The sequence below is a fragment of the Dama dama genome, chromosome 21 (genome assembly GCF_033118175.1).
Source record: "Dama dama isolate Ldn47 chromosome 21, ASM3311817v1, whole genome shotgun sequence".
Lineage (NCBI taxonomy): Eukaryota > Metazoa > Chordata > Mammalia > Artiodactyla > Cervidae > Dama > Dama dama.
The window spans coordinates 70,799,081-70,927,954 of NC_083701.1; the positions used below are offsets into that span (position 1 = coordinate 70,799,081).

Genomic DNA, 128,874 nt, shown 5'->3' on the forward strand with positions numbered 1-128,874 from the left:
TTGACAGCATCAGACTTTGCTTCTATCACCAGTCACATCCACAACTGGGTGTTGTTTTTGCTTTGACTCCGTCTCTTCATTCTTTCTGGAGTTAGTTCTCCGCTGATCTCCAGTAGCATATTGGGCACCTACCCACCTGGGGAGTTCATCTTTCAGTGTCCTATCTTTTTGTCTTTTCATACAGTTCATGCGGTTCTCAAGGCAAGAATACTGAAGTGGTCTACCATTCGCTTCTCCAGTTGACCACATTCTGTCAGACCTCTCCACCACAACCTGTCCGTCTTGGGTGGCCCCACACGGCATGCCTCATAGTTTTACTGAGTTAGACAAGGCTGTGATCCATGTGGTCAGATTGGTTAGTTTTCCATGATTGTGTTTTTCAGTCTGTCTGCCCTCTGATGGATAAGGATAAGAGGCTTATGGAAACTTCCTGATGGGACAGACTGACTGTGGTGGAAACTGGGTCTTGTTCTGATGGGTGGGGCCATGCTCAGCAAATCTTTTTTCTGTTTGAGATTTTCTATTGAGGGGTGCAGCTGTGTTCCCTCCGTTATTTACCTGGGGCCAAACTATGGTGGAGGTAATGAAGGTAATGGTGAGCTCCTTCAAAGGATCCCATGCACGCACTGCTACACTCAGTGCCCCCAGCCCTGCAGCAAGCCAATGCCAACCCACACCTCCGCCAGAGACTCCCGGACACTCACGGGCAAGTCTGGGTCAGTCTCTTGTGGAGTCACTGCTCCTTTTTCCCAGGTCCTGGTGCACACAAGGTTCTGTTTGTGCCCTCCAAGAGTCTACTTCCCAGTCCTGTGTAAGTGCTGGCAGCTCTGAGGTGGGGTTAATGGCGACCTCCTCCAAAAGGGCTTATGCCATAGCCAAGTCTGTGCACCCAGAGCCCCTGTCCCTGTGGCCGTCCACCACTGACCCGTACCTCCTCAGGAGACGCTCAGACACTCTTGAGAGTCCCTTGGACTGCAAGGAGATCCAACCAGTCCATCCTAAAGGAAATCGGTCCTGAATATTCATTGGAAGGACTGATGCTGACGCTGAAACTCCAATACTGCGGCCACCCGATGCAAAGAGCTGATTCATTGGAAAAGACCCTGATACTGTGAAAGACTGAAGGTGAGAGGAGAAGGGGAAGACAGAGGATGAGATGGTTGGATGGCATCACTGACTCAATGCATATGAGTTTGAGTAAACTCTGGGAGTTGGTGATGGACATGGAGGCCTGGCGTGCTGCAGTCCATGGAGTCACAAAGAGTCAGACATGACTGAGCAACTGAACTGAACTGAAACTAACAATATTATAAATCAATTATACCTCAATAAAAAAATTTTTAATTAAAAATAGAACAATTACATGATCCAGCTATTCTATTTCTGTATATTTATCTGAAGAATATAAACACACTGATTTGAAAGGACATATGCCCCCTATGTTCATTGCAGCATTATTTACAAAAAGCAAAGATATGGGAACAACCTAAGTGTTCATGAATGATGAATGGATGAAGATATGGGATATTATATAATACTACTCAGTCATAAAAAAATAAGATGCAATATTGCCATTTGCTACAACAGGGATGGACCTTGAGGGGATTACGCTACATGAAATAAGAGAAAGATGAATATTACATGATTTTACTCATATGTGGAATATAAAACAAAATAAACCAGCAAAACATACACACAGATACCAAGAACCTATTAGTGATTACCAGAGGAGAAGTGGGGTGGGGGAGGGCAAAATGGATAAAAGGGGATTAACCATACGGCAGTGAATGGAAACTAAACTTCTGGAAGTGTATACAGAAGCTTAAATATAATGTTGAATATATGAAACTTACATAATGTTATAAACCGATGTTACCTTAATAAAGAAAGAAGAAGAAAGATGTTAGTGCCTCTTAGAAAATAAGAACTCAACTGAAATCATAATTGAACTATCTAACACCAAAAAGTTATTCTCTTTCACTTGCAAAATACCCATAAAATAAATACTTGACCTCATCAAAATAAAATGACAGAAAAAGATGACAATTGCCACACATACTGATTTTTCTATTTTTTATTTTATTTTTCAGCACACTTAAGAGTCTAAACAATCTAAAGGTAGACTGTGGTGCTTAAATTGGTCCTTTTCTTTTCTTTTCTTCTTTTACTTAAGGTATTGACAAAGAGCAAGGTATCATAAGCTGGGCATAATCTGACTATGTGTGCAGAGCTGATGGGTAAGTCATGTGAGGCTCTAAATGAGTTTCTTACCTGCTCTACACCTGACCAATTCCAAAGAGGTTAGGGTTACGTTGATAAAAACATTTATAAGAACAAATTAATATTTGAAGAGGTAACAGCTGTAGATTTCTGCTTATTTTCCAGTTCTAAAAAGTAAAAATTAAAAATAAAATTAAGGCACTACTCAATAAATATTTTAAACATTTACAATATTTTAAATATTTTAAGTAAATAAAATAAACATTAGCTTTCTCAGAGATTTCAGAGCCTTGATTTCTAAAGTACACACTAAACTATTTGTGCTTGATTTGCTCTCTTCCCACACACAGATAAACAAACTTAACTAGTTGGCCAGGGCACGCTGCTGGGTGCTGCGCTTAGTCGCTCAGTCATGTCCGACTCTGCGACCTCAAGGACTGCAGCCCAGCAGGCTCCTCTCTCCATGGGAGTCTCCAGGCAAGAATCCTGGAGTGGGTTGCCATTCCCTTCTCCAGGGGATCTTCCTGACCCAGGGATTGAACCCGGGTCTCCTGCACTGCAGGTGGATTCTTTACTGCCTGAGCCACCAGTGAAGCCCCAAGAAGGGCACACTCAGCACTAAATAAAATTCAAATGATAAAAGATTACCTAGGCTTTTATCCGAAGATATTACTGTATTGCCTAGTTGTAAAGTGTCTGAGATGAAGGCCAAAAAATGATGCAGAATCCACACAAACCTGATTCTGATCTACAGAGAAGTTAAACTGATCAATAAACAGAGACTGAACACTTCAATACACATCTTAGTTTTACCTAGCATCCATTTCTCATGGAAATTAATCTTCTTAATACTCTGTTTATTGTCTGCAATGTTCATTAAGATTTTTATGGGCTGGATTTCAGGCAAGTTGACCTATATATATATATGACTTAAGTTTTTGTACTTACAATATCTCTCATGTTACTTCTAAATGTACAAATAAGGAATTTTAGAACATATACACTAAGTTGGTATACATTCTAACCACTTCAATTCAGTTCAGTTCAGTCATTCAGTCATATCCGATTCTGCAGCCCCATGGACTGCAACAGACAGGCCTCCCTGTCCATCACCAGCTCCCGGAGTCGTTTACTCAAACTCATATACATTGAATCGGGGATGCCATCCAACCATCTCATCCTCTGCTGTCCCCTTCTCCTCCCACCTTCAATCTTTCCCAGCATCAGGGTCTTTTCAAAAGGGTCAATTCTTCACATCAGGTGGCCAAAGTATTGACCACTTAGTATACATGTCCTGACCACTATATCTGAAATAATGGCAACCTCAAAGCTTACCATTTATATGCTTTATAAATAACTTCTGAGGTCAACACAGCTCTCAGTGAGGGAGTCCAAAACAGAGTCAAAGTTTAATTGGTTGATAATGCTGCTTAGTTTTATCATTAACCAACCCACTGGGCTATCATTATCACAATCCACAGTAAGAGATTTCATTGCTGATCTGTTCACTGTTGCATAAAAGAACACCCTGGGCCTATTTAAAGGTTAAAGCACCTAAATACAGCTATTAATCTACCCTCAAGAGAGTAATAACCTTTCAACCTTGGTGATCAATCAATGAAGAGCCAAAGGCTCAGAGAATATATGGCACTATTCTAATGATAAAGTATTTTGCATGAGGGTGAAAATTGGAATCTCTACAAACCTGACTTATTTCCTAGAAGTTTATGTGATCAACCAGGAAACATGACTGAAATTCCCTAATGGGAATCTTATTTTTTGTCTGTCAGCATCCATTTCCCACCTGCTGGCGCAAAAGCCCACCTCTTCCTTTAAGGAACTACCCATTCTCCAATTTCAGTGCAAATGTTACAAAAGAGAGAGGGCCACTGATCCCACTACCACAACCATGTAAACACATGGCCCAAGAGCTTCCAAGAAAACCAATATCACCAGCCCTAAAGCTTTCCCTGAGTCTGTTGAGAGAGGGAAGCTCTCCCTCCACGGCCAGAAGGCACAACTGAGAGAGCTCTCACCTGAGAGCGACGCTCCCCGAGGGGCTCAGTGGGAGAGGTCCACCTACGGAGCAGGAGCCACAGGGGGTGCAGGCTCGATCCTGGGTCAGGAAGATCCCAGGAGGGGGGGGCGTGGCAACCCACTCCAGGATTCTTGCTGGAGAATCCCATGGACAGAGGAGCCTGGTGGACTGCAGTCCATGGGGTCACAAAGAGTCAGACACGACTGAAGCGACGTAGCACGCATGCACTCAATCTGAGAGAAAAGCCAAAACAAAGGAAACCAGGAGGACAAATTCTGGATGAATAAATTTGGATACCCAATCCAGCATGATTAAATATTCAGCCAGACTTATCCCTAGACCGTCTTCATTACTTGAGTCAGTGTGTGAGGTGGGTTTCTTCTACTTGCAGCTAGGAGTTATGACAAATTACAAACATCTAAAAACCTGTACCCCATTAGGCAAAAATATCAAAGATACAAAGATATATAAGAAACAATCCCTGCCTCTAAGAATCTTTCAGCAACTCCTTGGAAATGTAAGACATAAACATAAAAAAATAACTAGAAACATTAGGCTCAACCCAACGGTGTGTTCCACATGGGTGCAGAGAAAGGACAGATCACCATAGGCTGCATATGAAGCAAGACTTCACAATATAACAAAACAGGGAACTAGGGTTTTAAGGATGTCTAGGATGTGGCTACCTGGAGAAGATACAAAAAGACATTTATTAATAGAAAAGGTTAACTATGAGCGTAGTAACTCAAGAATGTGTATTTTGTATTGGGGAAACAATATACTCTATATATAAACAGATCATAAAATGTTGACTCACGGGACATCAACAATAAATATTAGTCCAAAGATAAAAAGAATTCATAAGTAGTTGTACAGTATCAGACACATTATGTATAATAATTCAAATCTATTCTATATGAGATCAAATTGATTAATTAGATTATAATGGTTAAATGTTGAAATGGTACTTAAAGAACTAATGACAAAAGCCGAAATCTAAATGTGGTCTTTCCATATACATAATAGATAACCCTCTCATCTAACAAGCTATTCCTGTCCACTACTGTAACACATCTCATCCAGAACTAAAGGCTATCAAAATATACCATGCCACATGCACGTCACTCAGCTTCTGTTTAAGAAACCAGGACAAAGAGCAGAGCCATTAACCAAGAGGAGGAGGTTAAAGAAAGACAAACACAAACCAAGGAAGCAAGCATGGCCATAGAGCGATCCAGTTCTCTCTGTCCAGTTTCTCCATGGGGTGAAACGTTCATAACAGAAACTATTAAAATCATTTTCTATTTCCGCTGTGGTTTTAGTCATTCTCCCTCATGTCTTTAAGAAATTGCATGAGCAGAATTTGACTTGGCACTTGCTGCAAGCAGGAATGCAAGATGTCTGTGTTCCTCATTCCTCTTCTTGAAGGTGTTATTGTTTAATTAGAATACAATATTTTATGTAAATTTTTTAGTATCTTATTTTACCAAAAGCCGTGATCAGCTTTGTATTGAACAACTTGTGGTTATTCTCTGAGTTAATAATTACTATTTATGACATCATATCTCTCATGGCTGTTAATTGTTTCCTGGAAATTTTACGGAGAAAAATGGACTCCATATAATTCCTCAGTAATATACTTTTCCATCTAAAGTCATTGAACTCAGTAATGCTTACATGAGAAAATAAAGTCTCTAATCCCTTGACTCTTGATATCCATTTAAGTTTCTATTTCCATTTGTGGCACCAGTATGACATATATTTCTACTTGTATAACATACATCCATTTGAAATAAGCATTTACAAAGGAATTATGACACACACTTATAGTAGACATGTCTTCAAAAACCTCAATTAATAAAACCTCATAACTCTATCAAAGATAAATACTGCTTTGTTGCTTATAGTTAGAAATTGAAACGCTAAAACATCCTTTTTATCAAGCCAAAGTCAGAGAAGAAGAAAAGGAGTTGGTTTGTGATTTTATATCTTTTTAGCAAAAAGCTTTAAAATGTGAAATGTTATACTAAAGTCTAATTTTCACTCTTTAGTCTCTACAGTGAAATGCATTATTTCACAAAGGAAATAAACATGATTATAATCCTCTCCGTATTTTAAGGAAAAGAAGTCTTACACTTTAAGTTTGAAAATGCATGCTTACTAAGTTTTATATTTGTTGAATGGTGGAATTGAGAGTTGTTTTTAAAATATGCCTGAGTGACAACTACCATATTTTAAGCTTTAAGAAATCAAAAATTATCAAAATATTATATATTTATGTCATACAGTATAAAGCAAAGCTTTGGATAAAGTTTCAGTATTTCATGAAGCACAAGGACTAGGAAAGCAGAGACAGATGTCTTCCTTTTTTCTCAGGAAAAGGTATCACGGTAGGCAGGAAAAAGGCTCCCCTGAAATAACCAGGTCTTAAACTCTGGAACCTGTGACTACGTATGTTATCTTACATGGAAAAAGAGACTTTGCAGGTGTGATAAAATTAAGGATCTTCAAAAAAAAAAAAAGAAAGAAAAGATTAAAAGGATCTCAAGATGAGGAGGTTAGCCTGAGTTATCCAGGTGGACCCAATTTCACCATAAGGACCACTGAAAGTGGAAGAGGGAGGCAAAAGAGAAAGTCCAAGTGACGTGGTCTGAGAAGGACTAGATATGCCAAAACTGGCTTTGAGGATGGAGGGAGGAGACCATGAGCCAGGGAATGTAGGTAGCCACTAAACCCTGGAAAGAGTGAAAAAGTGGATTCTCTCCTGAAGACTCCAGAAAGGAATGCAGTCCTCCTGACACTGATTTTAGCACAATAGCACTCATATTGGACTTCCGACCTACTAAACTACAAGATAACACATTTTTGTTGTTAAAACATCAAGATTATTAGAAATTTGTTACAGCAGCAACAGGAAACTAATACCAGTATCATGTTCTGAATCAGCAGGACCATGAAAAGCATGACTATGACAGCCACTCTCCCCATTAAGGAATCAAGGCACTCTGGAGCTAGAAGAGATTTTGAATCTAATCACTTCATTGTACAGATGAGGAAACTGGTCCAGGTATAATGAGAAGGAAGGTGACTTACCTTAGGCCTCACAGTTAGAGGCAGAGACATGACTAGAATCTAAGTTCACTAAACAAAGATCGTTTTAGTCATAGTGTGCCTCCCAGCTGCTTTCTCCAATGTAGTGTTTTGATTAGAGTTTAATAATAATTTGCAGAACTGTTTGGAAGAATGAACAGCTATTGGAAAGTGCACGTTTTCAAATAAAGCATAGAAGTTTAATTGTTTTGCTATTCTAGTCTGTCTCCAACTGATCACTAAACATAGTCACTTGAATTATCCACATATCACGTGAAACTCAACATGTCTAAAGTGAAACTTGAAGTCTCGCCCCAAATCAGATCCCTCTGGAATCTTCTGGGTTTCCCAGCCCTCTGAGCTTTCCCACATCCAATCAGTCACCACGTTCTGCTCTCCTTCCTCCCTCATGGGGCTTCCTTTCCTTGCGTTTCTACTTCTACCCCTCACACTCCACCAGGCAAGCACTCTAACAGGTCTCTGTTCTTCAGTTTCTCTTCTCTTCAAACTCCAATTACTCTAGCATAAATGAGTCCTTCTAAATCCCAAGTGATTCCTTCTAAAATGCTTTTCTATATCATTGACTTGTCCCCCACATTCAGGAGAACTCCATTTCCAAACAGGATGAAGTTCAAACTCTTGACTCTATACATGTTCACAGACTTTGACCCTAATATTTTTGTCTCTTTCTCCGACTCTTAGCCACAAACCAACCTAACGGATTTGCTGCCTATGAACATGACTCATTCTCCTCCATACTGTTCTCTTCTAGAATATCTTTCTGCTTCCTTCTCCATGTATCTGAATTCTAACTATGTCAGTGCCCTGCACAAGTTTCAGCATCTGCCTAGGCACCTCCTAGGCCTGACAACCTATAGCAATCTCATCTTACACTTTAAATCCCTAAAGCAACTAGTCTCATTTAACATTTTGATTTTATAGCTAGTGTCTTTTACATCTTCACAGAGTTCAAACACTTAGATTTTAACCATTTGAGACAAACTAGCTTCCCTATTTGTTTGCATGGTACTTAGCCCCCCGACTTCTCAAATATTAATGGAATGACTGAAAATAAGTTTAAAAATACAAGATGAACATTCAGAATGACAACTCCTCTTTTCCACATAAGCACCAGGAATGACCACTCCTCTAAAGTTAACTGCTTCAATCAGGAAGTGTAGCAATACATTAAGTTTTGCTTAGGACAGTTCTGGTTTCCTGCTAATTTTTCAGTTATTAAGAATGTTGTCTACTTTCACTCTCAAAAGAATCTTGACTTACATATATTATATATGGTCATTCCACCTTAGGGCAGGGCAGAAACCAGAAAGAAAATCTTGCTCATGATTCAGCGACCCACCTAGCTATACAACATTCTCTCCAGTACAGAGTGATACTGCCCTCTCATCACCACCTCTGCATAATCAATGGCTTTTGCATTTCACGCGGGAGGTTCAAACATTTTGGTTATGCACAGCAGATAGATGTGCTGCAGTTGAATGCAATTCAAGATTCTTTAGAAGGAAAAAAAATCATGTATACTGAATACAACAATTACCTAGCAGTTTAAGAAAAGAGCTCCTCAAAGGGAAAAGAGAATTCAATGAATTTCCACAGAAGTAGAAGCAATCAAGAGATAGTATATGAGATCATTCATGATGCTGTTGTTGTTCAGTAGCTAAGTCGTATCCCGACTGTAGATCACCAGGCTCCTCTGTCCACCACTATCTCCCAGTTTTTCAAATTCACATCCATTGATTCAGTGATGCTACCTAACCGTCTCATCCTCTGCCACCCCCTTCTCCCAATCAATCTTTCCCAGCATCAGGGTCTTTTCCAATGAGTCAGCTCTTTGCATCAGGAGGCCAAAGTATTGAAACTTCAGCTTCAGCATCAGTCCTTCCAATGAATATTCAGGGTTGACTGCCTTTAGGATTGACTGGTTTGATCTCCTTGCTGCCCAACAGACTCTCAAGAGTCTTCTCCAACACCACAGTTCAAAAGAATCAATTCTTTGGTGCTCAGCCTTCTTTATGGTCCAACTTTCATAGCCATACATGACTACTGGAAAAACCATAGATAGCTTTTACTAGATGGAACTTTGTCAGCAAAGTGAGGTCTCTGCTTTTGAATACATTGTCTAGGTTTGTCATATTTTTCCTTCCAAGAAGCAAGCATCTATTAATTTCATGGCTGCAATCACTGTCCACAGTGATTTTGGAACCCAAGAAAATAAAAATCTGTCACTGCTTCCATTTTTTTATTCTTCTATTTGCTGTGAAGTGATGGGACCAGATGTCATGATCTTAGTTTTTTGAATGTTGTGTTTTAAGGCAGCTTTTCCACTCTCCTCTTTCACCCTCATCAAGAAGCTCTTTAGTTCCTCTACATTTTCTGCCATTAGAGTGGTATCATCTGCATATGGGTTGTTGATATTTCTCCTGGCAATCTTGATTCCAGCTTGCAATTCATCAAGCTGGAATCATGCTTGGCATTTCACATGATGTACCCTGCATTTAAGTTAAATAAGCAGGGTGACAACATATAGCCTTGTTATGCTCAGCATAACACAATATTGTTCTTTCCCAATTTTGAACCAGTCAGTTGTTTCATATCTGGTTTTAACTGTTACTTCTTGACCCACATACAGGTTTCTCAGGAGGCAGGTAAGGTGATCTGGTACTCCCCTCTCTTGAAGAATTTTTCAGTTTGTTGTGATCCACACAGTCAAAGGCTTTAAAAAGTCAATGAAGCAGAAGTAGGTATTTTTCTGGAATTCCCTTGCTTTCTCCATGATGCAGCAAAAATTGGCAATTTGATCTCTGGTTTCTCTACCTCTTCAAAACCCAGCTTTTACATCTGAAAGTTCCTGTTTCATATACTGCTGAAGCCAACCTTGAAGGATTTTGAGCATATCCTTGCCAGCATGTGAGATGAGCGCAACTGTACAGAAGTTTGAACCTTCTTTGACATTGTCCTTCTTTGGGATTGGAATGAAAACTGACTTTTCCCAGTCCTGTGGCCACTGCTGGGTTTCCCAAATATTCTGACATATTGAGTGCTTTGATTTAGGTCATACCTGGATGGCCTAGTGGTTTTTCCTACTTTCTTCAATTTAACCCTGAACTTTAGTCATGATCTGAGCCACAGTCAGCCAGGTCTTATTTTTGTGATCTTATAGAGCTTCTCCATCTTTGGTTGCAAAGAACATAATCAATTTGATTTTGGTATTGACCATTTATATCTACGTAGAGTCATCTATTATGTTTTTGGAAGATGGTGTTTGCTCTGTTGCTAGTGTATTCTCCTGACAAAACTGTTAGCCTTTGCCCAGCTTCATTTTGTACTCTAAGGACAAATTTGCTTGTTATTCTGGGTATCTCAAGACTTCCTACTTTTGCATTCCAATCCCCTATAATGAAAAGAATATCTTTTTTTGGTGTGAGCTCTAGAAGACCTTGTAGGTCTTCTTAGAACTGGTCAGCGTCTTCAGCATCAGTAGTTGGGGCACAGGCTTGGATTACTGTGATGCTGAATGGTTGGCCTTGGAAAAGAACCAAGATGATTCTGTCATTTTTAAGACTGCACCCAAGTACTGCATTTTGGACTCTGGTTGACTTTGAGGACTACTTCATTTCTTCTAAGGGATTCTTGCTAACAGTAGTGGATATAATGGTCATCTGAATTAAATTCACCCATTCCCATCTATTTTAATTCACTGATTCCTAAGATTTCAATGTTCAATCTTGCCATCTCCTACTTGACTCCATCCAATTTACCTTGATTCATGGACCTAATATTCCAAGTTCCTACACAATATTGTTCTTTACTGCATTGGACTTTACTTTCACCACCAAACACATTTACAACTGAGTGCCACTTCCATTTTGGCCCAGGCCCTTCACTCCTTCTAAAGCTATTAGTAATTGCCCTCCACTCTTCCCCAGTAGTATACTGCAAACCTTCTGACCCAGGGGGTGGAGGGGAGGGCTCATCCTCCAGTGTCACATCTTTTTGCCTTTTCATACTGTCCATGGGGCTCTCCAGGCAAGAGTACTGGAGTGGGCTGCCATTTCCTTCTGCAGTTAACCACATTTTATCAGAACTCTTTACCATGACCCATCCATCTTCGGTGGCACTGCACGGCATGATTCATAGTTTCATTAAGTTATGCAAGCCCCTTTGCCACAACAAAGCTGTGGGCCATGGATGGCGAGATCATCTATACTCTAATTGTTTTACTGTTTTCCAAATAAAGTGATAAGAAACATTCATGCCATTTCAATTTTCTGAATAAATACATATTACTGTCATGATTATTTAGAATTAGAAATGTGATAACTTTGATCTCCTAAGTGTGTAATTTACTTTAAATTAACTAATCACTGCATAAATATTTTAAAACTAACATTCATTTTCACAGCTGACTGGTTGAAATGATCAGTTTCATAAATGAATGTCAGTGGTATATAAACAATAATAACTTTTTACTGCAAAGTAGGATTTTGCTCTATATGTAATGAGTAAAATTATTAAATGTAATCTTATGTTTCATTACTGACAGCTTGTTATAAAAAAGGAATTAAGACTGAAGTTTTCATTATTTTCATAAAGTAGATCAGCTTTTTCACTCATGTGTAGTGAAACCTACTCAACTGAGACTCTTTTGAAGAAAGCCCTAATTACATTACATCACTATAGGACTGACAGTTCATATTCCAAATTATTCCCTCCCTAAACTCTTCAACTTTAAAGGAATCTAGGAAAATATTAAGTTGAATTAATGTAACTATACAAAATGAAAACACTGAATGCATATCTTTGGCACTATTTGGAAAGAATTTTATGAGACTATTTCATTGGTAGTACCAAGTACCATCAACATAGATGTTATGACCCAAGTTGGTGGTAACTAAAAAGGATTAATTTTTGTTGTTGCTTTGAAGCATTATATCCTTAGTAGTTAATACTTCAGTATCAATTACTTGAAGTTAATGATAATTCTGTAAATGCTGAGGACTAACAAAACTCAGATGGCAAGAGTTATAACACACGAAAAGGTCAAATGCATCTGAATGAATTATGGTAAAAGTTAATATTTGAGATTCAAAAAATTTTTCATCAATTACTTTCCAATCCTTATCTCACTAATTCATAAAATAATTATGGCATAATTTCACATTCACATGAATAGAAGCATTACAATTCGATATTTGGTTATTTCTAGATTTTTATATCAAGAATAAGACCCAAAAAAAAAAAAAAAAAGAATAAGACCCATTTGTGATTGTGTCTCCTTTTTCAATATAATAGGAAACACTAGAGATCTCTTCAAGAAAATTAGAGATAACAAGGGAACATTTCATGCAAAGGTGGGCACAATAAAGGACAGAAACAATATGACCCAATAGAAGAAGAGATATTAAGAAGATGTGGCAAGAATACACAGTGAAGTGAAAGTCTCTCAATCATGTCTGACTCTTTGTGACCCCATGGACTATACAGTCCATGGAATTCTCCAGGCCAGAATACCAGAGTGAGTAGCCATTCCCTTCTCCAGGGTATCTTCCCAACCAGGGATCAAACCTAGGTCTCCCACATTGCAGGCGGATTCTTTACCAGCTGAGCCACCAGGGAAGAAGAACTACACAAAAAAGATCTTAATGACCCAGATAACCACAATGGTGTGATCACTAACCTAGAGCCAGACATCTTGGAGTGCGAAGTCAACTGGGCCTTAGGAAGCATCACTACAAACAAAGCTAATGGAGGTGATGGAATTCTAGCTGAACTATTTCAAATCCCAAAAGATGACGTGGTTAAGATGCTGCACTCAATATACCAGCAAATTTGGAAAACACAGCAGGGGCCACAGGACTGGAAAAGGTGAATTTTCATTTCCATTCCAAAGAAGGGCAACACAAAGAATGTTCAAACTACCGCACAACTGCATTCATTACACATGCCAGCAAAGTAATGCTCAAAATCAACAGTATGTGAACCAAGAACTTGCAGATGTTCAAGCTGCATTTAGAAAAGGCAGAGGAACCAGAGATCAAATTGCCAACATCCACTGGATCATAGAAAAAGCAAGGGAATTCCAGAAAAACATCTACTTCTGGTTCATTGACTACACTAAAGCCTTTGACTGTGGGGATCATAACAAACTGTGGAAAATTATTAAAGAGATGGGAATATCAGACTATTTGATCTCCCTCCCTAGAAACCTGTGCAGGTCAAGAAGCAACAGTTAGAACCGGACATGGAACAAAGAATTGACTCAAAATTTGGAAAGGAATACGTCAAGGCTGTATATTGCCACCCTGCTTATTTAACTTATATGCAGAGCATCATGAGAGATGACAAGCTAGATGAAGCACAAGCTGGAATCAAGATTGCCGAAAGAAATATCAATAACCTCACATATGCAGATGACACCATCCTTAGGGCAGAAAGCGAAGAACTAAAGAGCCTCTTGATGAAAGTGAAAGAGGACAGTGAAAAAGTTGGCTTAAAACTCAACATTCAGAAAACTAAGGTCTTGGCATCTGGTCCCATCACTTCATAGGAAATAGATGGGGAAACAGGGGAAACCATGACAGACTTTATTTTGGGGGGCTCCAAAACCACTACAGATGGTGACTGCAGCCATGAAATTAAAAGACGCTCACTCCTTGGAAGAAAAGTTATGACCAACCTAGACAGTTTATTAAAAAGCAGAGACGTTACTTTGCTGACAAAGTCCATCTACTCAAGGCTATGGTTTTTCCAGTAGTCACGTATGGACGTGAGAGTTGGACTATAAAGAAAGCTGAGCACCGAATAATTGATGCTTTTGAACTGTGGTGTTGGAGAAGACTCTTGTGATTCCCTTGGACTGCAAGGAGATCCAACCAGTCCATCTCAAAGGAGATCAGTGCTGGGTGTTCATTGGAAGGACTGAGGTTGAAGCTGAAACTCCAGTACTTTGGCCACCTGATGCGAAGAGCTGACTCATTTGAAGAGACCCTGATGCTGGGAAAGATTGAGGGCAGGAGGAGAGGGGAGCAACAGAGGATGAGATGGTTGGATGGCATCACTGACTCAGTGGATATGAGTTTGTGTGAACTCTGGGAGTTGGTGATGGACAGGGAGGCCTGGCGTCCTGCAGTCCGTGGGGTTGCAAAGGGTCGGACACGACTGAGTGACTGAACTGAACTGAATGCACTGTTGGTGGAAAAGCAAATTTGTACAGCTACTATGGAAAAGAGTATGTAGGTCACTCAAAAAATTAAAAACAGAACTACCATAAGATCCAGCAATCCCACTTTATTACATACCCAGAGAAACTGGAATCGGGATCTCGTGGAGATACTTGCACTCTCATGCTTACAGCAGCATTACTCACGAGAGCCAGGATGTAGAAACAAGCTATGCCTGTCTGTTAGCAGATGAATGGGTAAAGAAGATGTAGTGTATGTCTATACACCACTGAATGCTATTCAGCCAAGGAAAATAAGGAAATCCTGCCGTTCATGACAACTTAGATGGACACTGAGGGAATTACACTAAGTGAAATAAATCAGACAGAGAAAAAAATAAATACTGCACAATAACTTATATGTGGAATATAAAAAATACAAACTTAGAGAAACAGTAAAGTGATAGTTACCTGAGGTGATGGGTTGGGAGAAATGGGGAGATAGTGGTCAAAGTGTACAAATTTTCAGTTATAAGATTAAGTTAGAGGGTCTAATGTACAGCATGGTGATTATAGCTAATACAATATACATGTATCATGCTTATTATATATATGTATACATATGCATCATACATATATATATTAGTCAAATACACATATATTATATTAGAATACATATTTCATATGTATCATATATTTGAATGTTGCTAAGAAAGTAGATCTTAAGTGTTCTCACCACAAAAATAAAAAATGATGACATGTGACAGGATGGAGATGTAGGTGATCACTGTGGTGGTAGTCATTTTGCCTTTATAAATGTATCAAATTCACATGTTGTACACCTCAAATTTATACTATGTTATCTATCAATGAAACATCAATAAAGCTGGTGAAAAACCCATTATATCATCATAGATGTCAATTCTTAGATACAAATGTAGCTTATATTGGTCAACTTAAATAAGGACAAAGAATAAGAGGCGGTCTTATGTGAATATTCATACAAAAAACACCATTTACCTTTGATGGAGGAACAAACTCAACACATTTCAGCCATGTGGTTAAAAAGAACTTCCCACATATTGCACACTTTCTTCCCTGAGAGATTATGCTCCTGACCTGTGGGTACCATTTTATGGCTTTCATTAGGAAAAGATTCTTTTCTGCTAGCTGATTCATTATAAATCTTGATGTTATTTCCTAGATTAAAAAAGAATATGGTTCCTCAGATTATTCTCAAAATAACTGCTTTATATTACATTGATTCCCATTTCACTAATTTATATTTTTGGCTTATTCCTCACAGTTTCTGTTAAATTAGTTTTCCATGGTATACACAATGAATTATATTGTCAATAACTGGCATTGTAAGTTGTTTTCAGCATATACAAAAAGCAAATTACTTCTATTGTAATATTTCTGTCTCTGACATATAGTATGCAAATTATAATAAATTTACATTATTAAAGTGTTGCTTCAAATTTTGTACCTCTCATCACAATAGGCAAGGACTGTACAAATATTCAGACTAGACTCAAAAATTGAGTCTGTCATATTTACTAAGGTCTAAATCCTTACTACTTAAGCTGCAGATAATCAGTAGAATCTGTATCACCTAGAAGCTTACTGGAAATTCAGACTTAGTCACACTTCAGATCTATTGAGCCAGAATCCACAATTTAACAAGGTTCCCCAGGTATTCTGTACGTATGTTAAAGTTTGAGAGGTACTAGACTAAGTTATCTACTAAACTGAGTACCTGAATTGAGCCAAATTAGTAATAAGTATTGATTTCTATTAATCAAATCTTTGAATTCAGTATGTATTAAACCTATCCACATAAATACATACAGAAACTACACTTTAGATAATAATATTATTAAACAATAAAATAGGTGGTGAGGATGGTCACTATGACAATATCACCATCTTAAAATAAAAAATTATAAAATACATAATTATCTCTTCACTGACCAAGCAAACAAAATAAACATTTGATTCACTCCACTAAATGCCCCTCTTGTGCCAAGAGCATGAAGTTCTGTGTAAATTTTACAAAAACACTGTATGAATTTTTAATAGTGTATAAGACCCTTTTTTGGCCAAAGTAAAAGATTTCTCAGTGGTATTAAGAGAGTCTGTGTGAAAATACAAACATACATATATAAAACACACATACAAGCATAACCTTTCACTCATCTATCCCAATTAAAATATTTAAAAATAATAACAAATCCTATAAATCTCTGTCTCCCTGTTCCTTATTACTCTATCCCTTCCACTCAGCAAACTTCTGGGAAAGCTGCCTCTGTACAGAAACAGCCCTGAGCATGGGTTCCTTAACTGCCTGATCCTTCAGCAGCATAACCTCCTATATACTTCAGCTTACTCTCTGGGATGGTTACATGATGAAGTCATCCTTTCTGAAAGAACTGCCCTTTCACACTAACATTACAGGACTCCTAAATTCAATGTCTATTATCACTTCCCTCTAATTAATTACACAGAACATAGCTTGTGATTCTGAATGAAATGGTGATTTTAGAGGTAAGTTTTAGCTACCAGAATTCAATGGCTAGTTTCACTATAAAGCCACAGAAAATAGAGAAGAATTCAGACCCAAAATAGCAGACAGTAGAGGAATTTGCTGAAATACACGGGACCAATGGATAGGTCCCATGAAAAAGACACTGATGATGGGCAGAGATTGACGGCAAAAGGAGAAGGGGGCAGCGAAGGATGAGATGATCGGATACCATCACCAACCCAATGGACATGAGTTTGAGCAAACTCCGGGAGATCGCAGAGGACAGAGAAGCCTGACGTGTTATAGTTCATGGGGTCACAAAAAGTCAGACATGACTTAACGACTGAACAACAGTTCACACAGCTGACATTTTCCATTTATGATTTCTGGAACCAATCATGTTTGTTGCACTTGGAATTGTTGCACAACTCTTCTATTACCCATTATTTATATCTTTCTCCTACTTGCTGCCAATGTGATGCTTTGGAAGACTAACATCTATCATTGAAATATAAAGTTATTACTTAAAGAAACACACACACACACACACACACACACACATATATATAAAATAAGATACTTTTGGCATGACCAATAATAAATCTTAGGAAATTTGTACCATGAAGACACATGCAATGCAGTTTTTGAGAATATACTACTTAATGATGGCTTAATCTCAGTGTTATTTAAAAGTCAAGAAATCATTTATGGAAAAATAAATTACTCTTTTTGAACAGCTTATATGCTATTCCGTTAGAATATTTGTTAGCTAACTATATGTAGGTCAGAGACTATTTATATGTTTAAACAATCATAGATTAAAATTAGTTTAAGGTGTTTCTTTTAGTTTTCTTTATACATGTTGATTCGATTTGAATCATAAAGTTATCCTTACATATATTTATATATAAATATTAAAAATTATAAAACATAAAAACAAATGTGGATCAGAAGGAATGATGAGCTTTGGAACTGTTGTATGATCAACTGTTACTGTATGACAGATGGTAAAACACAGCATCAAGAGCAAAGACACTGAGTCAGAGTCAGATACATAAATAAGTGCAAATCGTGTGGCTCTATGACTTACTAGTGTGACCCTATTTGACAAGTCCTTAAATTATCTGATCTGGGATACCTCACCTATAAAATAGGAATTTTGTTTCCAACCCTACCACACAGAGTTCAGAGAATTAAATTATATAATACAGGTAAAACTCTGTCTAGCATCTGCTGACAGAATAAACTCTGGTTAATATTTTGTTATAATACAGTTACCAATATTAAATTTTAGTTCACAAATCTCTGAGGTAAGGAAGAGTCTTTAAAAATCTTAACCAAGGAATATCCTGAAACAAGTCCTTATAGTTTTTGAAAGTTCAAGTGGTTTAATCAGTAATGTTATAATGGTAACCAAATATCCAGTAGAAATGACTTTTACTTTAAGTATAAATACAAAATTATAGTAAATTTGTCACCTTTCTAAGAAAAATTCTTAGAGATACTTTCAAAAACACACAAATCATTTATATAAGTAAAAATCATTGCTTCTACTAAATAAACAAATCAAAACCCCCAAATTGTGCTCCTGGGTCCTTAAAGTTTTGAAAATGAGAGGGAAGAACTGTTCTCTTACCCTGCACCTGGGTCCCAGACTCAAGGTAACATTCTTGCTTTCATGGGCTCCCTGTAAGACCCCTCCTTGGGTTAACTGCTTATCCAGTCCCCCCCACAAACCAGAATTTCTTCCAACAAGAGACTATCCTTGTTTCCCTTTTTCCTCACTTCTGGCAGCCCCTTTCTGAGGCAATATTGCAGCATGGAGTCTGGAGGCCAACTGCTCAGAATGGCATCAGTATTTTAAAACTTACTATACCTGTGAACCTGGACAAGTTATTTAACTTCTCCCAGGTTCAATTTATCCATAAAAGAGGAATAATAATGGTGTCTTCTTTTTGAGGGTTAATGGAGAACTAAATTAGTTCATTTCCATTAAGTGCTTAGAACAATGCTTTGCCCATGGTAAGCATCATAAGGATTAGTTGTCTATTAATATTTTTATTATTACTATCAATATTATTTTATTACCATTGTTCTGAAATATTTGATTCAAGGAGAACAATTAGGTTATGAGGAATTAAACAAATTTAATACTCCAATTTTAAAATCATTTATAATTAAACTTCAAATAAGTTTTTATTCACATAAGAGAGGGAAATAATACTGTTAATGGAAATACAGATTGAGTCTTTGGAAGAGAACTGGAAAAGAGTTAATCAGCCTTGAAAAGATGAAAGTTCTTTGGCTCAGTGATTTCATTCACAGGGATAATATGGACATGAGAAGAGGACAGCCTTGTTTATAAAGGCCAAAAAGTTATAAGATTATTAATATCTAAACAGCCAACAGTAGGAAAGTAATTTAAAATATTCTGGTATAATTGTATACCAGTATATTATACCAGTATATTAAGAATTTTAAAATATTCTGGTATAATTGTATACCAGTATATATTATGTAATATACCAGTATATTAAGATGTCATGGACTTATTTTTTACTGACTGGAAAAATATTCACAGTATTTTGAGTGAAAAATGAAGGATCTAAATAGTACACAGCTTGAACAAAGCCTTGATATTAAAAATTTCTGGAGAAGGAAATGTCCATACACTCCAGTACTCTTGCCTAGAGAATCTCTCGGACAGAGCAGCTTGGCAGGCTGTATTCCACAGTGTGGCGAAGAGGTGGACACAGCTGAGTGGCTAACACACATGGCATTATAACTAATATTTTCTTCCCCGCTCATCTGTATTTTCTAGCTTTCTGTACTGAACATACATTACTTGTTCAATAAGGGGGAAATGTTGTTTTTCTTTTAAAACTAAACCATTAAACAATGTTGGTTGTTTCCTGTAGTCAGGAAACTTGAACCCTTCCCAGTACTTGAAAGTTTTAAGACAATTCTGCATGTTCAGCTAAAAGGACCTGAGAAATCCATATTCACAATAGAGACTCATACTCAAATGTGGTAAAATCTGCAATCTTTAATGTGTCTATCACCAAAAGACATACACAGCCAGTCCTCTAATATACTTCTCTTTCCCTTCTTTTAATATCATCAACTTATTTGACTAAAGGGAACACAATTTCTGGATCTTATTCTTTCAGGAATGGGGATAAATGATAAGGGGATGGAAGAGGCAAAATACCCCAGTAAGAACAAATCAAATATATCTTTAAATAATACTTGAAAATACTTGAACACTAAAGCAAACACAAATTCCTCTCTTTTGATCCAATAAAATGTTCAAAATGTTCAAAATATCTGGAAATCAGAGGATTACATTGGATTCTGCAAGCAAGTCAAAAAGATTATGACTAGGGTCCACAGTGCCAGTGGATTATGGTTATATTAATCATTCGCTGGCTTGTTAAGAATGCTTTAGAAGAAAACTCTTTAAAATTTAAATCATGGCTTTAGCTCAAAGACCTGTGTGAATGACATAAAGTTTCACCTGTAAACTCCAGACGCCCTCCTGTTTTATAGCACTAGTTGGCTGCTTCAGGAACATTGGGTTTCTCTCACAGTAGAACTCCCTCAGCTTCAAATCTTGAAACTTTCAAAAACAAAATAAAACTTCATTACACAACAAAATAAACTTCACTTCGGAGCCTTCATCATCAATAAAACTAGACTTTTTAAAAAGTCTAGTTTAAAATTTAAAATAATTAAATATTTATCAATATTTTTTAAAAATATTATTTTATTTAAGATCTATATTCCACATTAGTATTTTAACAGCAAGGTATACTCAAGTTATTATAAGCATAAGAATCTTCATGTGACCAAGGATGGCAATGACTTTAGAGGTCATTGGTGGCAACCCCCAAACTAGACAGCCTAGAAAACTTGTTCAGGATCATAGACCTGGTTACTAATAGAATAAGGGTTAATTAATCAAATGCTGGGTATAGTTTGCAACTAATACGTTTGTTAGGAACCAAGTATGATGAAAAATCCCCGGAGGTGGGCATAGCAACCCAGTCCAGTAATCTAGCCTGGAGAATCCTCATGGCCAGGGGAGCCTGGAGGGCGACAGCCCATAGGATTGCACAGAGTCGGACACGACAGAAGCGACTGAGCACGTACTCCTGCATGATGAAAAATAACGCTCTAATAGACACCAACATCTAGGTATCACATCCTGTCATATGATTCATTCATTTATGATCAGGGAGGAAGGTAAGGGAAATAGAGAAATATCAAAAAATTCTCATTTAACGGAAGTACAGTTGATTTACCTGTTGTGCACAATGAAAACTAAAAAAAGAAAAGAAAATATACAATTCACAAGGGTACTAAATCTTCTCTGAAGAACGCCTAAATTCAGCTGGATTCTACCCTTTCCATAGAAAAATAGGGAATTCTCTTATATTAATATTATGTTTTGACTCCCAAGAACTCATGTGGTTTTCAAAGTTAAACTAATTTAGGGATTTACTTTTCTGAGCCTTAGATTCAACTGTGAAACAGGGAAAATAAGACCTGTCTTCAGTGGTGTGCAGATAAAATGGTTCTTTGGAAAGGAAAAGAAAGCCCTGATTTGTGGCATGTTTTGATTCAAAGGTGTCAGTACTCCTACAGTGGCTGATTCCATCACTGAACAGAGTTGGGAAGAGATATGGAAAACTGACTCTTGTGAGCCAGGATGGGCAGTGCCATTACACCAGTGCACTTCACACTTATGAAAGAATTAGAGCTATTTCCTTGATTTCAGCCCAGGGTTTAAAAAAATAATTGATTTTAATATCTCTCCAGGGCAGCATGTCATCAGGTCTCAAAAGTCTCATGAAATTTCTACAACATAGACAAGATTTTAAAATAAAATACAAGGTTCAAGACCTCATTGGAATCACCTTTAGACATTCTGTCTTTCTTAATTCAGTTTCCTCTAGTATCCATCAACAAGGAGCAACCCAGAGAGTTGAATCCAATGGTAGCCCCAAGTAAGTGCTGGGTGTGCTAAAATGAAAAGAGCACTTCTTGTGCCTAATGGAATCACCCTTTCTTCCTTTTGGTCCTGGAGAATAACATTCTAAGACTTCCCTGGTGGCTTAGATGGTAAAGCGTCTGCCTACAATGCAACAGACCTGGGTTCAATCCCTGGGTTGGGAAGATCTCCTGGAGAAGGAAATGGCAACCCACTCCAGTATTCTTGCCTGGAAAATCCCATGAAAGGAGGAACCTGGTAGGCTACAGTCCATGGGGTCACAAAGAGTCGGACACGACTGAGCGACTTCACACCTCATTTATACTTAAAAACTCAGTCTTTTTCTAAAAAATTGATACAAACTTGAGTATCTTGGTATATGCAAAAGCATTAACAGATGTGAACCTCACTTCAAAGTTGACCATGGTCCAAAGAGCATACATTTTTCTTTAGGGGTCATTTTTTTCTTCCTTCAAATCCTGTCATTATTCTTCCATTAAACATGGTAATGAGTTATCCAGCTTGCTCACTTACTACACATAATATATCAGAAAGAAATTAATGAAAGGAAATTAATTAATAATGAACATCATTAGCATGTGTTTTGCAGCAGGTAAATTTCAGCAACCTGAAGTCACACAATGTCTGAATCTTCCCCAGAGCAGCATGTTTAACACCCTATTTCTACATGCACTACTGGGCTTCCTGTCCGTGCCTTTGTGCTAAGTCACTTCAGTAGTGGCTGACGCTCTTAGACCCTATGGACTGCAGTCTGCCAGCTCCTCTATCCATGGGATTCTCCAGGCAAGAATAAATTGCCTTGCCCTCCTCCAGGGTATCTTCCTGACTCAGGGATTAAACCTGTGTCTCTTAAGTCTACCTGCACTGGAAGGCGGGTTTTTTACCTCTAGCACCAGCTGAGAAGCCCTTCCTGTCTGTCTAACTTTTTAACACAACAATATTCTTTGCTGGTGTCATCACTCCAATAGCATAATCTCACCTGCTAATAAAATATTGTCATAGCTGTTCAGAGGCTCTTTGCATAGGCCTGCTTGAATAAACACTGTCACGACTTTAATCTCAACGGGAACAATGTTGTCCCTCCCCTGCCCCTCAGGGGTCTACAGATATTTTCATTGTTGCTAGTGGGGGAGGGGCAGTATTACTGGCATCTATTTAGTAAATATTAGGGATGCTGGGAAACATCCTATAATACACAGGGCAGCCCCCGCAACAAAGAATTATCAGGTCCAAAGTGGTGCTGAAGTTGAGAAAACCCTGGTTTAGAGGTACAAGGTCATAACCATTCACTGACCCTCTTATCTAGAAAGGAGATTTGCAGCTGGAGGAAAATGAAGGTTCCAATGAGGGGTTTTACTTTTTTAATATAAAGAAGACTTGATCAAGTAGAAGTGCCAACATAGAGAGATTAATTTAGAGAAGAAAGAATAATTGAAAGAGTAATGATCAGGTGAAAGACATAGAAAGACCTTTGAATATTAACATCTTTGAATTATCCTGTCCTCTATGGCTAGAAGAAAAGATGCAGGCATGAATACATTTGAAGGCGTGGAATTGGATGTGAAGGAATCAGATGTGATCCCTTCAATTTTGCCTTTGAAATAGAGAATAAGACCATCTGCTAACTGAGTTATGAAGTTATTAGCAAGTTGCTAATGTGGGAGAAGCCATGAAGAAGGTGGTAAAAGTATGGAAAAGTATGGGATCTGCTATAGGTTTTAGAAAAGGAACCTGGCATAGTACAAGCAAAAACATTATACAGGGGTGTTGAGGGACCCACTGGAATCCACACACATTTGGAGCACTCCCTGTCCGTAGACCGTGTGCTCCTTTGGCACCCAGCAGTCCAGATGCATTAAGAGTCTGCAGAAGGATATATCAGAAAGCAAGGGAATGAGCTCACATGTACTAAAACATAAGTGAACTGGACTGGGTTCTTTGGCATTTGGACCAGATAGAAAAAGAAATAACAGTACAAAGTTTTGAGGGACTGAAAGTAAAAGGCGGTGTGGAGGGACATGAAGTCTCAGTGATCTCAAAGGAGAGATACTGCTATAAACAGGAGAACTAGGCCGTTGGAGAAAACAGAGGTCAAACTGCCAAACTGGACTTTAACTGTTCATACTGAGAGCAGCTGAACAGACATGACTGTGATGGTAAAGTGAAGACCTGAAAAGATCATCAGAGTCAAGGAATCAAGGGACTTTGAGCCTAAGTTGACTATATTGACCACATTTATAAAACAACTTGAGTAATATTTATTCTCAAATTATTTGGCTCTCTCCTGGACATCTGCAGCTGGGGGTTCCACAGTCACCATAAATTCTAACATTCAGGAATGGAATCCATTTCTCCCAGATTTTCTTCATTCCTTTTCCTTATTACCCACATCAAATCTTCTGTCATCAACCTCCTGTTTTATCAATTCTACCTTCTTAAAACTTCTGGAATTTATCCTTTCTTTCCATCCCCCCATCCCACCTACCCACCTCCTCAGCACCTCTGCACCATCCTTTCTCCTGCTCCCTGCCCCAGCCACTAATCCCTCTGGTTTGACTGAGGCCTCATCTTATATGAACTACTCTAATAGTTCGTATAATTACAAACTTTTGCTCCCAAAGTAGTCTTCTAAATGAAAACTTATTCATAATACATCCTTGCTTAAAATTATCAAGGTTCCCTTATGTCTATAGGATAAATTCAAAAGTCCTAGTATATCATATTTGATTCTCCTTAGCCTGTTTTAACAACCATATATCCTGGTAGGCTCTACTGTTTTATAAGGGTAACTTATAGAACTTAGGGGTCTCATAAGAGGCCAGTGTCTTGTAATTATTACTCGTGCTGTGCCCCCACTCAACCCACTCCCAGATCATCACTTCATGACTAAAATATCACCCCTGTAAACTTTTTGACTTTCCTTGTGACTCAGGTGGTAAAGAATCTGCCTGCAAGGTGGGAGACCTGGGCATGATCCCTGGATGGGAAAGATCCCCTGGAGAAGGGAATGGCTACCCACTCCACTCTTCTTGCCAAGAAAGTCCCATGGACAGAGAAGCCTGATGGGCTACAGTCCATGGGGTCGCAAAGAGTCAAGACACGACTGAGCTACTAACATTTTCACTTTCAAGTTTTTGCAACTCCTACCAAATATTCTCATATCTCCTTAGGCCTTATATGTAAATTAATCATATAAGTCATATATGAATCATGGAAAGCCACTTTTGTCATGTCTGACCCTTTGTGACCTCATCGACTGTAGCCCACCAGGCTCCTCTATCCATCAGATTCTCCAGACAAGAATATTGGAGTGGGTTGCCCTTCTCCAGGCATTCTTCCCAACCCAGGGATCAAACCCAGGTCTCTTACATCTGCTGCATTGGCAAGTGGGTTCTTTACAACTAGCACCACCTGGGAACTCCCAAATTAATCATACCACCTGTAAATACTACGAGGCAATCACTGTTGAAAAGTCTGTCTTCATTTATCAGGTTTTGGTCTTTTTAAGCGCTGCATCTTAAGTGACTATTTAATGTAAGCTCTAAATAGTACCGAGTACACAGTTGAGGCCCAATAAATAATCAGTCACATATAGCTCTCCCTGGATACTCAAAATTTGCAAAGGCCTTCTTCTCTAGACTTGTTCAATTGTTACAAGCATTTCTGAAAAGTCCCAGGCCTACAGACAATGTCTAAGTTCAGCAAGCCCTTTTTTTGCTTCAGACCAGTCTTAAGTAATGGGGGAGATCAGAAGGGGGCTAATTTAGGAAGAAATTTGTTAGTGTAAATGAGGAGAGAATGGAGGCTGAAATTTCAAATGAACTAAAAAACAGAACTGATAAGTAAGTGATGGCAAATAACCACGTACCCTTTAGACCATCTCAAAGCTCACAGGGTAACCCTTTAGCAAGAATTGGAAATGATAAATATGCTAACAGTAACTTGTGAGAAGAATAAGATTTTAAGTATTGGGACTACGTCATCCAAAAATATTTGAAATGGGAGCAAATATGTATATACAATTTTCTCAGAATTATTTAGGATTTTAAAATGCCTTCCTATATTAAACAATGTACAACAAGTTACATTATACATGTGATACTCAGGTACTCTGCCTTATCCCTGTCTGTGTATAGAGATCACCCTTACCATCAGCTTTCCCTGTCTCTGCGCCAAAGCAAATAAGCGCTATTTGCAGTTACGCCTTAGGGCATGCAAGAACCACAATAAACTCATCTTTACCAACTTCCAACATGCCCTCAGTGGTCGCCGGAAATTCTCCTCTAGTCAACATGCTAGTCAACACAACTCCATGTTTTCTTTGCTGGCTCATCTTTTTTGCTCAGCCATGAAATAGTTCTCCCCTAAGCCTGGCACATTCTCTTTGCACTTTATATTTTCCCTAGGCAATCTGAACCATATCCATGACTTCAGTGAAACCTCTACGCAGATGACTCAGGTTCCACACCCTATAGCCAACTGCCTACTCAAAATCTTCACTTGGATATCATAAATACATGTTAAACTCACTGTATCCAAGACTGAACTCAGGATCTGCCCTCCTGAAGTTGGTACTTTTCCAGTGTCTTCTGTCTTACTCTATAGAAAGCTCACTAGCTCATCACCATTTCTAAATTTACCTCTTAAATGACTCTTGAATTTGTTCAGATATTTCTATCCCAATTGTCACCACCTTAAACCAACTTACTATCATTTACTTCACTTTAGCAAAAGTCTACCAGATGTCCACCCAGTTCCCTTTGTCAACCCTTCTGTTGTGTACTCCACAGTTCATAAATATGATCTTTTCAAAATATAGATCTGATTATATCAACCCCTTCCTAAAACCCTTCAGACTTGCATTGCTCTTCAAATAAAGATCAAAATCCTCAGCATACTCTACATTCCTTGGTCATGGCCCCCTTCTATTCCTTCCAGTTCCCTGACTATCCAAGGTCCCTCCCACACCAGGGCCTTTCCACATGCTGTTCACTGTGTCTGGAAAGCATCTTTCCCCTTCATTGATCCCCTTCATCTTTCCCCTAATTGATTCCTACCATTCTTCAGACAAGTTTTGTCACTTCTAAGAAGTCTTCCCCTACCTACCTGTTTAATCAAGTTCTTTTTCTCCTTCTCAGGCCAATGGTCCTTTCTTTTAGTGTACTGATATCAGCTTTCAATTGTACATTTATAATGATAATTATAGATTTATATGTTCTCCTCCCTACAGTACAGCACTGGAAAGAGCAGAGACCCTGTCTTGTTTCCTCACTGTTATATGCCCAGTTCTTAGGACAGAGCTTAGTATGTAATATAAAATGTTACAGAAAGAAAAGATAGAATCAGAAATCAAACTGCCTTGTTTTCATTTGAGGTCCTTTAAGCATACTAGCAAACACCCTCTTCCAACAACACAAGAGGCGACTCTACACATGGACATCACCAGATGGTCAGATTGATTCTATTCTTTGAAGCTGACGATGGAGAAGCTCTATACAGTCAGAAAAAACAAGACCAGGAACTTTTACATCATTTACATTAAACCATAGATCCCACAAGTGGTTTTCATTAGGTAAGTGTTGGCTTGTGTCCCATTTTTTAAAGGCCATTGAGTCTTATTTTAAATGTATATCTCCTAATAAATATTGGAGAAGGAAATGGCAACCCACTCCAGTATTCTTGCCTGGAAAATCACATGGACAGAGGAGCCTGGTGAGCTATACACCCCATGAGGTTGCAAAGAGTTGGACACGACTGAGCAACTAACACACACACACACACACACACACACACACACACACACACACACACACACTCCTAATAAATTGAACACTGACAACCAAAGAAAAATACACTATTTTCAAATTAAGGTCAAATTTTAGTGAGGCTCTAATAAGTTGTAAGAATAGGGCACAGTGTTTCCTAATATTCAGCCTAGACAGAAGATAAACTATAGATACTGCACAGGTAAAAAGTGGATCTCTAATGCTGCCATTCAATAGAGGCAGAAAAGCAAGATGGAGGTAGACAGCTGGGATATCTCATGGCTATTTGAGCAAAGTGGAATACTCAAAATACTTCAAAAGAAATCATTAGAATGTGGAGATACTTGGAGATGTCCTTGTCTACAGTTTTATGAACATTTCCCTGAGTATTATTTTTCACTTTTAGGCTATTTTTAATCATCTTGCAAAAGAGTTTCAAAAGTTTTGATAGAACTTTTGGTACTAGTCTGACATCATAATTTCATTTTCCCAAGTTCCTTTCACAAAACTGTACAAAAGTTACCACTCAAGGACATTGTTGGTCATGGACATGTTGAAACTATATAGAATCATTTTCTAAGTGTACAATCAATTTCACAAAAATACTTGTCTTAATCCAAAGCTGAATGACCTCCATGTGTGTATGTGAACATATCTGTGAATAACTGCTCATACATGGGAATAATTTTACTGAAGGCAAGTGAGTTCATTTGGAAATTATAAGAATCATTCAAATATAAAATGGCTATCATCACTTGGCTTTGGATGAAGCACAAAAAAAGTAAAACAACAAAAGGCACTGGGAACATTTGTGAAATATTTGGGCTTTATAAATTCGACAAATAAGAAGCCAAGAGTGACACTAAGCCAGGATCTATCTGCTAGATATCAGGCAAGGGTCTGGAATCAAGGGAATATAAGATATGCTTTCACTGGAATAGATTAAAATCAATCAACATTGCATTTTTAGAGCAATGCAAAACAAAACTACAATAATGTACCACCTCACACTGGTCAGAATGGTCATCATTAGAATGTCTACAAAGAACAAATACTGGAGAGGGTGTGGAGAAAAGGGAATCCTCCTATACTATTGGTGGGAATGTCAATGGGTACAACAGTGTGGAAGTTCCTCAGAGGACTAAAAATAGAATTACCATATGATCCAGCAATCCCATTTTTCACATACACCCAGATAAAACTGCAATTCAAAAAAAAAAAAAATGCACCCCTGTGTTCACAGTGGCACTACTCACAATAGCCAAGCCATGGGAACAACCTAAACGTCCACTGGCAGATGAATGCATAAAGATGTGGTACATATACAAAACGGAATACTATTCAGTCATTAGAAAGAATGAAATACTGCCATTTACAGCAACATGGATGCCAGAGATTATCATAATGAGTAAAGTAAGTCAGAAAGGGAAAAAAAAAATGTCATGTGATATCACTTGTATGTGGAATCTAAAATACGGCACAAATGAACCTATCTACAAAACAGACACAGACTCACAGACACAGAGAACATACCTGTGGTTGCAAGGGGGAAAAGGGCTGGGCAAGAGGAGGACTAGGAATGTGGAATTAGCAGCTATAAATGATCATTATATTACTATTATTATATATTACTATATTTTTATTATTACATATAGGATGGACAAACAACAAGGTCCTACTGAATAGCACAAGGAACAATATTTGACACCCTGTGATAAACCACAATGGAAAAGAATATAAAAGAAGAATGTCTGTCTATAACTGAGTCACTCTGCCATACAGCAGAGATTGTGACAACACTGTAAACCAACTAGACTTCAGTAAAAAAAAAAAAAAATCAATCAGCATCAGCTATAAACAGAGAAATAATTTTAAATTAAAAGCATTCAAGGAAATAAAGGATGTCAAGATAAGTAGTAGGTGACCAGTTGTGTAAAACATCTAAGAAAAGGGGAATTCAGTTAACAATGGGTCCTATATTCAGAGGGATCTCACATGACAATCAGAAACCAAGTGAGTCAGGAGGAAGGCGGGAAAGGATGAGACAGAAATAAGCAGAGAATGAAAGGTGAAGATCCAGGGAAAGAAGGAACTCTTTTGGGGAGACAGCTAATTAGTACTGTTTTGTTGATTAACCAAGGTAGGCCAGAGAATGTCAACGGATCTGTAGAGGAAAATAACCCAAAACATTGTGCTGCTAACACAGTATTTACCCTTGCACACAGAACAGTGGTTACCCTACAAATTGCACGTTAGAATCATTCAGGTATTCTCATAGCTTTGAAAGACATCCCTACATTTGGTATAGTTTCAGCAGCAGGTAGCTCAGACCAAACTTTAAAATGAAAAGAAAATAACATTTAATATCTACCATGTGCCAAGCATTAGTAAAGAATTTATATACATTATCTAATTTAATTACTCATTCATTCTGTATGTGCTACGCACCAGCTATTGTGTCAAATACTTACCCAACAATGTTATGATACAAGCGTTTATTAATATCCTTGTCTAAAATCACATGCTAAAAACCTCTCCATGGCTTAGATCGGCTGATGAATACATGTTTAAGAGATTACATCACTTCTGGTTGAAGATGGGCAGAGTAGAAGGACAGGCACTCATCTCCTCCTGAAAGAGCACCAAAATCACAACTAGCTATTGAACAACCATCAACAGGAGGATGCTGGAAACCACCAAAAAAAGGTACCCCACATCCAAAGACAAAGAGGAGGCAGCAATAAGATGGTAAGAGGGGTGCAAACACAATAAAATCAAATCCCATACCTGCTGGGTAGGCAACCCACTATCTGGAGAACAATAAATACCAAAGAAGTTCTACCACTGCTGTGAATGTTCTGAACCTCATGTCACACTTCCCAGCCTGGGGATCCAGCCAAGAGACTGGGAATCCCCAGGGAATCTGACCTTCAAGGCCCATGGAATTTGATTACAGGACTTCCACAGGGAAACAGACTCCACTCTTGGCGGGGGCAAACGAAATCTTGCGTGCATGGAGACCCAGGGGAAAGGAGCAGGGGCCCCACAGGAGACTGAACCAGACCCACCTGCTAGAGTTGGAGGGTCTCCTGTGGAGGCGTGGGTCAGCAGGGGCTCGCCGCGGGGACGAGGGCTCTGGCAGCAGCAGTCCTAGAAGGGGCCCCTTGGCATGAGTCCTCTTGGAGGTCACCATTAACCCTACCAGAGAGCCAGTAGACCCCAGGGATGGGTTGCCTCTAACACAGGCAAACAACTAACAGGGTGAGTGCAACCACACCCATCAGTGGAGAATTGGATTAAAGTTTTACTCAGCAGGCTCTACCCATCAGAGCAAGTCTCAGTTTTTCCCACCACCAGTCCCTTCCATCAGGAAGCTTATATAAACCTCTTAGCCTCATCCACCAGAGGGCAGACAGAAGAAGCAAGAGCCACAATCCCTCAGTGGTGAGAACCAAAAACGCATCACAGAGAGTTAACCAGGATGAAAAAGTACAGGGTTTTGTCCCAGATCAAAGGACAAGATAAAACCCCAGAAAACAACTGAATGAAATGGAGATAGGCAACCTTTCAGAAAAATGACAGTGAAGATGATCCAGAATCTCAGAAAAAGAATGGAGGCAAAGATTGAGAAGATACAAGACATGTTCACCAAAGATCTAGAACTAAAGAACAAACAAACACAGATGAACAATACACGAGAAAGAATCAGTAGGAGAATAACTGAGGCAGAAGAACAGATACGTACCTGGAGGACAGAATGGTGGAAATCACTGCCACAGAACAGAACACAGAAAGAAGAATGAAGAACATGAAGACTGCCTCAGAGGAACTCCGGGACAACATTGTAAGTACCAACATTCACATTATAGGGGTCCCAAAAGAGAGAGAGAAAGGACTTCAGAAAATATTTAAAGAAATAATAGCTGAAAACTTTCCTAACATGGGAAAATAGTCAACCAAGTCCAGGAAGCACAGAAAGTCCCAGGCAGGATAAACCCAAGAAGGAATGCACCAAGACACATAGTAATCAAAATGATGACTATTAAAGACAAAGACAAAATATAAAACACAACAAGGACAAAGGACAAATAACATACAAAGGAACTCCCATAAGATTATCAGTTGATTTTTCAACAGAAACTCTAGCAGCCAAAAGGGAAGGGCATGATATATTTAAAGTGATGAAAAGGAAGAACTTACTGCCAAGAATACTCTACCCAGCAAGACTCTCATTCAGATTTGATGGAGAAATCAAAAGCTTTCCAGACAAGCAAAAGTTAAGAGAATTCAGCACCACCAAAAACAGCTTTGCAACAATACTAAAGGAAGTTCTCAAGGCACAAAACATGAGAAGGAGAAGACCTACACAAAATAAATCCCAAACAATTAAGAAAATGGTATAACATACTGCTGTTCAGTCGCTAAGTCACGTCTGACTCTTTGTGACCCCACAGACTGCAGGACGCCAAGCTTCCCTAATCTTCCCCATCTCCCAGAGTTTGTTCAAACTCATGTTCATTGAGTCAGTGATACCATCCTACTATCTTATCCTCTGTCGCCCTCTTCTCCTCAGTCTCTCCCAGCATCAGAGTCATTTCCAGTATGTCGGCTCTTCACATGAGGTGGCCAAAGTATTGGAGCTTCAGCTTCAACATCAGTCCTTCCAATGAACACCCAGGACTGATCTCCTTTAGGATGGACTGGTTGGATCTCCTTGCAGTCCAAGCAACTCTCAAGAGTCTTCTTCAACACCACAGTTCAAAAGCATCAATTCTTCGGAACTCAGCCTTCTTTATGATCCAACTCTCAAATCCATACATGACCACTGGAAAAACCATAACTTTGACTATCCAGACCTTTGTTGGCAAAGTGATGTCTCTGCTTTTTAATATGCTATCTAGGTTTATCATAGTTTTTCTTCCAAGGAACAAGTGTCTTTTAATTACATGGCTGCAGTCACCATCCACAGTGATTTTAGAGCCCAAGAAAATAAAGTCTGACACTGTTTCTATTGTTCCCCATCTATTTGCCATGAAGTGATGGGAATGGATACCATGATCTTCGTTTTCTGAATGTTGAGCTTTAAGCCAGCTTTTTCACTCTCCTCTTTCACTCTCATCAAAAGGCTCTTCAGTTCCTCTTCACTTTCTGCCATAAGGATGGTGTCATCTGCATATCTGAGGTTAGTGATATTTCTGTTGGCAATCTTGATTCCAGCCTGAGCTTCATCCAGATCAGAATTTTGCATGACGTACTCTGCATATAGTTAAAATAAACAGGTTGACAATACACAGCCTGGACATACTCCTTTCTCAGTTTTGAAGCAGTCCTTTGTTCCATGTCCTGTTCTAACTGTTGCTTCTTGACCTGCACAAGGTTTCACAGGAGGCCTGTAAAGTGGTCTGGTATTCCCATCTCTTTAAAAATTTTCCACTGTTCGTTGTGATCCACACAAAGGCTTTATTATAATCAATGAAGCAGAGGCAGATGTTTTTCTGGAACTCTCTTGCTTTTTCTATGATCCAACAGATGTTGGCGACTTGATCTCAGGTTCCTCCGCGTTTTCTAAATCCAGCTAGTACATCTGGAAGTTTTTGGTTCACGTACTATTGAAGCCTAGCTTGAAAGATTTTGAGCATTACTTTGCTAGCATGTGAAATGAGCTCAATTGTAAGGTACTTTGAACATTCTTTGGCATTATCCTTCTTTGGGATTGGAAAGAAAACTAACCTTTTCCAGTCCTATGGCCACTGCTGAGTTTTTAAACTAGTTGGCATATTGAGTGCAGCACTTTAATAGCATCTTTTAAGATTTGAGATAGCTCCACTGGAATTCCATCACCTCCACTAGCTTTGTTCATAGTAATGCTTCCTAAGGTCCGCTGGACTTCACACTCCAGGACGTCTGGCTCTAGGTGAGTGACCACACCATCGTGGTTATCTGGGTCATTAAGACCTTTTTAGTACAGTTGTTCTGTGTGTTCTTGCCACCTCTTTTTAATCTCTTCTGCTTCTGTCAGGCCCATGCCGTTTCTGTCTTTTATTGTGCCCATTTTTGTATGAAATATTCCCTTGATATCTCTAATTTTCTGCAGAGACTTCTAGTCTTTCCCCTTTCATTGTTTTCCTCTATTTCTTTGCATCAGTCACTTAAGGCTTTCTTATCTCGCCTTGCTATTCTTTGGAACTCTGCATTCACTTGAGTATATCTTTCCCTTTCTCCATTGCCTTCACTTCTTTTCTCAGCTCTTTGTAATGCCTCCGCAGACAAACATTTTGCCTTCTTGCATTTCTTTTTCTTGGGGATGGTTTCAATCATCACATCCTGTACAATGTTATAAACCGTCATCCATTTAGTTCTTCAAACACTATCAGGCTGAATCTATGTCACTTTCTCTGAATAATCATAAGGGACTTGATTTAGGTCATACCTGAATGGCCTAGGGTTGGTTCATCCTCTGTGTTCATCATTTACCACAATAGTGGCCTTATCTATCAAATGTGGAAAATTCTATTCATTTAAACTAGTTGGACCAAACCTCAGATGAATTCACAGAATATCTTACTTTAATGCTTCCAGAAAATTCTGAAATAGGTGCTCCAAATAAAACACTAAGTCATATTCTTTCAAAATTACCCTAAATTAATAGGCTGGTATTTTATAAAAATAGCAAAATTGTAATTACAGTATCACTATAGAAGGAACTTTGAATTCATGGTACTACTAAGTCAAATACTGAATATAGTTAAAGAAAATTATTTTTATTTATATGTTTAACAAATATTTATTCAATTGAAGGGTTTCCCAGGTAGTCTAGTGGTCCACCTGTCAATGCAGGAGATAATAAGAGACACAGGTTCAATCCCTCGGTCAGAAAGATCCCGTGGAGGAGGGCATGGCAACCCACTCCAGTATTCCTGCCTGGAGACTCACCACAGACAGAGGAGCCTGGCAGGCTACAGTCCACGGGGTCACAAAGAGTCAGACATGACAGAAGTGACTTAGCACACATGCATTCGATTGAAATTCAAAACTCTGCTGGTATAAAGGTAAAAAAGAGTACTCTTTTCCTTTGGAAGATTACAGTCTATTGACAAGACCAACTTGAAAAGTATTATTCTATTTTGTGGTACATACGAACCACAGAGGTGCCAGAGAAGACATAGGCGGCTTTGGCAATCAAGGCAGGTATCATAAGGCAGAAGAGTCATACCGAGACATGAATAATATCATGTAGAAGGGCGAATAAAATCCTGTAGGATTTGCAGGGTCAGTATTAACATCCAACACTTATTAAACATTCAAAACTGCATGTTTTTGGAAAACAGTTTGGCAATTCCTTAAAAATAATTAAAATATGGACTATGACTCTGCAATTCCTCTGCGGGGTATATGCCCAGAAGAAGTGAAAGCAGGGACTTGAGCAGACATTTGTACGTCCATATTCACAGCAGCATTATTCTCAATAGCCAAAAAGAGCAAGCAATCCACTGCCCGTGGGCAGATGAATGAAAATACAAAATGTATATACATTTAATGCATATACATTACATATAATGGAGTATTATTCAGCCATAAAAAAGAAAATCTGACACAAGCTATAACATAGATGGACTGTGGAGACATTATACCAAGTGAAATATGCCAGTCATAAAAGGACAAATATGGTATGATCCTATTTATATGAGATTCCCAGAGTACTCAAATTCTTAGAGATAAGGAGTAGAATGCTGGTTGCCAGGAGTTCGAGGGAGCGAGGAATGGATAGAAAACTTCTGGAGATAGGTGGTGATAATGGTGCTGCAACAACATGAATATATATATAGTGACTTAGAACTATACACTTAAAAATGGTTAAAATGATAAGCTTTATTAAATACTGCAGAGGGTAAAAAGGACTATAATCTCAATTTTGTATTGACTAATCAGAAAAGTAATTAATGGATCAACAACTATTTACTGAATACCTCCTGGATTGTTGGGCTTCTAATTACTACCTTGAAGTAGAAACACATTGACTCCAACATGAAAAACTGTAGCTTCTTTCCGAAAAGTTACAAGTTGCTAAGACCAGTTACTTAAAGCAAAGTCAGAATTCATCTCCAAGTGAAAAAAACTGCATTCCTCATTGTCCATGGCTTAAAAGCAACTAATAAATATCTTCTTTGGATGAACTCAGTTCATTTACTCAGTCACATCTGACTCTTTGTGACCCCATGGACTGCAGCACACCAGGCTTCCCCATCACTGGCTCTCAGCATCAGGGTCTTTCCTAATGAATCACCTCTTTGCATCAAGTGGCCAAAAGTATTGGAGCTTCAGCTTCAGCCTAAGTCCTTCCAATGAATATTCAGACTGACTTCCATTAGGATGGACTGGTTTGATCTCCTTGCAGTCCAAGGGACTCTCAACTGCAAGGGATAAAAATCTATGCTCTGAAAAGTAATACTTTGAAAAAGTCTGAAGTGATCAAAAACAGTATATGATTTTTTAAAAAACACTAAATCATAGATAATATATTAAAATATTTAGATAACACTCAGAGTTCACTCAGTTCAAACAAGTTCAGCAAGCACAGAACACAAAGGAAGGAATAAGACAGAACAAGTTCTGAAGTTCTAGAACAAAGCAAATGTTTCAGTCATTTGTATTAATTCAAGGTTCCAATTACCATAGGTTTTACTGCCTGCCTATTTTTTCACAGGGGATTCCCTCTGGCTCAGACGGTAAAGAATCTGCCCGCAATGTGGGAGACCCAGGTTCAGTTCCTGGGTTGGGAAGGTGCCCTGAAGAAGGGAGACAGAGGAGCCTGGCAGGCTATCCATAGGGTTGCAAAGGGTCGGACATGACTGAGTGACTGACACTATTTTTTCTATTCCCAATAAACAAAATTATTTTTCAATTATAATACAACTTGACTCTACTTACTCCTTTAGGAAACATCTGAATAACATTTCCAGCTACGTCTAGAATTCTCAGGTTGAAAAGATCACAAAGTCCCTGTGTCAGGAAACAAAAGAGAGAAAGAAGGCTTTTACAAATCTAATATGTAGTATCATAAATATTCTCTTGTAAGTTTAAACTTGATGAGGTTGATCACCTTTCCTAATTACCTGATCAATACTCTCCCCAAGGAAATCACGACGAATGAAGCACCAGATTCTCTGAATTCTCCATCTCCTCTGACCACTCCAGGACGACATAACATGGTGGCCAAAAGCTAGACTATTTGTAGTAAATATCTGTAGTTCAAATTCACCTCGGACATTTACTATATATCTATGGGCAAATTTCTTAATCTTTGTACTTTAGCTTCTCCACTTGTAAAGTGAAAATGCTAATGGAAACCCCTACCTTCAATATACCAGCAAGGAGATCCAGCCAGTCAGTCCTAAAGAAAATCAGTCCTGAGTGTTCATTGGAAGGACTGATGATGAAGCTGAAACTCCAATACTTTGCCCACCTGATGCGAAGAACTAACTCATTTGAAAAAGATTGAAGGCAGGAGGAGAAGGGGACAACAGAGGATGAGACGGTTGGATGGCATCACCGACTCAATGGACATGAGTTTGAGTAAACTCCGAGAGTTGGTGATGGACAGGGAGACCTGGCATGCTGCAGTCCATGGGGTTGCAAGGAGTCAGACACGATTGAGTGACTGAACTGAACTGAACTGACCTTCAATATGGACACTGAATGCATTAAACAAATTACTAATCAGAAAGTGTTCACTAAGGGTTTAATAGATACTGAGTATCTATTAGTAGACATTTCTACTATTAAAATAGAAAGAATCTTTGGGAGACAGAAAACAGACATAATTCCATTGGCACTTGTTTCACAACTACCTCTTGTGTAGCACTGAGCTGACACAACCCTTTCCTCATAAAGGAAATCCATTAGTCTGGCCACATGCCCAATGGGACTGGATGGGCACATACATTCAGACACACATGTGCAGACATACACATGATTTACAACAGACCAGAAAATGATTCACAATATGTTCTTTATCAAAACAAATGACTATTTTCTGCAATGCCTTATCATTTATAATGCAGACCAAAAAGAACAATGATAGACTAAATCATATTAAATGTACAAGGATATAAATGATTACAGGCATTCTTTGCATGATAATTCAGGACAGGATTTACTAGCATTCAAGTTTTTTTAAAGTTTAAAAGCCTCAGGGTTTATAAATTTGTAGTAAGACTATTGATTTGAAATATGGACTTTTATGTTAGACAGGCATGGATCTAAGATCCTTCCTTGACCTTTGCAAACTATGCTTGAGTCACATAACCACCTTGATCTTTATTCTAAAATGAGTATAATAAGAGATATATGATAAAGTTGTTATAAACACAACTTAATGCTTCATGATGATCCTGCTATTGCTGCTGTTGCTTTCCTTCAAATAAAAGAGACATGCTTTTAACAGGTTTATTCTATAAAATCAAGATATTTTACTTGTTTACACTAAGTAGGATTTTAAGGAATATCAGAATAAAATTTTCAACACATACTTATTTACAGCATATACCTTGGTATATTTTTACACATATTACAGTGTGCACAGAATTTTTAAAGGAAACATCTTCTTTAGAGAAAAGTGAAATAGTAGGAATTAATCTATTTTTATTCCTCAGATTACTGCATGCCATGCCTTTCCTCCTATCAAATTAATTCTAATTTGCATAAATAAGGAAGGTAAACCTGTTGACAGGTTCCTAATGAGAAACAGTACTCTCAAACTGGAAAAACTGAGGAGAGTTTAATAAAGTCACTGTTTATAAAAAGTTTGACAGGGTTTAGGAAAACCAACAAAGTTCCCTAAGCTAAGAAATGTAGTTCTCTAAACTTACAAAGTTCCCAAAAGCTAGCAACAGCAGGGAGTTCTTTAACACCACAGGTCGAAAGAGCCAAGGGAATCAAAGAATGTTCACATGGTGATGTTCTGATGATCACAGGACATTAGCTATGACCCTCCAGAGAGGCATGCAGGCAGCTCACAGCAACCTTCCAGAGACAACACCACGGGAAAACCATCTGGTCCTCAGTCTCCAGGGCTTCCCAGGGGGTTCGGTGGCAAAGAAGCCGCCTGCCTACCCTACGCAGGAGATGTGGGTTTGGTCCCTGAGTTAGGAAGATCCCCTTGTGGAGGAAATTGCAACCCACTCCAGTACCCTTGCCTGGCAAATCCCATGGACGGAGGAGCCTGGCAGACTCCAGTCCACGGGGTCACAAGGAGTCAGACACGACTGACCAAGTGCGCATGCACGCACTCATCTTCTCCGGCCCTTTCACCTCCTGATACCACCTCTCATTCACATGTCCTGGAGGGAATCAGAGGACAGAGGAGGTCACTAATGCTCACACACGCCAGTCTCCCAGACACGGAGAGGAACGCGGGTCAGAAAAGGATGGGCGGTGGATATAAAGGAAAAATGGAAGGTATCTAGCATATATTCCAAAATCAAAAAGTACTTATACTTTGTGCTGTATACAAAGTTGCCAGATAAAAATACAGGATACTCACTTAAATTTAAATTTCAGACAAAAAAGATAACATTTTTCAAATGTATAAGTATGTCCCATGCAATATTTGGAGCATACTTATACTAAAAGAATTCTTCTTTGGTAGTCTGAAATTCAAATTAAAGCATTTTGTATTTCTATTTACAAGGTCTAGCATACCTAGCTTTGTAAAAAAGAAATCCTAGTTATAACCTTCTTTTGTCACAGTGATTTGGGAACTTATCATACGTAATCAGAGGGAAAGCAGATGATGGCTTGTACTCAGGTGCCCTAATCCAGTCTATAACTGCTCTCTATCACGGTGTAATGAGTTTTTCACCAACAAAAGAAAATTTGGTTCCCTCTTTTGCTTACCTCTGGCAAAGATTTAATGTTGTTCCTGGCCAGAAGAAGCTGCTGGAGCTTCTTCAAGAACTTAATTTCTTTGGGTATGCACACAAGCTGATTGTAGTTAAGTTGAAGTTCAGAAAGATTCTCAAGAAAACAAAGTTCTCTAGGAATGCTGGCTAGCTGGTTATGATTTATACTCAAACATCTAAGATTTTTTAATCTAAAAAATAAACAAAATATATGAATGAAATTCATAAGAATAAGGAAGTCCATTGTACATTTATGTACATATACCATTAATAGAGCCACATATCAATTCATGTTTTTTGTAGCTCATCTGAGCTTTTCTCCAGTCAAGTATTCACAACTACAATGAATCATTTGAGGATAAAAAAAATCTTTGCTGTAATTTACCTTTTAAAGATATTTATGATCAGATGGTTCATGTTTAAAGTATTTTATGTAATCAAAACCTAGATTTAAAAGAAAGAAAATTCTGTCTTCAGTCTTTGTACATATACTTTATTAATAGTTACATTGAAGAGGAAGCCAGAGGTCAAATGCCATATACATGGATATAGATATAGATAGGGATAGATTTAGATATAGATCATATATTCTGTACCACTTAGATGCTGTGTAATATGCAAAGACAGGTTGACCACAAATTCTACCCTTATATATATCATTGTCTAGAAGGAGATCTTAGAGACACAAAATAAGGAGAGCAGATACCAACAAACAGTGAGAAAAGGATTAACGTTTGAGCCTGTAATTGCAGATATAGTACCTGAGGTTCACAAGCACTTTGGATAACCAACCTTTTGAACTTGGCCTGAAACAAGTAGGGCAACAGGGAGGCATAGTAAACATGCCTTGAGTAATATTTTCCTTGAGAAATATTAAGTGTATTTTGAATAAAGAAGCCAGAAGAAATAAGCATTGAAAGTGAAAAGTGAAGTCACTCAGTCATGTCTGACTCTTTGCAACCCTGTGGACTGTAGCCTGCACCAGGCTTCTCTGTCCATGGGATTTTCCAGGCAAGGGTACTGGAGTGGGTTGCCATTTCCTCCTCCAGAGTATCTTCTCAACCCAGGGATCGAACCTGGGTCTCCCGCATTGCAGGCAGATGCTTTACTCTCTGAGCCACTGGGGAAGCTAAAATAAGCATTACTGAGCACCAACTATGTACTTGTGCATTAAATTTAATCAACAGCACAACCCTAAGGTTGGAATTACTACATTTAATCCAGAAATGAGGAAAACAAAGGATCAGAGGCAGTGAATAACTTGCCTAACTTAACCATCAGAAAATAGTGTCAAGATTCAAATGTAGACATGTCTTCTTGCAAAGCTAAGAATGAGGATTTATAATGCTCTAAAGGTATTAAAGTAATAACAGAATGAGGTGCCATTTCTAGGCAGTTATAAATGGGGCCTGGAGCTTAGGATAATAGTGCAAGTGAAAGAGATTTATGGAAAGACTCTATGATCTCGATTGTGGAAGCCATATGAATAGATAAGGCTGACAGAAAGAATAACAACAAAAGGGCAGAGAGAGACAGAGAGGAAGCCAATGGAAAGATTCTTGAGAAATATGAACATCTGATCCCCTCCCAAAAGGCACTCAGAGAAGGCAAAAGCAGAAAAATATATAAACCAGGTTAAGAAGTAATTTCTAAAGGTATGGGAGAAGAATATTTCAAAATTAAAAAGGGCAAAACTTTAAATATTAAAATATTAAAGAGAAGTAGTGCAAAAAAATAAATCCAAACCTACCAGAACTAAAAGCAGGGTCACAGACTACAAAGTCTCTATTTTAAATTTATTTTATGTGTATATTGTAGCCACAAACAACTGGAAGATAAAATTTTCAAAATTCCATTTACATCAAAAAACACATAAAATAGTTAAGAATACATTTAATGAAAGACAATACTGTACTCTGTTCTCCAAACAGAGCTAAGCTTACTGAATTGTGAACTCATAATACGTTATACCTGCAAGAATTTTGAAGTTCATCTTCTCAAAACTCTTCCTTTAGAGATGAGAAAACCAAGATCCCAGACAGTTAAAATACTTGGCCAACATCATAAGGCTAGTTGCACAAAGTTACGGCCTGAACCTAATTCACCAGATCTTCCAAAGTGTCATTTTTTCATTACATCTCCAACATATAAATCAACTGATAAACTGAATGAATGAAAAAGCAAGAAGACAACTATTGGCATTTTATTACTATAAATATTCCTTTTCTTCAGAAATGAGATAGCTTCAAATATTTTTCTAGGTGCTTTTATTTAAAACATTACTTTTTTTGTAAAAATCTATCTTGGAAAAATACTTTGGGTAGATGTATAGACAAGTAAATTGGAATAAACTTTAGGTGAGGCAGAAAGCCTTTTGTTGAGAACTATTCATAGTTTTGGATCCTTCCTTCAAAAATCTGGATGTTCTTATGTTGTAATACATCTATTTCTGTTCAACAGGCAACAAGGTGTCTCCAAAGTAACCCTGATTAGGTTTCTCTCTCCAACAGTCAGAAGAAAAGCCCAAGAGGGTATTCTGCCAACAGAAGGACATGGCCCTCAGCTGGCTCCAGAGAGCCACCGTAACAGCAGCTCATCCATGCAAATGTGAGTGGTATAAAATGTGGGTTTTTTTTTTTTTTTTTTTTTTCATGAAAATGACATACTGATTTAAAAGTCTTTTTTTTTCACATTACCTATTCCATCAAGCTGAAAATGTTTTACTGTAAAATCCCCAGTTCTATAGCAGAGCAAGCTCCAAGAACCCTCACAGTTAGGAAATCAGTAACAATCAACTTTAGAACTATTTCAAACCCTCACTTTTATACTTAGACTACCAAATCATGCTGTTTCTCATTTCTCTGAAGTGTTTAAATAATCATCTGCTTAAAATTAGTGGCTTGCCTCAGTCTTCCAATTGCTCTTCGCCATGTATAAATCTCACAAGGACTTGAGTCTGGGCATAGGATGTTCTAAGACCAGCTGGGAGGACACCAGCTGAGCAGGGAAAGGGGAAAAGTAACCATCTCTCATTATAACAAAATTACCTGCCAATTTCTCCAGGAATCCATGTAAGCTGATTGTTGTTCAGATTAAGCAGGATCAAACTTTGTAAACCATCTGTTAGAAAATAATTTCAGTCACTTTAGCTATCTGTTAGAAAATAATTTTTAGTCACTTTTCCATACACCTTTGTTCTCCTTGTTTTCTTGCCTTGGCCAAGGTTCTTTGGGTGCTGGTAACTGATACCCTCTTAAATTAGTTTAAGCAAAAAGCTACAATTTACCACAAAGTTACAAAGCTAAATTGTGGCCCCTGAGGACACAGGAGTACCGCCAAACTCACAACAAACTTGACGCAGAAACCCAAAGGCACTGGTACCCAGGGCTGTTTTAGTTCTGTTTTTGAGACCTGCAAGAGGAGCCCCATAAGTGTTTGCAACGCGCCATGAATCAAGCCCAAAGGGTCTTCTTGACCCGCAGAACTCATTCACCCAACAGAAAACCTATCAAAGGCCCCGTGGCCTGCAGGCACCTCCCGCCCCGGCAGGGGTCTGCAGACCTCCCGCCAGGGGCCTGCAGTCTCTTGGGGACCAGGCAGGCAGAAGAACTCTGTAGGGAAGAAAGCTAAGTAGACGCAGAGCGTGCTCCACTCCGTGCAAGTCCACAGCCAGGGTCTCCCTGGAGCGGAAGGAGCAGATATGCACTAGCCGGTGAAACAGTTTCTGATCTTCCCGGGAGACTGGAAGGATCCGGGAAATTCTCTGCGGTCTTTCGTGGAAAACAGGTCCTCTTCGGTCACCAGCATCTGCGCGGAGCACAAAAGGAAGTCGAGTGCTAGGGGGCTCTCCCCGCTCTCCGTGCCAGGTACTGTGATGGCTCCCTCCGGCACCCCTCCTGCGTGCAGGGAGCCGGGCTTGCCCACACTACTCGTGGACACCGTGGACGCCGTGGACACCGTCGCGCCGATGCTTCCCAGCCCCTGGAGGAGGTCGATCTCCCAGGCACCACTACCAGCGCCTTGAACTTGAAGTCGGTGATTCCAGACTGAGTGTACGCCATATCTAGGTACATCTTCGTCTCCCCAGCAGTCTCCCTGGTTGGACTTGGCCTCAGACCTCCCCAGGAGCCAATCCGTTGCTGCCTGGGCCTGCCCCGCCCTATCCTGTTTCCAACATGCTAAGCCCTGCGGTGCAGCGAGAGTCAGGTTAATAGGAATACATGTGTATAAACATACATAATATGTAATTTTACACGTGTGTGTATCAGTTCAGTTCAGTTCAGTCGCTCAGTCGTGTCCGATTCTTTGTGACCCCATGAATCACAGCACGCCGGGCCTCCCTGTCCATCACAAACTCCCGGAGTTTACTCAAACTCATGGCCATCGAGTCGGTTATGCCATCCAGCCATCTCATCCTCTGTCGTCCCCTTCTTCTCCTGCCCCCAATCCCTCCCAGCATCAGGGTCTTTTCCAATGAGTCAACTCTTCGCATCAGGTGGGCAAAGTATTGGAGTTTCAGCTTCAGCATCAGTCCTTCCAATGAACACCTAGGACTGATCTCCTTTAGGATGGACTGGCTGGATCTCCTTGCAGTCCAAGGGACTCTCAAGAGTCTTCTCCAACACCACAGTTCAAAAGCATCAATTCTTCAGCGCCAGCTTTCTTCACAGTCCAACTCTCACATCCATACATGACCACTGGGAAAACCATAGCCTTGACCAGACGGACCTTTGTTGGCAAAGTAATGTCTCTGCTTTTTAATATGCTATCTAGGTTGGTCATAGCTTTCCTTCCAAGGAATAAGCCTCTTTTAATTTCATGGCTGCAGTCACCATCTGCAGTGATTTTGGAGCCCAAAAAATAAAGTCTGACACTGTTTCTACTGTCTCCCCATCTATTTCCCATGAGGTGATGGGACCAGATGCCATGATCTTAGTTTTCTGAATGTTAAGCTTCAAGCCAACTTTTTCACTGTCCTCTTTCACTTTCATCAAGAGGCTTTTCAGTTCCTCTTCACTCTCTGCCATAAGGGTGGTGTCATCTGCATATCTGAGGTTATTGATATTTCTCCCAGCAATCTTGATTCTAGCTTGTACTTCCTCCAGCCCAGCGTTTCTCATGATGTACTCTGCATAGAAGTTAAATAAGCAGGGTGACAATATACAGCCCTCACATACTCCTTTTCCTGTTTGGAACCAGTCTGTTGTTCCAGTCTGTTGTTCCATGTCCAGTTCTAACTGTTGCTTCCTGACCTGTATACAGGTTTCTCAACAGGCAGGTCAGGTGGTCTGGTATTCCCATCTCTTTCAGAATTTTCCACAGTTTATTGTGATCCACACAGTCAAAGGTGTTGGCGTGTGTGTGTGTGTGTGTGTGTGTGTGTGTGTATCTCGCATGTATACACATGTGTATGTGTGTGTATATATATATATGTATGTATGTGTATATATATATATATATATATATATATATATATATATATATCACAGTCCTGTGAACAACATGTGGGCATTAGAGGCATCCATCCTCACCAGTGGAAAAATCCACATATAACTTCCAGTGGGCGCTCCCATCTGTTCTTCCTCTGCACCCCAGGATTTAACCAACCCGGGAAACTGCAGTACGGCAGAATTTACCATTGAAAAAATACCCTGGTATAAGTGGACCCACAATTCAAACCTGTGTTGTTCAAGGGCCAACTGTATGTATTGGGTACACATATATACAGTCCTTTGACTTCTCTTGGTAGTCACAGAGGGTCTCCTGGGCTTCTGGTGTGCCCTCAGAATCACTGAACTGTGTTGTTGGGTTGTGATGGTCAAGGAGACCCCCACACCAGCTCCAGGCTAACAGTCTGTCTCTCTCCGGAGATTCTCCAAGTCTGGGAGATTATACTCTCTGGGAATCTCTGCAGAACACAGAGTTTCATTTTTCTTTGTAGCTTCTCTAAGCTTCATATTCATATTCTCTCTCTCCCGCATTCCTTCACTCCTTATTCTTTCACTTAAACATATTATCTCTACTTTTCCATGTATCCATATAGCCATCCTACAACTCCTGCGTTTGAATGGTTATGGAGTAGACAGAGTTCTCAGACTGAAATGCCTACAGGAACCGAGAAGATAACTTAAAACACAACAGTGGGCCTAGCAGGGGTTTACCTGGCAGGGGAGCACGGAACTGGTGAGCACATGCTTTTTGCCACAGGGGACCTGCATTTCGGCCAGCTCAACTGGTGTCATGTGGGAATGTGAGTCCATCATTGCCTAATCTTTCTTGTTCAGAGAAACAAAAAAGAGCCAGAGATCCAGACTTTTATATGAACTCTCTTAATTTGCAAATTTGGTTGTTCAGTTGCCAAGTCGTGTCCGACTCTTCACAATCCCATGGAGTGCAGCACACCAGGCTTCCCTGTCCCTCACCATCTCTCTGAATTTGCCCAAGTTCATGTCCACTGAATCGGTGATGCCCTCTGGCCATCTCATCCTCTGTTGCCCTCTTCTCCTTCTGCCTTCACTCTTTCCCAGCATCAGGGTCTTTTCCAATTAGTTGGCTCTTCGCATCAGGTAGCTAAAGTATTGGAGCTTCAACTTCAGCATCAGTCCTTCCAATGAGTATTCAGTGTTGATTTCCTTTAAGATTGATGGATTTGATCTCCTTGCTATACAAGGAAGGGACTCTCAAGAGTCTTCTCCAGCACCACAGTTCAAACTCAGTGCTCTGCCTTCTTTATGGTCCAGCTCTCACATCTGTACATGACTACAGGAAAGACCATAGTCGTGACATACGGGCCTTTCTTGGCAAGATGATGTCTTTGCTTTTTAACACACTGTCTAGGTTTGTCATAGCTTTCCTGGCAAGAAGCAACTGTCCTCTAATTTCCAGGCTGCAGTCACCATCCACAGTGATTTTGGAGCCCAAGAAGAGGAAATCTGTCACCTCTTCCACCTTTTCCCCATCTATTTGCCATGAAATGATGGGACCAAATGCCATGATCTTCATTTTTTTAATATTGAGTTTTAAGCTGGCTTTGACCCTAATTCAAAATTTTAGAGAGGCAAACAAAACAGAACCAACCTATTTGTAAAGCAGATTCACCCCACAGGTCACCAGTTTGCAACTTTTCTCTTAGTTCATGTGGTTAGCTCAGACCAGAAAAACTGTTTTAGATTCTGTCATAAACCCCAAGAAAGAGAACGTGACTGACTCAGCTTGGCACACGTCTTACCCTGGTCCAGTCTACTCTGACGGGGTAGGGACAGGGGCAAGAACAGCACCACGCAATACATGTTGGACATCAACCTGCTTCTGCCTTTGGATAGTCAAGACCTGGCACAGAACACAGTTTGTGTCACTCATATGAGATTTTCAAAGTTCGACAGCCCCAGATCAAGAAACAGAGAAACTACAGACCTTCAGGGGTAGGGTACTGTACACAGATTACATATATTTTTTAAGCCTCAAATTTAAGAGCAACATGAGAAAAAATTTCTTTGCAGAAGCCTAAAGTAGCACGAACCAGGTTGTCTGATATCATTTATACACATCAGATTTTACCTGTTTGCCCCTCAGTGTAGTTCATAAATATTATTATGAACTTTTTTGCATGCCCTTAATTTTTTCTAATTTATAAACTGTTTTCTTTGTAAGTAAATTATAATTGAACCCTGTATCTATAAGTTTGTATATATAATGTACATACCATTAACAAGTTTATTACAGCTATTATTTTGTGAAAAAATATTTCTCCAAGACACATGATCTAATATTTTAAAATACTTTAAAGAGGTAATACTAGAATCTACTTGCGTTTTTGTTATATATCCACAACTGAGACCCCATGAAATTATACCTTTAATAAATGCTGCTCAGTGATAATGATGACAATATATAGTACCCATGCCTCAGAAGTTCACAGGACGTCATAAATTCTATAGCTCTGATTTTACTATTGGGGACATATAAAGTAGTGAAGTGCCTTAGATGAGTTAATGAAGCTATAAAGATTATCTGGATCTCCTTGTCATGTGTTCTGTCCTTAAGCACATTCTACCCATATTAAATAGGAAAAATGTATTAAATGGAGAAATTATTAGCTTAAGGGAAACACGAAGAAGAAATGCGATTTATTTAACCTCATATCTTTTCTTTAAAATTCTCCCCAAGTTAAGCTTCACATCTTTTTTTTTAATTTATTTATTTTAATTAGAAGCTAATTACTTTACAGTATTGAAGTGGTTTTTGCCATACATTGACATGAATCAGCCGTGGGTGTACATGTGTCCCCATCCTGAACCCCCTCCCACGTCCCTCCCCATCCCATCCCTCAGGGTCAGCCCAGTGCACCAGCCCTGAGCACCCTGTCTCATGCATCGAACCTGGACTGGCGATCTATTTCACATATGGTAATACACATGTTTCAGTGCTATTCTCTCAAATCATCCATCCCACCCTCGCCTTCTCCCACAGAGTCCAAAAGTCTGTTCTTTACATCTGTGTCCCTTTTGCTATCTCGCATGTAGGGTCATTGTTACCATCTTTCTAAATTCCATATATATGCATTAATATACTGCAGTGGTGTTTTTCTTTCTGACTTACTTCACTCTGTATAATAGGCTCCAGTTTCATCCACCTCATTAGAACTGATTCAAATGCAGCTTCACATCATAAACAAAGATAGTGACTTAGTAGTTAAGATGGTGTAAAAAGTATAAAGAACAAGGAGAACTGTGGAGATGTTTCTTGATCTGATTTTCAACTAGTTTTCTATCTGGTCCAGAAAAAGGGTGCTCAGACTTGACATTCTATATGTACCCTGATTCTGAAAAGGGGAATATTTGCTAACATTAATTTAACACTTACTTATTTTCTTAGATTTACATGTAAAGAAATATATAAGACAGTAGTTTTTAAAAGTTGTTCCCCAAATTCCCTAATTTCAAGTGTAAATATCTCAATCCAAAAAAGACTAAAATTCCTTTTTCACTTTAGTTCCAAACTGTTCAATATAAGGAAATTAACTTCGGCACTATAAATATGCTCTTATTTGACTAACTTACCACATACTCCAGATGCAAATCTATGTATCTTATTTCTAAACAAATGGAGCTTCTTCAGGGATGTAAGGTATTTCATCTCTTCTGGAACTTCTTCTAAAAGGTTGTTTCCCAGATTTAGTGCTGTCAACTGCAAACATACAGAGATTAATAAACTCATACATTATCCACCTTCAAATGAGAAAAAAAGAAATAATAAAGCCACTTTTCTGAGATCCATATAACCTAAAAAAAAAATCATCATAACCTTAATTATTTCACATATACCTAAAATTACCTTTAAAAATAAAGTTCATTTGAGTTTCATGTTCACTTTATTTAAAAACAAGTTCTCCATTAAAGTACTTAATTTCAGTAAAATTTTAATTCAAACCATTTCAAGGGTATTTGAAAACACAATTAACGATCCATTCATAACTCACTTGAGCAACTCAAGAGTATCCTAACACTGTGACTCATAGACGGAGAATCATTTAAAACTCAGCAAAGGAGCTAATTTCCTGAAATTGGAAATTAGCCAAAGATCTGAGGTCCTTCTGTCATACTAACCCCAAATGAACTTTTTCACTTAGGCCAGTAAGACATGGGTCGGGGTGGAGTAGGAAGGTAGCCGTTAACATCACTGTGATCACAAAGTTCATACCAGAAACTATTAACATGATAGGTAGGGTAAGGAAGATCTGCTCTACATGTACCTACTAACATCGGATTGGTCAGACAGAGGAAGGGCCATACATAAGAGGAGTTAGAAAGACCCTCTAATTCAATAGATCCTTGACACAGGATTATTCCCTAAAGATGGTATTCTTCACTGATTTGAAATCTAGTTGTATCTTTCAAGCTTTGGAATCTCTTCTTTTACTCCTAAACATAGCTTACCGTTCAGATTGCAATACAACTTCCATATTTCAGAATTTTAATATTAAAGAGTAAAGGAAAAGGAATCATGGGAGTTTGACAAATTATTGAGTTTACATAAGACAAGAAAAATAACTAAAAAGAAAATTAAGGCAGTTTGTGGTTTATATTTAAATACCACCTGGTATTTGGTATGGATGTATGTTAATTACTTAAATTAATATAAAGTAGACATAGATATATTTACAATGAAATTCCCTGTCCTTAGAATTCATGGAAAAGATATTATTTCAGAAATCCATGCTTTCCTCTGAGAATTACAATTATCCTATAAACAAAAAAATAATGCATCCATCCTGGAGGCCTTATTCTTTTGTGAAGCTTAAGTTAAAATATATTCATGTAGCCATGCCACTGAAAGACTTAATCCAGAGTCAAGTGACTATATTAGTTTCCAATTACAGCTATGACAAATTACCACAAATTTAGTGACTTAAAACCATACAAATATATTATCTTACAACTCTGCAAATCAGCTATCAGAATGGGTCTCATTGACCTAAAATCAATGTGTTTTAGGGGTGTATGTATTTTGGAGACTCTAGGAGGGAATCTGTTTTCTTGCCTTTTCCAGCTTCCAGAGGCTGCCCACATTCCTTGACATCTGATCCCCCTCTTGCCTTCAAAGCCAGCAATAGCTGGTCAAGTCCTTCTCAGATCACATTACTCTGAAGCTCCAAGGAAACGCAACCAAGTAAATATTAAAAAAAGAAAAACTTTTATAAGTCACCTAGTGCAGCAGATAAAATACAAGTGAGCAGCTATTAGTATATCTTCTTCATGAACATGGTAATAAGTAGCTTTTTCTTCTGTTCCACATTTTTTTCCCCATTTATTTTTATTAGTTGGAGGCTAATTACTTTACAATATTGTAGTGGGTTTTGTCATACGTTGACATGACTCAGCCATGGATTTACATGTATTCCCCATCCCAATCCCCCCTCCCACCTCTCTCTCCACCTGATTCCTCTGGGTCTTCCCAGTGCACCAGGCCCGAGCTCTTGTCTCATGCATCCAGCCTGGGCTGGTGATCTGTTTCACCCTAGATAATATACATGTTTCGATGCTGTTCTCTTGAAACATCCCACCCTCGCCTTCTCCCACAGAGTTCAAAAGTCTGTTCTGTACATCTGTGTCTCTTTTTCTGTTTTGCATATAGGGTTATCGTTACCATCTTTCTAAATTCCATATATATGTGTTAGTGTACTGTATTGGTCTTTATCTTTCTGGCTTACTTCACTCTGTATAAGGGGCTCCAGTTTCATCCATCTCATTAGAACTGATTCAAATGAATTCTTTTTAACGGCTGAGTAATATTCCATGGTATATATATACCACAGTTTCCTTATCCATTCGTCTGCTGATGGGCATCTAGGTTGCTTCCATGTCCTGGCTATTGTAAACAGTGCTGCGATGAACATTGGGGTGCACATGTCTCTTTCAGATCTGGTTTCCTTGGTGTGTATGCCCAGAAGTGGGATTGCTGGGTCATATGGCAGTTCTATTTCCAGTTTTTTAAGAAATCTCCACACTGTTCTCCATAACGGCTGTACTAGTTTGCATTCCCACCAACAGTGTAAAAGGGTTCTCTTTTCTCCACACCCTCTCCAGCATTTACTGCTTGTAGACTTTTGGATAGCAGCCATCCTGACTGGCGTGTAATGGTACCTCATTGTGGTTTTGATTTGCATTTCTCTGATAATGAGTGATGTTGAGCATCTTTTCATGTGTTTGTTAGCCATCTGTATGTCTTCTTTGGAGAAATGTCTGTTTAGTTCTTTGGCCCATTTTTTGATTGGGTCATTTATTTTTCTGGAATTGAGCTTCAGGAGTTGCTTGTATATTTTTGAGATTAATCCTTTGTCTATTGCTTCATTTGCTATTATTTTCTCCCATTCTGAGGGCTGTCTTTTCACCTTGCTTATAGTTTCCTTTGTTGTGCAAAAGTTTTTAAGTTTAATTAGGTCTCATTTGTTTATTTTTGCTTTTATTTCCAATATTCTGGGAGGTGGGTCATAGAGGATCCTGCTGTGATTTATGTCAGAGAGTGTTTTGCCTATGTTCTCCTCTAGGAGTTTTATAGTCTCTGGTCTTACATTTAGATCTTTAATCCATTTTGAGTTTATTTTTGTGTATGGTGTTAGAAAGTGTTTTAGTTTCATTCTTTTACAAGTGGTTGACCAGTTTTCCCAGCAATTCAACATAGTTTTGGAAGTTTTGGCCACAGCAATCAGAGCAGAAAAAGAAGTAAAAGGAATCCAGATAGGAAAAGAAGTGAAACTCTCGCTGCTCGCAGATGACATGATCCTCTACATAGAAAACCCTAAAGACTCTACCAGAAAATTACTAGAGCTAATCAACGAATATAGTAAAGTTGCAGGATATAAAATTAACACACAGAAATTCCTTGCATTCCTATACACTAACAATGAGAAAACAGAAAGAGAAATTAAGGAAACAATACCATTCACCATTGCAACAAAAAGAATAAAATAGTTAGGAGTATATCTACCTGAAGAAACAAAAGACCTATACATAGAAAACTATAAAACACTGATGAAAGAAATCAAAGAGGACACAAACAGATGGAGAAACATACCGTGTTCATGGATTGGAAGAATCAATATTGTCAAAATGGCTATACTACCCAAAGCAATCTATAGATTCAATGCAATCCCTATCAAGCTACCAACGGTATTTTTCACAGAACTAGAACAAATAATTTCACAATTTGTATGGAAATACAAAAAACCTCAAATAGCCAAAGTAATCTTGAGAAAGAAGAATGGAACTGGAGGAATCAACCTGCCTGACTTCAGACTCTACTACAAAGCCACAGTCATCAAGACAGTATGGTACTGGCACAAAGACAGAAATATAGATCAATGGAACAGAATAGAAAGCCCAGAGATTAATCCACGAACCTATGGACACCTTATCTTCAACCAGGGAGGCAAGAATATACAATGGAAAAAATAAGTATCTTTTTATTTCACTAGGCAGTTTTACCTCATTCAATGGCCTATACTCTTAATTTCTATAATATATACAGTATTTATAGCAATTTTAAACTATTTTTAAAAAGAATTTATTGCTGTTCAGAATGATCACACATACATACACTCATTATACACACACACAAAATGGAATTGTATGCAATATATGGATCTCTCATTTTATTCTTTTTCTATAGGTTATATCATCTAGTCAGTATTTTGCAGTAGGCAAAGCACAGGCTTTGGAGACCATCTGCTACGCAATGTACTAGCTCTGGGATCTCAAGAAAGTCACTCAAATTCCTAAGTCACCCTTTCTATTTTTTTAAATGGAGATATAAGCATCTACTTCTCAGGGCTGTCTTAAGGATTAGAGACAATACAATGAAGTACCTGGCAAATAATGGATATTATGGAATGCTAACTATAATCTTTTAGACTTAGGAGAAGACCATGGAACAAGATATTAGACATACATGGTGCTAGGAATGCTTCTATGTTGACACTTCGACTCAGTTTTCAAATTTTGAGCCTGTTTGTTTTCTTAATGATTTCTAACTCATCTTCCCAAAGATTTCTAAATTCACAGCCAATTTTAAATGACATTTTCAGGAAAGAGAAAAATATCTTTGGCCACAGAATAATGACTTTCTATTAAACAGTTAATTTTGCTGGAAACTTTATTGTTTCCACAATGATAATGTGTTCAGATTATCATTATATATTATATTATATATAATATATATTATGTATATATATTATATATTATTATCAGGTAAAGGCCCTGATGCTGGGAAAGATTGAGGGCAGGAAGAGAAGGGGACGACAGAGGATGAGATGGTTGGATGGCATCATCGACTCAATGGACATGGGTTTGGGTGGACTCCGGCAGTTGGTGATGGACAGGGAGACCTGGCGTGCTGTGGTTTATGGGTTCGCAAAGAGTCGGACATGACTAAGTGACTGAACTGAACTGAATGTGTTCAGAATTTCCATTAAACTATTACTATACCTTGGTTCTCCAATTAGTATAATGGATATCTGTCTTTAATACTCCCTCTTGCTTCTCCTCCATGTATCACCTTCACCAAGAAGCTATCTTCCTTTTGAGGTTGTGTGTGTGTGTGAAGTCGCTCAGTCATGTCTGACTCTTTGTGACCCCATGGACTGTAGCCTACCAGGCTCCTCCCTCCATGGGATTTTCCAGGCAAGAATACAGGAGTGGGTTGCCATTTCCTTCTCCAGAGAATCTTCCCTACCCAGGGATCAAACCCGGGTCTCCCGCATTGTAGGCAGATGCTTTACCCTCTGAGCCACCAGGGAAGTCAGGTTGCATAGCACTGTGTAATTCCTATGACCAATTATTATCTTCTGCTTTGTATTATAGTGACTCATGCATATATGGAGAAGGCAGTGGCAACCCACTCCAGTACTCTTGCCTGGAAAATCCCATGGACGGAGGAGCCTGGTAGACTACAGTCCATGAAGTCGCAAAGAGTCGGACAGGACTGAGCGGCTTTGCTTTTACTTTTCACTTTCATGCATTGGAGAAAGAGATGGCAACCCACTCCAGTGTTCTTCCCTGGAGACTCCCAGCGACGGGGGAGCCTGGTGGGCTGCCGTCTATGGGGTCGCACAGAGTCGGACACGGCTGAAGCGACTTAGCAGTGGCAGCAGCATGTGTATATCTTACCTTTACTATAAAGTTGGAAATATTGCAAAAATAGGGCCTCTTCACAATATTGTCATTCATCTAGCATTCAAAAACAGTGTCTGGCATATAACAGCTGTCCAACAAATATTAGTTGAATGCTGCCTCCTTAGATCATTTCTTTAAAAAGCCAGTGGCTAAAACTGTGATTATGGCTCCACATCAGTTGTTTTTTCCAAAATCAAGACTCTATTGACCTCAGTCAACACCAATCTACCCAGCTGGATGTATTCCTTTCTAGTGGGCGGCATGCTTGCTTTATTCTAGCCATCTACTCATTCTCACTAAACCCTATCTTCAATTCAGGGTATTGCCTAAAATATGTATCCTAGAACTTGGGCCAGGAAGCTTCTCCTAATATTTAATTATGTTATGTGTGTGTTGTTTAGTTACTAACTCATGTTTGACTCTGTGCTTGTACCTATTAATTACCACTAGGAAATTCTATGCTATTTATTATATCTTTCAATTACTTTTATTATTTCTAAAATGATATCCAAGACTAACTGGGAAAAACAAACCAACTCAAACGTCCACTTTTATCTGGAAGTCTTTCTAAACTAAATCATGGACTTGATGACACCATTTTGGAATAAACTATTAAATCATTCACCTGAAACATGTACAAATATGTTTGAGCTGGTATTTGAAACACTAGTCCTTAAATTTCTTAAAGGACAGTGAATATTTCCATTCACTATACCTAAGTAGTACATATCAGGTTCTGTAAACTATTTAATAAAAATAATTGAATCAAATTAATAAAAGAAAAATAAGATTTTTACATTTTTTAATTAGTATGTGTATGGCCAAGGTATGTGGAAGAGGGCAGCATAATTAGGACTCAGCTTGCTAATTCTTTTTTTCTTAATGGACAATTTACTTTTTAAAACTTCGTGTTGGAGTATAATTGAATTACAATGTTATGTTAATTTCAGGTATACAGCAGTGAATCAGTTATACATACACATATATCCACTTTGTTTTAAAATTCTTTTCCCATTCATCCCAGATGGTTCAGACAATAAAGAATCTGCCTGCAATGCAGGAGACCCGGGTTTGGTCCTGGTGTCAAGAAGATGCCCTGGAGAAGGGAATGGCAACCCACTCCAGTATTCTTGCCTGGAAAATTCCATGGAGAGAGGAGTCTGGCAGGCTGCAGTCCATGGGGTTGCAAAGAGTCAGACACAACTCAGGGACTAATACTTTTCAGTTTCAACACTTTCCCACATAGGCCATTCCAGAGTATTGAGTAGAGCTCCCTGTGCTATACAGTGGGTTCTTATAATTATCTATTTTATATATAGTAATGTGCACATGTCAATCCCAATCTCCCAATTTATCTTTCCCTCCCTTTACCCCCTAGGAACCACGTTTGTTTACTACATGTTAATTCTTATAAATGCCCCCCACTTTTTTTTAGGAATCTGGCACCTCAGTTCAGTACAATTGCCAAATGCATCTTCTGAGTCCAGCTGCTCCTGAAAGAATGTTTATTTGAATAACTTTGCTTATTTCAAAACTATTATTTAATTTTTCAGTAACTTAATATATCAAGTCAGATTTCTCAGAACAATTATAGTTTCACTGGAAATCACTTCAAGGTCAAGCATGACATCTAATCTCTAGAGGATTCCTTTGACCTCTAAAAATGATTCACTTAGAGCTCAAAGCTAATCCTACAGGAACTGGCATTTCTTATTCAGCAATGTTGGAAAGAATCTCTGGCAGTCCTACCACAAGCGTTAACAAGGCGTTTTATCATACTGTCCAAAGCTTCTAAAGAAAAGACTAAAGAAGCAAGGATAAGAGTTCCAAATCCTGAAAAAGAGGAATTACAACACAAAACTCATTCCATTAAAATGTAAAACTTCAAACATTTGGAAGAGCTAAGCATTTGGATGTTTGGGTGGGGATAGGGGCTAAAATTGTATGAATAGCCAACACTGGTAAGGCACTCTGCACAAGATGAGTCAAGCGAGGCACAGAGACATTATGTGCTCAGTCAGCAAAGTGAGAAGACGGTCGGTACTCTTCTGGAGACCAGACAGCCAGAGGGAGAAGCAGAAGTTCCAGCGGGGGCTCAAGAGGCTTCATGCCACCTTGGGCATACAAGCAGAGGCAGAAGGAGGAGTCACAGTAGGGCAGAGAGAAGGAATTCACGAGGTGCCTGTGTGCCAGGACAGGGCACACAGTATAAGGAGGCCTTGTTTTGATAGCAAAGCCAGGCTTGGAAAACAGAAGGCATTGCCTATGCTTGACGGAGGAAGACTGCATTTCCAGTGAATGAGACAGGACAAAGGACAGGCTTGATGTGGACAAACAGTACAAACGACATCAGGTCCTCACTGTTCTGCCAGGCTTAGTGAGACCCAGAATGCCCAAAGAAGGTGAGATAAGGAAAGTTGTTGCAAAGGCTTTTCCCCTGTGTCCCTCTGCATAACTCCCATCCTTCAGATCTCACCTCAGTTGCACTTCGCAGGTCTACCGTCCCTGATTTCTCTGACTACAGTTCCCCATGACACAATATAATTCTTCTTCATGACACTTTTCATAATTATAATTGTACATCTATTTGTATATTTGATTACCTTTCCCCAGTAAACCTAACAGTAGGGACCCACGGATGTTTTCATTCCTTTTCGTATTGTCAGCATCTAGCAGAGTGCTAGTCTACTAGCAGGCACAAGAACTATTTGTTAAACACAGGAAAGGAGGAAGGCAGGAAGGGAGGGAGGTGATTGGGTTAGAGGTCATCCAAAAGGACCATAAAAGTATGAAAAATAGAAGCTATGGCTATAATGACAATTTACAAACTACCCAACTCTGCTGAGAGTTGCTCTTATTTACTGTCAATTATTTATGGTCAAATAAAAAGCTTACCACAGACCATATCTTTGTCCTGGGCAGCCACACATGGGAGCCACTCAAGGAGATCATTGCTGTACTACCATTGCACTTTATGACGCATGTCAAAATATGCTGTACAGAACTAGAAATAAAGGCTATTTGTTTCTTTCGGGATTTTAAATTCTGAGTGACTTGCCTATAAAGGATCTTAGTTTCCAGACGGTGCCATAATCATGAGAGCCTGTACCTGATGAAGTTGGCCTCTGAGAACGGCTCACACCTCATCCCATTCAAGTCCACATTCCATAGTTTACTTACTGCAGTCAACAGGGGCAAGACAAGGCCTCCACCCTCAAGTCAAAATACGGTGCTTTTTTGAACACTGCTGATATCCCAGCACTTCAACAGTCCCAGGCCAAATGTGTTCATCCTATGTTACAGGACAGAGGCAGAGTCAAGATGGAAGGGTATGAGGATGCTGAGTTCACATCTCCTCACAGCTAGGCTAACTGCCAGGAATGGGCAGAGGACCTCAGACCTCTAAGGTACGGGAGGAATCCCCACGTGACCAGGCAGAACGCGGGAGAGGAGGGCGGGAAGTGGAGGTGGGACGTGAGTGGCACATAGACGGGGCCAGGGTGCCAAGCCTGCTGGGTTCCCGGCCCGAACCTTTGGGACCCTCTGACCACAAGGGTCCTGAGCCTATGCCTGCCCCTGCCACCATGACCTTTTCCTTCCCTTTGCTCTTCTGATTCTTTTTTGCTTTGTTGTTTCACTTGTGTTTCTATTTTTTCTAATACATTTTTTAATTCTCTTAGTTTTATTTTTTTCTTTGTTGCCTTTTATTTTATAATTTTTTCCTTCATGCAGCTTGTGGGGTCTTGGTTCCCAGGCCAGCTGTGAGGCCTGAGTTCCTGTGGCAGAAATGCTGAGTTCAAACCACTGGACTAACAGAGAACCTCAGACCCAAGGGAATATTAATCAGTGTCAGCTATTCTGGAGGTTCTCATCTCCTCATCAAGACTCAACTTCACCCAAATGCCTGCAAACTCCAATGCCAGATGCCTCAAGCAATACAACCAACCAGACAGGAATACAAACCCAAATCAAAAAAATTATATTACAAAAAATGTGGTACAGACAAAGGAATGAGGAGAAAATCTACAAGACCAAATAAATGAAGAGGAAATAGGAAACCTACTAAAAAAGAATTCAGAGTAATGATAGTAATGATCCTAAACCTCAGAAAATAAAATGGAGGCACATATCAAGAAAATACAAGAAATGTTTAACATTTGACTAAAATGTTTGACTAAAGCCTTTGACTGTGTGGATCACAACAAACTGTGGAATATTCCTAAACAGACGGGAATACCAGACCAACTTACCTGCCTCCTGAGAAACCTGTATGCAGGACAAGAAGTAACAGTTAGAACTAGACATGGAACAACAGACTAGTTCAAAATTGGGAAAGGAGTATGTCAGGGATGCATATTGTCACCCTATTTATTTAACTTATATCCAGAGTATATCATATGAAATGCCAGGTTGGATGAATCATAAGCTGGAATCAAGATTGGTAGGAGAAATATCGATAACCTCAGATAAATGAATGACACCACCCTAATCACAGAAAGTAAAAGAGAAGCTAAAGAGCCTCTAAATGAAAGTGAAAGAAGAGAGTGAAAAAGTTGGTTTGACATTCAACATTCAAACAACTAAGATCATGGCATCTGGTCCCATCACTTCATGGCAAATAATGGGGGAAAAATGGAAACAGTGACAGACTTTGTTTTCTTGGGCTCCAAAATCACCACAGACTTGAAATTAACTTCGGCCATGAAATTAAAAGATGCTTGCTCCTTGGAAGAAAAGCTATGACCAACTTAGACAGCATATTAAAAAGCAGACATATCACTTCCCTAACAAAGGTCCATATAATCAAAGCTATGGCTTTTCCAGTAGTCGTGCACAGATGTGAGAGTTGGACCTAAAAGAAGGCTGAGTGCCAAAGAATTAATGCTTTTGAACTGTGGTGTTGGAGAAGACTTCAGAGTCCTTTGCATAGCAAGGAGATCAAACTAGTCAATCTTAAAGGAAATCAACACTGAATATTCATTGGAAGGACTGATGTTGATGCTGAAGCTCCAATACTTTGGCCACCTGATATGAAGAGCCAATTCACTAGCAATGACCCTGATGCTGGGAAAGACTAAGGGAAGGAGAAGGGGGTGACAGAGGATGAGATGGTTGGATGGCATTACTGACTCAATGGACATCAGTTTGAGCCAACTCGGGAAGACAGTGAAGGTCAGGGAAGCTGGGTGTGCTGCAGTCTGTGGAATCACAAAGAGTTGGACACATCTTAGTGACTGAACAAAAAAGCAAAAACTAAAGAACAAACAGTAATGAACAACACAGTAACTGAAATGAAAAATACACTAGAAGGAATCTATAGCAGATTAACTGAAGCAGAAAAATAAGTGACCTGTAAGATATTAATAGAATGGTGGGAACAATTGTCAAGGAGAAGAATAAAGAAAAAAAAAATTGGTCTGACAGTATCAGACAGCTCTGGACAACATTAAACACATGTTTTCTAGGAGTCCTAGAAGAAGAAGAGAAAGGGTCTGAGAAAATATCTGTAGAGATTATAGTGAAAACATCCTTAACATGGGAAAGAAAATAGTCAACCAAGTCCAGGAAGTGCAGAGTCCCATACAGGATAAACTCAAGAAGAAACACAGAATCACATATTAATCAAACCAACAAAAACTAAATTAAAATTTAAAAATATTGAAAGGAGCAAAGGAAAATAATACAAGGGAGTCCTCATAAGTTTATCAGCTGATTTTTCAGCAGAAACTGCAGGCTAGAAGATAATGGCAGGATATATTTAAAGTGATGAAAGGGAAAAACCTACAACCAACATTACTCTACCCAGCAAGGATCACATTCAGATTCAAAAGGTTTACAGACAAGCAAAAGTCAAGAAAACTAAGCACCATGAAACCAGCCTTCTGACATATGCTAAGGAATTTATCTAGACATTAGACAAAAGATAAAGACAACATCCATAAAAAAATATCCAAAACTATTAGGAAAATGGCAACAGGGACATACATACTGATAATTACTTTAAATGTAAATGGATTAAATGCTCCAACCAAAAGACATAGACTGGCTGATTCAATACCAAAATAAGACCTGTATCTATGCTATCTACAAGAAACCAACTTCAGACCTAGGGACACAGACTGAAAGTAAGGGGATGGAAAAAAAAAATTACATGCAAATGGAAATCAAGAGAAAGCTGGAGTAGCAATACTCATATCAGACAAACTACACAATATTTTAATGAATTTTTTACTTGGAGGATAATTGCTTTCTAGTATTGTGTCTGTTTCTGCCATGCATCAACATGAATCGGCCATAGGTATACATACGTTCCCTCCTTCTTGAATCTCTCTCTCACCTCCCACCCGAGCCCACCCATCCAGATGGACACAGAGCACCAAGTTTGAGGTCCCTGAATCACACAGCAAACTTCCACTGGCTGAATATTCTACATACCGTAATGTATGTATTTCAACATCAGTCCAATTTGTCCCTCCTTCTCCCTCCCTGTGTCCACAAGTCTGCTCTCCATGTCTTTAAGTCCACTGCTGTTCTAAATACAGGTTCATCAGTACCATCTTTCTAGATCTCATACATATATGCATTAATATACCATACTTATTTTTCTCTTTCTGACTTATTTCACTCTACATAATAGGCTGTAGGTTCATCCACCTCATTACAACTGACTCAAATCTGTTCCTTTTTATGGCCAAGTAGTATTCCATTACATACAGGTACCACACTTCTTTATCTATTCATCTGCTGATGGGCATCCACATTGCTTCCATGTCCTAGCAGCTCTAAACAACATTGCAATGAACATTGAGGTACATGTCTTTTTAATTATGATTCCCTCAGAGTATATGCCCAGTAGTGGGATTGCTGGGTTATATATCTAGGTCAGGAAGCAACAGTTAGAACTGGACATGGAACAACAAACCGGTTCCAAATAGGAAAAGGAGTACGTCAAGGCTGTATATTGTCACCCTGCTTATTTAACTTTTATATGCAGAGTACATCATGAGAAACGCTGGGCTGGAAGAAGCACAAGCTGGAATCAAGATTGCCGGGAGAAATATCAATAACCTCAGATATGCAGATGACACCACCCTTATGGCAGAAAGTGAAGAGGAACTTAAAAGCCTCTTGATGAAAGTGAAAGAGAACAGTGAAAAAGTTGGCTTGAAGCTTAACATTCAGAAAACTAAGATCATGGCATCTGGTCCCATCACTTCATGGCAAATAGATGGGGAAACAGTGGAAACAGTGGCTGACTTTATTTTTTGGGCTCCAAAATCACTGCAGATGGTGATTGCAGCCATGAAATTAAAAGAGGCTTATTCCTTGGAAGGAAAGCTATGACCAACCTATATAGCATATTAAAAAGCAGAGACATTACTTTGCCAACAAAGGTCCATCTAGTCAAGGCTATGGTTTATCCAGTGGTCATGTATGGATGTGAGAGTTGGACTGTGAAGAAAGCTGAGTGCCAAAAAATCAATGCTTTTGAACTGTGGTGTTGGAGAAGACTCTTGAGAGTCCCTTGGACTGCAAGGAGATCCAACCAGTCCATCCTAAAGGAGATCGGTCCTGGGTGTTCGTTGGAAGGACTGATGCTGAAGCTGAAACTCCAATACTTTGGCCACCTCATGCAAAGAGTTGACTCATTGGAAAAGACCGTGATGCTGGGAGGGATTGGGGACAGGAGCAGAAGGGGACGACAGAGGATGAGCTGGCTGGATGGTATCACCAACTTGATGGACATGAGTTGGGGTATACTCCAGGGGTTGGTGACAGACAGGGAGGCCTGGCGTGCTGCGATTCATGGGGTTGCAAAGAGTCAGACATGACTGAGTGACTGAACTGACTGACTGACTGATGGTAGCTTTATCCCTAGTTTTTTTTAAGGAATCCCCATACCATTCTCCATAGTGACTGTATCAATTTACATTCCCAGCAATAATGCAAGAGAGTTACCTTTTCTCCATACCCTCTTCAGCATTTCTTCCTTGTAAATTTTTTCATGTTGGCCATTCTGAACAGTATGAGGTGATACTCTGTAGTTCTGATTTGTATTTCTCTAATACCTAGTGATGTTGAGCATCTTTTCATGTATTTATTAGCCGTCAGTATTTCTTCTTTGGAGAAATGTCTGTTGAGGTCTTCGGCCCAATTTTTGATTGGGTTGTTTGTTTATCTGACAGTGAGTTGAATGAGCTGCTTGTATATTTTGCAGATTACTCCTTTGTCAGCTGTTTCATTTGCCATTATTCTCTTCCATTCTAAGGGTTTTATTTTCACCTGCTCACACCTCTGATTGTTGTTTAGTCACTCAGTCATTCTGACTCTTTGTGACCCCATGGACTGCAGCACTCCAAGCTTCCCTGTCCTTCACCACCTCCTGGAGCTTGCTCAAACTCATGTCCATTGAATCAGAGATGCAATCCAACAATCTCATCCTCTGTTGTCCCCTTCTCCTCCTGCCTTCAGTCTTTCCCAGCATCAGGGTCTTCTCTAATGAGTCAGCTCTTTGCATCAGGCGGTCAAAGTACTATAGCTTCAGCTTCAGCTTCAGCCTCAGTCCTCCCAGTAAATATTCAGGATTTATTTCCTTTAGGATTGACTGTTTTGATCTCCTTGCTGTCCAAGGGACTCTCAAGAGCCTTCTCCAGCACCACATTTCAAAAGCATCAATTCTTCGGCGCTCAGCCTTCTTTAGGGTACAACTCTCACATCCATACATGACTACTGGAAAAACCATAGCTTTGACTATGTGGACCTTTGTCGGCAAACAATGAGAATTTTATTAATATTTCTTTTTCCAATCAGGATTCATTTCTTTTTCTTCTCTGATTCCTGTGGCTAGGAATTCCAAACCTATGTTGAATAATAGTGGTGAGTAGGTACCCTTGTCTTGTTCCTGATCTTAGAGGAAATGCTTTCAGTTTTTCACTGTTGAGAATAATGTTTGCTGTGTTTATCATATGTGGCCTTTATTATGTTGAGGTATGATCCTACTATACATACTTCCTGGAGAGGTTTTTTTTTTTTTTTAATCACAAATGGGTGCTGAATTTGGTCAAAAGCTTCCTCTGCATCTATTGAGATGATCATACAGCTTCTAGCTTTCAATTTGTTTATGGGGTGTATCACATTGTTTGATATGCATATACTGAAGAATCCTTGCATCCCTGGGATAAAGTCCACTTGATCACGATGTATGACCCTTTTGATGTGCTGTTAGATTCTGTTTGCTAGAATTTTGTTGAGGATTTTTGCTTCTGTGTTCATAAGTGATACTGGCCTATAGTTTTCTTTCCTAGCATCTTTGACTGGTTATGGATTCAGGGTGATGGTGGTCTCATATGTTCAGTTTAGTTTTCCTTGCTCTACAACTTTCTGGAGAAGTTTGAGCAGTATAGGTGTTAGCTCTTCTGAAAGATTTTGGTAGAAATTGCCTGCGAAGCCCTCTGGCCCTGGACTTTTGTTCGTTGGAAGATATTTTACTACTCTTTTGATTTCCATGCTGTGATTGGTCTGTTCTTAATTTCTATTTCTTCCTGGTTCAATTATAGGAGGTTATACTTTTCTAAAAATTTGTCCATTTCTTCTAGGTTGTGAAATTTATTAGCATATACTTATAGTAGCCTCATATGATCCTTTGTATTTCTGCATTGTCTGTTGTAACTTCTCCTTTTTCATTTCTAAGTTTATTGATTTGAATCTTCTCCCTTTCTTAATGAGTCTGGCTAATGATTTGCCAATTTTATCTTCTCTAAGAACCAGCTGTTAGTTTTACTGATCTTTGCTATTGCCGCCTTCATTTCTTTTTATTTCTGCTCTGATCTTTGTGATTTCACTCCTTCTACTAACTTTGCAGCTTTTGTTCTTCTTTTTTTCATTACTGTAAGTACAAGGTTAGGTTGTTTATTTGATGTTTTTCTTGTTTCTTGAGGTAGGTTTGTATTGCAATAAATTTCCCTCTTAACACTGCTTTTATTGCATTTGATAAGTCTTGAGATGAGTGTTTTTTATTTCCTCTTTTATCTCTTCACTGACCTCTTGTTCATTCAGAAGTATGACGTTTAGCCTTCATGTGTTTGTGTTTTTATAGTTTTGTTTTGTTGTTGTTTTTTTCCTGTATTTAGTATCTAATCTTAGAGGACTGTGGTCAGAAAACATGCTTGAAACAATTTCAATTTTTTTATAATCTACCTTGGCTTGATTCGTGACAAGAGGTTATCTATCCTGGAGAAAGCTCCATGTGCACTTGAGAAAAAGTGAAATCTGCTGTTTGTGGATGAAATGCCCTGTGGATACCAATTATGTCCAACTGGTCCAATGTATCCATTAGAGTTTGTGTTTCCTTATTAATTTTCTATCTGGGTGAACCATCCATTGATGTGAGTGAAGTGTTAAAGTCCCCCAATATTATTGTGTTACTGTCGATTTCCCCATTAATTGTTAGCATTTGCCTTATGTATTGAGGTCCTCTTATGCTGAGTGCATATATATTTTTAATTGTCACAATTCTTGGATTGATCCTGTAGTCATTATGTAGTGTCCTTCCTTATTTCTTGTAACTATTTTAAAGTCCATTTTATCTGAGTATTGCTACTCTTTCTTTTGATTTCCATTTGCATGATTATCTGCCGGGAGCCGTTATGGGGGGTCCTGCCCATGACGAGGTCATGAAGAAAATACCGGGCAGGCAAGGCCGTCCGGGACCCCATCCATGACGAGGTCATGAGGAAAGAACCTGACAGGCAAGGCCGTCTAGGATAAGGGACCCTCCAGGTTGGCCTCGGCCTCTGCCCCACCCTGTATCCTCCCCCCTTTTCTGCTGTTGTTCTTGTTTGCCCTGCTGCAGATTCTTGTGTTGCCTGCCGAGAGCTCTCCTGCTCCTCTTTCACTGAATGAAGACCAACTTAAAACCCTAATTAATAAATCTCCTGGACGCTGGTACCCTATGAAGGGGCCAGGGATGAAGGAAATGCTTCAATTCAAACCCTTTTGCTGGCATTCTGGCTTGTTTGATAAATATGTGCTCTCATTGCACAAAATGCTCATGATTATTCTAAACATCCTAAGCACAGTACGCTAACAAAAGAAACTATTAAGCATAGGTCCCTCCACGGGGTGAGAAAAGCCCCACAAATATTATAGCCACATATACGCCTAATAGAAAATAGTTTAGATAGAGATTAGCTGGTGACTTCTTGCAGGTAATTAACTTTTAGACTAAGAGCCTGTATTGTGCCATATCTGCTGTTTTTGCAATCCTTTGCATTTCTGTTCTGTAAAAAATGTAATCCTATCTAGTTCCCATGGAGATGACACATAATTAAAAAAAAAATAGATTAACCACAAAAAAGACAGGGAAGGCTACTGAAGTTGCTTAAAGTTGCACCAGGTGCAAGCCATAAATTGTCAACAGGCCTGAAGGCCAAAAGATATTATACATAGAGATTAACCATTAAAAAGGCCCTAATAGGCACAGAGCCCTTTGGGGGGGTGAGGAAGCCCTATTAGAGAATACAAAAAAAATATTGTTTTAAAAGTGGTTATTAGATCAACATTTGATTGATGTTAACGTGCTGAGGTTGTGCAGTGGAAACTATTGTTAATATAGTTGGAGATCTAGTAAAATAAGAGTTTAGCCCTAGTGTAAAAACAATAAGATAATTGTTCATTTCAACCAAGAGTGCTAAACAGGGGCTGCCTCACCTAAGCCACAGAGTTTTTGTGTGTTAAACTTTTTAGATAAATTTAGCTGAGAATTTCTGCAAAAAAGACTGACTTTTATGTTAACAAGATTGTATTTCTATTATGTTGCAACTTGCTGTACCATGAGACTGCCAATTTTCTGTTTTCTGCTAACCTCAAGGCCAGAAGATAATGTACAAAAAATCTATGGGAAAAGATTCTCATAAACAAAAATATACAGAGCACATCTGGTTTCATGAAGGACAAGCTGATGTAATGTTAAACTAAGTCTGTATGCTTATCTCCCCCTTAGAAATGTACCAACTTAGGGTATGAAGGCTACGGTGAAAAATAAAGCAACTGCGAGACTCTGCCGCATATCCTGGTCTGGTGTCTCTCTCTCTCTCTCTCTCTCTCTCTCTCTCTCTGGTGTCTCTCTCTCTCTCTCTCTCTCCCCCATTCGCCGACGCCATTCATCCTGAGGGTTCCCCTGGATCCTGCTGGGGCTGGACCCTGGCAATTATCTTTTTCATATTCATTCTATAGGCATCATTACCTCTGAATTGCATCTCTGGTAGACAGCATATATAGGAGTCTTGTTTTTGTATCCATGCAGTAATTCTGTGATTTGGTGGTAGCATTTATTCAGCTTACATTTAAAGCAATTATTCATATGTATGATCCTATCACCACTTACTTTATTGTTTTGGAGGTTTTTGTAGGCCTTTTCTTTCTCTTGTATTTCTTCTCTAAGACATCCCTTTAGTATTTTTTTCTAAAGCTGGTGTGGTGCTGCTGAATTTTCTTAACTTTTGCTTGTCTGTAAGCTTTTGATTTCTCCTTCAAATAGGAATGAGATCCTTGCTTGATAGCATAATGTTGGTTGTAGTGTTTCTCCCTTCATCACTTGAGTATATCAAGCTATTCCCTTCTGGTGTGCAGTTTCTATTGAAAGATGAGCCGTTAGCCTTAAAGGGATCCCTTTGTATGCTATTTGTTGCTTTTCCCTTGGTGCATTTAATATTTGTTCTTTGTGTTTAAATTTCATTAGCTCGATTAATATGTGTCTTGTCATGTTTATCCTTGGGTTAATCCTGTATGGGACTCTCGGGGCTTCCTGGACTAGAATGGCTATTTCCTTTCAAATGTTAGGGACATTTAGAATAGAACCTCCTCAAATATTTTCTCAATACTGTTTTGTTTTGTTTTTTTGTTTTTTTTGTTCTTCTTCTTCAGTTTGTATATGGGTGTGCTTAATATTGTCCCAGAGGTCTCTGAGACGGTCCCTGTTTATCCTTAGTTTTTCTTTATTCTGCTCTGCTTCCTTTATCCACCATTCTATCTTCCAGCTCACTTATCCATTCTTCTTCAATTTTTCTGCTATTGGTTTCACCTAGTGTATTTTTAATCTCAGTCATTCTGTTGCACATTGCAGATTGTCTCTTCTTTATTTCTTCTAGGTTTTGTTAATCATTTATCTTCTTGATATGTGCATCTAGTCTATTTATCTGTGCCTCCATTTTATTTTCAAGATTCCATGTTCCTTCATCTGCTACACGTTTCTCTGCCTCTTCATTTTGCTTAATTTACTGTGTTTTGTGTCTTCGTTAGGTCAGCTAGAAGATCATAGTTCTTAATAATTGTGGAGTCTGTCCCCCATGGGTGGGGCTGGACTAGTGCCTTGTGAAGATTTCCTGGTTGGAAGGACTTTTGCTTGTGTTCTGGTGGATAGAGCTAGCTTCTGTATCTCTGAAGGGTGGTGCCATGTCCAGTAGTGTGTTTTGGGGTGTCTATGTATTTGGTATGGGTTTGGGCAGCCTGTCTGCTAATGTGCAGATTTGTGTTCCTATTTTCCTGAAGGACTGGTGTGGGGTTTCTGGCATTAGAGCTTGCTGGCCTTTGGGTGGGTTTGGTCATAGTGTTGAGATGAAGGCCTTTGGGAGAGCTCATGCCAGTTAACATTCCATAGGGTCTGGAGTTCTCTGGTGGTCCAAAATCCTGGACTCAGGTGTCTCACCTTGGGGGTTTAGGTCTGACCCCTTACTGTCCCACCAAGACTTCACAGGCCATACAGCATAGAAGATAAGACCTCAAGATTAATGGTGAAAGCACAATGAACAGCCCAGAAAACCCAAAGAAACTCACACCCTTACAAAGAGAAAAGAAGTGAGAAAAAGAGGAAAATGAAGAAAAGGGGTGGGAAGGGGATAAAAACAGGAGTGAAAAAAGAAAGCAATCAAGCCAATAAACCCATAAATGAAAATGAGTAACAAAACCTAGACTAGCAAGAACACAAAATCAAAAGCATAGCAAAAAATGCAACATAACTAAAGGGTACTGACAAGAAAGGTCCATTTAGTCAAAGCTGTGGTTTTTCCAGTAGTCATGTATGGATGTGAGAGTTGCACCATAAAGAAGACTTAGTTCCAAAGAATTGATCCTCTCGAACTGTGGTGCGGAAGACTTTTGAAAGTCCCTTGTACAGTAAGATCAAACCAGCCAATCCTAAAGTAAATCAACTCTGAATATTCATTGGAAAGACTGATGCTGAAGCTAAAGCTCCAAAACATTGGCCACCTGATGTGAAGAGCCAACTCATTGGAAAAGACCCTGATGCTGGGAAAGATTGAGGGCAGGAACAGAAGTGGGCATCAGAGAATGAGGTGGTTGGACGGCATCACTGACTCAATGGACATAACTTTGCACTAACTCTGGGAGACAGTGAAGGAAAGGAAAGTCTGGTGTGCTGCAGTCCATGGGGTAACAAAGAGTCAAACATGACTTAGCAACTGAACAGTAACAACAACTGTAAAAATAGGGAAATAAAATTAATTTATTTAAAAATAAGATAGCTTTTAAAAAGTAAAAAGTTATACAAAATAAAAATGGAATAATATAGAAAGAACAACACTAGAATAATATGAAAAAGAAAAAAACTATATAGAGTGGTAGTAAGAGGGATGTCCTCATGATTCCTGTGTTTTCCGCCCCACACAGTGTGGTCCAATCAATCTGCTTATTCAGCAAGTTCTCCAGTATTTCTAGGAAGGTCTCTGGACCTGTGTGGGCAGAGTAGGGTGAGCGCAGTCTCAGACCTGGCCTTACTCCAGTCTGTACTTGCTCCCAAAGGCCACAGTTGCCCCTAAAATCCACAGTCTCAGCCTAATTGTGAGGATTTAGTCTGCTACATCTGAAGCTGCAGGAGCTAATTCCCTTTCTATTCTTCAGTCACATAGTCCCTGGTGTTCAGCTTTGGTTTTGGGCTAACCTTTGTTGGGAGACCACCCTCCAGTGTCTGTTCCCCACCTAGGCAAGACGGGCAAAGACCAAGGCTTATTAGGGCCACTTTTTCAATTGGGCTAGGGAGAAGGTAGTATATGGCATCACTCATTGTGACGTACCAATGAGTGTCTGCAGCAGTAGAACCTGCGGTATGTTGCTACAGTCTGAGACATCACATGTGCTCTCCCAGAGGAGCTGGCCTTGGGTCATGGGTCCCGAGGAAGAGCCAAGCTGCTCAAGCTCTGAACAAGGTGTGGGCGGTAACCTGTGCCTGCTCACCACCTGGCGGCAGACGTTACCTGGGGTTGGGACCCCAGCGGCAGTGTTCTGTCTGCTGTCAGGCACGTCCCCTAGCTTTGGCAGTAGCTAGTGGCTTGTCTCCTGCTTTGGGATCATAAAGAGCAGTCATGTCTAATGCCAGCAGCACTCCTACTGGTTTGGCCAGTTTTGGTGGCCACCACTGGGCATACAGCCACTGTCTGTGACCGCATGGACTTAAGAATGGCCTGGGAACAAACATCTCTTTCCTCTCTGGGATGCCCAGTCTTTTCCCTCAACTCTCCCAACTGTGTGGTACTAGACCCCTCAGAGTATCCTCACGGCAGCCAGTACCAGGCCTCTCTCTTGAGGCCAAAACCTGAGCCTGAGCCTCAGCACCCCGACCCCTCCCTCTGCTGCAGGCACAGGCGTGCGAGCTGCTCTTTGGCTATTAAGTGCTGTTCAGCGATGATCTCTGTGGTGAATCCTCTCCTTTTTGCCTTCTGAGCACCCACTGTTGCACTTCCCTCCACCCTGTCCATGAGGGGGTTTCAAAGTGCACAGAAAGTTTTCCTCCTTCATGACTCCCTTCCCAGAATGCAGGTCCCCAACCTGAAATTTCCTTTTTTTTTTTAAAATCTTTATCTTTTGCCCTACCTCATTCTAAGGAGATTGGCTTGCCTTTTTGGAAGTCTGGGTTCTCCCTCCAGCGTGCAGAAGGTGTTTGGAAGGAGCTGTTCCATATGCAGATCAATTTTTGATGCATTTGTGGGGAGGGAGGTGATCCCCCCATCTTATTCTTCTTCCATCTTGGAAGTCCTCCCCAAAATAGACTTTAAAATAAAGACTGTTTCAAGAGACAAAGAAGGTCACTGGGCAAATGAGCAAAACAAGAAAAAGATTTAACAATTATATTTATGCACCCACCATAGGAGCACCTCAATAAATAAGGCAAATGCTAACAACAGTAAAAGGTGAAAACAAAATAGTACAGTATTTTAACACCTCAAAAAATACCTCAAATATACTAATGGACAGATCTTCAAGGCAGAAAATAAATAAGGAAATACAACCTTTAAATGACACAATACATCAGGTAGATTTAATGGATATCTATAGGACATCCCAGCTGAAAGTGACAGATTATAGTATCTTCTCAAGTGCACATGGAACATTCTCTAAGATAGATCACATCTTGGGTCACAAATCAAGCCTCAGTCAATTTAACAAAATCAAAATTTTATCAAGCATCTTTTCTGACCACAATACTATGAGATTAGAAAATATAAGATTAAATATTAAAATAAAAACATGCTAGCTAAACAATACATTACTAAATAACCAAGAGATCACTGAAGAAATCAAAGAGGAAATTTTAAAAATACATAGAAACAAATGACAATGAAAACATGATGACCCAAAACTTATGGGATGCAGTAAAAGCACTTCTGGAAAGGAAGTTCATTGCAATTCAACCTCACCTCAAGAAACAAGAAAAATCTCAAGTAAATAATCTAAACTTACAACTAAAGCAACCACAGAAAGAACAATAAAACCTAAACTTAGTGGAAGAAAAGAAACCATAAAGATCAGAGGAGAAATCAATGAAACAAAAATGAAGAAAATGAGAGCAAGGATCAATAAAAGTAAAAGTTGGATTTTTAAGAAGATAAAATTGATAAACCATTAGCCAGATGCCTCAAGAAAAAAAAAAGGGGGGGAGGAGGGTTCAAATCAATAAAATTTGAATTGAAAAAGGAAAAATTACAACTGACACTGCAGAAATACAAAGGATCATACGAAAATATTACAAGCAACTATATGCAAACAAGATGGATAAGCCAGAAGAAATGGACAAATTCGTACTAAGGTACAACATTCCAAGACTGAACCAGGAAGAAATATAAACAGACCAATCATACGAAATTAAACTGAAACTATAATTGTAATCTTCCAACAAATTAAGGTCTAGGACCAGATGGCTTCACAAGCAAATTCTACCAAACCTTTAGAGAAGAGCTAATGCCTATCTTTCTCAAACTCTTCCCAAAAATTGCATGGGGAAGAATACTCCCAAACTTATTCTATGATGGCACAATCAGGCTGATCTCAAAACCAGACAAAGACAGCACACACAAAAAAAGAAAATAACAAGTCAATATTACTGATGAACACAGACACAAAAATCCTCCACAAAATACTAGTGAAGAGAATCCAACAACATATTAAAAGGATCATACACCATGATCACATGGAATTTTTCCTAGGGATGCAAGATTCTTCAACATTTACACAATTCAATCAGTGTGCTATACCATATTAACAAAAAATAAAAACCATCTGATAATATCAATAAATGCAGAAAAAGCTTTTGATAACATTCAAAACCCATTTATGATGAAAACTCCAGAAAGTGGGCATAGAAGGAACCTACCTAAACATAATAAAGGTCATTAAAACAAACCCACAGCAAATATCATTCTCGAGAGTAAAAAACGGAAATCATTTTGTCTAAGATCAGGAACAAGACAACAATGTCCACTCTCACCACTATTACTCAATGTAATTTTGAAAGTCCAGGCCACGGCAATCAGAGAAGGAAAACAAATTTTTTAAATCTAAATTGGAAAAGAAGTAGTAAAACTGTCACTGTTTGCAGATGACATGATACTATACATAGAACATCCTAAAGATGCCACCAGAAAACTACTAGAGCTCATCAGTGAATTTGGTAAAACTGCAGGATACAAAATCAATGCACATAAATCTCTTGTAGTCCTATAACCTAACAGCAAAAGATCAGTAAAAAAAATTAAGAAAACAGTCCTACTTACCATTTCAAGAAAAAGAATAAAATACACAAGAATAAACCTACCTAAGTACGCAAAAAACCTGTGTGAAGAAAACTATGAGACACTGATGAAAGAAATCAATGATGACACAAATGGAGAGACGTACATATCATGTTCTTGGATCGGAAGAATCAATATTGTGAAAATGACTATACTACCTACAGCAATCTATAGAGTCAATGTAATCTCTATCAAACTACTAATGGCATTTTTCACAGAATTAGAACAAAAATTTTACTTTATAAGGAAACACTAAAGACCCTGAATAGACAAAACAATTTTGAGAAAGAAAAGTGGAGCTGGAGGAATCAGGCTCCCCAATTTCAGACTACACTACAAAGCGACAGTCATCAAGACAGTACAGTATTGGCACAAAAACAGAAGTATGGATCAATGGCACAGGAGAGAAAGCCCAGAGATAAAGCCACAGACTTATGGTCACCTAATCCATGACTAAAGAGGCAAGAATGCACAATGGAGAAAAGACAGTCTCTTCAATAACTGGTGCTGGAAGCAAAGGAAACTATAAACAAGGTGAAAAGACATCCCTCAGAATGAGAGAAAATAACAACCAATGAAACAATTGACAAAGCATTAACCTTCAAAATATACAAGCAGCTCATTCAACTCAATACCAGAAAAACAAGCAACCCAATCAAAAAGTTTAGGACAGAAGACCTAAATACACATTTCTCCAAAAAAGACATACAGATGGCTAATAAACACATGAAAAGCTCATTATTAGAGAAATGCAAATCAAAACTACCATGAGATATCACCTCACACCAGTAAGACTGTCCATCATCAAAAAATCTACAAACTAAATGCTGGAGAAGGTGTGGGGAATAGGGAACTGTATTGCACTGTTGGTGGGAATGCAAATTGATACAGCCACTATGGAGAATTCATGAAGATTTCTTTAAAAACTAGGAATAAAACTATCATATGACCCAACAATCCCACTATCTGTCATATACCCTGAGGAAACCGTAATTGAAAAAGACCCATGTACCACCAATGTTCATCACAGCACTATTTACAGTAGCCAGGATATGGAAGTAACCTAGATGTCCAACCTAGAAAGAAGAATGGATAAAGAAGTTATGGTACATACACACAATATTACTTGGACATAAAAAGGAATACATTTCACTCAGCTCTTATGAGGTGGATGAACCTAGAGCCTATTATATAAAGTCACGAAGAGAAAGATAAACATTGTATATGAATGCACATACATGAAATCTAAAAAGACGGTACTGATGAACCTACCTGCAGGGCAGCAACAGAGGCACAGACACAGAGAACAGACTTGTGGACACAGGGGGAAGGTGCGGAGGGTGTGAATTCAGAGAGCAGCATTAAGACAAACATTACTATAGTAAAATTAGAGAGCCAGTGGAAATTTGCTGGATGAATCAGGGAGCTCAACTCCAGGGCTCTGTGACAACTTAGAGGGGTGGGATGGGTGGGAGGAGAGAAGGAGTTTCAAGAGGAAGGGGATGTAGGTATACCTACGGCTGATTCACGTTGATGCTTGGCAGAAACCAACACAATACTGCAGAGCAATTATCCTTCAATTAAAAATAAATAAAAGGCAAAAAATTAAATTTTTTAAAAAGTGGTGCTGGGAAAACTGGAGAAGTACATGTAAAAGAATGAAACTAGAACACTCCCTAATACACAAAAATAAACTCAAAAACGATTAGAGACTATAAAAACTCTTAGATGAAAACACAGGTAAAACATTCTTTGATATAAATTACATCAAGATTTTTTTTGACCCACCTCTTAGCACAATTAAAATAAAAATAAACTGATGGGATCTAATTGAAAGCTTCTGCACAGCAAAGTATAAGCAAGATGAAAAGACAACTCTCATAATGGGAGAAAATACTTGCAGATGAAGAAATTCACAAGGGATTAATCTCCAAAATATTCAAACAACTCATGCAACTCAATATCAAAACAAAAAACCCAAGGAAAAAAATATGCAGAAGATCTAAAAAGACATTTCACTGAACAAGACATTCAGATGGCTAAGAGGCCCATTAAAGGTGCTCAACATCACTAATTACTACAGAAATTCAAATCAAAACTACAATGAGATATCACCGCACACTGGTTAGAGTGGCCATCATCAAAAAATATACATACAAGAAAAAAAAAATCTACATACAGAAAATGCTGGAGAGGGTGTGGAAAAAATGGAATCCTCTTGCACTGTTGGTTGGAATGTAAACTAATACAGCCACTATGGAGAACAGAATGGAAGATCCTTAAAAGACTAGAACTATTATATTACCTAACAATCCCACTACTGGGCATATACCCTGAGAAAATCATAATGCAAAAAGAAACATGTACCGCAGTATTCACTGCAGCACTATTTACAATAGCCAGAACATGGAAGCAACATAAATGTCCATTGACAGATGAATGGGTAAAGAAGTTGTGGTCTATATATACAATGGAATATTACTCAACCATAAAATGAAATGAAATCAGACCCTTTGTAGAGATGCTGATGGACTAGAGCCTGTCATACAAAGTAAAATAAGTCAGAAAGAGAAAAACAAACATCTTATATTAACGTGGACTGTAGAAAAGTGATATAGATAAACCTATTTGCAGGGCAGGACTAGCAACAGATATAGGGGCCGGACATGTGGAACAAAGGCAGGGGTGGGAAGGGTGGATGAATTGCGAGATTAGGACGACATATATACACCACGTTTGTGAAATAGCTAGTGGGAACCTGGAGCTGGTTCAGCTCAGTGCCCTGATGATACAGATGGGTGGGATGGGTGGGATGGGCAGGCGACAGAGGTCTAAGGGCAATGGGGTATATGCATACATACAGCTGATTCACTTTGTTGTACAAAAGAAACTAACAGAACACTGTAAACCAATTATACTTCAATTAAAATACAAAATAAATTATAGGACATCAACTATTTTTTTCAAGTCATTAGAAGCAATTTGAAAATTTCCAGTTTCACTAGTCAATTAGCAAAGAAAAAGAGAGATAAAATCTGTATTCTCTAAAGACTGCTTCCATTTTATCCTTGTGTTGCTAGTCAGACCATAAAGGTAATAATAATTTTAATAGCAACACAAATTTATTTAATAGTTCCAATGTCAAGTACTGAGTTTTATATATATTAACATTTAATTTAATTCTCAAATATAAAGACAAAGATCTTGTTTTTTTCACATCTGTATCCTCAGGAACAGCATAGACACAAGATGATAAATGATAAATATTTGTCAAAAGAATGGACATGTAAAACAGAGAGTTGAAACAATATATGTATTAATAATATTTAAAACTGCCATCTTCAAACAACTCAGGTTTTGTAAGTGTATAAAATAATAAAACAACAGAGTTGAGAGCACCTCAAAAGAGACTTCATTTTATACATGTATTCACTGGTTGACCTTGACAAGTGACTTAATCTCTTTCTGAATCATAAATTTTATTATCATATGAGTGATAATAACTTCCTTGAAAATGGACAGAGTTCCTAGCACTGTGCCAGCTCTCAACATATGAGGGATGTTGTTATTCTATCTGATACCATTTTGTATCAAAATGGTACAAAAATTTTGAAATATTACCTTTGAATTAGGAACTTAAATATCAAGACTATTTTAATGCCATGTAAGTGTTTATGTATATATATATCACAGGGGGATTTTCAATCATTATTAATAAAACTACAACCTGTGGCAACACAAGAAAGAATTCAAATTAACTTTAGAAAAACACATTCCTGGATTTTACAGAAAATTGTTAAGAGTAAAAATTACCATCTTTGAACTATGACGTAAGCATGACCAAGTTATGAAGACCACAAGGACTCTTGCGGCATTTTACCTGAAAGCCACAACGTGCCCTGCCTGTTTTTTCTATTTTTTTCCTTAGCACTAATCACTACCTCATATTCCTACTTGTTCTGCTGTTTGCTTCTCGCATCTCTTCTGACTACAGCATAAGCTCCATGAAGGCAGGTATTTTCATCTGCTTTTAATTGCTAAGTTACCTGAGACACAGATGGTATTCAATACTTAAGTGTGGCTTTGAATAAACGAAAGCAGAAAATGAGGCTCAGTGAGATTAAATACCTATGTTCAGTTGGTGAATAGCTGAACAGGTTGAAGTACCCAGGACTTCCAGATACTCATCCAGGGCTCAAATTTTCAGCTCTCAAAGTGCTCTCTTTTCTGAAAGTTGTGTTTTCTCTGTTAGCAACTGGCAGAATGAGCAGTATTTCTGAAATGTGTAAATAATCTCTATCCATCATTTGCGGGTTTCTAGCACATTTTATTTGAGGTGCTTCTAGAATGGGCTTCCCTGGTGGCTCAGAAGGTTCATTCACCTGCAACATGGGAGACCTGGGTTCAACCCCCAGGTTGGGAAGATCCCCTGGAGAAGAACTGTGTAAATAATCTCTATCCCTCATTTGAGGGTTTCTGGCACATTTTATTTCAGATGCTTCTAGAACTCCCATTATAAAGGGGAAATACATTTTTTTCCCAAAATTCCACAACATTGCAGATTTTATATGAAAAATATTGGCTAATTCATAACAGTCAAACAATAATGCCATGGGCCTGCATCTGTTTGTAAAGCCCAATTTCTAATCAGCTGAATTCTTCTTTAAAAGTAAGATGTGATTTCTTCTTTAAAAGTTAAGAGCTGAGCTGAGCCAGCACCCTGTCAAAGGAAACTGAGCTGGGAAGTCAAATTCTGGGTCTCTTCTAACAGTCAAAGGACGAGGAGGAAAGTAACGAGGGAAGCCACAGGAAGACAAACCAATGATCAGCCTCATCACCTTTTTTTACCTGCGGAAGTGTATTTTGCAACCTATACTTTTTTACTAAACAACTATTAATCAAACAGGAGAGAAGAATACACATGTTTTCAAAGATGCAAGAGTTCAAAAAATCTAATTACCACATGCCTAGTCTAGGGTGGGGCTTCCCAGGTAGTGCTAGTGGTAAAGATCCTGCCTGTCAACGCAGGAGACAAGAGATTCAGGTTCCATCCCTGGGTTGGGAAGATGTCCTGGAGGAGAGCATGGCCACCCACTCCAGTTTTCTTGCCTGGAGAATCCCATGGACAGAGGAGCCTTGCGGGCTACAGTCCAAGGGGTCACAAAGAGTTAGACATGAGACTTAGCATACATGCAGACCAGGATGATGCCTGGAGAGTTATTTCTAGAAAATAAGTGAGTAAACCAAAAAAAAGAAGAAAATATGGTTACAGGAAACACTGGTTCCAATTCAGAAGAACTGCACAAGGATATTCGAGCTGACAGTATCCACCTAACCTAGATTAGCTTAAACTGGGGCAGGAGGATGGAGGCTCCTGGAAGGAAGTCACTCAAGGAAAAAGCACATTTGATAGGATATGTAATACGACCAAGTTTAAAATAAAATGAGGCCATGACAAAGGAAAAAGGCACAAGAACATGTGAAAGACAATTAGGAACTCGAAGGTTACAAAATGGTATATAAGGAACAAAATATAATCATAGTACTTTGATTGGCTCCATGTAAATTTCCTAAAGGAAATCAACCCTGAATATTCATTGGAAGGACTGATGCTGAAGCTGAGGCTCCAATACTCTGGCCACCTGATGCGAAGAGCTGACTCATTAGAAAAGACCCTGATGCTGGGAAAGATTGAAGGTGGGAGGAGAAGGGGACAACAGAGGATGAGATGGTTGGAGGCATCACTGACTCAATGGACATGAGTTTGAGCAAATTCCAGGAGATAGTGAAGGACAGGGAAGCCTGGCATGCAGCAGTCCATGGGGTCGCAGGGAGTCGGACACAACTAAGCCACTGAACAAAATGATATTTACTTATTAACAATATACATTTTAGAATTCTCTGAGACAAAGATTTAAACATTGTAAATACTATACACCTCATAAAGTAAGAAGTCTATAATTTGTGAAGAGGAAGAGAAAATGTGAGCTGAAAGTAGATTACAGATGCTAACACTGTCATCTTACCAAGTGGAGAGTAAAGACTGTAGTTGATGAAAAATAAACAAAGGTTGGGAGATTAGGACTGACACATACACACTACTATATATAAAACAGATAACTAGTAAGGATCTACTGTGTGAAGGAACTCTACTCAATACTCTGTACATGACCTATATGGGAAAAGAATCTAAAAAAAGTGGATATATGTATATGTATCACTGATTCACTTTGCTGTCCAGCGGAAAATAACACAGCATTATAAATCAACTATACTCCAGCAAAAATTAATTAAAAAAGAAACAAAGGTACAACAATATTAAATTTCAAAGATAGCTATGGAGAAACTCAACATATTAATAAAATTATATTTGGAAGATGATGAAGGTTGATATTTAAAATGGACATATCAAGAAAAGAACTAAAAGCTGTTATATATGGAGGTCAAAATTGTGATTTCTTAAGAACAAATACACTCACTGTTACTCTAAGGGGGGGGAAAAAAAAATCACACAGAGGTGGAGAATCGGCTCACTCAAATTCCAAATTCTTCTGCATAAAACTCCTCTGTCACATTAGAAAAGTCCAAATCTTTACTGTCGTTCTGTAACTCAAAGGTACTTTGGGAAGTTATTAAAGGGGGAGTTTTGTTGGAGTATTCCCCTATTTCTTGGAAAGACATGTGCACAGATTACAAACTCAAATAATTTTGTAAACCTAAGAAATGAAGTAGGTGAAGGTAAGAAAATAAGAGCTGTTTTTAGAAACTCTCAACTCAAAAGTGATGCACTGTAATGAATCACTATTACTTGGCTGGTTACAGATTCTGTCAGTGCTGATGACAGTTTAGAAATGAACAAAAAGAAAACTACCAAGTTAACATCCCTTGCCTTCTCCCAACTTTAAGATTTTTAGGCAGCTGGAGTTTCACAGAAATGTCATTCATCAGAAATACTTAACACAAGCATCTGGGATTCATTCTGTTGCTCTTTACAAAGGATACTCTTTATTTAAAATGCTAAGTTTCTTTTAAAGACTACTTCATAAGAAATCCATGTTCTGTCCCTCCCATTTCCTGCCAACACTCCATTTCAAAGTGTAGCCTGCTCTAGCAAATTGAAAAGAATTCCCTTCTTACATCAGAAACATCTCTTCATTCCATACGCAACAGCTTCAGGATAGTCCCCAGGGTGTACAGCCTCTCTGGGATGTTCAAACCCACTCTGAGATGGAGCCCCAAAGTAGACAAGTAGATCCAGGCTCCCAAGCCCTCTCCAAATGACAGCCTCCAGAAAAATGAGTGTTGCAGAGATCTAACCCTCTGATGCCAAGTGTGGACCACAGAGCATATGAATAAACTGAAACATCTCCCCCTACCATATGTCATTCAACAAAGGAGAAAGCCTCCTGATGCCTTTCCAGCGACCATCCACATTAATTCTCCAGGGAGCTGTCTCCAGTGACTGAAGCCTTCTTCTCTTAACTCTTTTTTTCTCTTCCTATCTTCCATCCTTAGTTGAAAAAGATAATGCTGTTTCTTACCTGGGTCAGGTTGCTTATCTCTGGGCACATTTTGGAAATTTGGTTATTCCGAAGGTACAGTGTCTTCAGACCAGGCAGTTTTTCTAATGCTGATGGCATCTTTGTTATGTTCTTTCCATTTAAGCTAACAATTTTAGTGTTTTTACCACCCTTCAGTGCTCTTATTAACAACCTTTCAGCCATGGGTATGGAAGAGACAGAGGTTCCTTACTACCCATCTTTGGAATCTCTAATTGCAGAATTGGTGTGTCATGGAAACAAAAACATTCTGAGATCTATCATGCTGAAGGCGGGAGCACTGGCTAATTTCCAGTGTAAAAGGTAGGGAAGGAAAATAACTGATTCCAGGTTTGGGGCAGGAGATGTACAAGATGAGCCTAGAATATCTTATACCAGAAACAGGAAGTTACCAAGGACTAATGAGATCACATCAAAAGAACATACAAGCCACTTCTAACGGCTTCCATTAGTCTAAAATGGGAAAATTTGAGAATCAGAAAGAATGATGAATGGACCAAAATAAATTAAAATCTAGAGCTCATGGTACCATAAAAATAAAAGAAAGCCACTGATTACATTGGAACGTGCTGGGGAACCAACTCTTAAGACTGAAAAATAATAAATGGAAAAAAATGAAGCACTTATTCTGCTTTTCCAGTACAAATCATATTTTTCTGTAACCTAATAAAGTTCTTACTCATAGAAAAATTGAAGCCAATAAATGAGGACGAAAAAATAGATGTAGAAAATCACCATTTTTGCAAAGCTAATGAAATAATGGATATAAATATAAAGATCATAATTGGATGCTAAATGCATTAGGTGAGAGGTTGACAGGGAACTTTTCAAGTATGAAATCAGGTTAATTACCTACTAATCAATTTTACCATCACTAAAATTGAGACAATCATATATTGTTTTCAGGTCTATCATGGTGCCATACAATAAAAATTACACAGCACCAATATTAAATATTCTTGAATCTGAGTTTAATCAGGCTTCTGTATCTAAATACCATTTACAGAAAATATAAGGAATAGAAAAAAAGCTAAATTAATCTCAAGGAAGCAGTCAGCCAAATCTCAAAACTGGGAAATTCTATAAGGCAAATGATATACAATATTTAACCAACAAGTTATGTCATTAATAAAAAGATGGGGAAACTGTTATAAAAAAACGAGACTTAAGAAAAACAACAGTCAAATGCAATCTGTGAATCTTGTTTGGATCCTGATTTAAATGAAAATATTTCAGAGTCAACTGAGGAAATTTGATCATGGACAATGTATCAGATGACAGGAGTTACATTTGTTATGTATAACAATGACATGGTGGTACTATTTTCTTAAAATGTACCTAACATTTAGAAATGCATCTGAATTTTCAGGTGAATTTTTTTTTAATAAGTGGGGCAGAAAAGTTAGCGGAAAAAATAGATCAAATAAGATTGCCCAAACATTGGTAATTATTGATGATCAGTAATGGGTAATAGGGGTTCATTATATTATTCTTACTATTTTTTGTATAATCTTTGAAAATTTCCAAATGAGTGATTAAGACAAAGGCAAAAGAGTAAGGGAAAAGAAAATGAGGGCAGAGATATTTGATGAGAGCCCCACTTGGGCCAGTTATGAGGCTTGGAGGCATTTGGGCTACATATATGTATCACATCTGGAGGGCTCATTTCCAAAAACATGAACACTATAAAATGCATTCTGCATTCAAAGTACTCAGGACACAGTGCCATCTTCCTCTATAATTCCCCTTATTCATTCAACAAACATTTAGGAGTACCTACTATGTGCAACACTGTTCCACTGGTGATAGTGAATTAAAATGACAAAAATCTCTCAATGAAATTACATTCTAGAAGTAGAAAAAACAAGCAAATAAGTACACCTAGCGTGTTAGATGGCATTAGATGTTAAGGAAAAAAAAATAATAAAACAGGTAAGGAGTTTGCAATTTTAGGGTAACCTGAGAAGGTTTCACTGCAAGGGTGCTATCAGAGACAGGAGCTTTTCCAAATATGATGATGAAGCAAGTGCCAAAGTCCCAAAGAAGAATCATTAAATTTATACAGGGTATTATAATGAACATCAGTATCATCCTAACAATAAAATAAAAGATGCTGATTAATAAAGTTCCAATTGCTAGAATGATCATTTTTTAGGTACTTAATCACTGCTCTTATTGAAATATCTCTTCCAAACCTTCCAAACCTATTTTCCAGTGTCTTTATTTTGATACTATTTTAGTTTCCTAAGAACAATCGTGATGTTACTATCTGAACAAACTAATTATAAAGCTTTGTTTAAAAAAAAGAAGTCTCATAGATACTCATCTCCTCTATAAAGTAATGCTGTATGGCTAGGACTCCAGCTAACACTGTCTAAATGGGTAATTTTTTTCCTGCTTTAAGTGGGTAAACAGGCCAATACAATCTAGTACTGCTTTTTTTAATATTAAATTTTCCTAACCTAGAAAATCTGGTAAACATTTTTAATTTCTCCTTCTCTTATTTCCAATATGTAATCAGTTCTATTAATACTGCCTGTTCCAGTTATCTATTGCTAAGTAACAAAATACCGTGAAACTTAATGGCTTAAAACATTTTATTCAAAAATTTACCATCTAGGCAGGACTCATTTACCCTCGCATCCTTCCCATCTACCCCAGCCCTGTGCAGGCATGCTCAGTCATTTCAGTCATGTCCTACTGACTCTTTGCGACCCTATAGACTGTAGCCCACCAGGTTCCTCTGTCCATGGGATTCTCCAAGCAAGAATGCTGGAGTGGGTGCCATGCCCTCCTCCAGAGGATCTTCCTGACCCAGGGATCGAACCCAGGTCTCCTGCATTGCAGGCAGATTCTATCTGAAACTCACTCCTTAATTTTACCATCATTTACTGTCTGGCTGGCTGAAGCACAAGCTGGACTCAAGATTTCGGGGAGAAATATCAATAACCTCAGATATGCAGATGACACCACCCTTATGGCAGAAAGTAAAGAACTAAAGAGCCTCTTGATGAAAGTGAAAGAGGAGAGTGAAAAAGTTGGCTTAAAACTCAACATTCAAAATACTAAGATCATGGCATCCAGTCCCATCACTTCACGGCAAATAGATGGAGAAACAATGGAAACAGTGACAGACTATTTTTTAGGCTCCAAAATCACTGCAGATGGTGACTGCAGCCGTGAAATTAAAAGACGCTTGCTCTTTGGAAGAAAAGCTATGACCAACCTAGACAACATATTAAAAAGCAGAGACATTACTTTGCCAACAAAGGTCCATCTAGTCAAACCCATGATTTTTCCAGTAGTCATGTATGGATGTGAGAGTTGAACTATAAAGAAAGCTGAGCACCAAAGAACTGATGCTTCTGAACTATGGTGTTAGAGAAGAATCTTGACAGTCCCTTGGACTGCAAGATCAAACCAGTCAATTCTAAAGCAAATCGGTCCTGAATATTCACTGGAAGGACTGATGCTAAAGCTGAAAACTCCAAATCTTTGGCCACCTGATGCAAAAAACTGACTCAATTGAAAAGATTCTGATGCTGGGAAAGATTGAAGGCAGGAGAAGGGGACGACCAAGGATGAGATGGTTGGATGGCATTACCGACTCAATGGACATGAGTCTGAGCAAGCTCCGGACTTGGTGATGGACAGGGAAGCCTGGTGTGCTGCATGCAGTCCATGGGGCTGCTAAGAGTCAGACATGACTGAGCAACTATTTAACTGTCTGGACTGGCTAAGAATGAACAAGTTTTGCTTTGCTTTTCAAACCCCAAAGTTTGTAGCTCATTTATATTTAATAATTTTTCCTCTTGCTTGTCTTTCTCCTCCATCATTTACTATAGACAGCTAGAAGAACCCAGATAGCACCTTCAATACTCTCTAGAAATCTCCTCAGGGAGATCACTCAGCTGATGAGATATACTTATTTTCCATGTTAATGCTTACTAGGATCACTGTTAAACTTTCTTCTACTATGTAACAGGAGTTACTTTTCTTCCAAATTCTAATAATATTTTCCTCATATTCCTTACCAACATTAGGCTCCTGCTAACAATCTCTTCAAGGCCTTTTTAACTTACACCTGAAGCCCAGTCCCCAAAGCTCATTACATGGTTTAAGCATTTTGTTATAGTACCAAATTCTTTTCAGGGTTCAATCAGAGAAAAAGACCAACTAGGAACCGTACAGTTTGACCTTAGGTAATTATAGAAGCTGGGGAAGCCATCTGTGTAGGTCTGTTGCATTTGTGTCTGGTGCTGTGCCTACCCCAGAATTCAGAGATGCTCAAGCAACAGATCCACCAGAAGTGGGAGAAGCTACAGGCTTCATGAAAAAAGTGACCTATCTTGTTCGTTACTATGCCCAAGTGCCTCAGTGCTAGATGGTGTCAGCACCTCTCTAAGTCCCAAGAGTAGTGCTTGCACACTTGAGTTAACAAAAGCTGAAGATTTCTATTTAAACATCTATATGAAACTGCACAAAAGAAAAAATAACTACTTTTACTGAGCATTTATTACATATCAAGCAGTGTGCTAATTCTTTATGTAAGTGAACTGACTTAGTCCTTATAGAAGGCAGGGCTTGGTATTTTTTTTAAAACTCAGGAGCAAGATTGTAAGTCATTCCTGTTAAAAAAAATAACAAATTCAGCAGCCTTGTGTAAAAGCAGTAATTTGTTTCAGTAAGCCATATTAGTCACCCAAGTATACTGAAAGACAATCATACACTTCTTCCTGGTCAGTATATTAACAAAGTTTTTTTTTTGTTTTGGGTCTGTATATTTACTTTCAGCAACCCCTGGGTCAGGATGATCCCTTGCAAGAGGAAATGGCAATCCACTCCAGTATTCTTGCCTAGAAAATTCCATGAACAGAGGGGCCTGGAGGGCTACAGTCCATGGGGTCGTAAAGTCAGACACAACTGAGCAGACACACATACCCACACTTATTTCAGAAGTCATTATTTTTCAGGTTTGTTAAAATCAGACTGTCCTAATCGACACATGAAGGTAAATTAACTGTAACACACCATCAGAAGTTTTAAAAAAAGAGAACTCTTGGGTTCCATTCTTCAACTAACCAGAAGACTTAAGAATTCACCAAGGGTAATATAAATTAAAAGACAACCCTTCTGTGAGCAAGAAGAATTCTAAGTCACTATCTCATTTTTTCTTAACAGTCTATTAGCCTAATGAAACTCCTGAAAGTCATATCCTATCCACTTAATTGATCTTATAACTATTAACAAACCTTAAAGCACCTTATAATATATAGGCCTAGCAATGTGACTGAAGTGACTTAGCAGCAGCAGCAATAATAAACAACTAAATGTAAATAACTATTATAAGTGTACAGCTACTAGAAAGTAACATGTATGAGCCGGGGTGCCTAACCTAGCCCAGATGGGAGAAGCCTGAGGAGCTTACCTAGGTCGGAGCTACTGAAGCTGAGACCAGGAGGACAATAAACTAGGTGAAGCAACCTGGACCCAACTTCAGTGTTAGTTCAAAGGCCTTGTAGGAGGGAACAAGGTGGGGTACTATAAAGGACTGCTGCTTCCGAAACTTACGTTAAAGAAAGAATTAGGAATCCTGTGAGTTCTACTTTTCCACAAGATGGAGAAAGATATATTTCAAATAAGACTTAGAAAAATCAATGTATGTAAATACACAAGACAGGAAGAAAAAGCTCATTTGTTCAGTAAAAGCAAAAACAGTGTGAAATTACAAATTAAATTTCAAAAAACACCCTGACCTATTGCCTCAGCTAGTTCCTAACTTCTTCCAAGACAATGTATTAACAAGTGTGTGCCAGCAGTAACTTGCACAGATTTCCTTCTTACTGCTTCATTTTCTTACTCATGTGTATTCATTTTTCTTTAACATCCAAGAGTTTTGGATAGTCTTCTAATTTGCCCTTCATTATTTTAAAATAACAAAATAATATATAAATATTAGAATCTCTATTATTTTCAATTATATATGAGGACAAAATAAAAACTAAATAAAATTCTGAAAAAGTTTTCTCTACTTCTATATTCTAAAAGTATTAAAGAATAACAATTTGAACAATGCTGATTTAATTCATCTTTTATTTTTTCTTTTAGCAAACATTAGATAATATGAACAAAACTGTACTGTTCACTATAGTTACACATCCTTATTTGCTCTATATGTTATAAACATACTTAAGCAGATAAAATTCACTGAAGTAAATTAGACATATTCCAGAACTCTGACATATACTTTTCTAAGTCAGGACAAAAGAAAGCTTATCAGATTTCCCTAAGAGATCAGCATCATACAGCAAACTAAACTTGTATATGCTGCTTTTAACTTAACATGTGCCATTTTTCAGACTTTAGATTACAGCTAAAATAATTTTTATCTCAAGTTTTATGAAAGAACAGAAGCTGAAACATACAAATCTTGTCCATAACCATACTGGCCATTTAAAAATAAAAAATATACCTATAATCAAGAGAATTCTATTTACTCTGCTAGAAAAAAATAGCCAATAAGTTATTTTACAATACTTTAAATATAGTGGGAATTTACAATAACTAGATTTCACTGCATCTTATTTTATTGCTTAATGCTTCTCTTTTAATTTTAAAGTAACAGATTACCCACCACATCCCCCTTGCAAAAAAAAAATCCAGATCCAGCATTACAAAACAAGCGGCCTTCAGAATATATTTTGATTAGCAGGCAGAATGGTTCTTAATCTGCAAGTGTTAATACCTTCATGCACTACTTATCTGCTCAATAGTTCCCCACACTGTCGCCTGCTGAATACATAATACTGATACCCTGTTTTTTATGTTATAAAACCCGGTTGTTGTTATTTAGTTATTCAGTCTTGTCCAGCTCTGTGACACCACAGACTATACAGCCCACCAGGCTCCTCTGTCCATGGAATTTTCCAGGCAAGATTACTGGAGTGGGTTGCCATTTCCCATTACAGGGGATCTTCTGACCCAAGGATCAAACACAGGTCTCCATATCTCCTGCATTGCAAGTGGATTCTTTACCACTGAGCCACTGGGGAAGCTCATAAAACCCAGTATTTACTTAGAAAAATTAGTTGCATTTATGGAGAAAAAATTCAAACTTTATATACACTTGATGTAAAATGTTACTACCTATCTGAGAAAAACAGATCAAACCAAAAAGTTCTCAGTATCATAAAATCCCTTACATAACAAATTATCACACACATTTGTACATATGGGTGTACTATCTTCTTAAAATATTTTTATAAATAACCTAAAATCTGATTTGACAAATCATTCAACTGAAAAGTACTGTACTGATTTTATTATACAGTCTTGACTCAACAGTGGCTTTCAGCATTATCCATATATATATAACATAAAAATTCCCAGATATTTGAAACAAATATTTTCAAATATTTGAGGAAAGATGAAATTAATAAGGCTAATAAAATAGTAAGTAACAAAGACGTTCCCTGTAATTAGCCTCCAACTAATAAAAATAAATGAAAAAAAAAAAAAGAGGGAGGGAATAAAAAAAAAAACAGACTTTCCCTAATCCTAGAGAATGAAGCAAAAAGAGAAACCTTATAAGACAAACTGGAAAAGAAGAATTTGAAGTAAATTTGGCCTTGGACCCTCTTACATTGCTACTCCTTCAATTTGCACAAGTTAAAGAATAACAGAAGCTAATAACTATTTCTCAGTGGAAAAGGGAACAAGGAAAGCAAAGCAGCTGAGTAGTGATAGAGAAATTACAACAAACAATATAAAAATGTATAGTTAAGATAATCAAGAAATGATGTAACAACCATTTTGAAGTTGAGAAATAACAAGGAATAAGCAATGAATTAGAAAAGCAATAATATGCTGCATCTTTTAAAGTTATATACAAATAAAAGACTTATTTTTATTAAAGCAACCTTCTTAGCTGCACTTTGATGGGGTTACAAAAATGTCACAGCATCAACCTAAAGGGGTGGGGTAGGGACGGATGGGAGGGAGGTTCCAGAGGGAAGGGATATATGTATACTCAGGGCTGATTCATGTTGTTATATGGCAGAAACCAACACAACGTTGTAAAGCAATTATCCCCTAATTAAAAATAAATTTTAAAAAAAGTCACAACATTAATCCCATCAACAGCAATGTTACTGCAATCAAATTATTTATAAACATTAATTAAATCTGCTATCACCATCACATTATTGCAATGTCAAAGAGACTGATTCATTTCACTTCTTCACGAAAAATTACATTGATATGGTTACTGAAAGCTTTCAGTAATAAGGAGAAAAAAAAATTTTTTTAACAACTTCAACACAGAATAGAATGTTCAGAATCTTATATTTAATAAAAATATCAACAATCAGGGTACCATCTTGGTCTATAAATGATATTCTCCACAAAGAACTTACAAGTGTTTTTAAAACACCATTAAAGGGACACTGGTTAAAGTTTCTCTCGGACACATTTTTTTAAAACCTATTAGTAGCTTTGCCATAAAACTGATTTAAGGTAGTTGTGTTTTTTCAGAAACACTGAGAATAATCCAATACTTGGTATTAACACTCAGATCAGCACACTGACATAAGAGCAACATTTTATAGACTAGCTGCAGTTTTCAGTAGCTGTGTTCACCAACCGTGTAACAGAATTGTAGTGTTCTCCTAAGCCATACGCATGTCTCATATAACTGAAATGAAAAAAGGAGAAATAAGTAATTTAGACAAAAGTATTTCACTGTATATACATATTTTATGTATCTAAAACCAAGTACTCTGAATTAATCACTTCACAAGGGTATCATTCAATAGACTTCATTACTTAAAACTTTAACACCATTTAAAAAGCATCACCAGCAAGTAAAATATGGTTCAATGACTCTGCTGAGTTTGTCCAGTAAAACACAATCATTAGAGTGAAAAAAAAGACTGAGATGGCAAATTCTCCATGCTGTGTTTCAGAGAATTCTCAATTATGCAAAATACTTTTACAATATAAAGGAAAAAAATCTCTAAAGAATAAACAATAAGGCAGCATGAATGTATTTCAGCTTTTACACTTGCTGAAACTTTTAGCATTATTAATGTCAAACCAGAAAAACATGAAAAATAATCCTAGAATTTTGTAACCTTAAGAAATGACTTTATTCTTAACTCATACATAACAATAAATCACAAAAGGTTTAAACAATTATCTAAACCATGTATTTTGACAATGCTTTCTAATTCTGTAATTGCCTTTAATATGAAAAAAGCATAATTAATGTTGCTGAAAATAGACTTGTTTTGATTAATCAACATACATAACTAAAATTTTTCATAATCCCTTTTGTCTTAATTATGAAAAATATTAACAGTAGGAATTTCTAGGTACTTACACAAGTATTAATGGATCTTCCGGATATTCTTCACCAACTACTATAGGAGGAGAATCTGCCTGTATTATCTCTATCGGTGTTCGTAAAATGTGAGACAGGGCTCTTAGCTATAAAAGACAAAATGGAAACTATATATATACATATATATATATTTGTAAGAGAAATAGGGGTAAATCTTATTCACATCATAAACTGATGAGCTGATGCATGAACAGAGCAACCAGTCAGAGCAGGGATCTACTTCTATTCCTTAATACACACCAAGAGTTCAGTAAAAGGGCATGGAATGGAGGGTGCAAAACAAGCTCTGGAAATCTTAGCATCCCATCTAAGTCTTCAGAAATCATACACAGAATTTCTCTTTAATAATTTAAATTTACTCCATTGTGAAAACAGCAACTCTTATTCCAAATGAATTCACAAATGATTTAAGAGAAAATGTCCTTCAAAAGATGTTTAAAGGTTTTTCTCAATTTAAAAAGAGTCACTTATGTCCCTAGAACTCACATCTGATTTGAGATTCTTATTAAAAGTTCAAGCATCTTTAATTACTCCTAATACTACACAAAACCTCCGACTGTGTGGATCACAATAAACTGTGGAAAATTCTGAAAGAGATGGGAATACCAGACCACCTGACCTGCCTCTTGAGAAACCTGTATACAGGTCAGGAAGCAACAGTTAGAACTGGACATGGAACAGACTGATTCCAAATAGGAAAAGGAGTACGTCAGGGCTATATATTGTCACCCTGCTTATTTAACTTTTATATGCAGAGTACATCATGAGAAACGCTGGGCTGGAGGAAGTACAAGCTGGAATCAAGATTGCCAGGAGAAATATCAATAACCTCAGATATGCAGATGACACCACCCTTATGGCAGAAAGTGAAGAGGAACTAAAAGCCTCTTGATGAAAGTGAAAGAGGACAGTGAAAAAGTTGGCTTGAAGCTTAACATTCAGAAAACTAAGATCATGGCATCTGGTCCCATCACTTCATGGGAAACAGATGGGGAGACAGTGGAAACAGTGTCAGACTTTATTTTTTGGGCTCCAAAATCACTGCAGATGGTGATTGCAGCCATGAAATTAAAAGACGCTTACTCCTTGGAAGGAAAGTTATGACCAACCTAGACAGCATATTAAAAAGCAGAGACATTACTTTGCCAACAAAGGCCCGTCTAGTCAAGGCTATGGTTTTCCCAGTGGTCATGTATGGATGTGAGAGTTGGACTGTGAAGAAAGCTGAGTGCCGAAGAATTGATGCTTTTGAACTGTGGTGTTGGAGAAGACTCTTGAGAGTCCCTTGGACTGCAAGAAGATCCAACCAGTCCATCCTAAAGGAAATCAATCCTGGGTGTTCACTGGAAGGACTGATGCTGAAGCTGAAACTCCAATACTTTGGCCACCTCATTGGAAGAGCTGACTTGTTGGAAAAGACCCTGATGCTAGGAGGGATTGGGGGCAGGAGGAGAAGGGGACGACAGAGGATGAGATGGTTGGATGGCATCACCAACCTGATGGACATGGGTTTGAGTAAACTCTGGGAGTTTGTGATGGACAGGGAGGCCTGGAGTGCTGCGATTCATAGGGTCGCAAAGAGTCGGACACAACTGAGCAACTGAACTGAACTGAACTGAATGTAGTCACAAAGCTAACCTTTCCAAGTTTCAAAGACCCAGGAGAGGCATATAAATCATTAAGGCATATAAAACAAGTTCCCTCTGGTGGCTGAGAAGAGGTACAAATATAGCACTGCTAAGAAAAACACTTTGATGAAGCAATCATGTCATATCTTCGAACTTAATTCTTGAAGTGAAATACTTAGAGCCACAAACTATTTGAGATGGCTAATCATCACCATGCAGTAATATTAATAACACTGCTAGATTCACCCATGTAGCACTTTAGCTCCAAACTTCAATGCAGCCTTTGCCTTATTTAATATATACAAGTGGACTAACACGTACACATGGGGTTTTATTATCTTCATTCAATAATCAGGAAACGAGCTCAGGAGGTTGGCTGACTTCCGCAAAGTCAGAAAACCGAGAAGCAGGAGGCACCAGCACCCAGACTCCCCCTGTTACTCGCTGACTCCTAACACCCCAGGCTACCGCACCACACCTGGACACTCGTGTTTTATTTTCCTTTAATGAAACAAGATAACAGTAAAATAAATAATTAGAGCTTTAAAAAAAAATCATGATTAACTTCCTAAAAATGACTAAACATATTTTCTTGCAAGTAAGTTTTAATGCCTTAAATACTGCTTTCAAATCAGTCAGTATCAACTAGGAACTCAAGACACAATTGTAATAGATGCGTTATGGTAGGATTTGACCTGTAATCTCACATTAAAATATTGTTTTCTATTTCTGACATTTTCCAATGTGATTTTCATCAGTTGAGCCACTTGGGTAAAATTTTACTGTATTTGAGAAAATCTTCACTTTCATAAGTCCATAAACTCAAATATATTGCCTGTAGCAACATCACAAATGGAAATATGCAGACACAACACTAGCTTCACCAACTCACAAATCAAACACTGGGCTATTTAAAATTAAATATTGCTTCAGTTCTCTAAAGCACATAATTTAATTAAAGGCCTAAGAATATTAACTCCCTATATCAATGTTTTATCAGTAGAGGAATAGCAAATATATAAGGAAAAGGAACTGTCAAAGAAAAATTTGGATCATCTGAAAAATATGTCTGAAAACTACAGAAGGGATTTAAAAATAATTTAACAATTTCACAATGAATAACAAACTTACCTCAAGTTGACCCCCCCATGCAGCTGTGTTTACAATATCATCACAGTACTTTCCAAACTCTTCTGTAGGAAACAGATCAGAATACAGCACTTTTTAGAACTCATATTAGATCCCTTTAATAACTCCCACAACGCCTGATGAAACTGTCCAAGTTATGAACTTCCTCCTTCTCCACCTATATCCTCCAGAATTTAATCCATTTCCCAAATCCAAACTTAACTCACTCCAACTTTCCATCCAAGAGCAAAGCAATTCATCTCTGCTTCTTTCCCTCAACCTGAGGTCTAGCAATCTCAACTAAATTATAAGCCTACCTCTCTTGATCCAAGCACTGACCCCAAAATTGCCACCACATTCACACTGTAAAATCCAAATCTGCATCTGAAAGAATATGCTAAAAGATTAAAAGATGCATCCTCTATAAAACGGGCTTCACTCTAAAACCCTATAAGAAAAGTGAGAAGAGAATTAAAGTACAAATGAGTTGAAACTCCTTTCCCAGTGACTCAAATAGTGCCTACATATTTTGGAAATGTTTATTTGTATCAGTTCTAGCCAAAGAGAGGTCTTCCTGTATCAGTCTTGAGAGGAGATAAAAAGAAAAAAGAACTGCAGAGTTTATAATGGCGTACCTTGAGCATATCCACTGATGTTACACAGAAAGTTAAAGTCAGATAAAACACTAACACCCTTCCTGTTTAGAGGAAGAGGAAAAAAATAATGGGCATCTAGGAGAAAATACGTCCTGTATGCCTGTCTTATTCACGGTCTCATATCCCCAGTGATGAGAGCACACTGCAGCCTTTAATAAACATAAAGGACGGGATAATTACATCTTTAGTCTTTTTCTCTGATTCACCAAACTGAGGTTATCACCTCCTCTCCCCTGCCCTACAACTAGCACAGCTTGGGACTTCATTAAACAAAAGCCAACCCTAACCTTCCCCTCTTCAATCCACCCTGACCATATGTGCATATTGCCACATCTGCCGTCTTATCTCAAGAATTTTCTCCGTTACTCCCCTTTTGCTTTCAGAAACTTTTTCAGATTTTCACTTGTTTCCTCCTTTATTTACAAGTTGTGCATTTTTTTTACCTTCCCAACTATCAAAGTTATTATACAGAATAATAAGGCAGGTTTTGCAAAGTCAAATTCTGCCTGAATATTATGCCTTATTGAGAATAAAATTAAATCTTCCAAAATACAGGATAAAAGGAGGAATTAGTTTTCCTAGCCATTCTCTACTGATCGTCTTCAGGCCCGATATTTGCAGAGACCAGGCAAAGTTTAACTTTGTGAAATATGAACTTTTTAACACACTTTTTAAACTAGTAATATGAACCCTATTCCTATTTTTATCTTAGGATTAATATTTTCGACTACAAAGTGGTTAAGTACTTAAAAGATCTTGATAAACCAAAATGTGCTATCATCTACTAAAGTCATAGAAAATAATCTTGCCTAAATGTTGAGATTTTTTCCCCCCATAGGACTATTCAGGCTTTCCTTTTTTTTTTCATTCTCAGTTCCAGAAATCACTTTACTTAATAACCATCACAGCTACAACAGCAACAAGACATAACAGAAAAAAATAAATTACCTGGAGTATACATTTCTCCAGTATTAGGATTTGTTAAAAATGGCAGAAAGTCTTCCACATGACTCTGCATATAGCTAGCAGTCTGACATCTTAAGGCAGCCACGGTCAGAATGCCGTTCTGCTCTTTCAGCTGATCTTCAATGGCTCTATACATACAGTGGCCATCAGATGGAATCTGTTTAATTTCCAACTGTCTGGCTGCCAATATTTGAGCAAGTTTTTCACTTTCTACATGTCTAGCTCCGGTTAAGTTTTCAATTTCAGCTTCGGCTATCCTTTCTTCCCGCTCCTTTTCCAACGCAGCCTTTTTGTCCTATGCAGAGGGTAAAATGTAGGAAAGTTAATTCCTAATAATTAGGACTCGTTTACATTTATCATGGGGACAAAAACATAAGATTCTCAAAAACATTTTTCTCCCTTCTCCCACAAGCACTATCAGATAGATGATCTCATCACCTGAAGAATTTTCTATACTGTGAACTCTTCTAAAGACAACCAATATTTCTCATCTGTGTGTACCCAGCACCAAGCTCTGTCTTGGAACAAAACAAGGCTCTCAAACTTTTCTGTGAAGTGTGTTTGAAAACAACATGCCAAGTTTCTAAAAACCTGACTTACTGATTTCAAAGTGCTATGTTAGATTGAGTTGTCCTAGGCCTTAAAGTAACATCATTATCATACTTAAGTCCAAGCTCTATAACTTATCACCCCACCAGTGAGGTCTTAATGTGCTAAATGACCAGTTCATGAGCAAGGCATTAATTTGCTTAGGTCTTTAGAAGGATAAAGGAGCTCTATTTATCCAGTATTAAAAAAAAAAAAAAAATGTGCACATACAAACACACATACACATTTAGCTTAAATAACAGATAAAAACATTCTTCTTTATTAAAAAAAACTATTATAGATAAAGTCCCCCTTAAGGACCACTGCCAATCTCTCAGTGCCTGCTCAAGAGATCTGGTATGTATCCTTCTAGATTTTTTTCCTATGCATTTTAGTAAATACAGATGTACTCATAGAAAATCTATAGAAAACAGTATTTTAACAACAGTATCATACATTACATTCTTCAACTTGCTTTCCTTCTATTCAAATTTTCTAAGAAATCTTCCCATGCCAACATATGCAAAGATGGGATGGGGAGAAGGTAATGAGAGATTTATGACATGAAGGATGGATAGGAAGTAGAATGGAAAGGCTAGGGAGAAGAGAAAATTCCTGACACTTGGAATAACAAGGATGAAAACACAGAAAGTACTGTATGTTTCATTCATGGCTGAACACAGTTCACATAGCTAGAACACCAAAGAAAGGTATCAAGAGATGAGGTGGGAGGCAAAAAAGATGATGCATAGTTCATAATATGAAAGTCTATGCATACACAGTTCAAAAAGCACTAGAAGGATATACATAAAATAGGGCTTTTCTCTGGATGGGAGGATTACAAAATAAGTTTTGTTTTGTGTGTGAGCCTGCATGTGTGTGTGTGTGAACATGTTTCTGAATCTCCATGGTATCTTTTAGGTACCACAGTATCCTCCCAAGTGGCTCAATGGTAAAATGTCAATGCAGGAGATGGGGTTCGATCCCTGGGTCGGGAAGATCCTCTGGAAGAGGAAATGGCAACCCATTCCAGTATCCTTGCCTGGAAAATTCCATAAACAGAGGAGTCTGGCAGGCTACAGTCCATGGGGTCACAAAGCCTCAGACATGACAGCACGCAACACATGTGCCTGCCTGTGTGTGTAAATGTCTCTCTAGTTGTCCATGGTATGTTTTATTTGTATGCTGACAGCAAGAATTTCAATTTAAGAGAATAAAAAGTTAAACTACATTCTATAAATCTTGATGTACTGGTAACAAACTACAGTGAAGGATTTGGATAAACCAAGAAAAAGAAGATACAGGTAAAAATTTTTATATCCCCAGTTCTAACCTTTCCTTAAGAGCAGAAAATATGAACGGAAAGGCAAATTTCAATTTCACTTAATGCCACCTGCTTCTACTATGTTCTTGTTATGTGCCATGCCAGATAGAGCTAGTGCTTTCTAAGTTACCTGAATCAAAAGCAGTATTATCTTAATAAACATAAACCAATTTAAGTTTTTTCTTTCCAACTCAAACCATGCCAAAAGTAACACGATACAATTTCTTTCACTGCTTATCTACAACTCTGGATCACAGTGGCATAAAACCTTAAAACACAAGATGGCACTATTACTTTTTAAAAGACTACAGAAAACATTTTTCAGAGGGGAGAGGAAGAATAAGCACCTTGAATATCATCTAATCCAAAACCCCTCATTTTCCTCTTCTGAGGAAACAGCACAAAGAAATATTTCCAAAGGCTATACAGTTGGTTAGAAGCAGAGCAGGGACCAAGGACAGAGAGCTCCTTCTATCCAGGCACCTGAATCAGAATAAAAGTTGGAGCAGATGGGAGCTGAAGTTAATGATGTCAAGAACTACTGGAAAACTGGGACTTTACACTATCTGTAAAACCTTAATTTAAACCTCTAAAATACTCATCCAAGAATTTCATTTTTTTTTCCCCTCATGCTCTGCTTCAATATTACAAAACAATTGTATTTCCTTTCCAGGACACTAAGTAGAAAACACATCGGATTGTTTTCCCAACCACACAGTTTTCCAATGGCATGAGCAATTTCCATTTTACAACCCTAGTCCTGGAGATAGAATGGCATCAATAAACTCTAATGAAAATGTACGTAAGATGAAAATAGCACAATAGCACAATAACTCAAAAATACACTGCCAGTAAAACTAGAGTCATTCTGGTATAGCAACAGCAAAAACAAGTCTGAAGATAAATCTTAAGAGCTGGGAACTGGTGCAGGAGTTGCAAACTTTTACCATGCCATTGAGACAACTGGAGCCTCAGCTTTCTCATTTATAATATAAAGAAACTGAAGGAGATCCCATTCCAGCTCTCAAATTTCACATTTTTGGAACCCAGTTCTTCTAAGTTCTACTTCAGGCTGTTTCTACCATACCAGTGAGTTTACCCTGAAGCTCTCTGAAATAAATAAAATACTTCCTATGCTTTTCTAGATTAAAAATATGGGATCTGCTCTAAAATATTCCTGTAATGAAACTTCATAAAGTTTTGTCATGTTTTTCTACCAGAGAGTTGTATCTCTCCCAAAGACAAACATCATTAGTTAATTGACATTTCATTCCTTGGTACCTCTGGCCCAGCAGGGGTGGGAGGCGGGGTGGGAAGTGGTTCAAGATAAGTCTAAGACCCAATTATCTACCCTTGTGTTTAGGTCCCATTTTCTTAAATACTATAAACTCACAGTGTTTTCTGTTCCAAAATCCTGTTAACATAACAAAGCAACAAGAAACTTTGGGCATTACTTACAAGGGTGTTTTCTCTGCCAAGTGTTGACTTGGCAGAGAAGTGTTGCCAATCTACTGACTATAAAAATATACATTTTTTGACAGTATAGCTGGAAAAAGTATGATTTCAGCTATGGAATATTTTAGGAGAAAAGTAACAAAATGTTTAAGAAAGGTAAGTTTGTTCTGTTGCCTAAGGGACAAGGTAGAGTGAACAAGTTTTGACAGACATAGAGGAGTTGTGTCCTTTTCTAGAATTAAATAGTTGCAGAATTAAATAGTTGTTACTCTAAGATATAGGGGCCTCCCTGGTGGTTCAGACAGTAAAGCATCTGTCTGCAATGCAGGAGACCTGGGTTTGATTCCTGGGAGGGGAAAATTCCCTGGAGAAGGAAATGGCAACCCACTCCAGTGTTTTTTCCTGGAAAATCCCATGGACAGAGGAGCCTTGCAGGCTACAGTCCGTGGGACTGCAAAGAGTCGGACATGACTGAGCAACTTCACTCTAAAATACACGGGCTTCCCAGGTGACACTAGTGGTAAAGAATCTACTTGCCAGTGCAGCAGACTCAAGAAACACCAGATCAATACCTGGATCAGGAAGATCCCCTGGAGAAGGAAATGGCAACCCATTCCAGTATTCTTGCCTGGGAAATCCCAGAGGAGCCTGGCAGACTACAGTCCATGGTGTTGCAAAGAGTTGGACACAACCATGAGCACACACTAAGGTATACACTATATACTACTGTACACTAAGCAAAGTCAATTCCAACAAATATTTTGTTATGCAAAATTTCTGCCCTTCACTTCTGACCTATAGAAAATAGATAACAATTATAAGACTATAACAGAAAGAACACGTATCGTGAGTAGAGAGCTGGTGAACTAGATAACCTCTAAGATACCATAAAACCTAAATTTCATGAGTCTATGAAGTTCACAATTATAATAATTACTCAAGAATAAAATTTTACATTAGTATAAGAAATGCTTGACAATTTGCAACTTAAGCAACTTTCAAACAAATTGTCTTAGGTTGAATTTCTTAAGCGATGTACTATGCAGTACTTAAACACAGTGAACAACAGTATCATTTGTTGACCTATCAGTTCTTTAGGCCTTGTATTAAGGGTTTGGAAACAGTAAATTATTTAACATTCACAATAACTCTATGAAGTATTATTTCCCCCTATTCTATACATGGGCTTCCTGGGTGGCTCAGATGGTAAAGAATCTTGCCTGCAATGCTGGAGACCCGGGTTCAATCCTTGGGTCAGGAAGATCCCCTAGAGAAAGGAATGTCAACCCACTCTGGAATTCTTGCCTTTAGAATTCCATGGACAGAGAAGTCTGGCGGGCTACAGGCCAAGGGGTCACAGAGAGTCCAAGGGGTCAGACACAGCTGAGCAACTAACACTTCCACTGTCATTTCATACATGTGAAACTAAGATTTAAAAAGGTTGAGAATCTTATCCAAAGCCACCACAGTGGGATTAAAATCTCCACCTGACACCAATTCCATGCTTTATTAAATGTACATACTAAATTATATTTACTAAAAAAATATATAAAAATAAAAAATACAAAAAAATTATATTTACTACTAAATTATAAGATACAAGCTAGTTTAAAAATAAACACTTAAATCGTAGAAAACATCATGTTAATAAAACAATATTTGAGAATAAAAAGACTGGATTTAAACTTATTGTTCTTTTTCGAAGTGAAAAGCCCTTTCCTATCTAATCACATTCCCATAATTTTGATGTCATAAACTTATTACATCCAATAAATCAGTTTCCTTATAGCTCTTTGATGCAAAATTTCATTCTCACATTTGTTTTTGTGCAAGCTGTCTCACTCCAAATAGCCTAACTAAATAACCATATTTTCTTAAAATACCAACTATTTAACACTTAGCACAGTGAATTTTTCCTTCTCTAAATTTTCATCACAACTAACCAATACATATATAACTACATAATCCTGTTAATTTTGTGTACCTATATATCTTAACTTCTAGGTTCAAATTCCTCTTTTACCACTTAATACCATAGTTTTTAACCAAAGCTGTACATCAGAATCACCTGGGCTCACACTCTTCAGATTCTAAATTAAGTCTGGAATAATATATTTGTAAAGAATATCCTTTGCACACCCCCTTTCCTAGATCCACCTTCCTATGAGAACTGCAGACTGGACACAGGCCTATTTTCTTATCTATAAAATAAGGACAAGAAATCCTACTTCACAGGATTACTGTCAAGACTAAATGAGATTTCATATAATCTAAAGCCTAATAAACGTTAGTTTAGGTCCTTTGGCAAGGGAACTCCCATTATTTTTTTTTTTTGTATTCCCTTCCAATACAACACCTAAGACAGAATTACACACATAGCACTAACAAATACTAGGCGACTTCCATACCCGTCTCTTTTGTGCTTTTGATATCCGAAGTGGCTGATTCTCAAGAACCAAGTTTGAAATATTAACAGCAACAGAATCTATCTAAAGGAAACAAAAAACATTATCAAGTTAAGGAAAAATACCTTTAAGTTATTATTCAAAGTATCAGATTATTAAATTACTATTGCAAGTCACATATTACATGTCATTCCACAATTCAAATCTGAATAACAGCACTAGATACAATACTAAATGACATACTTGTATCTACTTTCTCTATATTTTAGGGAGAATCTGTCAGGTTCCCAAGAACTTTCCTTACAGCTCTACAAAGACAAAGCTCATGTCTGTATGGTTTCCTTCCTTCTCAGAATGCCTACTCCATTCCTCTGAATACTTCCTACAAGTGCCAATTCATTCAGCACGCCACCCTTCCCGTCTCTAAATGTTTTACTTTATAGAATACATAAGATCCTGTGTTGGCTCAGTTTATACTACTTTCATAACCTCAAAAGTGGGGGCAAAGGCCTTCCTCCATCATAATTAGCAGAACCTGATGAGCACTGCTTCTTGACCCTAGCAGAAATTTGCTAATTTATAGTTATCATTAAGACATTACAACCAGTCTTAATCATCAAATGACTGTTACGTGTTTGCTGAAGAAAAAAGATGTTAGACTTATCTACTATCAGGATTAACAGCTGGTATTTTATTACCACAACTATATATTAAGCTAGTTTTTAGGTGACACATACATGAAATATATCAAAGCCTCTGATAACAAGAGTCAGCAGTCTCTAAGGCTTTGGCCCAAATAATCAAAATGTCAAAATAAGATTAAGACTTCAAAGAGTGGTTATCAACTTTAGCGAAATAGGATTCTTATATTTTTTCAGAGGAATGTACTAAAATTTACAAACTGCCATACTGACAACAGGCAAGATACAAAGAAACAACTAGGGGAAAAAAGAGAAAGAAATGACAAAAGAATTCAGGTGACATTCTGGAAGAAAACAAGTTTCAGTTAAAATTTTAAAAGATAATAGTTCAAAGTATGAGAAGAGTTTGTATTTTAACAATTGGACAATATGTAGAAACAACTTTGACCTTGAAAACCTAGGAAAGAAATCTCACAATTGAAGGGCCTGAGAGACTAGAAAATAAAACTATGTTTAATACCTATAAATTAGTATAAACAAGCTATTTTCTCTGTCAACAGCAGACCAAAAATAAACCAAGTAAAATAAAATTTATTTATGGTAGATAAAATCTTGCATAGACGTAAGAACTTTCTCACTATCACTATCAAAAATGAGAGTGAGGTTAGGGAGTCTATGGTCTTTGACATCTAAAATCCATGAAATAAACTATCACTCTAGATAAAAATTATAACAGAATTCAGTATTCACTTTTTGGAGTAAGACAGCTCTAATTTTGAATTCAGGCTTTGATACTCAATGGTTGTTATAAATTTAGAATGAAGTTTTTAATCTCTCTGAGTCTGTTTCCCATTTTAAAAATGGGATTATCTACACTTCAGAGGTAACACTGACTAGTTATTGTGAGAATTATTTGAGAAAATGAATAATATGTTAAACTAAGTATGTGGCATACAATACATCGTGTGCAACTACAATGATCAAATAAATATTAGCTAAACTGATGATAGTTAACATGCTCCAATTTACCCAAGAAACATCAGTAAATTTCTATTTAATACAACTTGCTCATAAGGCATTTTCATAACTTAAAAAATGCTTTCACATTTATTCTATTTCTTAGAAAAATCTTGTGCTTAAACAGTAGTATTTGCATCATATATGTGAAGAAATTGATGCTCGAGAAGATCAAGTAAATGTGCCCAGATTCAAATCCTATTTAACAGCAATTCTGACACTAAGAAACTGGTCTTCCACTTTCTTTTGGTAAAGCTTCCTCTAGCCCATTTTATCAATCTGTTCATCTCTGGGGCATTAGACTTTCTTTGCTGACCTTCCTTAAAAAACACACTACCATGTAAATCTGATCAGAAAAATAACAATGAAAAGTGACACCTGAGCATGACTAAGCTCCCTCTTTCCCTCCAGTTTTACGATTTTATATAGTTCACTGTGTTACAGAAGTGGACAACTGCTTTCCGATGTTGTAGACAAGGAGAAACATTATTTTCACATACTTTACTCTCTTTAGAAGTCAGCTTCAACTGATCCAGCTCCTCTCTATGTTTCTGTTCCATTTCTGCTTCTAACTTAGCAACATCTTCTGTAAGTTGCTTCCTCCTCTTTTTGTCATTCCTGGGAACAGCATTCTTCATACTCTGTATTTTGGCTGAAAAGCCACCAAAATCATTAGGTCAAAAACCCAGGGATTAAGAGGAAATAAGAAATAATAGCAATAAGAAGATGGTAAGAAGAAAAGGGTATAGGAAGAAAGTAATTATGAAAGCAAAAAGAGAAATTACAAAACAGACAGCTACAGAGAAGAGTCCAGATGAAGCTGAGACCCTCTCTCAAAAAAATAACAACATAACCGTGAGTTTGGTGTGGGATGAGGGAAAGCGGGGTGGGGGGTGAAAGAGACTTAAATGTTTAAATCTTTCAACTATCCTTTCCGAGTCCTTAAAACTGAGGTGAGATATTTCAAAACGCACCCATTAGGGCCAAGTGTCGGTCAACTAGGAACAGCAAAGGCGGGCCTGGGTCCAAGGCGGCGGCTTCCAAGGGTTTTCAAAAACCGCACCCCGGGGGCCTCGCAGGATGGGGGAACGCGGCGCATCCGAAAAGAGGAAGCTTTTGAAGGTCGAGGGGATTGAAGGGGCTTGGAGATGCAGGTCACTGGCAACCCTGAAGAAGCCTAGAAGGATTCAGAAGTCCCTCAACGTTCCCCAGAACCGACCCGCCCCGCTCCCTTCCCTGGGTCCTGGCGACTCCTGGGTTCCCACTCCCCCGTCACCTTGCAGCTCCTTCTTCTCTTTGCGATGCCGTCTCACCAGCTGTTCCTCTTCATCAAGCTCCTCAGTCAACACTGCCTCCATGACAGGCAGGGAGCCCAGCACGCGGGCTGAGGAGAATCAGCGCCACGGCCTAGCACCACCTTCCACCTTTCAACCTTCACCCTGCGCGCCATTGGCCGCGACTGGCATCCAGCCCCGCCTTATGGCGGTACCGGATCGGAGGTCAAAGGGCTGCGCGTGCGCACTCCTTTGACCCGCGCTGATGGGGCGGGGCGGCGGGGTGGAGCGCGTCGGCCGGTTGTGGGTGTGGCTGCGTCGGCTGAAGTTTGCGTGTGACCGCTAGTCTATTGGCCCTGACTTGAGGCGTGCAGAGATGACGAAGCTTGAGGCGTGCAGAGATGACGTAGGGGGAACCGTTTTGGACGTTTGTTTTGTTCGTTAATCGGAATATTTTTCTATTTTGGTCCCATTGCTCAGAGAGGTTGTTCAAAAGGTAAGAAAGAAAAAACATTTCAACAAAACCTTGAATATTCTCATTGGGGATCTTTATGTTGATTCAAACAGTAGGGAATTAAGTTCTTTTTCTTATTTTCAAGGTCCTGATACTGCAGGTCCGAAGGAAAACAGCTAATTGAGAAAATGCCGCCTCTTGAAACGAATATAGCGGTGGAAGCAGAAGAAATAGCAAGGATTAAGTATCATATCGCACCAGAGCTTAAGGACCTATGCTTAATGATAAAAAGTGCTGTTGTCGGAGCACTTGAAAAGTGTGAGGGAGCTAAGAGAACAGAAATGTTCAAGTCTGATGGGGCACAAAATCGAATTACTGAAGTGAACGCAAAACGAGAAATTTTCACAGCATGCAGAAAAAGAAAAAAAAACAGAAAAAGAAATCAAGTAAAGAGAAGAAGGAGGACCTCGATGGCCTGTGGTAAAATCTACGCATAATAGGAATACCTGAAACAGGACAAAGCAAATGAAGCTGAAACTGTAATTAAGGAACTAACTGAAGAAAAATGTTCAGAGTTAAAGAAGAAACTAGATCTAGAAGTAGAAAAGGCTTGCAGGGTACCATTAAGTTTAAGTGAAAAGAAAGCAGTACCTAGATAGATCCTGCTAGTATTTTTAAATTGGAAGGGTAAAGAAAAAAAGTCCACAAGTATCCCAGAGAAGACAAGCCACTTATAAAGGGATGAAAGTTAGCCTGACCTCAGATTTTTCCCTTGCAACTGTAAATGCCAGAAAACAATACCTACAGTTTCTGCTCAGAGGCTCAGTCTTATCCTGCTCTTTACGACCCCATGGACTGTCAGACTCCTCTGACTGTGGGATTCTCCCGGCAAGAATAGTGGAGTGGGGTGCCATTTTCTCCTCCAGGGGCTCTTCCCCACCCCAGGATGGAACAGGTATCTCTTTTCCCTCATTCATTGGCAGGCGGATTCTTTACCACCTAGGAAGCCTATCTATGGTTTTAAGGGAGAATAGTTTTGAACCAATTAGATATCTTGACAAGTTATTTATGTACCAAGGCAATTGGAAGCATTCACAGATATGCAGAGGCTGAGAAAGTGTATCTTTTAAGTACTGCCCTTGAAAACTTTGTTAAATGATGTACTGCAGCCAACAAAAAACATGGATTAAAATAATAAGGGTAAGGAGGCAATAGTATAAAAAAATTGGTGGTAAGGTTTAAACAGCCTTAAGTTTACAGTGTTAGGTAGAATTATAAAATTAAATGCAAACATAAATACGTGAACTGGGTCTAAAATTTCAGCTTATGTCTATAAGCTTAAAAGGCGTGCTAAATGTTCAATATGTAAAACAAAAACATACTGCTTTATTTTTAGCATGTAAAGATATGCATGTTCTTAAGTTAAACATGTAAAATAAAAGGACTTTGTCACTGTGGACAGAACCTGTAGAATAAAGGCATATCAAATGTTAACCTGACAAAATGGGAAAACCAATAGTACAGTTTTGTTTCCTCTAGTTTTAGTTATAGGAAGGGGAAAGTAGCAAACGTGTAATGCTAACACTAGTAGTGTAAAAAGAAAACTTATAAATTATTGACTGGTGTGGTAGTGGATTGAAACCTTGTTTAAAGTACATCTTGCCTATGGAAAATCAGTACCTACTGATTTATGTAGTAGATCATTGTAGGTAACTTTGACAATAAATGTTACAAATAGAGAGTACATATTCAAATTGTAGGGGAAGTGGTAAAAAAGAGCAAGGAAGCATTAAAATTGGCATAAAATAGATTGATACAGGTACTGCTGAGTTACCACACTCAAACTGGTTAAATGTTCCTATTTTAAAAGATTGAAATTGGGTCAAAAATCAATCTATAGTCCTGGAGTAGAAAACAAACCGTAAAAGAGTTTAAAGATAATGAAAACAATAAATCATAGAAATGCAAGTAGGGAGCAATATTTTTATTAGACAACTCAAGCTATAACATATTTATAAAATATACAGTACAGGTTGTAATATTTAGGATGCTTTATGTGGTAGATAACATGGCATTCATTGTAAAATAAATGTTCAATACCTTCCTATGAGTGATAGTTTTACTGATGTATACATGTTTTTAAAAATTGTACATTTAAAATTAGTGCACTTTATGTGCTTAGTATTAATAAAATAATCCTTTAAAGAAAATACACATCGCAAAAACTGTTGGACTGTGACTTCAATACTTAAACCATTTAGTAAGCCAAATAAATGAAAAGTTGAGATAATTAAGAAGTAAATAGTTCAGAGGTGTGTGTGCATTCAGATTATTTTCAAATTGTCCTGAAACATTTCTTAAGTAATCTTATACTAGGGTGCAGAGAAAACTTTAATATATTTCTAGAAATCACAAATGATCACATTGCAAAAAAGCCTAGGAGCTAAGTTAAATGCTGAAAAATAACATATTTGAAAATTCTTACTGTTATGAAATAGATTATAATAAATGCTGATAATTTAGAAACTGCAACAATAAGGACATTATGAGTTGTATATTATGGGATGGATGTACAAAAGGCAGGGAGCTAGGAAAGAGAACACTAGATGAAGAATGGCATATGCACCTAGCAAAGACCTAGTTACTGAACTTTCTAGATTTTGCTACCTTCCAATTCCAAGAAGTGGATTTACTTCAATATAAACTATTCTAAGTGCCACAGTTTTTGTTCAGTTGCTAAGTTGTTCAGTTGCAACCCCATGGACTGCAGCACACTAGGTTTCCCTGTCCTTCACTATCTCCCGGAGTTTGCTCAAACTCATGTCCTTCGAGTCATTAAGGCCATCCAGTCATCTCATCCTCTGTAGCCCCCTTCTCCTCCTGCCTTCAATCTTTCCCAGCATCAGGGTCTTTTCCAAGGTCCTAAACATCAGGTGGCCAAAGCCCCCTTCTGCCTTCAGTCTTTCCCAGCATCAGTGTCTTTTCCAGGTTCTTCGCATCAGCTAGCCAAAGTATCAGAGTTTCAGCTTCCAATGAATATTCAAGACTGATTTCCTTTAGGATGGACTGGTTTGATCTCCTTACAGTCCAAGGGACTCTCAAGAGTCTTCAGCTCCACAATTCAAAAGCATCCATTTTTTCAGTGCTCAAAACTTTATGGTTCAATGCTCACATTCTGTAATGACTACCAGATACATAGTGGCAGATTTTTCACAACTGAATTTTACCATAATAAATTCTAAGGACTTAACAGCGGACTCTTTAAAGAGAGAGAAGCTAAATTCTCAACTCTCATCACCAACTACTGCCCCTCTCCCCGTCACTGTTTTGTTAATCCTTTCTCAGACATCTATATAATTCTTGCTCTAAAATCTTTATTGAAAAGTATCACCCTCAGAGAAGCAGCATGAGCACTGCCTGGGAGCTTGTGAGAAATGTATGTCAAGGTAACAGCGGCACAGATTATAAGATGTATTATTAAGCATCTGTAAGCCTCAGTTCACACAGTGCATTGTACATTATGAATATTTAATAAGTGTTAAACAGTATTAGAATCTAGAAACAGGTTTGCTCAAGCAGTGTTATTGTATGAGATTCTGTGATTGAACTGTAAGGTATTGCAGCATCCCTCTTTAAATCGATTTGGTCTTATTTTCTAAATATTTCAGATGAGAACTAGTGCTTCTGTTTTTCTTTGTGAAGATGAAACACAAGGAAAACCAGATTGAACAATCCAAATTTTTAAATGTTGAAGGAGTACAACTTAAAATGGTAGAAAGACAATTTCCCTATGGTCCAGTGGTTAAGAACCCACCTTCCAATGCAGGGGACCTGGGTTTGGTTACTGGTCATGGAACTAAGATCCCACATGCCACAACTTCTGAGCATGCATGCTCAGTCAGCCCACGCACAAGAGAAGCCCTAAGAGAATGTTTGCACTGCACTGCAACAGGAGAAGCCTCCACAACACAACAAAGACCCAGAACAGCCAAAAAATGTAGTGAATAACCATGAAGTAGATTTAAATCAGATATTTCAAGGTTTCTGAATAAAATCAAAGATCCACTTACAGCAGCTATATATAATTGATAATAAGTAGATAAGAGCATTGGCAATAGTTGTAATGGTAGCTTTAGTAAGTTACAGGACTTTTTTGATCCGTGAATGATCTACTCCCCTGAAGGTGATATAACAGCTTTCTATTAGCAAGGGAAAACCAGACCAGTGATGCTCAAATTTAAATACGCAAGCCAGTTGCCTGGGAAGATCATACTAAGATGCAAATATTGATTCACTAAGTTTAGGGTAAAGTTGAGATTTCTTGCAAATCTCAACTCAGATGGGATGTTGCTGCCACTTCGAGTACCTACCACACTTTCAAGTAGAAAAATAAAATCTGTGTTGTATCTACTGTCCGTGAAAAGGAGGCTCAAAAAAGGTAATTGGCTTAAGACCACATAGTAACAACCAAATCTGATCTCAAGGTCAGTTTATACCATCTATACAAACCTGTCTTCATCCATACTACAACACCTATGTAGAAGATTGTTGTGAGGAAAAAATAATATAATAATGAATAAAGCTCATTACTACATTACCTATGTACCTTAGGTAAGGTACATAGTTTCAGAAAACAATGGTTCATGGAAGGGAAAATGAATTTTGTTTGTAACATGTTGAGCATTATTTGTGACAGGGACATTTGTGGATAAGTCAGACAGGTATTTAGGTCCAGAGCCAGAAGAGATGTCATGATTGGAAATTTAGATTTTAGTTTTCTGACTTAAAGGTGGCATTTGTATCCGTGAGAAATCACCCTGGAAATAATGATAGGAAATAGAAGAAAAAAGAAATGGAGATTAAACCTTAAGGGACACACCTATATTTGATGGGTAGGTATTAAAGAAGAATGAAATATATTCAAATTTATAGTTTCAACTGAATTAAACATCAAAAATAATGCACTACAGTCAATATGAGTTGAATAATGGGTAGGAGGACCTTTTATCTTTCAAGAATCAAGCAATGCGGGAGACCTGGGTTCAATTTATGGGTCAGGAAGATCCCCTGGAGAAGGGAATAGCAACCCACTCCAGTATTCTTGCCTGGAGAATTCCACGGACAGAGGAGCCTGGTGGGCTATAGTCCATGGGATCACGAAGAGTCGGACATGACTGTGCAACTAATACTTCAGATTTTTTAACTGATACATTATGAACTATAAAAAATCTGTATTAGCACACATTATTCCATTATTGATTCTAATTTTGTGATTCACTACTACATGTCTGTATCTAGTTGATTTTTGAAACTGGTGGTAGTTATGTTCTCAAGTTTCTTAAACACTGAAGTAGTGAATACCATATCATTCTCCGTAGGAGAAATACAGAATTAGGTTTCTGCAAGCCTCTGGTCACATTATTGTCACCAAATGATGTATGCATAACCTTGTTTTAAGATACCTTATTTAGTATCTGTTGTTGATTCACTAACATTGAACCCATGGCCAATAGAACTGTAACTAATGGCCTCAATTAATGTTCAGTTCAGTTGCTCAGTCACGTCCAACCCTTAGCAACCCTATGGACTGCAGCACGCCAGGCCTCCCTGTCCATCACCAACTCCCGGAGTTTACTCAAACTCACGTCTATTGAGTGGTGATGCCATCCAACCATATCATCCTCCGTCGTCCCCTTCTCCTCCAGCCCTCAATGTTTCCCAGCATCAGGGTCTTTTCAAAGGAGTCAACTCTTCACATCAGGTGGAAAAAGTATTGGAGCTTCAGCTTCAGCATCAGTCCTTCCAATGAACACCCGGGACTGATCTCCTTTAGGATGGACTGGTTGGATCTCCTTGCAGTCCAAGGGACTCTCAAGAGTCTTCTCCAACATCACAGTTCAAAAGCATCAATTCTTCTGCTCTCAGCTTTCTGTATAGTCCAACTCCCACATCCATACATGACCACTGGAAAAACCATAGGCATGATTAGATGGACCTTTGTCGGCAAAGTAATGTCTCTGCTTTTTAATATGGTGTCTAGATTGGTCATAACTTTTCTTCCAAGGCACAAGAATCTTAATTTCATGGCTGCAATCACCATCTGCAGTGATTTTGGAGTCCAAAAAGATAAAGTTTGTCACTATTTCCACTGTTGGCCCATTTTTTGCAATAAAGAGATGGGACCAGATGCCATGATCTTAATTTTCTGAATGTTGAGTTTCAAGCTTTTTCACTCTCCTCTTTCACTTTCATCAAGAGGCTCTTTAGTTCTTCTTCACTTTCTGCCATAAGGGTGATGCCACCTGCATATCTGAAGTTATTGATATTTCTCTCAGCAGTCTTGATTCCAGCTTGTGTTTCATCCAGCCCGGCATTTCAAATGATCTACTCTGCATATTAGTTAAATAAACACGGTGGCAATATACAGCCCTGATGTACTCCTTTTCCGATTTGGAACCAGTCTGTTGTTCCATGTCCAGTTCTAACCATTGCTCCTTGAACTGCATACAGATTTCCCAAGAGGCAGGTCAGGTGGTCTGGTATTCCCATCTCTTTCAGAATTTTCCAGTTTGTTGTGGTCCACAGAGTCAAAGACTTTGGCGTAGACAATAAAGCAGAAGTAGATGTTTTTCTGGAACTGTCTTGTGTTTTTGATTATCCAGCCGATGTTGCAATTTGATCTTTGGTTCCTCTGCCTCTTCCTAATCCAGTGCAAACATCTGGAAGTTCACAGTTCACGTATTGTTGAAGCCTGGCTTAGAGAATTTTGAGCATTACTTTACTGTGACGTGTGAGATGAGTGCAGTTGTGTGGTAGTTTGACCATTCTTTGGCATTGACTTTCTTTGGGATTGGAATGAAAACGGACCTTTTCCGGTCCTGTGGCCACAGCTGAGTTTTCCAAATTTGCTGGCATGTTGAGTGCAGCACTTTCACAGCATCATCTTTTAGGATTTGAAATAGCTCAACTGGAATTCCATCACTTCCACTAGCTTTGTTCGTAGGGATGCTTCCTAAAGCCCACTTGACTTTGCATTCCAGGATCTGGCTCTAGACAATTAATCTTACCTAACACATATTTTGTCTATGAAGTACTTAAGAACAATACACTACCCTTAGAGACCATTTTAAACAGCAAAATCACTCATAAAAAGCACAAAATTCCAAAAATCACAATAATTTTATCTTGAAAAGGACAATTGATTACAGTATGAGAACGGAGACAAGATAAGGTGTCACCTTGTCCCATTTCATCAGGGATTACACATTTCAGGTGACTTTTTTTTTTTGCTGCTCTGCATATCAATGGGCCATTAGTTTTTATTTCAGGGTTACTAATTTCAGTAAAAGAATTCACAAAGAATCTGTGAAAAATAAGTATAAACTTATTTTCAGTTTTGTTCAGTATTTTTTCAACTTGAGTTTGGGAAGTCATATTTCTACTAATGAAGCCTAAAAATTCTGGCTTTTTTTTTTTTTTGGAGAGAGTCCAAAATGACTGCCACAGATTCAAGGATCAATACAAAGGTTCTGAAGGACTTGTACATGGTTACCATGATCTGCTCAGCAAACTTTGCTGCATTCGTTTCTGTTGGCACTGAGCCAGAAAATCTAGCTTACTGGAAACATCATTTCATTGTCCTCTCTGGGACAGCAGGAGAATATTCACAATATGAAACAGGAGGAATTGAAATCTAAAATACCTTTTCCCAACTGTTAATTTCAAAGAACTCTCAGGAGGATTAAATGATGTTATGAATCTATATTCCAGAAAAAAATACAGGAGAATTCAGAGTTTCCTTTTTCTGCTTGGTTGGCAAGACTGCAACTATTTATGAAACGAGATTGATATTCAAGGATCACAAATTACCTCAGCAGGGTTACACACAGCAGAGGGACTTAGTTTTTATGAGTCGGCAATTTTGAGCCAGTCATCCTAAAGACCATCATAATGATAAAAAGAAAAAAAAAAAAAAGAAATATGTTTCTTAGTCTATGTGGGCTGCCATAACAAAATACCATAGATTGGGTAGCTTTAGCAACATAAATTTATTTCTCATTGTTTTGGATGGTTGACAAGTCCAAGGTCAAGATGCCAACAGATTCTGTCTGATGAGCGCTCTCTCCTGACTTGTAGGCAGCGGCCTTCTCACTGTTTCCTGGTGTGTTTCAGGGCGAGGAGAGGGGTGGGCAAGATTCAGGAATGGGAGAGAGAACGTGCTCTCTGCCATCTTCTTGTGCTGTTTTTAGTCAGTGGGATCCGCTGGGTTGTATCCGACTCCTTGTGACCCCATGGACTGTAGCCCGCCAGGCTCCTCTGTAAATGGGTCTTCTCCAGGCAAGAATGGAGAAGGATGGAGAAGGCAATGGCAACCCACTCCAATACTCTTGCCTGAAGAATCCCATGGACAGAGGAACCCGGTAGGCTGCAGTCCATGGAGTCGCTAAGGGTCGGACATGACTGAACGACTTCACTTTCATTTTCCAGGCCAGAATCCTGGAGTGGGTTGCTGTGCCCTCCTCCAGGGGATCTTCCCAACCCAGGGATCGAACCCAGATCTCCCACATTGCAGGCAGATTCTTTGCCATCTGAGCCACCAGGGAAGCCCAAGAATACTGGAGTGGGTAGCCTATCCCTTCTCCAGGGGATCTTCCTGACCCAGGAATTGAACCGGGGTCTTCTGCATTGCAGGCAGATTCTTTACCAGCTGAGCTACCAGGGAAGCCCCTATGGACCCTGGAAAAGGTCAATTTTCATTCCAATCCCAAAGAAGGGCAGTGGCAAAAAATGTTCAAACTACCCAACAATTTCACTCACTTCGCATACTAGTAAGGTTAGGCTTAAAATCCTTCAAGCTAAGCTTCAACAGTATGTGAACTGAAAACTTCCAGATGTACCAGCTGGGTGTAAAAAAGGCAGAGGAACCAGAGATCAAATTGCCAACATTCATTGGATCATAGAGAAAGCAAGGGAATTCCAGAAAAATATCTGCTTCATTGACTACAGGAAAGCCTTGACTATGTGGATCACAACAAACTGTGAAAAATTCTTAAAGACATGGGACTACAAGACCACCTTACCTGTATCCTGAGAAACCTGTATGCAGGTCAATAATCAATAGTTAGAACTTTATATGGAACAACTGGTTCAAAATTCGGAAAGGAGTACATCAAGACCGTGTATTGTCACCCTGTTTATTTAACTTATATGCAGAGTAGATAATGTGAAATGCCAGGCTGGATGAAGCTCAAGTGGGAATCAAGGTTGCTGGGAGAAATATCAACAACCTCAGATATGCAGATGACACCACTCTAATGGCAGAAAGTGAAGAACTAAAGAGCCTCTTGATGAGGGTGAAAGAGGAGAGTGAAAACATTGGCTTGAAACTCAACATTCAAAAACCTAAGATCATATATGGAATTTAGAAAGGTGATAACGATAACCCTATATGCAAAACAGAAAAAGAGACACAGAAATACAGAACAGACTTTTGAACTTTGTGGGAGAATGTGAGGGTGGGATATTTCAAAAGAACAGCATGTATACTATCTATGGTGAAACAGATCACCAGCCCAGGTGGGATGCACGAGACAAGTGCTCGGGCCTGGTGCACTGGGAAGACCCAGAGGAATCGGGTGGAGAGGGAGGTGGGAGGGGGGATTGGGATTGGGAATACATGTAAATCCATGGCTGATTCATATCAATGTATGACAAAACCCACTGGAAAAAAAAATAATAATAATAAAAATTAAAAAAAAAAAACCTAAGATCATGACATCCGGTCCCATCACTTCGTGGTAAATAGAAGGGGAAAAAGTGGGAGTGGTGACAGACTTTACTTTCTTGCACTCCAAAATCACTGCAGATAGTGGCTGCAGCCATGAAATTAAAAGACACTTGCTCCTTGGAAGGAAAGGTATGACAAACCTAGACAGCTTATTAAAAAGCAAAGACATCACTTAGTCAACAAAGATTCATATAGTCAGAGCTATGGAATTTGCCTACAATGCAGGAGACCCCAGTTTGATTGATGGTTTGGGAAGATGCACTGGAGAAGGAAAAAGCTACCCACTCCTGTATTCTTGGGCATCCCTTGTGGCTCAGCTGGTAAAGAATCTGCCTGTAATGCAGGAGACGTGGGTTTGATCCCTAGGTTGGAAAGATCCCCTGGAGAGGGGAAAAGCTACCCACTCCAGTATTCTGGCCAGGAGAAGGGTCACAAAGAGTCAGACAGGAGTTAGTGACTGAACAGCAAAATAACAAATGTTATTGAATTAAGGTTCCACCCTTATGACCTCATTTAATTACTTCCTTATGCAGCCATACCAGGATTAGGAATATCCCCTGGAGAAGGAAAGGGCAACCCACTCCTGCATTCCCGCCTGGAAATCCCATGGACAGAGAGCCTGGCGGGCTATAGTCCATGGGATCACGAGTCGGACATGACTTAGCTACCAAACTACCACCACCACATATGAATTTGGGGGGAAACCGAGTCTAAACAACCACCACCACCAGTTCAACCTACAGCAAAATGGGAAGGCCATGCATTTTGAGACGCGCAGCCTAAAGCAACTACTAGTTTACAACACTGAGCTCTTCGGCAGCAACCTGTTTACTCAGCTATTATATGCTAAATATTTTATAATAATAAAAACATGGAATGAAAATCAACTTGAAGTTTGAGTTTAAGAGGTTTCTGTAGTCTAAAATAATATTTTAACTGAACTTCTACACAGTTTTCTTTAAAGAAGAACTGCAGATATTCAATTAATTTCCATAATATGCCTTCTACGATTGCTAAAATGGGCACAGTGCTCTATGATTATAAAGTCCTTATATATTATTACTATTTTAAAGCCTCAGTTCATTAAGATAAGAAAAAAGCTATTACCATCATCAATTCTATGCTAGAGGTAAAGAAAATAGGGTCCAAGATATTTGAAGTGGAGCAAATAATGCAATAGTGATGAAATGATCAATAAATTCTTTCAATGTAATTAACTTTTTACATTTTTGAAGGTAGCATAATAATTCATACCAAAACCAACTATTTAGTTTCTTGAAATTTATCCTGGATGACAATAGAAGAGTATGAAACAATTTGTAAAACTTAGAAACAATGTGTATATAAGTTATAAGATGTTAGTTAAATACATTAATGTGTAACTATTAAATAGAGTGAGATCTCTACTGATTGATAACGGAAAGGGTCTCATGACATACAGGAAGGAAAAAGTCAAAATAAAAGTCAAAAGCAAATATAATAATACTTCTTTTACATTTTTTTAAATGTTCAATGTCTTTGTCTCTCCATCTATCTTGAAAATGTAGAAAATTATTTGGATATTGCAAATTTAATAGTACCTACATCTGAGTGGTAGCCTTTTGGATAATTATTTTTTTATCTTTCATCAGCATGTTCATGTTAACAGAAAAATAATGTTATTTTACCTTTTTTAATTAAAACATTTCTGGAGAAATTTTGAACAAATTGTAGATGATGATAAGTGTTATCTGCCATGCAGGGATGTCCTGAGAATAGGACATTTCTTACTGGAAATTACTTTTGAATTATTTTTCATATTTAGACTATATAAAATATATATATATGTCTGCTTTTTTTTCACTTTCAGTAGAACATTTTTAACTGCTGCATATTTTCCCATCACATAAGACAACTGTCAAAATCACCACTTTTCAGCCTCTAACTTGTTACTTTCTAAGTAATATTGGACACCACTGAGTATCCCTTCTGTCCACACTTCTACTCAAACATAAATAAACCTGCTCTTGTCCCTCTGTACAACACAAAACCAAAAGCAATGTGCCCTCCCCACCTAGCTTCCCTATTGCCTTGTTTAACCTGCTTAATGATAACAGTTATCACCATCTGGAATACATATATACAGTTTCTTCAGCATCGTGTATCTCCTCCCCTGGCCTCCGTGACACACCCTCTCCTGCTTTTTCGCCTTTGCTGTTTCTCTATCACTCACTAAAATTTGCTGGATCCCTTTGGGCTCTGGCCCAAGCACATCTATCACTCTCTACACTTTCTGCCAATTTCATTTCCCATGGCTGCAATTACTACATCTACGTGCCAACTGAACCTTTCTTCCAAGTGCCAGGGTCAGACGTATATATACAGCTTACCGGTTGACTTCACTTGGATTGTCCCACAGGTACTTCAGACTTAACGTACTTAAAGTCCTCTAAATTTTTCTCCAGATTTTTTGGTTTTTGTTCTTTTTTGAAAAAGTTTACATATTTTCAGGATTTTTTAAGAACTCACTAAATGGCATCACTCTATATCTCAGAAGACCCCACCTATTTTTGTTCCTACATTCATGTCTGATCCCATCGACCCCCAACCCCAGACCTTAGCAATTTTGGTCTTTTTTTCTGTTTCTTCTTGCCACAGAAGTTTTTCTCAAGGTACTTTTATGAATTGGGAAAAATACTCACAAATCTTGTAAAGCTGGTCTTTTATTCAGGTAAAAATTCACATGTTTCACCTTGTCAAAGGTGCCTCAAAACTTACATGGCGCCCCTGCCATCAAGCATATAGCAGCTCCCTCAAGACACTGCCGATCGCCTTACCTGCTGAATCACTGGCACAGCCCTGCTTCCTCTCTGATAGCATCTTCTTTTAACCTTTTATCTTTCTAAAGCTTTATCTATTGAGGTATAACTGACATACAGTAAATTATAACAAATCAACCAATAAATAACACCACTGTCCTCAGTTACTTACATCAAAACCCTGGGTATCCCTCTTGCACTTTCGGTGGGAATGTAAATTGATACAGCCACTAAGGAAGGCAAGATGGAGATTCCTTTAAAAACTAAGAATAAAACTATCATATGACCCAACAATCCCACTACTGGGCATATGCCCTGAGAAAACCATAATTGAAAGAGACACATGTACCCCAGTGTTCATTGCAGCAATATTGCAATAGATGGGACGTGAAAGCAACCTAGATATTCACTGACAGATGAATGGATGAAGAAGCTGCGTACATGGATATGATGGAATACTTCTCAGCTATAAAAAGGAATACATCTGAGTCAGTGCTAATGAGGTGGATGAACCTAGAGCCTATTATACAGAGTGAAGTAGGTCAGAAAGAGAAAAGCTAATATTGTATATTAACCCATATATGAAGAATCTAGAAAGGTACCACTGGTGAACCTATTGTCAGGGCAGTAATGGACATGCAGACATAGAGAACAGACTTACGGACATGGGGGGAGAAGGGGGAAGGAGAGGGTGGGACAAATGGAGAGAGTAGCGTGGAAGCATATACACTGCGTGTGTCCGTGAAGAACTTCAGCCGAGTCTGAGTCTGCGACCCTACGGACTGTAGCCCGCCAGGTTCCTCTGTCCGTGGGATTCTGTTGCCAAGAATACTGGAGTGGGTTGTCATGCCCTTCTCCAGGGGATCTTCCCGGCCCAAGGATCAAACCCACATTTCTTAAGTCTTCTGCATTTACCACTAGTGCCACCTGGGACACCCAACATATACACTACCGTATGTAAAATAGACGGCCAATGGGAACACAAACTGGGGCTCTGGGACAGCCTAGAGGGGTGGGATGGGGTGGGAGGCGGGAGGGAGCTTCAAGAGGGAGGGGACATATGTATACCTATGGCTGATTCCTGTTGATGCATGGCAGAAAGCAACACAATATTGTAAAGCAATTATCCTTCCGTTAAAAATAAATACATTAAGAAAAATCCTGGGTATCATTCTTGACTACTTTACTTACAACAAATCACTAAGTCCTACCTTTTAATTATATCTTATATCAATCCACTTTCTTCACCATTCACTGGCACCTGTCTAAGTCTGAGCCTTAATCATTTCTCACCTGTACTACAAAAACATGCCTCTCTCATGTTCATTCTTTAAAACACAATAGGAACGATCTTTAAAAATTCAAGCCGAATTTAAGAGTTCCGACCCTTTAGTTTCTCAAGCAGTGTATAGCTTTTAGTATACATCTCAGGGCCATCACCAGTCTCATCCGTGCCACACTCTGTTACAATCTGATTAAGCCATCTGGAATTTGGTATTTTAAACTACCATGCTTTTTTCCCAGGAACAGATACCTTTGGAAACAGTGATTTCTCAACACTGCAAATATAGATCTGTTATCACTCTCTGACCACTCTATCTAAAGTAATTCACAATCCTCTACATTCATTCTCTATTGCAAGTGCCTTATTCTTCTTCTTTGTAGTATTTTTGTCTTCTCTGCATCCTACACCTGGACATACTTCCATGAAGCCGGACTAACTAGATCTGTCTTCTTCACATGTGTGTTCTCATTATCTGGTATGGTGCCTAGTATACAGAAGCCCTTCAGTAAACATTTTAATAAATCAAACCTGAACTGATAATCACTAAGCAATAGTAAAGGCAGATAAAAGAGCACTTAAGGTTTCTTTTATCTTTGAATTCAACAGTTATAGAAATATCTTCTTAGATTTTACCTTCACTATTTCTCAGCCGTGATTATAAGATGAAAGATCAGATCTTGTCTCTTCGATGAGCTTTTACCCAATGGCAAATAATAATGCCAGTAAATAAAAAGAAACACCTTAAAGAACTTTCTCTTTTGGTCTTTTAACTTTCTAAGACTTCTTCTGATTTATATTCTATTTTACTTCGTTCAAATATTTTAAGTTACAATGTTTCAAAATCTCACATTTTTCGTTTCTCACCCGTTTCCAAATCCTTTTTGCTAAATTACTTTTCTTCTCCTTTCATGAAATTTTTTCTTTAACCTATCATTAAAAAAAAATCCCTCCGTGGATCACAGCCTTGTGGTGGCAAAAGGACCTGCATAACTCAGTGAAGCTGTGGGCCATGCCATGCAGCACAACCCAAGATGTGCTAGTCATAGTGAAGAGTTCTGACAAAATATGGTCCACTGGAGGAGGGAATGGCAACCCACTCCAGGATTCTTGCCAAAAGAACCCCATGAACAGTAGGAAAAGGCAAAAAGTTATGGCACCAGAAGATAAGCCTCACACATCACAGGGGTCCAATATGATACTGGGGAAGAGTAGAGGGCAATTACTAAGTGCTCCAGAAAGAAAGAATCTGGTGGGTCTAAGCAGAAATCACGCTCAGTTGTGGATGTGTCTGGTGATGAAAATAAAGTCTGATGCTGTAAGGAACAACATTGCATAGGAACCGGGAACGTTAGGTCCATGAATCAAGGAAAACTGGACGTGGTCAAGCAGGAGATGGCAAATCAGTGAACTAAAATGGATGGAAATGGGCAAATTGATTTAGATGGCCATTGTATCTGCTAATGTGGGCAAGAATCCCTTAGAAGAAACAAAGAAGCCCTCGTAGTCAACAAGAGTCCAAAATGCAGTACTTGGATGCAGTCTCAAAAATGACAGAATGATCTGTTTGTTTCCAAGGCAAACCATTAAACACCACAGTAATCCAAGTCTATGCCCCAACTACTAATGCCAAACAAAGCTGAAGCTGATTGATTCTATGAAGACCTAAAAGAACTTCTAGAACTGACACCAAAAAAAGATGTCAATTTCTCCATAAGGGATTGGAATGCAAAAATAGAAAGTCAAGAGATACCTGGAGTAACAGGCAAGTTTGGCCTTGGAGTATCAAATGAAGCAGGGCAAAGGTTAACAGAGTTTTTTTCAGGAGAATACACTGGTCATAGCAAACACCCTCTTCCAACAACATAAGAGATGACTCTACACATGGGCATCACCAACTGGTCAGTGCTAAAATCAGATTGATTATATATTATGCAGCTGAAAATGGAGAATCTCTATACAGCCAGCAAAAATAAGACCTGGATCTGACTGCGGCTCAGATCATGAACTCCTTATCGCAAACTTCAGGCTTAAATTGAAGAAAGAAGGGAAAACCACTAGGCCATTCAGGTAGGTAGGTTTAGCCACTCAGTCGTGCCCTACTCTTTGCGACCCCATGGACTGTAGCCTGCCACTCTCTTCTGTCCATGGGATTCTCCAGGCGAGAATACTGGGGTGGGCTGCCATGCCCTCCTCCAGGGGGATCTTCCCTACGCAGGAACGGAAGCCAGGTCTCCTGCACTGCACTGAGCCACCAGAGAAGACCTGGGCCATTCAGGCATGAACTAAATCGAATCCATTACTCTACAGCGGAGGTGATGACTAGATTCAAGGAAATAGACCAGTAGACACAGTGCCTGAAGAACTATGGGCAGAGGTTTGTAATGTGGTGCAGGAGGCAGCGGCCAAAATCATCCCACAGAAAATGAAATGCAAGAAGACAAAGTGGGTGTGTGAGAAGGCTTCACAAATAGCTGAGAAAAGAAGAGAAGTGAAAGGCAAGGGAGAAAGGGAAAGATGCATCCAACCGAATGCAGAGTTCCAGAGACTAGCAAGGAAAGAGAAGTAGGCCTTCTTAAATGAACATTGCAGGGAAATTGAGGAAAACAATAGAATAGGAAAGACTAGAGATCAGAGATCTCATCAAGAAAATTGGAGATATCGACAGAACATTTATGCAAGGATGGCACAATAAAGGACAGAAATGGTAAGGAACTAATGGAAGCAGAAGACATTAAGAAAAGCTGTCAGGAATACATAGAAAAGTGAAAGTCACTCAGTTGTGTCTGACTCTGTGACCCCATGGACTGTATAGTTCATAGAATTCTCCAGGCCAAAATACTGGAGTGGGTAGCCCTTCCTTTCTCCAGGGGATCTTCCCAACCCAGGAATGAACCCAGGTCTCCCACATTGCAAGCGGATTCTTTACCAGCTGAGCCACAAGGAAAGTCCAAGAACACTGGATTGGGTAGCTTATCCCTTCTCCAGTGGATCTTCCCAACTCAGGAATCGAACCAGGGTCTCCTGCATTACAGGCAAATTCTTTACCAAATGAGCTATCAGGGATGCCCTAAAGGTGAGACCAGAGTGTATAAAACTCCCAGAGGAAAATACAGGCAGAACACTCTGGCATAAACTGCAATCATATCTTTTTTTACCCATCTCCCAGAATAACAGAAATAAAAACAAAAAATAAACAAATGAGGCCTAATTAAACTCAAAGTCTTTTGCAAAGCAAAGGAAATCACAAGCAAAATGAAAAAACAACCAAAAGACAGGGATAAAATATTCTCCAAAATTTACAAACAGTTCATGGGGCTTAATATTATCAAAACAAACAATCCAATAAAAAAATAACAGAAGACAACAAAATTCTGTGAAGTGATTATCCTTCAATAAAAAATAAATAAATAATGGCCAAAGGTCTAAACTGACATTTCTCCAAAAAAGACATACAGATGGCTTAGAGAAACATGAAAAGATGTTCAACATCACTAATTATTCAGTTCAGTCACTCAGTCGTGTCCGACTCTTTGAGATCCCATGAACCGCAACACACCAGGCCTCCCTGTCCATCACCAACTCCCGGAGTCCACCCAAACCCATGTCCATCGAGTCAGTGATGCCATCCAACCATCTCATCCTCTGTTGTCCCCTTCTCCTCCTGCCCCCAATCTTTCCCAGCATCAGGGTCTTTTCCAATCAGTTAGCCCTTCGCATCAGGTGGCCAAAGTATTGGGGTTTCAGCTTCAACATCAGTCCTTCCAATGAACACCCAGGACTGATCTCCTTTAGGATGGACTGGCTGGATCTCCTTGCAGTCCAAGGGACTCTCAAGAGTCTTCTCCAACACCACAGTTCAAAAGCATCAATTCTTCAGCAGTCAGCTTTCTGTATAGTCCAACTCTCACATCCATACATGACCACTGGAAAAACCATAGCCTTGACTAGACGGACCTTTGTTGGCAAAGTAATGTCTCTGCTTTTTAATATGCTATCTAGATTTTGGTAACTTGAATTGCTAGGGTTATCCTAAACTAAGTGATGGAAGATTATTGAATAGCTAGGTCATTTCCAAATATAACAAGACCCTGAAACATTAATTACTGAACAATAACTTTCTCTTACAGAGAAACCAAAGTGACTTTGGACTATTAATGATTATGTTTAGTGCCATTCTGAGACATTCTCTATAAGAAACCAAATGTTTTTTTAGAAATTATCAGTGGTATTTATGTTGATCAATCTATGGAATGTTAGTTTAAAGGACTGTTCATGGTTGCTGAAGAAAAGTAGAATGTGTGTTTTAGTAAAGGTATGAAGAATGGAATTGCATTTTGTTAAGGGAAAAGGAAATGAGTTTGACACGGATGTCTGTTTCTGAATGGAAAAACAAAGTTATGAATACAGAAAGTGATAAAAATGTTTGTGGGCAGTTGACCCTAATAAAAGAGTTTTGTGCATGGTCAGGATTGACTAAGCTTAAAATAAATTTCATTGAGTAAATGAATTTAAAAGTAAGCTGGTGCAAAACTTGAATTTGGCTTTTCTGTCCGTGAAGAGGACAAGCTTTCTTCAGATGTTGAACTGTATTCAATAATAAATTTTATGTTTCATTACCTCTTAAATGATCTGTTATGTATATGCCTTTGAAATCTTTTATTGTTATTTTGGCTAGGCAATAAATACTATTTCACAATGACCTGTGATCCTATCTGACTGAGTGTTATAAACCCTTTTTGATATTTATTGACAAAACTTCCTAAATCAAATTCTAATGAAGCCCTTTTAACCTCTAGCTAACTTGGCATGCCTGAAAGGGCCCCTGAAACATCTGAAAGAGAGATATTAAACTGATTAGGTTCATTTAGTATGTTTAATTGCACAGGAAGGAATTGTAAAATGAGTTAATAAATCTCAGGTTACATTAAATGGTAAATGTCACTAGTATAGATATCCTAGAACAATATGGAGTTCTTAAAATTCTGATATATGCTGGTAAAAAATGTTATCAGTCATAATTATAGTTACTATCTTAAAGTGTTGTCACTACAGTAATCAAGTTTCTTTGTCAACTGCATTATAATCAGATTTTAAACACGCTTTAAGAGTTTTGTCATTATATACAGTTATTGTTTTATTCTGATTCCTTTGCAAAAATGCTTCCTCTCAAGAAGATTTATAGAAAGGACTTTTACATAGATACAAGTTTCTAACTTTCAGACCATAATGCTGACCTGGGTAAGAAATTAAAGGAAACTAACGCAAAACTTGATGGCTTCACAAAAGGTTAACAAAAGGACTGAATGAACTGGTGAATAGGTTTATAACTTTTATGGTTTCCATCTGAAAAATTACTGATTTGAATCTGTGTTTTCCAGGTGTAAGGAAAACCTTCTCTTCAAACTAATTAAGATTTAGAGTAATTTGGTAAAGAACTGAGAAGACATCAGAAGTAGACAGCTTACCCAAGATGCTGGACCTCACTCATATGATCATTTACAATGTTTCCCTGACTTCTTGGATCTTTACATATGAATCAAAAGTTTTCTATCATGAACATGACCCTATGCTAATTTTTAAAAAATCTATCCAATTGTTAAAAAGTTAAAGTGAAATTCACTCAGTCATATCCAACTCTTTGCAACCCCATGGACTATACAGTCCATGAAATTCTCCAGGCCAGACTACTACAGTGGGTAGCCTTTCCCTTCTCCAGGGGATCTTCTCAACCCAGGGATCAAACCCAGGTCTCCCTCATTGCAGGTGGATTCTTTACCAGCTAAGCCACCAGGGAAGCCCAAGAATACTGGAGTGGGCAGTCTATCCCTTCTCCAGGGGATCTTCCTGACCCAGGAATTGAACCAGGGTCTTCAGCATTGAAGGTGGATTCTTAACCAACCGAGCCATCAGGGAAGCCAGTCGTTGAGTTTCTAGCCAGTTACCTGTGTCAAGTGTTTCTAAATTACCTTGGCGCTTCACTCAACTCCAAGGCTCTAATTAGAAGACAGCCTTTAGGAAATTTATTTAGAAGAAAGTTCAGTTCTGTTTAGGCTTCTCTTGATATTAGTAGATAGGATCCTCTCACCTGGCCAATTAATAATGCCTGTTCTGACCATGGCCAGAAATATGAATTTTCTTCCAAAGTTACTCAAGCTCAATCAGAACAATAAGCAAAAATTCAGCCAAGGAATAAAACCTCCAACCATCATGGGATTGATTGATGTGGTTAACGCCTGACTATGGTCATTTACATTTTAAGGTCCCTCTCCTTTATCTTGGGAACAATTAAATTATACTAAAGATAATCAGCCTAGTAACACTAGGAAATTGGGCTGGGACTGCCAATGTATAATTTCCCTAAAAAAATAAAAAATAAAGACTGGTACAGAATAGACTAACTCAGACAACCTAAGGATATACTGGGCTCCACCTAATGGAAGTTCCTGGCATAATTCTCATTTATGACTTTAATAATATGGCTAGCTCTGTTACTGGTATTTACTTGTTTTACAAGATTGTTGTTTCTTGCAATTACCAAATATCTAACTGAGCCTCCAAGAAAAATAATGATGACTATGTACAGCTTGGTATGTGATCAATGATTATAGTCGTGCAACTCTAGATATGGGAAGATGCAATATGAGGGAACATCTCCCTGTTCTATAGCTAGAAGATAGGTGTCCAGAGATCTTTGACTATTAAGACTTAGTCCAGTAGTGGCCTATCAGAAAAATCTTCACCAGACCTAGGAAAGAGCCTTCCTAGCCCCATGGGAGGAAATGGTCATGAAATGCTTCCCAAAGTATGGTCGAATTTGTGAACACGAGGGGGCCCTGTCAATGACAAACGGTCACTTGCCAAGGGCATTTGCCATCTACCTCTGAGGGAAACTGACTCCTATGCTGCTACAGCTGATGACCTTCCATACACCCTGAAGGGAATTCGGGGTGGATAACAGGAATGAGGCACTTTGTGCTCCAGGAAAACTAGTGGAATGGTTAGATATTTTCAGGATCTGACGTTACAAGCCCAATCCTTGCATTGTCTCACATCTAGAAAAGCACTAAATGCCTTCATGGTGACTTCAGCTCCACGTGACTAGCAGAAAATCTTTTGTAAAATAAGTGCTTGATTGCATGAACCTCCCCTTCCCCAAAATCACATATATTGACCTTCCCTCCTACGTCTTCGGAGCAGTTCATCAGAGCTCTCTGAGGTGCTGTCTCCTGGGCTGCAGTCCTCATTTTGCCCCAAATAAAGCTTTTCATAAATCTTACGTTGTGCATCTTTTTAAAGAGTAAACAGAGGCTCCAGAGTAGTCTGGCTCCCCCCAAAAAGAATGAAGCACAAGTGGCTCACCCCAAAATGATACACAGAAAAACACAAACAACAACTAAGCTATGGTCACAAAAACAAAAAATCAAAGGGGGTATAATCTCAAATTCCACTTCTATTCCCAGACGGAGGCCTCCGAACACATAGGCCCAGCTCGCGAACAAGCATGGACCAAGTTGCCCACTTCTCACAAAGGAAGCAGCCCGAATGGAGTGGAGGGAATTCCCAACCTGAGCAAACTGGAGCAAGTCACTCCCAGAGACACGAAACGTGGCCTGCAGATCCAGCCTTCTCCGGCTCCAGACAGCCTCACGCCACGGGTGGCTGGTGCCCGCTGGGGATAGTCCCTCTGAGATCCCTGGAGCAAAACGGGTTCCAGCAGCTGCAGGGGGCTCAGGGAAGGGCCTGTCCCCGGCCAAGGTCGACCTGCCACAGGCACAGAACCAGACTTTCACTCGTTCACCGGAACTGTTCTCGTGAGTTCATGTGTTCAAGTTTTGTTTTTTTTTTAACCTCATCACCGTTTATTAAGTTGTGAACTGTCGCGATCACTGCTGAAATCTGAGACTCGCTCATCCCGATCCTCCGTTCGCTCCGCTTCCCCTTGAAAAGGAAGGCTGGAGCAGGACCACCCCAAACACCAGAGGGTGGACGGGAGACATGGGGGGGTGCGGGGGATGCAGGGAGGTGAGGGGTGGGGGAGGGCAGGGGACCAGCGTGCAATGTTAGGCTCCTGGGGACACACACACACTCCCACACATTCCCTGATGCACAGTGAGGCCAAACAAACCCAAACGTCAGTCTGGAGCAGAAAAAGGTTTAATGCAGGGCCAACCAAGGAGACTGGTGGGTCACACCCTAAAAAGCCCTGAGCTCCCCAAAGGGTTTTGGCAAAACACTTTTAAATGCCAGGTGGTGGTGGGGTCACAGGGTTTGTGATCAGCTGATCAGCTCATGCCCAATTCCCTGACTGGCTGATGGTGAGGGAACAGCATGGTGGGGTTAACTTTATTAGTCCTTAGGCTCCAGGAGGCCCAGGGCTATGTGCTCCTGGACAGCGAGTAGTTACCAGTTTCCATTTGGTGGGGGGATTTCACTTCTGCAGAACAACTCAGGAACTGTGCAGCCAATACTGTTACCTAGGTGCTTCAGAGAAAAGCTAAAGCAGAGGATGGTGGGGAAGGTCCCACAGGGTCCAGCTCAGTTACACAGCTGGCTTCTGAAGCCATGGGAGAAGTAGGTTTCTTATCATAAAATGTGTTTTTACATGAATCAACTGCTTCTATGGTCTCAAATAGGTTTCTCTATGAAATGTGTGTATGTGTGCCTCCAAGGGCTAGAAGGATTTTTACAAAGCAGCTTTACTCTAGTAGATTGCATTAGTTCAAGCTGCCACCACACAATGCCACAGACAGCTTAAACAACAGAAGTTTCTTTCCTCACAGCTGGAAATGAAGGATGGAAGTCTAAGAGCAGGAGCTCAGCTTCTGATAAAGACTCTCTTCCTGACTTGCAGGCAGCTGTCTTCTCGCTGTTTGCTCACCTGGTCTTTCCTCAGTGCCAACTTGTGGAGAGAAAGACAGAGAGAAGCAAAGAATTTCAAATCGAACTTCTCCAAAGCATCATGTCCCTTGAAGAACTCTCCTTTGTCTTTCTCAACGGATTTTTTTTTTCACAAAGTATTTTGTGTGTTTGCAACAGATTGTAAAATGACCTCCAGTGAATCACACCTCTCTGCATCCATGCTCCTCTGCATGTAACACGCCGCATCTTCCAACAAGAGACTGAATCTATCCCTCTGCCTGTCTGAATGTGGGCTGGCCTTGTGCTTTGCTTTGACCAATATAATATGGTAGAAGTAACACTGTATTTGTTCCAAAACCTTGGGCTTGTGAAGCGTTGGCAGCATGTGCCTTTGCCCTCCTGGTTCACTGTTTTGAGACTGACATGGAATGAAGAAGCCCAGGGTAAAAGTGCATTTGGAGACAGGGATTCAGCCAATGTAACTTTCTTAGTACCCAGCTCATTCACCAGGTGAATGCATCTTTCTGAAAAGTAAAACATTGCTGTTTTAACCAACTAGGTTGTAAGATGGTGGATTCTTACAAAGCAATAAAAAGTGGTATTGGAAGTACGCAGCAAAAGATAAATCCAACAGAGGTTGGTACTTCAAGTGCAAATAAACAAACAAATGTAGCAGAAATTAGTGTTGCTCTAACAAAACCCAAGTATATGGTATGCCACCATCTTCAGGACCAGGGAGACTGAAAATGCTGGAAGGTGTAGAGAGGAAACTGTTAGTAGAAGCTATAAAAGCAGGGAGGAAATTGCTCCAAAGACGTGATAACAGAGGTTTACCAATGAACTACTGCTTGTGGCAACTTGGAAGGTAGAAAATGCACATAATGAACTTGTTGATCTCGCTAATTTCCATCCACGATACAGAAAGTAACAATTAGCTTCATTTATCTGTGTTTGATAAGAGGTGGCATTTTATATTGCTGCCATAAAAATTATCACAAACTTAGCAGTTTAAACAACATAAGTTTATCATTTTATAATTCTGTCAATGCCTAGGGATAATAAAAATTAAAACTAGATAACTAAAATAATATTAAGTAGAGTTTTTGTTGTACAAAAGGATAGCTTGCAAACTGGGAGTCTTCAGATCCAACACTGAGATGAAGCTCAGAGGCATGACGTCACAGGATGATCTTATAAAGTGGAAGCAAGAAAGTTGTTTAACTTTTACAGTAATTGGGTGTTACAATGGGGGTTTCCAGGTAGTAGAGGCTTGGTTAAAGCGATTATCTTATACCATTTTAGGAAGATGATTATAAGTCACTTATAAGAAAAACCCTAAGTTGATTTTTACTTTTGTCCATGAAATAAGCTAGATTTATTTTGCTTATGTAACTTAAATGATTTTTGTCTGCTTGTGGGATTTTCAAGCTTGGTTTCTATTTTGTTTTAACTTAATAGTCCTGTAGGTCAGAAGTCCAGTATTTCTCTCTGGACCAGAGTCAAAGGATTAGCAGGGCTGTGTTCTACCTACAAGCTCTAGGGGAAGATCTATATGTCACCTTGGAAAAACCACAGGACATAAAGGGTTGTGAGTTTAAGTTTTATTCAGAGTCTTACTGAGGATTGTAGCCTGGGAGAGAGCTCTGAGGAAGTGTTCCAAAGAGGTAGAGGAAGAGCCAGAATATGTATGTTTTTTGGGGGGTGGGGTGCAGAGGAGGGACTAGGAAATACAAACAGTCAAGCTTAAGTCTTGGTAAAAGATTATTGCTAATCACAAAGAACAGACATCTCAGGTTAATGATTTTAGTGCTTTTCTATATATGGAAGATGCAAGAACCTGGGGTCATTGAAATTCTTCCTGAGACGTGCGTCTATCTAGGGGCCTGTTTATCCCAAGCACAGAGTGCCTCATCCTGCTTTTCATTTTGGATTCCTCTGAGGAGAGACTGCAGTGGGTTTCAGCTTACCCGTTGTGATAGGTGGGTGATGAGTGATGCTTTTTGTTCCTCTTTGCTCACGACTTCTTCGCTCATTAAAGTTGTTTATAGAATCGACTTCTTTGTGGCTGTGGGACTGGAATCCCCACGTCCTTGCTGCTTGTCAGCTGAGAGTCACTCTTAGCTCTAAAGGCCACCCACACTCTACCTCCACCCGCAAAGTCAGCAGCGGTAGGCTGTATCCTTCTCACACTTCTAATCTCTCCTCCTTCTTCTTCTGTGAAATCTGCTAACTACGACCAGGAAGGTTCTCAGCTTTTAAAGACTCACTGGCCCACCTGGATAATCCAAGATAGCCTCCCTATGGTAAGATCTGCATTCCATAATCACATGTGCTAAATCTCTTTTGCCATGTAAGCTTTCCCAGGTTCCAGGGATTAGCTGTAGACATCTTTTGAGGGGTCATTATTTTGCCTATCACAGAGATGAACAAAAAAAAAGAACTTGGAGTTTACAACAGTATTTAGAGGAAAAGCAGAGGGCTCAGAAAAGTCTGGTAAGAGATTTTTTAATAAGAAATGGCCTCAGGATAAAATTTTAACCCAAGGGATGGCTATAAAACCCCTTGTTAAGGCATCGGAAAGATTCAAGCAGTGACCTGAAGACTTCCTTAGCTCAGAAAAGGAATTTCCAAAAATCTGAAGGGTCTCAAATCTGGCCTACCTTCACTTCCATAAAGAATTACGTCTTCGGCTGTGGGAGTAGGAAGTAAACCCTAGTCAGATTTATAAGAAGCCTGTAAAGGTTTTAATGGAGTTTATCAACTTGGATTAAAAGGAAAACAGACAGTTCACAGCTTTAAAGAGGCCTCTGGGCCTCCAGTGTTAGACAGGAGGCAGGCTGAGAGGCTACTCAGCTGCAAACAGGAGCTATAACTTGTGGACAAGAAAGAACTCAGTGGCAGAGCAAAGAGGCAAGGACAGCAATAGATGAGGAGGCGCAGGGGCACCGGGAGCAGAATCACCCCTAATAAAGGAGCGTTCCCTGGCTCCAGTGGAAGGCGGCTAGTGACATATGCTCAACTGGATTTCAGAATTCTGTGGTTCAGCGTATGTTATGCTTTTTCCATTCTAAATGCAAGTCATCTCCCTCCCCTCCCCTGATGAAACGGGCGTGTTTATGGCTGTCATCCTCTTCAGTTTCACTATTAAATGTTGGAGACTGGAGCAG

At 38.6% G+C, this 128,874-nt stretch overlaps 2 protein-coding genes and 1 long non-coding RNA gene across 5 annotated transcripts; 1 reads left to right on the top strand and 2 right to left on the bottom strand.

Annotated features, from left to right (window-relative positions):
* Positions 1 to 2,209: 2,209 nt before the first annotated feature.
* Positions 2,210 to 86,016, bottom strand: LRRC69 (leucine rich repeat containing 69). 2 transcript variants are annotated; one of them, XM_061123809.1, is made up of 8 exons: positions 80,025 to 86,016; positions 48,794 to 48,920; positions 42,782 to 42,854; positions 39,730 to 39,925; positions 36,763 to 36,834; positions 20,573 to 20,674; positions 15,549 to 15,728; positions 2,210 to 2,387 (listed from the first exon to the last, which is right to left on the bottom strand). In XM_061123809.1, the coding sequence occupies exons 1-8, from the start codon at positions 80,205 to 80,207 to the stop codon at positions 2,277 to 2,279; spliced, it is 1,044 nt and encodes a 347-aa protein (XP_060979792.1). In that variant the 5' UTR covers positions 80,208 to 86,016; the 3' UTR covers positions 2,210 to 2,276. The 2 variants fall into 2 exon arrangements, with proteins under 2 accessions (XP_060979792.1, XP_060979793.1); XM_061123810.1 differs by lacking the exons at positions 36,763 to 36,834; positions 39,730 to 39,925; positions 42,782 to 42,854; positions 48,794 to 48,920.
* Positions 86,017 to 87,915: 1,899 nt separating this feature from the next.
* OTUD6B (OTU deubiquitinase 6B) lies at positions 87,916 to 102,736 on the bottom strand. Of its 2 annotated transcripts, XM_061123812.1 has the most exons (8): positions 102,527 to 102,682; positions 102,225 to 102,427; positions 101,751 to 101,902; positions 99,596 to 99,676; positions 93,803 to 94,115; positions 92,202 to 92,263; positions 89,422 to 89,528; positions 87,916 to 88,734 (listed from the first exon to the last, which is right to left on the bottom strand). In XM_061123812.1, exons 2-8 carry the CDS (start codon positions 102,226 to 102,228, stop codon positions 88,650 to 88,652), a joined length of 804 nt encoding a protein of 267 aa, XP_060979795.1. In that variant the 5' UTR covers positions 102,229 to 102,427; positions 102,527 to 102,682; the 3' UTR covers positions 87,916 to 88,649. The 2 variants fall into 2 exon arrangements, with proteins under 2 accessions (XP_060979795.1, XP_060979794.1); XM_061123811.1 differs by lacking the exon at positions 102,225 to 102,427 and having other exon boundaries at positions 102,527 to 102,736.
* A 157-nt stretch (positions 102,737 to 102,893) lies between these two features.
* LOC133042826 (uncharacterized) lies at positions 102,894 to 103,544 on the top strand. Its single transcript, XR_009689596.1, has 2 exons — positions 102,894 to 103,020; positions 103,124 to 103,544. It is a non-coding gene; the product is annotated as an uncharacterized LOC133042826 (long non-coding RNA).
* Positions 103,545 to 128,874: the final 25,330 nt, after the last annotated feature.

Coding starts and splice junctions, on each gene's coding strand:
- LRRC69 (XM_061123809.1), bottom strand. CDS start 80,207: ATGGCTGAAAGGTTGTTAATAAGAGCACTGAAGGGTGGTAAAAACACT. Junction 42,855..48,793: donor ATTTGCATCTGGAGTATGTG/GTAAGTTAGTCA, acceptor ATTTTCTAACAG/ATGGTTTACAAAGTTTGATC. Junction 20,675..36,762: donor TTCAGATGTTTCCTAAAGGA/GTAAGTAGAGTC, acceptor TGTTTTTGAAAG/TTTCAAGATTTGAAGCTGAG.
- OTUD6B (XM_061123811.1), bottom strand. CDS start 102,608: ATGGAGGCAGTGTTGACTGAGGAGCTTGATGAAGAGGAACAGCTGGTG. Junction 94,116..99,595: donor CAAAAGCACAAAAGAGACGG/GTATGGAAGTCG, acceptor CCCTCTGCATAG/GACAAAAAGGCTGCGTTGGA. Junction 89,529..92,201: donor CATGGGGGGGTCAACTTGAG/GTAAGTTTGTTA, acceptor TGTCTTTTATAG/CTAAGAGCCCTGTCTCACAT.